This window comes from Ovis aries, chromosome 14 (assembly GCF_016772045.2).
Source record: "Ovis aries strain OAR_USU_Benz2616 breed Rambouillet chromosome 14, ARS-UI_Ramb_v3.0, whole genome shotgun sequence".
Lineage (NCBI taxonomy): Eukaryota > Metazoa > Chordata > Mammalia > Artiodactyla > Bovidae > Ovis > Ovis aries.
Genome location: NC_056067.1, coordinates 46,104,283 through 46,207,294, shown reverse-complemented (window position 1 = coordinate 46,207,294; position 103,012 = coordinate 46,104,283). Strand labels below are relative to the sequence as shown.

Genomic DNA, 103,012 nt, shown 5'->3' with positions numbered 1-103,012 from the left:
CATCTGTATTCTCTGGAAGCTTTTGGTTTTTTGTTTTCTTTGATTTTCAGCAGTTTGGTTATGATGTGTCTCAGCAATGGTTTCTTATAGTTTATCTTTTTTGTGATATGCTACATTTCGTGAATCTGTAAGTTTAAGGTCTTTTGCTAAACTTGGTAGGTTTTCAACCATTAATTCCTTATAAATATTTTTTTCTTCCTGGTACTTTCTTTTTTCCTTTCACAATCTCAGGGACACAAATGACAAACCCTTTGGTACTGTCCCTTAGATCCTAGAGGCTTTAATAAGTTTTGTTTTATTGTAAATCTTTCTCTATTAGATAATTTTTTATTGATCCAAGTTCAGGTTCACTAAATCTTTTCTCTGTTTTCTCCATTTTGTTGCTGAACCCATCAAATAGGTTTTAATTTTCATCATATTTTTTAGTTCTAAAATTTCCTTTTATACATCTGAAAATTATATAATAAAACATTTTAATTAAAGTTCCTTAAAACAATTCTTTTTGGTTCTTTTTTTACAGCTTCTGTGTCTCTGCTTAGATTCCCCTTTACCTGTTGAAACATGCTTCTAATAGCTGTTTAAAAGTCTTTGGAATTCTAATGTGGATCATCTCAGTGTTGATATCTTTTCCTTTTTTTCTTTTCCATTGTGAGTTGTTAAAATTGTCCTATTCCATTGTATGCAGAATACATTTTTATTGTTTGCTAGACATTTTGAATAATTCGATTCTTTGAATCTATTTTAAATCCTGTGGGGGGCATAATTTTGGTTTGCTTATCTTAGTAGGTTGAATTCAGAATCAGTGTGTAAGTTCTAAAGTACTTTCTGTGCCCTGGGCTTCCAATGTCAGTTCAGTTTTCAAAGCATTTGCAGTGCCAGTGTGCTTTATCTTTCAAGTGCTTCACCCGGCACCCACTCTGAGGCCTGGTTTATGGTCTGCCTTCTAGTCCAATTCTCAAGGCCTTTGGTGTGCTGCCTAGTGTCAGATCTACATGTGTGCACCCTCGACTTATATACTTTAAGGGATCTCTAACTTGAGTTGCCTCCTCTCCCCTATCTTCCTAGAACTTTTTAGTTCCCCTTCCTGGCTCTAGTTACAGCAACAGGGCTTTATTTAGTCTTCTCATTCTGCTGTGTCTTTGCCACAACTCAGTCTTCCTCCAGGGCCAACCAGTGAGAGAATAAAAGAAGAAAAACGCAATGGGATTTTCTCCATCTTCTTCACAACAGACTTCCACTAGTAAGATAGGATTGCCTTTCCTTGGGATTTAAGTACTTGCTGGAAGCTACTGGTATCATGGATATCTTCCACTTCTCTGCCCCACAGAAATCCCTTCTGTCACTCTTCCAACTAGACATACCTTCTTATGGAGCTCTCTAAGTTTGGCTCGGAATCTTGGGATTCAGGTTGTTTCAGTCCAAAGTTCTGCCTCTCAAGTCATGCTTTCCTCCATGTTTGGTTTTGTTTTGCTAACATTTTCCTTAGAATATTTTCATTCATATTCACAGATTAAACTCATTTAGGTTTTTTGGAAGCTGTCTTCATCTAGTGTTTAGACTTCTAGGATGAGCTTGTAAAATTCTTCTAGAGATTATTCTTAGAGTTTCTAAGTGATGATTTAAGTATTGTTTTTAGAGAGAACTTGGACCAAATTTTTATTTTTCTGCTATGTATATTGGACTATGCAGATTTCTACCTTATCTTGAATGAATTTGAATTCATTTAATTCATGTACACCTGTGGCTGATTAATGTCAATGTATGGCAGAAACCATGGAGGTAAAGTAATTAGCCTCTGATTAAATTAATAAAAAGGAGCAAAAAAAGAAGAAAAAACTTTCTTTAGTATTATTACTTTTAAATTTTCCATAAATATATATATTACCTTATTAATGCTGTCATATTTCTTGTCTTTTCATAGATCAAATTTATAAGTCTAATTTAGATGGGTGTTTTTTTCCACACAAATTTAATAGGTTTTATTTCTTCTTTCACTGATTTCTAATTTTAACCATATAAATGATTTCATTCTGCAGTAGTTAGGTTAATTTGTTCTTTTTCTAGTTTCTTGGGTTTTGATTACATCATCAGTTTTATCAAGTGTCCGCTATGTGTCAGACACTGTTTCAGAACAATATCTTGATTTCCCAAATTTTGTTAAAGAGTGTTAGTGTTCTTGTAAGATGGCTTTCCTAGGACAGGTCAAGTGTGGAAAAAGAAACCAGATAATTGACCAGAATTAAGATCTGAGGCTTCCCTGGTCCCTCAGCAGTAAAGAATCCACCTGCCAATACAGGAGATGTGGGTTCGATCCCTGGGTCAGAGAGATCCCCTGGAGAAGGAAACGGCAACCTACAACCTACTCCAGTATTCTTGTCTAAGAAATCCCACGGACAGAGGAGCCTGGTGGGCTATAGTCCATGAGGTCACAAAGAGTCAGACATGACAGCAGCTAAACATCAACAGCAAGATGACTTTGGTCACCTCTTAAAGGTTTTGATATGTAGTAATGCATTATCACTCATCTGAGTGGTATCCTATTTTCGTTCTGATTTTCTCTGTGAATCAAACAAATAAAATATAAATTTCCAAGAGGAGGTTAGAATCACTTCATAAGTTACTTTCTAATTGTAAGAATAAAAAAAGGCCCTCTAAAATGGAGAGAGTTGACAGTCACCACCTTAACCATATGTTCAAATTTAGCCTCATGATTTCAATCTGTACCTTGATATCTGACAATACTACATACATCATTTTGGAAATATTCTGCAAAATTGTTTGATTCAAACTTAATCTTTTCTCTACCCTTAACAAATTGCTGACCAGGAAGTTTTGCAGAAACCAACGCCTGTGGCCAGTTATTTGTCATCTAAAAAATATTGAAACACTCTGGTCCACAATGTTTGGGTAACAAAAGATGTATTAATATGTCTCTGGTTAATAATGTGTTAATTTCCAATATAGATGGCAGAATAAATTAAATGACAACATTAGGAGACAAGCACAACAATCCAAAATATGGACCATCCTGCAAGGTGACATGGACTCTAAGAAGAAAACTCATGAAGAAAAATAAAAGTGAAGAACTAAACTAGATGAGAAGAGATAGATCACTAAATGCAATTTCTGAGCCTAGAGTTTACTTTAGATTTTTTTTTTTTTTAAGTAGGGACTTCCCTAGTAGTCCAGTGGTTATGACTCTGTGCTTCCAATGCAGGGAGCGTGGGTTTGATCCATTTATGTTCCATATAACACACAGTATGACCAAAAAAATAATAAAATAACTTTTTAGAAAATGAAAGTAACTATTAAAGTCAATCTTGGGACAACTGGGAAGATCTGAACATGTGTCACATGATATATTTTAGAAGATGTGGTTATAGTAGGGTTATGTTGAAAATTACTTATAGGAAGATAACCCAGATATGATAAACTGTTAGCTTTTAAACTAGGTGGAGGGTAGGATGGCAAATACATGTCCATTGTACTTTTTAAACTTTCCTGTATGTTTGAAAATTTTCATAATGGCAACTTGGAAGGTTTACTAATGGACAGTTTTCTCTTAGCTATCCTTTTGATCATTTCTAATAAATTCTGGGTTGTGAGCAGAGTGTAGATTATAGGGTATCTCTTATTAGCAGTTTATTAATAGCAAACTGCTTCATACCCTTTTCTACTTCAGCAATTAGCTATATTCTCAATATATATTTACAGCCACTAATTCCAGAGTGTTTATTCCAGCGTTAGTTTCCTGATGCAGCTCATCAAGAATGAAGTTGTCTCACATGTTCTCTGTATTACAGGACTTTATTCAAAGTCAGTCATCTAAAGTTGAATAGGAGGATGGAGGTAATTAGAGGCTTTTCTAAGATCATTACCAACACAGTGTCTTTCTCTAAGAATTCACTAATGGTAATGCTCTTGCTCATCTGATCAACAGTAGCTAATATTTGTTAAATAATCTTAACAAAGATTTACAGGTCCTCATAAAAACTCAGTTAGATCGGTATTATCACTGTTTTACAACTGAGGCACAGAGCTAATAAGTATATTGCTGCATATCTTGATGTGATAGACTAGGTATGGGCTGTGACTAAAGGCTTTCTTTCAGTTCCACAACTGGTAGCTTAAGAGATTATACAAATTTACGGATATCCAACAGGAGTTGAGTGGTTTTGATCTCAGGTGGCCTTGGCCTGCAGCAACTTGAAGCAGGATCTCACTTCCCTAGCCAGAGGTTGAAGTCAGGAAGAGGCAGCGAGTCCTGAGTCCTAGCCACTAGACCACAAGGGCCAGTGACAAGGCCCTGGCTTGTCCGGTTTGTGGAAATGAATGTCAACAAAGAGATGGAAAGTAGTGAATTACTAGGAGGAAAGAAAAGTACATGTCAATAAATGCACATAGGTGGGCCCAGAGAGAGTGTCATGCTTTCATGGTAGCTTAAATTCCTTATATGGAGCATTTCTTCTGGGTTTCCTCTGGTCAGTCATCTTGCTGGCTCTGAGTCTATATTTAATATAACTGGGGGTCCTCTCCTGTGTGCATGCACATCCCTTAGCTCAGATGGATTCCAGTGCAAAGGCCTCTGGGATGACTGACATCACCTACTACTGGTGGCACCTCCTGCCTTTTTGGACTCTGAGGAGCCTTTCTGCATATGTGTAGTTGGGAAGGTCTCCTTGACCTCAAGAATGAGAAATAATATGTTCTCTTTATCTTTTATATGGGCGGGCCTCACCTCCTCTTCACTTCTGCCATTATTTCTATCTTGGAATATCTGTCCACAGGGGACAGACTCCAGCTGCTCAGCCTGGGGCCTATCTACTGTCTCAGTTTTGGAAGTATTTTATATGTTCATTAGATTAAGATACCTGGCAAGAAATCTTTTACATTGTAAGAATGGCAAAAAAAATTCCCAAACATTCCCCCTAATATTAATATTCTGTTAAGAGCTGAGTGAAAGAAAAAGCACTTTTTTATCAACACTACAAGGTTATGAATTCTCAGATGTTCATAGAGACATGAATATTGGGCCTTCCTGCATGTCTTACATTTTTAGAGTTTTAACATTATTAAGCCTCTGATGTTCAATAAAGTGTGAAAAGCATCCCCAAATTCCTTAAATTCACAGGGTTTCTACTAATGTACACTCACTAATGTTCATTCTTTCGAAAGCCATCCCATATCACCCCATACATTCATATCTTTGGTTTCTCACCATAATAAATTATCTAATGATCTGTAAGAATTGAATGAACTTCAAAGGCCCTTCTGTGTATCTTAAATTCACAGGTTCTCCTTAGTGTTCGGTTTTTGATGTTGATTGTGTTGAACTCCATCTGTAGGTCTTTCCACATTCCTTATATCCATAGGGTTTCTCACCAATACGAATTCTTTGATGCTTAGTAAGATATGCCCTCTGCCTAAAGGCCTTCCTACATTCTTAACATTCATAGGGTTTCTCATTAGTATGAATGCTGTGTTGAGCTTTAAGGTATGAATTAAGTCTTAAGGTTTTTTCCCATATTCCTTACATTCATAAGATTTCTCATCTGTATGAATTTTTTGATGTTGACCAAGTTGTGCACATGATCTTAAAGATTTTCACATTCCTTGCATTCCTTTCATCAGTATGATGCATCAGTGTGCATTCCTTTCATCAGTGTGAATTTTCTGGTATACTCTAAAGTATCTGGAAGAGTTGAAGGTCTTCCCACAGATCTGACATTCATAAAACTTCTTCCCAGAATGAATATTCTTTTGTACTTTAAGGTCTTTACCTAACTAAAAGCTTTCCCACATTTTTTACATATATAGGATTTCACTCCTCTATGAATTTTTATATGTTGAGTGAGTTCATGTATTCAAAATGTCTTCCCATATTCTTTACATAATAGGGTTTCTCCCCTGAATGAATATTTTTGTGTACTCTAAGGTCTCTGCCAAAACTAAAAGCCTTTCTAGATTCTAGACATACAAACAGTTTCACTCCATTATGAACTTTCAAATGTCAAGCTGGTTGTTCACAAATTCTAAAGGCCTTCCCATATACCTTAGATGCATAAGGCTTCTCACCAGTATGAATTTTTCTCACATTTCATTCAATCTGAGCCATAAATAAATGTCTTCCCACATTCTTTACATTCATAAATGTTTCTCTATTAGGAATTCTGTGATCTGTGATGTAGGGTGAGAGATGTATCTTTTCTGTGAATAGGTATATTTTCATATGATTTTCATTTGGCTAAAATATTCATTTTGAAGTTCTTGTTTCTCAATCTTGGCTTTACTCTGCCAGCTGTTTTTAATGATGGAATGAATTCTCAAGGTCAAGCATTTCACTTTTTTATCTTCCATTTAGATAAATTTATTTCAGAAATGTTTTCTTCTGGAGATAATCTCTTTGTATCATACCTGGTCTCCAAACTTGGAAAAATAAAGCAAGAAAACTAACAAATATTGTTTTCCTGTACTAGGAGGTGGGGGTGGGGGACAGCAGAGATAAGTGATAAACTGAAAATAAAGTACATTAGAAATGAATTTTGATAAAGTTATGCAATTTGAAGAAGGCAAAGAGAATAATGAAAGCATATTTTGTGAGATCTGTAACAATGAAAATAAATTACATTACTGATTCTAAAATTTGAATGTTCAATTAAAATCAACTCAGGAACCTGTTGCAAGTATTCATTTCAGAGACCAACCCAGACCAAGTGAATCAGAATCTGTAAGGGTAAGTTAGCAATATCAGTTCAGTCTCTGAGTCATATCCAACTCTTTGCAACCCCATGGACAGCAGCACGCCAGACTTCCTTGTCCACCAACTCCCAGAGCTTGCTTAAACTCATGTCCATCGAATTGGTGATGCCATCCAACCATCTCATCCTCTGTCGTCCCCTTCTCCTCCTACCTTCAGTCTTTCCCAGCATCAGGGTCTTTTCTAATGAGTCAGTTCTTCACATCAGGTGGCCAAAGTATTGGAGCTTCAGCTTCAGCATCAGTCTTTCCAATGAATATTCAGGACCGACTTCCTTTAGGATTGACTGGTTTGATCTCCTTGCAGTTCAAGAGACTCTCAAGTCTTCTCCAACATCACAGTTAAAAAACATCAATTCTTTGGTGCTCAGCTTTCTTCATGGTCCAATTCTCACATCCATACATGACTACTGGAAAAACCATAGCTTTGACTAGACAGACCTTTGTTAGCAAAGTAATGTCTCTGCTTTTTAATATGCTGTCTAGGTTGGTCATAGCTTTTCTTCCAAGAAGCAAGCGTCTTTTAGTTTCATGGCTGAAGTCACCATCTACAGTGATTTTGGAGACCAAGAAAATAAAGTCTGTCCTTGTTTCCATTGTTTCCCCATTTATTTGCCATGAAGTGATCATGGAATGAATGCCACAATCTTAGTTTAAGGATAAGTCTTAGGCATCTGTATATTTTTAACCACTACCTCAGATGTATCAAAGTCAGATCAATGCTTGACAGTCTCTGTTTTATTTGCTTGTTTTGAGTTTTTTGACCGCACTGTGCAGCTTATGGGATCTCAGTTCCCCAAACATGGATTTAACCTGGGCCGCTTCAGTGAAACCCCCGAAGTCTAACCACTAGACTACCAGGGAACTCCGTGAGATTATCTACTTACACCTTTTTTCCCCAGTGGTTTCTTACTGTACTTAGAACATTGTATGACCACTTTAAAATGGAAAATAATGCCCTTTGTGTAAGAACTTATATGACAAAGTTAGAAGGAAAATAATTTTGTATTTAGAAGGCCATATTTTGCAAAACAGAGAAGGGGGGTCTAAGCAGAATAGAGACATCTCTTTGCTGACAGCAAATGAATATCCAACATCCAATCAAGAGTTACAGACATTTGGGACTTCCCTGGTAGTCCAGTGGCTAAGACTCTGTACTCCCAATGCAGGGGGGCTGGGTTTGATTGCTGGTCAGGGAACTAGATCCCATATTGCTGCAACTAAGACCTGGAGCAGTCAAATAAATAAATAAATTTGAAACAAAGAGTTAATAGATACTTGAAGAGGCAGAAAAACATTAGTTCATAGAAACAGACGCAGAAATGACAGAGAAGAGAAACAGCAAAGAGTTTTAAAAGAATCATTATAAATAAGATCCAGTGTATAGGAAAACATGGACATGGTGAGAGAAATTTAAGATTTAAACACACACACACACACACACACACACACACCTCAAATGGACTTTCTAGAGATGAAACTGCAACATATGAAATTAACAACAGATTAGACATGAGAGTAGAAAAAGTCTAGAATACACAACAAAAGAAAGTATCCAAAACAAAGCTCAGAGAGGAAAAAGCAAACAAAAAACAGTGACATAGCAGTAATGACCTCTGGAATAACACCAGGAGGTCCAACATACCTATTTTTGTTGTTCAGTCACTAAGTCATGTCCGACTCTTTGCAACCCTATGGACTACAACACGCCAGGCCTCCCTGTCCCTCACTGTCTCTTGGAATTTGGCCAACTTCATGTCCATTGAGTCAATGATGCTATCTAAACATCCTGCCCCTTCATGATCACTGCCTTGTCATGGCATAGGGGCTTGCATAACTCAGTGGAGCTGTGAACCACGCTGTGCAGAGCCACCCAAGACAGACAGGTCATAGTGAAGAGTTCTGACAAAATGTGGCCCACTGAAGCAGGGAATGGCAAACCACTCCAGTATTCTTGCCACGAGAACCCCATAAACAGCATAAAAAGGCAAACATATATATTATTGGAGCTATAAACTACGTGAAGCAAAATCAGACAAAAATGAAAAATCTAATTATAGCTGAAAATTTCAACACTCCTCTTTCATTTATAGGACAAGTAGACACAAAAATAAAGACTTGACCTGCTGTTTATATCAACTTTACATTTATAGGACACTTCATTTAACCACAGCAGGATATGTTTTCTTTTCAACTGCATATAAGATATTCATCACAATAGACCATAAAATAAGTCCCTGTAAATTTAAAGGGCTTAAAATATATTATTTGACCACAATGGAATTCAGCTAGAAATCAATCATAAAAATACTTGGAAAAATTTGCAAAATACTATTTAAATACCATGTGTCTAAAGAATCCGCAAGTCAAGAAGAAATCACGAAGAAAATATAAAATTTTTAACATGAAAAAATACAGCATACTGAAATTTGTGAGTGACAGCTGAATAGAACTACACAGAAGGGAGGGAAATTCTACCTTCAAAATCAATGTTCTAAGTATTAAAAAGTATCAGTTAAACCCAAAGCAAAATTAAGTAGAGTGGAAATTAAGGAAAGAGAAAATTAGAAATATAGAGAAAATCAATTAAAGTTTAATTGATTCTATGAAAAAAATGACAAACCTCTATCAGAGGCAATCAACAGAAAAGAGAACACACAAGTTCCCAATATCAGAAATTAAAGTATGGACATCAAAATATCAGAAATTAAAATATGGACATCAAAATTTCAAAAAAACAACCTAACTTTACACCTAAAGGAACTAGAAAAAGAACAAACAAAATGAAAAGGTCAGCTCAGAAATAAAATACACACAAAACAATACAAAAGATGAATGAAACTAAGAGCTGATTCTTTGAAAAGATAAAATGAATAAACCTTCAGCCAGACTCATCAAGGGAAAAAGGGAGCCCAAATCAAAAAATCAGAAATTAAAGTTACCACTGACACCGCAAAAATACAAACAAAATACAAACAAATATGCCAATAAAATGAACAACCTAGAAGAAATGGACAAATTCCTAGAAATGAATACTATCCCAAGACTGTACCAGGAAGAAATAAGAAATATGAACAGGCCAATTAACAGTATTGAAATTGAAGAAGTTATTTAAAAAGCAAAAAACTCCCAACAAACAAAGGTCCAGAACCAGATGGCTTCACAGGTATATTCTAACAAACATTTAGAGGGCAGTTAACACCTATCCTTCACAAGCTATTCCCCCAAAATTTGCAGAGTCAGAAATGCCCCAGACTCCAGGGTGGTTCAGCCTGTAGAAGTGCGCATGCACAGCCAGGTGTAGCCTGTTGAACGATGATGCCATAGCCGGAGAGAGGCCTGCAAAAGCCAAGGAGGAAACTAGGAATGTCAAGCCTGTGTGTGCTGAGTACCCGACTTTCGTTTCAGGTAGGAATGCTGATGTCAACCCTGGATGTGACCTGGATGAGGTCTGTAGTCCAGGGTTGTGAGTAGGATGGGTTTTTATCCCTGGGGAAACCCTAGGGTGTGAAACTGGACCTAGCACACAACTAGTGGTGTAGTGTGTTTGTGTTTAAGTGTGTAGGGGCAGTTCTCTGTGCCTGACCTGATGTGTCTGACCTTGAGCTACTCTGTGCAACGATTGTGGCAGTGGATGGAGGCATGTTGCCCTGTAGTGTTTACTCTGGTGTGTCTATTTTTTTGGATTAGGTGTGAGTTGTGTTTGCAATTTATGTGACTGGAGAAGTAACAAGAAGTGGTTTGTGGGTATTTTCTGACTATGGAATTACTTATATGAGGTAGAGAATGATGTGGTGCCATAGGCTTGTGGTTTTGTTGGCTGAATGAGCTAGTAGGTAACTGTGAATATATCAGTTATTATAGATGTGTTGGTATTTATATGATGGTTATGGAACACTTGTGGTTCTCTTATCTGTTGCATGCTACTACTGCTGCTAAGTCGCTTCAGTCGTGTCCAACTCTGTGCAACCCCATAGACGGCAGCCCACCCGGCTCTCCCGTCCCTGGGATTCTCCAGGCAAGAATACTGGAGTGGGTTGCCATTTCCTTCTCCTATGCATGAAAGTGAAAAGTGAAAGTGAAGTCGTGTCCGACTCCTAGTGATCCCGTGGACTGCAGCCTACCAGGCTCCTCCATCCATGGGACCTTCCCGGCAAGAGTACTGGAGTGGGTTGCATGGTAGCAGACTATTGAGCAACTCATAAAATGTACCTGGCTGTGACTAGCTGGGTATCTGATTGGTTGTTTAGTTGTTGTCATGTCTGACCAGGGTTTGAACCCATGTCTCCTGTTTGGAAGGCAGATTCTTTACCACTGAGCCACCTGGGAAGCCTGGGAATCTGATATTGGCTTTTATTTGAGCCTACAGAATTGTGATTGGCAATTAGGTAAGTAAAATAATTATAGATGTAAGAATTGAAAAGGAGGTGGTAAGACTATTGTAATTTCCAAATGATAGATAGCATTGTTTAGCCAGAAACTCCATATCAACTAATAACAAATACAGTAAATTGAATAAGATGCCACACATTGCTTGCAAACTACCACTGTGAATACACCTGTGTGTTCTCTTTCTGCTCCTGGATGAAATCTTGGGGGTTCCTAGGTGGCACTAATGGTAAAGAATCTGCCTGCCAATGCAGGAGACTCAGGAGACACCGGTTCGATCCCTGGGTCAGGGAAGATCCCCTGGAGTAGGAAGTGGCAACCCACTCCACTATTCTTGCCTGGAAAATTCCATGGACAGAGGAGCCTGGAGGGCTACAATCCAAGGGGTCACAAAGAGTCAGACACAACTGAGTATGGATGAAATCTTGGCAGGTTGAATAACTTCTTCAGTCACTGTAAGATAATAAATCTGAGATCACTCTCAGTAAGTATAATCATTTTTGCTAATTAAAATATTCCTTGGAAGAAGTCACTACTTCATAGTTCTTCTAAATCAAAAACTTTCCACCTTCTGCAACTCGGAAAGAATAAAAAATGTTTATTTTCTGATATACCAGTCTGTTATTTGACTCCTTTACTTTATCCCTCTCTGTAGGTGGTCTCTGGCTCACCTGGAATTGAACCAGGGGAAGAGAAAAATAAGGAGCAAGAAAAATCTCACTTGATTGGGATTGCAGTAATCTAACTAAAGTTATATCTTGCCTGGTGGCATTCAAAGATAACTTTTTAAAATCTCTGTTTTCCAATAGTTTAATGAGAAATTTCAAACATACAGCCAACTTGAGAGAGTTCTACACTGAACATATGCTCACCACCTATATCCTATCCTTCACATTTTATTACACTAGCTTTGTCGTATATCTGTCCATTTCTCTATGCACCCATTAATCCATCTAATTATTATATGCACTTCACAGTGAACTGTAGACAACATTACAGTATCTCCTAAATGCTTTAGCAAGCATATTAATGAGTTCAATCTTTGCTGTTTCAATGTACATACAGGAAAAATGCAGAAATTTTTGAGTGTACTTTCTTGGTTTTGACCAATGTGTGTATGTAATCCAAACTTTCATCAAGATACAGAAGTTTACTATCTCCTTAAGAATTGCCTTCATGTCTCAGATGTCATAAAAACTCACACCCAGCCATCCAGAGGCAAATACCGTTCTTTTTTAGAGGGGGACGGCTGGTTAATTTTGCCTCTTTAGAGTTTCATATAAATGAAATCACACAAAATATACTTGTTTGTGTAAGTGTTCTTTCAATGAGCATGTTTTTGAGATTTTATATATATATATATATATATATAATATTGTTGGAGCTATCAGAAATTCATTCCTTTTTATCACTGGTTAGTGTTTGATTGTATTACTAACCTATGGGCTTCCCTGGTGGCTCAGACGGTAAAGAATCTGCCTGCAATGCAGGAGACTTGGGTTCGATCCCTGGGTTGAGAAGATCTCCTGGAGGAGGGCATGGCAACTGACTCCAGTATTCTTGCCTGGAGAATCCCATGGACAGAGGAGCCTAACAAGCTATATAGTCCATGGGGTTGCAAAGAATCGGACATGACTGAGCAACTAAGCACAGCACACAATCTATGGTTTATCAGTTCTCATAAAGATGTATACTTGGGTTGTTTTGGCTAAAAACTTCAGTAGCATTCTTTTACAAGTCTGTGATTATGGTTTTCATTCATGTATGCTAAGTCGCTTCAGTGTGTCCAACTCTTTTGCGACCCCATGGACCCCTGGCTACATCCCACTAGGCTCCTCTGTCCATGAGACTCTCTAGGCAAGAGTGAGTTGCCATGCTCTCGTCTGGGGGATCTTCCAGACCCAGGGATAAAACCCACGTCTCTTACATCTTCTGCATTGGCAGGCAGATTCTTTACCACTTAGAGACACCTGGGAAGCCCCTGGTTTTCAGACTCTTGGGTAAAGAGCCAGGAGTGGCATTGTTGAGTCATAAAATGATGTATATTTATTTTTATAAGAAACTTTCCAGATCTTCCTCCATTTTACAGCCACACCAACAATATCTGAGAGTACCAGTTCTACAAAAATCCAATTTTAGGAGTTATTAGCCTTTTAAATTTTAACCATTCTGGTATGTGTGCAGTGGCATTTTAGTGGTTTTAATTTGCATCTGCCTGCTAATTAATGATGTTGCATTCTCCTTTGTAAGATTTTTGGCTGTTTGCATATTTTTACAAAATATACAAATCTTTTGACCATTTTTTATTAGATTTTTAAATATTGAGTTGTAGAGTTCTTTATGTATCCTCTTTACCAGTCCTTTGTCATGTATCAATATATGTTTTGTGAATATTTTCTCCTAGTCTGTTCCTTGCCTATTCTCCTAAAGATGTCTTTTGGTGACGTTTTTAATTTTGATGAACTCTTTATCACTTTTAACCTTTAATGTTTTTTGTCTTCTGTGATCTAAGAAACATTTGCCTGTCCCTAAATCACAAAACTCTTCTGTTTGCCAATAATCACTCTTTGGTTTGGCATTTATATTTAAGTGTATGACCAAACTTGTTTTCATTTTTTTTTTGGTTTGACAGATAAGGTAAATAATCAAATATCTCTGCAAAAAGATAGTTTTCCTTCTAATCTATATGCCTTTTATTTCTGTTTTTGTTTTATTACAATGGCTAAGACCTCTAATATAATTGCTCAATGTAAGTGATGACAGTGGGCATTGTTGCCTTGCTCCCAATCTTAAGAGGAAATTATTCAATATTTTACCATTAAGCATGATGTCAAGAGTGTATTTGTTTTGGTGGGGGTGGTCTGATGAAACAGTTTGAAGACGCTGTCTTCTATACCTAGATTCCTAGTTTGGTGGGAAAAAAAGTACTAATACAAGTGGTTTTAAACTTTGTCGGATGCTTTGTTTAAAAATCTATTTATTTGGCTGCTCTGTCAGTTGGTGCACTCAGGATCTTTGATCTTCATTGCACTATGTGGATCTTTAGCTTCAGCTTGTGAACACTTAGTTGCAGCATGTGGGTTCTAGTTCCCTGACCACAGATTGAACCCGGGCCCCCTGCACTGGGAGTGTGGAATCGCAGCCACTGGACCACCAGGGAGGTCCCTCTTTCATAATTTCAATGTCATTTTTTTTGCAAACCTTATCAAGCTGTTATGATTAATTCATTTGGTACTCTGCCAGATCCATCTTGCTAATATAGTTGCTGAGTCCAGTTGCTTTATTGGCCTCTGTTCACTTAGAAAGGGATTGGAATAAATAGCCTTTAGCTTCCCAATTTATCTCTAAAGATGCACTATTACAATAATGGTTTGAAAACTAACGGTTAATTCCTAACTATGTTAATTTCTATTTTCCATCTGTAAAAAAATTAATAAAAATGATTAACTACTAGCTATGTAAATTGTTTCCTCAACTGTAAAATGGAAATAAGTACCTACACTTCATAAACTTGATGTGAACTTTGACATATTATAGAAGACTCAATTACTGGTAACCTATGATTTCTGAGAGAAAAAAGGCAGAGAGGACTAAGAAAGGCTCGATGGAACAGTGATAGCTGATCTCAGGCTTTGATGAATAATTTTGATGGCTGGTAACTGAGAATTATAATGGGTGGACATTCCAAAAACAGGAAAAAGCATGACAAACATTGCTAACGTGGAAAACAGCAAAGCAAGTCCTGGGAATATTAAGCAATCTATGTTCAGTTGACATATAAAGTATATGCTCTAAGTTAGTGATAGATTAAACTTGAAAAGTAGAAAGTGACCAAAATATGAAAGACCTTGAATAATACAGTAAGAAGTTCAGACTGTTCAGGAACTGAAGAATGATGGACATTTATTCTTCATGCAACAATGAGATAACCAAAATTATCATTCAGATTTATCTGGGAGATATAAATAGGGACTGCATGTTTATCCAAAGACCACATTCTGCATCACTCCATGATCTCAAAAAATTTGCTCTTTGGCAATCTCCTTACTGGATTATGTATCAGACTGGCATTTCCCAATTCACTCAGCAACCCAGGCAACCATTTAACTGTTCCCATTAAATGAAGTTAGGGAGAATAAAAACTGGTTCTTGTTGGGACTTCCCTGGTGGTGCAGAGGTGAAGAATCTGCGTCACAATGCAAGGGATGTAGGTTTGATCCCTGGTCAGGGAACTAAGATCCAATTGCATGACATAGAGCAACCAAGGCCGCGTGCTACACAGTCTGTGTGCATGATGCAATAAAGATCTGATGTGCTGTGACTAAGACCTGATGCAGCCAGATACATTGTTTTTTTAGTGATTCTGGTTACATGTGAAACAGATGGATGTCTGCAAAGGGTAGATGACAGCCCTACTTTTCGGCCGTCAGTGCAACCACTGGTCAAACGTCCTAACCCGCTCTCTGCTCTACTTCTGTGCTTATATTTAATTTTGCCCTTGGAAATGGCAGATGTGTCACGAACACTGCAAATGTGTTAAACCCCAACTCTAAAGGTTCTGCCTCCATTTTTTGCCTTAATTTAACCATGCTTTTTCTAAGGATTTCTCTTCCTCTCTACGCCTCTAGAGTTGATGTTGCATATTTCCCATGCTTCACATCCATGGAGCCCAGGGAAAGGGTGGGTGCTATTTTTTATTACCTACCTACACATTTGTATCCCTCATTCTTTTAAATTTATTTAATTGTAGGCTACTTTACAATATTGTAGTGGTTTTTGCCATACATTGACATAAATCAGCCATGGATGTACATGTGTTTCCCCATCCTGAACCCCCCTCCCACCTCCATCCCCATCCCATCCCTCTGGGTCATCCCAGTGCAGCAGCCCTGAGCATCCTGTCTCATGCACTGAACCTGGACTGGTGAACTGTTTCACATATGATAATATATATGGTTCTATGCTATTCTCTCAGATCATCCCACCCTTGCCTGCTCCCACAGAGTCCAATAGACTGTTCTATACATCTGTCTCTCTTTTGCTGTCTCACATATCGGGTTATCATTACCATCGTTCCAAATTCCATATATATGCGTTAAGTATACTGTATTGGTGTTTTTCTTTCTGACTTACTTCATTCTATATAATAGGCTCCAGTTTCATCCACCTCATTAGAACTGATTCAAATGTATTCTTTTTAATGGCTGAGGAATTTTCATTTATTAATAAGTCTTTCAGTGTGAGACCTATGTCATATGCTTATATCCCTTCCTGTACTTCAAACTACTGTAACCTGTTGAAAACTCATTTTGGGAATATAGTTTTGAAAGAATCTTATGGATCTAAGCTTTTATTTTTTTTAAAGAAACTTGCATTTCAGCTAGACTTACTCTAACTCGTGCTGGTAGTTTTAGGACATACGTATCTAAGATCATTTTCACAGGAACTGTTTCAACCAGGTTTACTGGTTTCCAGGTTGTGGGTTAGAGTATGCCTCTCCAAAAGATATGGTTTTTTTAATTAAAAAATAGTTATTTTGGCTGCACTGGGTCATTGTTGATGCACACAGGCTTTTCTCTAGTTCTCTAGTGGTGCGTGGGGCTTGTTTTGTTGAGGAGCACGGGCTCAGTAGTTGTGGCACATGGGCTTAGTTGCCCTGCAGTGTGGGATCTTCCTGGGCAAGGGAAAGCACCTGTGTCCTGTGTTGGCAGATGGATTCCCAACCACTGGACCACCAGGGAAGCCCCCGAAAAGATATGTTCAAGTCCTGACCCCAGTAGTTATGAATGAGACTTTATTTGGAAACAGGAACAGGGTTTTTGCAGATATCAAGCTAAGCTGGAATCACACTGGATGAGGGTGGGCTCTCCATCTAGTAACTCCTGTCATAGAGAGGAGACAAAGGGCATAGGATCATGTGAAGAGACTGGTGTGATGCAACTACAAGTCAAGGAATGCCTGGGGCTACAAAAGCTGTATGAGGTAGGGATTCTTCCCTAGGACCCTCAGAGGGAGCAGGGTGCGGATCACACCTGTGGGTTTTGGACTTTCTAGCCTCCATAACTGTGAGAGAAGAGCAAAACACCAGACTTGGTGGCTTATCAAAATACTTGGTGGCCTAAGTTTTGTGGTGTTTTGCTATGGTAGATCTAGGAAATAAACAGTCCTCAGTCACTGAAAATTCCAACAGCAGTTTTTGAATTTTCTCTCTAGCTCCATTATGGTTACCTGCATGGAAAACTTACCCAGTTGGCTGGTCCACCTCTTCTGTCATATACTTTTGCAATGGTAGAGAATAATGAAAGAACATATATCATGTGTATTATAAACTGAAGTTGAAAAGGGAAAGTATGTCTTTTTCATTTACGCAGTCAGATTTGAAAGCTTAAATTCTACCAAACTTACTACAGTAGGACTCCAGCTAGGCCAAGCAGGAATTCTACAAGGAATGCAGTATGTGGACTTTCGTTGTTCACTTTTATTACACAGCACACCTACACTTCTTGAAAGAGAAAAGGTGAAGGGAAAAAAACCCAAACCATCCATAATCCCAGCTCTTCAGGATTATCACTCTGACATTTGCTAACCATTCTCCTTCATATTTTATTCTGAATTTGTACAATAAGTGTATTTGTTTAGAAATGGTTACTTTACACGTTGTTTTGTTAGCTTCCCTATCACACTGTAGAAGATGATGTATTTTTATTGCACGTAAAAACACCCGAAGGGCAGTGGAGAAAGTGACCTGAGGGTAATGAAATGTGCCATGTGCTTTCCCATCCCACTCTATTCATGCTTTTGGCACTCTCCAGAGTTAGAGAACAGATTCCTACTTGAAAGTACTTCAGGTAAAAGGATTCTCAAAAGCCTTCCAGCTTACGCTTAACACTACAAGAAGGCCAGGCCTGAATGGTTATCCGTAATTGATGGGTGAGGAAATAATTCCTAGAGAAGAGTGAGCCAGATCTAGGCCATGACAGAGTTTGGGCCATCCCCCATCCCTTAGGCCATTCGATCATAAGGGATTTAAAAAATAACAGAAATGATTATTTCCCTCGAATTGACTTTGCTAATAGTTTTAAAATACCTGGTGAATGTGTCAGTTTCTCTGTAGTTCTTTATTAATAATCTCAGGCTATATTATTCAGCAAAATACAAAACTAGAATTTTATCTTCTTAGTGAACTGAAATGTTTATCATTCTCTGGTGACTTTAGTAATGTTTTCCTTAAAGACTATTTTGTCTGGAATTTAAATAAAACAGCTTTCTTTTGGATAGTGGTTTGGTGATTTAGTCGCTAAGTCGTGTCCCACTCTTGCGAGCCCATGGACTATAGCCTGAAGGCTTCTCTGTCCATGGTTCTCCAGGCAAGAATATTGGAGTCGGTTGCCATTTCCCATGTGCCTAATATATCTTTTTCTGTATTTTTCACTTTTCTGTCCTTTTTAGATTTCCCTTGCAAATAGCCTATAGCTGCTTTTAAAAAAGAATCCTATTTCACGATCCTTAATTTTAACTGAAAAGTTGAGCCTTTTACATTTACTGGATTGTTTCTTAGATTTATTTCCACTCTTCATGATGTGGTCTCTACTTACCTTCCATTTTGGTTTTGTTGTTTCCTCCTCACATTCCTGCCTTTCTTTGGATTGGGTTTTGTGTGTGTGTGTTTTCCTTACTCCCATTATCTTCCTCTAGTTTTTCCTCTCCCCCCACCACCCACGCTTCCCTTTCTTAGTGGCTACCCTGGTTGTTTTCAGCATGTACACTTAAACATCTAGCATCTTCCTGAAATATAAGGATCTTACAGTGCTTTAACCCAATAACTCAGTCACAAAAGTTTGTCTCTCAAAATCTGAGTTCTTTTAACTCCACAAAGTAGACTATATCATGGCTTTCAGTCACTATTCCTTAATAAAAACATTTATATTAAACATCGTGTAAATGTTTAACCTTCAGTGTATTTTAGTTTGGTCTCCGGTGTTTTCTCCTGTTTTAGACATTTTCTAAAAGATTCTATTTTCTAAGATTCCTGGTGCAGCATTGCTAGGAACTCCCTGGCTGCCTATGCTAATTAATTAACTCTACCCAGCTAAAGCAGACGTGCCCTGGAGTTCACTCATTATATAGAACTTTTATAGGGCTTTCCTGGTGGCTCAGATGGTAAAGAATCTGCCTGCAATGCAGGACACCCAGGTTTGATCCCTGGGTCGGGAAGATCCCCTGGAGAAGGAAACAGCAACTCACTCCAATTCTTGCCTGAATTCCACAGAAGAGCTTGGTGGGTTACAGTCCATAACATCGCAGAAGAGTTGGACACAACTGAGCAACTAGCACTTTCTTACAGAACTTTCATTCGATAACACACACTCAAAATTCCCATTCATGTGGCAGGATATCTGAATAAATATCTCTCCTGATCTTCTAAGGGTAGAAAAATAATTAGAGAAAAGCCATCCCCAGGGCATGCAGTGCAAACTGGACATATCTTAGGAATGTCTGAAATGAGGGGTGACTGTTGAGGGAAAAGGAATTTTTACTGAAATATTCCAGAGCATTAAGACAGTTTATTGGGGACCTATAAGCATGCTTCAGTTATTCAGTATGACAGACTTCCTTTGATCTCAAATCTTGCACATTCCCTCCTCTTTCATTCTAACCAGTTTCATCTGATATTCCACTGAGAAAATACAGTTAACCAAACAGGAACTCCTTTTATTCTCCCTACCACCAAATTCTCAGATCTGCTTGCTTTGACACCTGTATTCTCTTCCCTCCTGTTCAGAGAAAGTACCACTTACTGAGTCATCTGTGTAACAACTCATCTTCTCCCATCTTCTCAAATACTTCCGTCCCGAAGTTACCTTCCAGTTTACAAATATACTGTACCCAGTTTTAATAACAAACCAAAACTAAAGAACCAAACTCCCTTTACCTCACATTTGCCTCACACTAACCAACCTCTGGGCTTCCAGTGAAACATTTAAAGGCTCTACACGTGCTGCCTCTCTTCCTATCTTTTCCTTTACCCTTTAACTCTAGGAATGATAAACATCTGTTAAGCACTCTAGGGATGACAAACATCTGTTAAGCACTTATGTGCTGAATACTTAAAAATGTGAATTATTACTTACTCCTTACAACTTTATGAGATGATATACAGATAAGGCAGCTGAGGTACAAATGTTACAAAACTTGCAGAAAGCCTCAAAAATAGTGGCAGTAACAGTTTTTAAACCTGGTAACAGATCCAAGTTCTTATCAGCCTACCTTATGCTAAACCAATCTGATTTATGACCCCCCCCCCACAATCCACTAAAAAGATTATTGAACAGGTTTACAGTGGCCTGTATACTGCCAAGTTTTAAGGACACTGGCTCATTTAATTTGTGGTAAAATCAACAGAATGATCATCTCTATCTACTTGGCTTCTAAGACACCACACTCTAGATAGGCTTGTAGTACCTCATTAGCAAAGGAGATCAGCTGATTTTCTTTCCTCTGACTTAGGAGAGTACCAAGGCTCAAATCTAGCTTTCTTGCTTCCTCTAAATACTATACTTTACCTCAAGGATCTTATCCTATCACCTGTCATCAATACTGTTTAAAGGCTTCTGGTGCAAAACTTAAAGTTGCTCTGATTCCCACTTATTATCAAACAAGCTATACAGATCTAACATACCTCAAATTCTTGATTCTGTTCCCTCCTAAACTGCTTCTCCATGGCCCCTATCTTAATCAGCTAGCCTTACACATTAAAAGTTGGCACAGTATTTGATGTCTTCCTGTTATCATGCACCTCATAAGTCAACTCATTTCCAAATAAAAACCAGAACTATCCATTTCCACCCATCTCAAATGTTAACATGTCTTAAACTTTTATCACCTTGCTTTAGTGATTACTCAAGCCTCTAAAATGGCCACTCTGACTCTATACTCCTGCTCCCATTTCAACCCACTCTTCACAAAGCATCAAATAGTCTTATCAAAATATCAATTACACTGCCGTACTTAAGTCTTCTTTGGCAGATTCTCATGGCACTTAAGAACAAACCAAGTCTTTAACACAATGGCCTATGACTCTCACATCATATGTTCCATACCTGTATCTTCAACTACATCCTATACCACCTTCCCCCAACCCCACCCAGCACACACAAAAGCACTGGTAAGACCTTAAAAGGATAGCAGTATGTTGTTTTGATATTCATTATATATCTAATGACCAGCGTGTAAGAGGTAGTAAGCGAATATTTGCCAAAGTCTGCAAAAGCCATCTCTCCCATCTATTACACTGAAATAATCACAAGAAGCCATAAAATAGACATAACACACCAAGTTCGTCACTTGCCTCTCATTTTTTCTAGATATAAAATGGGGAACTAATATGCATTCTCTCTACAACCCAGTGGAGCTGTTCTGAAGATAAAATGGTTTAGACTGTAAGTTCTCATAGTGTGGTCTGTGGCACAGCAGCCCCAGCATCACCTGGGAACTGGTTGGAAATACAAATTCTAAGCCCCCATCAACACTGATTTCCTGAATCAGGAGCTCTGGAAATGGGACCCAACAATAAGCCCTCATTAAGCCCAATTAAAGATTCTAGTGTACACTAAAGTTTAAAATTTTACATGAAAACACTGTAAAAAATAGAACTAAACACCAGGTTATTACTGACTTGTATGACAAAATCACCTTTGCTGTTCACCAATGGTACACAGTAAAATTACAAAGTGGGGTTTTTCATAAAATAGTTTGTGTTGGCCCAGTATTTTAAAACAGAACACCTTAAATGTGAACTACATATGCAGTATCTAAGCAAGAAAAGCAGAGATAGTATTGCTTAAACAGACATAACTAAGGAATACCTCAAACAGTAGATGAAAGGTTGTAACTGAAAATTAGGATAATTTATTTTGCTGGGTTTGGAGAGAGATGTTTTATGGTGCCTCACATGGTTTGGGTATAAGGGAACTACTAATATGTATGTGGGCAAAGTGGGATTAACCATAATTTATCTTATACATCTTGACTAACAATGATTCAGGTTCCCAACAAACTACTTTATTAGGATGGAGTAAGATAGATGTTCAGGTCATCTGCCTCCTGACATGTTAAATAAAATGACAATTGTGATTTTCAGATCTGACTTCCCTCTTTGGATCAACACTGCCAAGCTGGGTGGGAGTGGGGGATATCCTACGCCACAGTCAACAGATACATTAATGTATTCTCTTAGTTTTGTCTTAGCGTTTCAGGCTTTATTTACTGACTCCAAAGCTGCAAAAACAGAGCCGAGTTAAGACCTAAATGAAGCATGAGATTAAGAAAATGCCTTATGACTAAAATCTTTATGGGGAATGTTCTTCCTACTGTGATTGATAAGTAGAGACACTTTTTTTTTTTTGGCTGCACCCAACCCCCAACCAGGGACTGAACCCATACTCTTGACAGTGCTAAGTGCAGAGTCCTAATCACTGGACCACTAGTGAATCCCCTGGAGGCAGTTTTTAAACGGTGTACAAACAACTGGTGTAATTCCCTAGTAAATTAGTACATAACAACACAGTAACGTTGTGGGTTTTCTTCCTTTCTGGACATGCAGCATGCAGGATCTTAGTTTCCCAGACCAGGATTGAATCCCAGACCAGGGATAGAACCTGTGCCCCCTGCACTGGGAGCATGGAGTATTCCCTGCATTGCGAGGGAAGTCCTTAAGAGCTTTATAAAAAGCAGTTTTAAGTCAACCTCAAATGCTGTATTTCTGATGTTCACCATTCAAGAAAATCTTAAAATATTATTTATATCAACTTATATTGTGATAAGGGAATAAAAAGTACCTTCAGGAAGGATTGGTTTACACAATAGAATCCTGCCCAGAGTATGAACCACTTTTTCCATACCCATCCCATCCTCTCCACCTTTGTAAAAGAAAACAGTAACTTGACAGGGAGACTCCCTTCACAATGTCTACCAAATCATCACGCAGTATGTTTCAAATATCTTACAATTTTGTCAGTTATACCTCAGAAGAGCTAGAAAAAAACAAAAACAAAAATGATGTGTTTGTCAAAGTAGGGGAAGAATGAAATAACCTGCAGATTAAGACTGAGATCCAAGCGTTGACATTTAATTCAAATTGTGGATGTTCTGGGATGCTGAGTGATTTTCTCTTTTTAAAAATAAAATAATCAAAAACTTTCTTGTTAACGCATATGCTGTTCCACAGAAATGTACAAGATGTAAAATGGTCATTCCAAAGTCAGTTTATCTGAAAAAAGACAAATTATATGAAGTCTATGTTTATCTTTATTTAACTAAATGTTCTTAAAACTTCCTAAGCTCAAATGATATGTCACAAAATAGTGTCAGAAACATGAAGATATAAATAAATTAAAACATTTGGATTATACTGTCAGTTTTAATTTTAATAAAATAGATAATTTCCTACTACATAGAGAGCAAGTCCATCCACTCATTGATAAAATTTTAGAAATATTTCCTATAAAAAGTTTAGTAGTTGATTGGGAATGAATCCATTAGAACATGATTTCTATAGGTACAGAGTGTTCCCATCCTCACCCCCATACTTACTAATTTTGAGAAAATTTAAAAATACAGAAAAGTACAAAAAATAAGACAAGATATCCATATACCACAATCCAGAATTAACCAGTATCTCAATATATTTTTTGCAGTCTTTTTTTTTTTAAGAGAAATTGATGTTTATATATAAAACTGAAGTCCCCCTCTAACAGCCCCCTCCCCCACACGCATTCCCTTCCCTTCTCCACTCTTCACAGGCAACCACTATCAAGAGTTTGGTCTGTATCCTTCCAACCCATTTCAAAAACACTTAAAAAACATACATACATATTATGTATCCATTACCAATATATAGCACTGAAATTCTGTGAGGAAGTTTTCATTCAGATTTACAAAAATGTCATCGTATTATGTCATTCTGCAACTCTTTCCCCCTCAACATGACTTCTGAGATCTTTCTAATACATATAGATCTCATTTATTACACTTTACAGATATACAGTATTCCATCATAAGTATTTTCCATTTTGTTCCTGATGCGCATTTGTTTCCAATTAATGAGTACTACAAATCATGCCACAGTAAATAGTCTGGTACATAATTTCCTGAGCATACAAACTCAGAGTAGAATTGCTAGATATTTTTCAATTTGCCATAAGGAATGTTTCCATTCCCAAGGTCATAACCATTTTACTATATAGCTTTCTCATACTTCTGCTTTTAACCCAATCCCCTTATCTTTGTGTATAGTTCATGTTCTATTTTTCCCCCCCTTGGAGAACAAATTACCTCCAAAGCACTTTTTAAAATAGTCTCATTAGCTTCTCAGCTCCTGATGCCTTTTCTATATTATAAATTCTAATAAATGCATAGGTTTTTGCAGAATCTCTTCTGTTCTGCTAAATCAATACCATAGAAGTCTCTTTCTTTCTAATACTTATAGCTTTGTTTTTATTACACTGGTGAAGATCTCCAAATTCATGCAGATGGCAATCATAAAAAAGTTTTCCACTCCCAATTTTAGTGGAAATGCATCTAAAGTTTTCAGTATTACCTTTGCAGTATGTTTTTTATTGGATACAGGATTTTAATCACACAAATGTCTTTCTCTTCAAGATGAATTCTCTGGTGTCCTTTAAGTTTTTAGCTTTTGCTTCCCTCATTTGTGATGCCTTCCTTCAGAATGATTATTTCTGATGTGTTATAAGGTGTAAATTCCTGATGAACACCTTTCATGATATCCACAGGATTTTAATGGGTATGAATTTTCTGGTGTCTAATGTGGTGTGACTTCTGGCTGAAAGCTTTCCCACATTCACTACACTGATAAGGCTTCTTACCTGTGTGTATTCTCAAATGTAGAGCAAGGGTTGAGAATTGCGAGAAAGCTTTCCCACACTCATTACAACCATAGGGTTTCTCACCTGTATGGCTTCTCACATGTACAGTAAGAGATGAACTTTGAGAGAAGGCTTTTCCACATACATTGCATTCATACGGCTTATCACCTGAATGAATTCTCACATGTACAATAAGTGATGTTCGCTGAGAGAAGGCTTTTCCACATTCATTACATTCATAAGGTTTCTCTCCAGTGTGAATATTTTGATGTTTTATGAGGTACTTCTTCTGACCAAAAGCTGTTCCACATTCATTACACTTGAAGGGTTTCTCTCCGATATGAATTTTCTCATGCTCAGTAAGGTTTGATTTGCCACTGAAGGTTTTCCCACATTCCTTACATATAAAGGGCTTCTCTCCTGTGTGAGTTCTCTGGTGCCTGATGAGGTTTGACTTCTGAATGAAAGCTTTCCCACAGTCCTTACACTCAAAAGGTTTTTCTCCAGTGTGAATTTTCTGATGGGTAAGAAGGTTTTCCTTCTGGCTAAAGGATTTTCCACATTCATTACATTCAAAAAGCTTCTCTCCAGTATGGGTGTTCTGATGTTTAATGACATACTGCTTTTGGCTGAATGCTTTTCCACATTCATTACATTCAAAAGGTTTCTCTCTATTATGAAAATGCTCATGCTCAGTAAGAGTTGATTTGTGGCTGAAGATTTTCCCACATACCTTACAGGCAAAGGGGTTTTCCCCACTACAAATTCTCTGCTGACTGAGGTGTGACATCTGAATGGAAGCTTTCCCACATTCACAAGGTTTCTTTCCTGTATGAATTTTTTGATGAATGAAAATTTACTTTTAGCTGAAGGTATTTCCACATTTCTTACATGTGCTGGGCTTCTCTGTGTATGGCCTTTCAAATGTAGAGTAAGAGATAAGGTTCAAGAGAAAACTTTATCATAATCAGTACATTCAGCGCTTTCTAACTCTAAATTTTCTAAATATTCAGTGAAATTTATAACCTTCACTGATTTCTCTCCAGTATGAATTTTCTTCTGCTCAATGAGATGTTATCTAGGTAAAGGATTTTCAATATTCTTTAGAAGCAGAGGATTTCTCTCCAGCCTGACTTCAACATTGAATGAGGTGCAACATACAAATGAAAGTTTTCCCACATTCAGCAAATTCATAGGTTTTCTCTCCAGTATGAATGCTCTGATATCATGTGGGGTTCAAATTTTTAATGAAGGCATTTCCACACTGATTTTATACCCTTTTACAAAAAGGGTTATCACTACAAGGAGTAAGCTGTGGAAGATTTCCACACTATTTAAATCGATGATTCTTTCTTACGCAACTAACTCTAAATTGTGTTTCAAACTCTAGGTTGAAAAGGCTGTTGCCTTAAAAGATAGTCTGATATCAAAGGAAGCACTTTTCCAATTTTCTTAGTCACTGCTTTTTTCTGTCTGTACTTTATTGAAGCTGGATGCAACTTGTCTTCCAAGTCTTGTTGCCAATCTATCTGTTCATCATCTTCTCAAGCTTCTTCTAAATAAAATGGAGTACAAAGAATCATCATTTAAAGCAGTTAATGTATAACGTGCTTAGAACTGTGGCTGGCACATGGTAAGCACCCATAAATGTTAGCTTTATGTTATCAGTATTTATGAATTTTCCCATTATTAGTAATGAAATTTCAGATTGTGCTTTGGGGGATTAACTAGCTCAAAGTATGAAAGAATCCTCACGATAAATGTCTTCAACTAAATTTGAGATGGAAACCCTTGAATAGGACACCTGGTTGAAAATTAAACATTCACATATATACAAACAGCTCAGAAAACTCTTGAAAAATAACAACTTCATAATCCAGCAAATTGAATATAACAAAAAATGAGGGATTAACATACAGGATAAAAAGATAACCACATAAAATTGAGAAAGTCTACCAGGGATTCTGAAAAAGAGAAAGGAAAAGCCAACTGCTTCCTTCTAAAATTCCATTCAAAGGACAAGAAAAGGGAAAATGGCACAAACTCACAAGAAAGAAGAATGACAGGCAACATCAATACACACAGGTATTAACATTTTTTTTTAGTAACAAAGTACATGGAGGATTTTCGACAGAAGAGCTGAGGAAGTTCAAATAACAAAAAGGCACTGCAGAAGAGGACAATGAGGTCAAGCAAGCAAACCTGTGCCACAAAATATCATAAAGACTCAGAAAATGACGGGAAATTTAAGCACCTCAAAAGAAGGAATAGTATTTGCTGTAAAAATAAAATTTGTTTAAGTTGCAGCTGGCCCCTTACTGTCAGTCATGAGGACAAAGGGCCACTCCTTTCACAAAGTCAAAGTTATTCTTTGCAGGAATTTAATCACAGAAGCCTCAGTCTCAGGGACACTCAACAAATGAGATGACAGGTGCTATACTGAAAGCAATGGGATGTATATGTAATATGGTGAGACCCCAGCTCCATTCTGTAGTCGATGCCAAAAGTGTTGGAAACTTTGAGTAGGATATGAAAGGACCCTTTTCTGGACAAACTAAAAGGCCAGTGAAAAACTTAAATAGGATGCCTCCCATCTAAGATGATACTTATTTGTGGTCATTTTTTTCTGGTGAAACAAAGGACCTGGTCACATCTGATCATGAGAGTAAGATAGTGTAACTCAGAAGGAGACCCCCAAGTCCATGAGGCATTCTAGGCTCTACTCTTTATCCACTGACTAGAAGCACCCAGGAACAAAAGAGCTTACCTTTTAGTGAATCACTCTTAAACATGACTGTTTAGCCAATACTCCACACACAAGAGAGAAACCCCACTAACATGAAAGATCAACATTGAAAGACAAAAAGAAACTCTAAGGAAATAAAGGTAAGGCACAGCAAACAACAAAACCCTGAAACCAACTGCAGACAGTTATGAGAAGATATTTTATCAGTGAAACAGTTAACAGCATTCTGGAAGCAAGAAACAGAAAAAGTTCCCTCAGAAACTAAGACTGGGGACAATGGGGTGGGGTGAGAGGTAAGGTAAGGGTAACTATATTACCATTCACCAATAACAGGGTTCCCATAGTGCAGGAGGATTGCACTGCTTCACTCTAGCAAACTCAGGCATGGCCAGGTGCCTTGTTTGGTCAATGACATATTAGCACAGGTGACAACTGTCATTTCCTGATAGAAGTTATAAGAAGACACATTGAAGGATAAACCAAAGTAATAAAATAGCCGAGTAAAAGAAGTTCCAGAAAATGAAAGGGGGAAACTGGCTTAGAGGAAATATTCAAAGAACAAAAAAATGTCCTCTCCTCTAAGTCATGACTCTCCAGACGACTTAAAAGGTGCACTTGGTACCCTGCACAATGAATAATAAAAGATGAATATCTAGACACATTACTGGGACATTTCAAAACAGCAAGGAGGCGAAAAATGCTTTCAAAAGAAAGAACATACATCATTCAAAGAAAAGAGAATAAAATTTCCCAACAGAAAGACAGGAAGCTAGAAGACAGAATTCTGATTGAAAAAAATTTAAGCTTAGACTATCAATCTAATGAGACAGTCAAGTACAGGCATTTTTCAGTTATGCAAATGCCCAAAATGCACCTCTTCTCCCAGGATGCTATTAGAAGATATGTTCCACCAAAATCAGTAGACAGAGATGGTAACAGATATAGAATCCAAAAATGAGGGGATGTACAGGGGGGTAAAAAATGAAGTAATTTCTATGTTAATGGTGATGAAAAGCTACAAGGTAAGAGATGACTATCAGGTCAGAGTACAGCCTGGTCTACACTGAAGAGGACAAGAATTCTAGACTTATTGTCCCCAAAGGGAAAAATGGAGATTTCCCAATGCATGTAACAATGTAGAAACTAGTACTGAGAAGGCTTTGAACTATTCTGAATAGGAAATCTGTGCTTTAGCATAGGAAAATCAAGCAAACAAAAAGTGTAGTGAGTATCAAATCCATGAAAAGCAAAAACTATAAAGAATATTAATTTTATACATATACACATATACTTCTGTTGTACACAAGATGACAGTTGTCTCAAGGGAAAGCACTTGGGCAAACAAATTAAGTTGTGAGCTAAACCTAGCCACTTTACTCATGAAGCACCATTTTTTACTTTATTTCATGCTGCACCATTAATTTGCTTTAAACAATTAATAAATGCTTTACCAACTATGGTTATTAAGACTTGGGCATTGTTTGGCACAAACTTTCTTCAGACAAAAAGAGAATCATCTCAAGGGAAATAATTGATAGTATATGCTGCCAATGATAGAATTTAAGTTCTCAAACAAAAGTAAAAATCAGGATTTTGGAAAACCTGTTTCCTCCACCATGTGACTGAAACTTCCAAAGACTTTTCTAATGAGACTGGTAATGTTAACAAAATATGACGTTTTGAAATTGTATGAGTTACGTCAACACTTGTGTGTTCAGTCGTGTCTGACTCTTTGCAACCCCATGGACTGTAGCCCACCAGACTCCTCTGTCCATGGAATTTTCCAGGCAAGCATACAGGAGCAAGTTGCCATTTCCTTCTCCAGAGGATCTTCCTGACCCAGAGATTGAACTGGTGATCTCTTGTGTCTCCTGCATTGGCAAGCAGGTTCTTTACCAGCTGAGTCACCCAGGAAGGCCCCCATGTCAACATTTGAAAGAGCTGCAGTTCAACTGGCTAGTGCATGATGGGTTTCCCTGGTGGCTCAGAGGGTAAAGTACCTGCCTGCAATGTGGGATACCTGAGTTCAATCCCTGGGTTGGGATGATCCCCTGGAGGAGGGCATGGCAGCCCACTCCAGTATTCTTGCCTGGAGAATCCCCATGGACAGAGGAGCCTGGTGGGCTACAGTCCACAGGATCACAAAGAGTCAGACACAACTGAGCAACTAAGCACATAATGTATGATGTTACAAAATCACGCATGGGTCAGAAATCCATTCAAAGTTTAAGATAAATGGATATTGTGTAAGAGAACAGAAAAATCTGTTATAATTTCAAATTTCACACTGTGGCTAATCTTGAAAAAATTACCACTTGTGAAGTGTTAGTATAGTACCAAAGAATATTCACAATTATCCGAAAAGGCTATTAAAACTGCTCCACAAACATGCAAACAATGCCACTCTTCTCACTAAACTCTTTTATTTTGGAAAACTGTTACTTAAGAATTGTAATTTAAGTAAATTTATATGTAATGAGATTATTATTTGAGTTTTTTAAATTAATAAATGTTTTCAAAAGTTTCTCAATTTTACATTAAATAAACATAAAAGTCCACATAATAAACCAAAGCCCTTTGGAGGCCCTCAAGTCTTAGGACTGACTATAAATGCTACTGTTCATGGGTAATGGGTTACATTCTGTGATGAGGAAAATGTGATAATGGTGATAATTACACAACTTTGTGAATATACTAAAAAACACTGAACTGTATATTCCCAAAAGGGTAAACTTTATGTTATCTGAAATACATCTCAATAAAGCTGTTTTTTTAATTAAAAAAGAAAATGTGAAGAGTTCCTAAGACCAAAAAGTTTGGGAATTGATGCTCAAAACATTTCTCATTATTCATTCAACAAATACCTTCTTCTACCTTCTTCTTACTGTGAGTCTGGCATAGTTCTAAGCTCCAAGGATAAAAAGCACTGAACAACTCTGACAAAACTTTCTGCACCCATCAAGTTTACATTCTAGTGGACAGAAAAAAAGAAATAAAAGAGGTTTGTTAACAAGTTTTAACTGCTATGGGGAAAAAATTAGGGAATGGATAAAGAGTTATAGTTTCAGACAGAACAGCTTCTGAGAAGGTTAAGATTCATGACCTGAAGGAAGAAAGAGAGTGATCCTTACAGATGCGTGGAGGAAGAGCATTCTAAGTAATGGTTAAGTTCAGAGGCCCTGAGAAAAAGCCTACCAAGCATGTTAGGTATGCAATCAATGAATCACAATTAGGCATATTACGTTCCTTATATCCCTCGGTTTAACCCAACCCCTTCCTGTATCTTAGGCTTCTTATAATCTATAGAACCTCCTGGAATCAGCTCCAGTAACAGGCTCCTAAAGACTTCTCCAATCTTGTCTTGTACTTCTAAACATCTTTCCCTTAACTTCTATTCACAATCACACTTCACTTTTCTTAAAATAAGTGTTTCATATGAAGTATTTCTAAACCCAAATTTCTACATAGCTAAGTCAATATACTAACTATAATCTGAGATGCTGGACTGCAGTAATGGCTGTACTCCTTTTTTCTTTGGATGGCTGACAATTAAGTATTTTTAAATACAAGGGGCAAAATCAAGGGGGAAATAAAGGAGAGGACAGTTTACCATTTAAAGATTAAAAAGACAATAACCAGATCCAACATTTAAACCTTGACTGGATTCTGGCATTAAAGACAAAAAAGCTATACAAGGTATTTTGGAGGCAACTGGGGAAATCTAAATATTATTACATAATATTAATCATCTAAGGTATAGGGAAACAGTGGAAACAGTGGTTGACTTTATTTTGGGGGGCTCCAAAATCACTGCAGATGGTGATTGCAGCCATGAAATTAAAAGACGCTTGATCCTTGGAAGGAAAGTTATGACCAACCTAGACAGCATATTAAAAAGCAGAGACATTACTTTGTCAAACAAAGGTCCGTTATAGTCAAGGCTATGGTTTTCCCAGTAGTCATGTATGGATATGAGAGCTGGACTATAAAGAAGACTGAGTGCCAAGGACTTGATGCTTTTGAACTGTGGTGTTGGAGAAAACTCTTGAGAATCTCTTGGACTGCAAGGAGATCCAACCAGTCCATCCTAAAGGAGATCAGCTCTGGGTGTTCACTTTTAGGACTGATGTTGAAGCTGAAGCTCCAATACTTTGGCCACCTGATGTGAAGAGCTGACTCATTTGAAAAGACCCTGATGCTAGGAAAGATTGAAGGTTGGAGGAGAAGGGGATAACAGAGGATGAGATGGTTGGATGGCATCACCAACTCAGTGGACATGGGTTTGGGTAAACTCCAGGAGTTGGTGATGGACAGGGAGGCCTGGTGTGCTGCAGTTCATGGGGTTGCAAAGAGTGAGACACAATTGAGTGACTGAAGTGAACTGAAGGTATGATAACAGTATTTCTGTTATGCGGGCCCCCCCATTAACATTATTTTTAGAAAATGCAAACTTCATTATTTAGGAGTTAAATGTCATGCTGTTTCAATGCACACAATACTCATGCACTAGGAAACAGATACATCAAACATGGCAAAATACATATTACTAAATCTATGTGGTGGATATACAGTAGATCAATGTACTCTTCTTTCAATGTTTTTACTGTTTGAAGATGTTAAGAACAAATCTAAAAAAATCTTTCTACAATAATTCAGATTATTTAATAAGTTACTGCATGTGTAGTCTAAATTTCAGACAGAAAAAATAAAATACTGCCCTTCCTTTCAATAGGTCCATATGATAGATTCCACACATAAAAGTAAAAAACATGTAAGATGTTTACTATGGACTTTTGAATTTCTGTGCAAAATGTGAAGCAGGATGGACAATCATATGGTAGATCAATAAAAGAGGAATTAAGTAACAGGTTTAAATAATCAGGAAATGAAAAAGTAGGGAATTGTATAATCAAAGGCCAAGATTCAAATAATTTTATATAGAGAAAGAAATATGTTCACATTACACTCACAGGGTTAATATGTCCTCTCCTGATTAAACTGTATCTTTTAAAAGGCTTGACTGACCATGTCACAAGGACCAAGAGAAAGGAAATGATCTAGACCTAATTTGATGTGACGCCTGGACCTGAAATAATGAGCTGAAACCTCTGTCTAACACAGTGAAAATGAAGTCACAATTGGATAATTGTTTATCCCATAAATAGATAAAATTATGGTGGGCAAGACAGAAAGGCTGGAGGTGGAAAAAGAAAAGATATTTATAGAAAGCTTGGGACTTCCCTGGTGGCTCAGATGGTAAAGTATCTGCCCTACAATGGGGGAGACCTGGGTTGAGAAGATCCCCTGGAGAAGGAAATGGCAACCTACTCCAGTACTCTTGCATGGAAAATCCCATGGATGGAGAAGCCTGGTAGGCTACAGTCCATGGCATCGCATAAGAGTCAACACACAACTGAGCGACTTCACTTTACTTTCCTTTTACTTCTAACTTCAGAATGAATGAGTCATTTCTGAGAATTAATTTATAAAAGGGAAGAGGAAAGGCAGAATGCAGAATTCCAGAAGACATGTCCAATAAGAGGATAGAGTGAAAGGGGAGAAAAAAGCAAAAGATGGGGAAACACTTAGATAAAGCAACAAAAGCACCCATAAAGCTGAATCTGGAAAGAACTCCTAGAAGAGTGACTCAATCATAAGCAGATCTTTTCCTCTAAAACGGTAAAATAAAGACATGTTGGGATTTCCCTGATGGTCCAGTGGTTAGGACTGCGCCCTCTCGCTGCCAAGGGCCCAGGTTCAATCCCTGGCTGGGGAACTAAGGTCCCATAAGCCTCAAAGTACAGCCAAAAAAACCAAAAAGACATCTCTGCTCACTCTGTCTGAGAAGGAGAAAGATAAAGACAAAAAGGAAAAACCGCATTGTTGGTAAAAGTAGGAAATAGCTATAATTCTAATGTCCTACTAGGAAGAATATGAGTAGGCAGCTGTCACTGCTGTTTTTAGGAAGAGCTCTTATGCACAACACTCTCCAAAATCAAACGGCACAGTCTCAGGGGGTCACATCACCACCTCCTAGTTTCTAACAACAGAATCTAGGAATGCAGGCTGGATGCAGGAGACTTGGACACAATGGCATCTCTGAGTGGTAAGAAAAGTAGAACTGAGCAAGGATATACAGACAACACCACTGATTAAAGCAGCTTGTCAGTATAGCAAAATATACATCTTCTCAACTTTCTAGGTTCCCTAAATTCCTGACTTTCCAGCTCCCTAGATTCCTGATTGCCTACCTGAATATGCACTTAGATGATGGATAGGTAGACAGGACACAATTAACAAGTCCATAAGAAAATCCTTGCTCGGTCTCCCAAAATTCCTGAAGTCTTCTTGTCTCATCCTCGTCTAGTTAAGTCGTCAGTAACTTCTCTTTCTCTCATATCCAACATATAATCAGTCAATCTTTCAACTATTCCTTTAAAACATCTTAAAAATCTGACCACTTGTCACTAAGTATAACTATTACCTAGATCACTGCAGTAGTGATCACTCACATTAATCTTCTAGCCTTGGCCCCCTATACTATATTTTCTTTATAGCAGCTCAAATTTAATTCTGATCTTTTCACTCCTCACCTCAAAAACCTTTGATGGCCTCTCAAATCACTCAGAATAAAGGCCAAAGTCTATGATTTGGCCTGTTACCTAACCAAACCCTTTATCACTCTGCTCAAGCCCACTGCCCTCATCACTATTTCTTTAAGAGGAAGCTCCAGCCTCAGGGCTTTTAAGACTTTTTGTTCCTTTTGGCTGAATGCTCTTCCACCAAATACTGCATACTGCGCACTCATACTCTTAAATGTTACTCTCTTAATGAGACCTTTCCCTAACTTATTTAAAATTATAACCTCCAACTGGCCCTCACTATGCAAGTTTTCCTTGCTTTATTCTTCTTCATAGGACTCACGATCATCTCATAGAATACATTTTTTACCTATTTACTCACAGTCTGTCTTCCCCAATTAGAATGTAGACCTCAAGAGGGAGGAATTTTTGACTGCTTGATTCACTATTTCCCTAGTACCTGAAATGGTGCTAAATATAAATCATGCAGGAAATACTTATTGAATATATCAATATACCATGATGGTAGACATGTAAATTGGTTTACTTCTTTTCAGAACAATGTGCCTATTCTATCTAATCTATAAATAAACTTAACTTTGACCGAGCATTTCTACTTAGAGTAAATTAGGATGTAACTGTATCTGCACATCTCTGCAAAGCAATATAAACAAGTATATTGACTTGCATCTTCACTCACACAAGTCTGGAAACAACCTAAATGTCCATTAAAGGCAGGTTAAATGAATTAAGTGTTGATGGAGAAAAGAAGAAAACTATGCACACAATAGAATAATACCATCATTTAAATGAAAAGACTGAGTGCTTATATATATATTTGTATTTGTACCACAGATACATTAATATATGCTTATTTATTCACAGACTACCTCAAGAAGAATCCATGTGAAACTCTTAAGTGATTGCAGCTTTGAGAAAGAACTACAGGACCAAAGGTCAGATGTTTTCACTGATGTTCAAAAATTTTTTACAAATTCATATACTATGTTAAATAATAAATACAGACTCATCCATCCATTCATCTATACACACACACATAGCAAAAAAGCAGAACTGATTTCTACAGCAAAAACTTCTGAAAAGAGGTACACTGGGGCAGAAGGGAAGGAGGCAGGAGTTTATTGATACAATAATAGGGGAACTAGATAAGAAGACAACAGGAAGTATGATTACAGATGTAAAACAGGATGCTGAAGTATTTAACCACTGAAAAATGAGAGAAATTGGTAAGTAATAAAAAGGAAACTGGAGAAGGCAATGGCACCCCACTCTAGTACTCTTGCTTGGAAAATCCCATGGACGGAGGAGCCTGGCGGGTTTGCAGTCCATGGGATCGCAAAGAGTCGGACACAACTGAACGACTTCATTTTTACTTTTCACTTTCATGCATTGGAGAAGGAAATGGCAATCCACTCCAGTGTTCTTGCCTGGAGAATCCCAGGGACAGAAGAGCCTGGTAGGCTGCCATCTCTGGGGTCGCACAGAGTCGGACACAATTGAAGCGACTTAGCAGCAGCAGCAGCAAAAAGGAAACTAAATATCAGACAATATGTAAACCTAACATTAAAAGACAACTCACAAGGAAAGGAGACTACACACACCAGGAGATATGAGACTGAGGCTATCATGGAAGACAGAGCAATCACAGAGAGGCAGAGGGAATGAAGTGTGAAGGGCTGACACACAGAATAAAAATAAGAAGGGCACCTGGCCCTCTAGAATCTGATTAAAGGGATCGACTACTGAAAGAAAAAATAATGACTGGAAATGTCCTTCAGGTTTCTAAAGACTCACTCTAAGACTAGGGCTGGTAACAAAGCTTTTCAGAAGCGCTGACTGAACAATTGTGATGTGCCTGGTTGTGATGCACTCACCTGAACAAACTTCCTTTCCACTTCTTTCTCCACCATCCAGAGTTCGTCTTCGTGCTTCAACAGAGGATCACATCCAGCCTGATCAGTTCACAACCTGCTACTGGGGAAATGACACAGCACTAGAATGTTAATGCTGGAGCCAAAGTTCTCTCCTAGAACTCGGCTGAGCCCTGGGGCCTCCCGGCCTTCTGAAGGATGAGGACGGTGCACAAGGAAGTGACCCTGTGAAAAAGAATAAAGTAATAACTTTTTGCCTTAAGAGATCAAAGCATATACAACTATATGAGAAAAGGTACTATCTGGATCCAGAATTTCAAAGCCATATACTCATTAAACCATTTAAGGCTCCACACACCGAGAAATGAAGGAAGAAAGGGGCAATTTATTTTGAGAATTTGACTTACATAAGAAAAGCTGTTCACATCTTACGTGACTGGCTGCTACTGTTCTCTAGCACCACACTTCTACGTAGGTTCCTAAGTATGATTTTAACTGTGACCCTGACTCTTGGATGAAATTTAATATTCATTATCTAGAACAACATATGCCTATCACAACTAAGTCACATGGATAAAGTTGTTCTTAACAGTATTTAGGAACAAAAACTGAAAAAGTGTTCCTGGATTCCTAATATTTGATTGCAATATACTCTAAATGAAACTATATATTAAAAATGTCCCATAAATATGTTCACCCACACATTCAAAACAACAACAAAGAATTATGAACATTATTGGGACAATAGACAAAAATCTGAATATAGACTTTGAAATAATAGTATTAATATTATATTTTCTGATTTTGATTACTATACCATGATGATGTATAAGAATGTCCTTGTTCTTAGAAAATTTATGCTGAAGTATTTATAGATAAAGGGAGCAGTATACAACTTAGTCTCAAATAGTGCAAAAGAACCTACACATTTCTGGAGAATTAGAGAAGGAAAAATAAGGCAATTTAAAAAGTAAATGGTGGGGGAGGGAGGTGGGAGGGGGGTTCATGTTTGGGAACGCATGTAAGAATTAAAGATTTTAAAATTAAAAAAAAATAAATAAAAAATAAATTTTGTGAGAAAAAAAAAAAAGTAAATGGTGAATTTGGGTAAAGTGTATATGGGACTTCTCTGTACATTGCACTCTTCTCTAGAAAGGGTACATGCAGCTTTTCTATAAAGTTGAAATTACTTTTTTTAAAAAAAGCAAAATCCTAAAAAATACAAGTTACTACTTATACACTCTACTATGCATGGTGAAAAAGCACAGTCACCAACTTATACTGGGGTATGGCAGATGGAAGGCTCAGAGCATGACTTAAATAGTAATGTACACAGAGATAAACATGAGAGTGTGGGTTGCCTAGAAACAACCTGCAAGAAGAAGGAGATCAAGTTTGATCTGGACATTCAGAGTGTCAGGTTTCTAAGGAACATGCAGGCAAATATATCCATTAGGCAACTGCATACATAAACAGGGAGCTCAGAACAGCCTAGAATGGAAATGGCAATCTGTCAGCTGTCAGACTATAACTGCTGCAGAAGATAGGCGGAATGTTATGTGACTGCTTATAGAGAACACACACAGTATGTGAATGGTCAAGGACAGAATCCTAGGAACACCAATGGTCAAGGAGACAAGGAAACATTTCACAGGAGCAAGGTGACTGCTTAGTTTCAATCTTTTAAGTACTTTTCCTTAAAACCATACAAAATATTAAGCAAAATGGGTTAATGGCTAGAGGAGAGTAAGGGGCAAGCAGCGACTCATACATTACACCTGTACTGAAAGTAGTAGAGAGAATTTAACTCTACATTATATGTCAGTGCGGCCCCAAAACCTCAAATAGCAGAGGTGGTACAGGAAGGACAATAATGTGTGACAGCGTAGCAAGAGAGCCTAAGAAAATGGTGAGAGTTCCTTAAGGTAGCAGCCTTCAGAAATAACCAGGAAAGATTCATTCTCAGAATGAGGAATTCACCCTGAGTGAGAACTGTGGTCATCAACAAGACTCATGACAAAAAAAAAAAAACAACACCCAAACTCCATGTTATCTCTACCAAAGGAAAACCCACATAGGGGGCCTATAGAGTGAGTTGCAAAAAAGCCTATGAAGAACTAGGAATGCTGAGGGAGATTCTAAGGACTTAGGGAGTTCAGAAATCCACAGCTAATATTTCCTTACAGAATAAGTCTTACTCTAAGACAGAATCAACGAGAGTAAAACCTAGATTAAACTGAAAAAGACTGCAGGGGAAGCAGAACAGACTTAAAAAGCACTTAGGAGTGGGGTGACCCCAGATTTAGAAACCTCTAAAAGTAAATGCATCATCCTGGAAGGCAACTACTATGAAGATTTATGGGAAACAGAAAGAGAAAGATAGAGGTCGGCCTCAACCAAGTTAGGGTCAACTAGCCAAAGAACAGGAGGAAGCTTTTAAACACTAGAAGAGGCAGGAGAGCCTTGAAGCACAGAATGCTACTATGTTTCTCTTTTCCTGGTACTCCTCTAGGAAAATCTACCTCCTACAAACATGGCAAATACTTTGTGTCTATACAAGGAGGCTTTAAGAAAAGCAGTGGCAATCAACAGCAGAATTTTCCAACAATTAAACTCACCTGAAAATTACTGCCACAAATACATAAAAAAAGAAAAATAATGTAACAAAATTATTTTTTGAAAAAGACAAAAACTTTAAGCAAACAAAAGCTATAAAAAGAACACAAAAGATACATGGAGAAAGTGAGTTACAAAACGGTCACCCAAAAGGAGGAAATGGAAAAACAAAATATGAATGGGTATATTATTTTCGTTGTTTGATGTTTTAAAGACTGTAGTTATCAGAGTTTAGAGAGATTTTCATTTCCTTGATTAATGGGATCTTTCCTGGTTGTTGTATATGAGGCTTGGCAGTGGTCTCAGTTTTAAACTTTTTATTTCTACTCACACCCCCAGAGATCCAGGCAGGAGGAGTAATATTTACACATATAGGTCATCATAATCTACACCTGACCACAAAAGCCAGCATCTTATCTAATGCAAAAACATTAAGGGCATTTCTATTAAATTCTAAATAAAGATAAGGATGCCCAAAGTCTCGTTTTAAATAATTACATTTAAATATAATTATAAACAATAATAGATTGAGCAGGGAATAAAATTAACTTATAGAAACCAACAAGCTTTATATTATATACCACAACAAAGACTCCATTCATAACAGCAATGTAATAAAGGACCTAGAAATAAATTTAGTAAAAAGTGTCTAAAATTTATATGAAGAAAATTTTAAGACACTCTAAAAGACCCAAAAGGAAACTAGCATATATACAACACACAATACGTACACACACAGGAATATTCAACACTATAGTGCCTTTCCCTAAAATTATTTTACAAAATTTAATGCAATATCAATTAGCTTTTTCCCAGGACTAGACAAGCTTATTCTAAAGTTTACATAGAAAAATAAATGAGAATAGTTAAGAAACTGAAAGAGATAAGCAATAACAGGAGACCAACTATACTAGATATTAAAACAAAATCATAAAGCTCACACACTAAAAAGATAAATATGGGTACATGAATACAGACTAGAAGATGGATGAGAATATAAAGTCCAGAAACAGACCAAATACATGAAAATTTACTATATGATCAAAATAAAGAATCTTAAAATAGTAGAGTTAAAGGTCTTTTAATATTAATAAATGGTGTTGGAAGTACTGGGTAGCCTACTGGAAAAAAATATAAACCTGGATGCATACCTAAATATCATACGCTAGGATATGAAAACCCATAAAAATTACAACCCTGTAAGGATTTGAAAGTAAAGATGAAACTTGGAGTGAGAAAGGGTTTCTATGACCATAAATGGGAGAAGGCAATGGCACCCCACTCCAGTATCTTGCCTGGAGAATCCTATGGATGGAGGAGCCTGGTAGGCTGCCATCCATGGGGTCGCTAAGAGTCGGATATAACCGAGCGACTTCACTTTCACTTTTCACTTTGATGCATTGGAGAAGGAAATGGCAACCCACTCCAGTGTTCTTGCCTGGAGAATTCCAGGGACAGCGGAGCCTGGTGGGCTGCTGTCTATGGGGTCGCACAGAGTCGGACACGACTGAAGTGACTTAGCAGCATGACCATAAATGGAAAGACCAATTAACTAACATCATTTTAACTAACTGATAAATCTAACATAAAAACAAAAACTTCCTGATTCCACGATTCTTAAAAAGAAACAACCACTGAACAATATCCAAACACAAATTTAAAACGTGAAAAAAACCTGCAACTCATCTCACATAGGACTAACCTTTCTAATGTAATTTAACAGTTCCTAGAAGGAAGAGGGACTCTATAGTAAAACGAGGAAAAGGATATGGACAGTTCCCATATAAGTACATGTGGCCTTTAAAGGTACTCAACTGCACCCATAATAGAGATGTAAATTAAATCTACATTTAGATATCAATTTTCACTCATACTTTTGGCAAAAAAATAAAACATTCAACACTACACTCTGATGGTAAGGTTCTAGGAAGAGAAGTGTTTTTGCAGATAAGAACATAAGGGCTAAGAAATTACTTAGCCCTATGTGCAATTCCACTTGCAGCAATCTACTTTAGAGATAATCAAGGGCCTTCCCAAGTGGCGCTAGTGGTGGTAAAGAATCCTCCTGCCAACGCTGGAGAACCTTTCATAAGTACAAAATGACACAGGTGAAAAATTACTCATTACTGCCAAGTAATTAGTAACAGCAAAAGATTAGGAATAACCCAAATGCCCAACAGCAGAATCAACTACAGTACACACACACACACAAGGCAGTTAAAAATCATGTATATGATTAAGAAAGGGTATCTCTGGGGTATATTGTGAAGTGACGAAAAAGAGGAATGTACAGAATCCATCTTTTACATAAGGACTGGGGACAGGAGGGAAGAATAAAATATACACGAGTGGCCCACCAAATACAGAATCTATTTGAAAGATAAACAAAAAAAAAAACAACTATTTTTTAAAAAATTGGGACAGAGATGAATGTGACAGGGAGGAGAGCAAAATGAGATCTCTCTATGAGATAGAGTTTTTGTTGAAATGCATTATCTACTTTTTTATATAATCAAATTCATTTCTTAAAAAGCAGTCCCTAAACTGGAAACAAATTGAAATACATGAACTCAACTGTGCATTAACTTGTTAATTAACATAATTCCTCAAAACAAGGATTTATTTCCAATGACTTTAAAACAGAGAACTTTGACTCTACATCTTTAGTGTACTCAGTGGAAGGGCAAAAACAGCCACAAAGAAAATTTTCACAGGATACAGTACATTTATGGTTACTACACTACCAACATTATTATAACTATTTTCAGTTATTTTGAAACTGCAGAATAAAGCAAATAAGCCCACACTTGTATTAACCTACTCCAAAATTTTTTTTACCATAAAATACAATTAGGAGCTATTGAGGTAAAAATCCTGAAACATTTAAACTGAATTAGAAATAGTAGTATGAACTCATGATTTTTAAAAATGGGTTTATTCATTCTGTCTATGAAATGGCCTTGAAACAATGTTACCTCTGCAGCAATGAGAGCATCTAGCATCCAGATCTTGGTGTCCAATACCATTCTCCAGTAAAAGGAACCAGAGCTCCTTGGAGAAATCCAAGTTTGGGAGAAAAGGTACAAGGTGGGCCTGGAGTGGAAGAAGCTTTCAAACTTAAATGGTGGCAAGTTTAAATGAGACAGGAGTTAGCAAGAAGGAAGGCCCACTGAATAAAATTGTGATACTATGACTATCAGAAAGAAAACTAGCTATAAGAGGACAAATTTAAAAAATGATAATTAAGGAAGAAAAAAACAGGATAAATTTGATACAATTTGAGGTAGCAATCAAATAAAAGTAAAAGTAATGAAAAAACTAGAAAATCATCACTTTGCAAGCCTGAAGAAATTACTGCTGATTCAGCTAAAGGATTATTTATTGGTGTTAAAACCATTCATTAAATGATTGACGAGGATGAGCAAATTATGAAACCAAATGAGCTCATGAGGATGAGCAAATTATGAAGATTACATTTTGGTCATAAAGGAGAAAATACAATTGCTAGTGGTGGATCAATCATATATTTCTCTCCTGATGTTATTATGTATGCAATTTGAAGATCACCTCTGATGTAGTCTGACCCAAAATAACTCACAATTAGGATCTGTAAAAAATATCACCAGAAGCTCTGTCTTAACCATAAACCATGGGAAAATAACCATCATGGAAATCAAAGAACAAAATCTCATAAAGGAGGCAGTGATGAGTTGCTAAAGATGAGTGTAACCTGAACAAAGAATTCTAACTTCCTCATTCCAGTTATAAAAGGAAATGTCAAAAAAAAAAAAAAAAAAGCTTAAACACAGCAATTTTAAAAGAGCATCTGCATATCTGAATCTTTCAGAAATTTTTACCAGGAACAGTAAGAATAACTATGCTATTTCTATTTCTGAGGAATTTTTTCTCCCTTTCTGTATTTTTAAATTGTTATTTTATATTGGATTATAGGTGGACTATCAATGACATGTTAGTTAAAGATGAACAGCAAAGAAATTCAGTTATGCCCATAGACCTAGCTATTATTTTTCAAATTCAATCTCCTACTGATGGACATGGATTGTTCCTAATCTTTTCCTATGTGAAACACTGTACCTGTATCACTTCATGTAATTCAGGTACATTTGTAGAATGAATTTCCATCTGTAAAATAACTAGGTCAAAAAGAAAAGTAGTTATTATATATACTGCTGAATTACCCTTCATAGGCCTGTTTCCTTCTAATACCAATACTATTTTAATTTCGGAGGATTTAAAATGTTATACCATCAGGGGAACTCCCTGGTAGTCCAGCAGTTAGGACTCTGGGCTTTCACTGCCCAGGGTGTGGGTTCAATCCACACCCTGGCTGGGGAACTAACAAACTCAGCAGTGCGCCAAAAAAAAAAAAAAAAGGTAAAATGTTACTGTTGGGTTCCCACACCCCAACTGCTTTTCTTTTTGAGTTTTACTGGCTATTCTAGCTTGTCTATTTTTCCATATGAAGTCCAGAATCAGCTTAATCTCGGTCCCCCTCCTAAAAAAAAAATTTGTGGATACTTTTATTGGGATAACTTGAAAAACACTATTTTTGTTCCTATCTTACAATACGCCCTACAGCAGTATTTTAAAGTTCTTTTCCGGTAGTTTCTTAAGCTTATTCCTCAATTTTAAAAAAACTGTTGCTGTAAATAATGATTTTCCTCTATCATACCTTCTAACTGGCAGTTGTTTGCCTATCTGAAAGCTACTGATGTGTAGGTATTGATTTGGTACCCAATTATTTAAAATACAAGAAGGATAACTGTAGGAGATTCCTCAGAAAAAGTACCTTTGTTACTTCACAAAATCCATAACCCGGGAAAACGCATTTAACAGTCAGGATATTTAACTGGTCCAGATTCATGGATAAACATTGCAGGAATTAGTTTTTTCAAAGAACGAAGATAACAGTGCCGAATCTAGAACCTCAAGCCCTTGAATCCCCAGTTCTCGGCTTCTGCGCAATAGGACACTGCTTCTAAAAACGGAACGCTGATATTTACTCTAAGACTTAACAGGAGTCCTATTAAAGGACCCCAAAGATCAGGACATTGGAGACCATTTGAAGCAGGCTCCCTCTAACAAAATTATCCTTTAAAATATTGTTAAAAAAAACAACAACAGTGATTTGCCTTCTACCCAATTAAAAGGAAAAGCACTTTTATACCAAAACCCATTTTAAAATTATTTACCACTTAGCTTTTATAGACCTTCAATCTTCAAGTAAATAAGATGTTCCAGAAAGATGGCACCGTTAATCATCAGCACTTTCGACAAGGGAAGTGCCGCTCGGATGTTATTCTCTCAGTGCCGGTCTCCTACACCTCTGAGAAGCAGCCATACAATCCCGTACCCAGTTTCTCCCTCAACAATCTCAAACATCCGGTCAAATTTGCGGTCAAACTCAGGGTCACGCATCGCTCGAACCCTCCCCAGAGGCCCCCACCCCCACCCTACATGTAGGCCAGCAGCTCTTAAACCCGCTCCCCACTCTCGCACCGCACCCCAATAGATCCGGAATCCTTCCCTTCAACGTCCCCGACCCCATCGGCCCAAGACGCCCACATCCCACCTCCTATTTTCGCGCCACGTGGACCCAGGGGCCGGACTGACCCGCGGACAAAGACCAAAATGTCCACTCGATGCGCTGCGCCTGCGCACTCCGAGGGCGAGTGAGCACTCCCAGAAGTCTTCGCGACGCGGCCCGCACGGTCACGGTGGCCGAGCACAGGCTGGTATCTGATTACCTTCTGTCAACAGCAACCGCGCTTTCCCGGCCTTGGACTACATTTCCCTTAAGGCTTTGCTAGTTGACACTCTACGTCTCTCTGTCTCTTTCCCCCAGCCAACTTGGCAGCCTCTTCCTGTGATTATGAGGCTCTCAGAGTGAGTAATCCTGACTTGCAGAAAGATAAATTCAAGCATGGTGGAAGGTTTGGAAAGGGAACCCCTTTCTTTGAAGGCTTTCGAGGGCAGTGTCAAACGGGCCAAGCCCAGACTGTGGGTATGAGGACGCCATCTTGTCTGTGGCTGGACTAGCTCTGGACTACGTTTCCCAGAGTCCACAGTGGCCCAGCGTTAGGTCTCTCTTGACGTCGTGGCGAGATCTTTAGCTCCGCAGGGACCCGGACGCGACCAAGGGAAGGCAGAAGGTGAGGGGTCTGGGACTCTGGGGCGGGGACTGGGCGTGTCCAGAGAGCCTTGGGTTTTTGCGCGCTGGCTGCTGAGGATGCGAGAATCTTTATGTGGCTTTGTGTGTCATAGTGTGAGCAGATTGTGCGACTGTGTGCCTTACTGGGTGTGAAATTGTGACTGTGTATAAAGATGTGGAGGTGTCTCATTCTGTGGTTGTGTCCTTGTATGTCCTAAGAGCGAATATCTGGTTGTATTTGTGTGATACTGACCATTTGTTCAGCACCAAGTGTGTAGCTGTGAGGCGCCTGTGACTCCAGTGCTCTGACAGATTGTGACCCCAGACAGTAATTATAACCTCAGCCTTCCCGTGTAACACAGGGATGGGGCATGAGGTCCATTCTTCTCTGCTCACCCTTGCCTGTGCGGGAGAGTTGGGCGATGAACCTTTAAAAATGACCTGATCCCTCACGATTGTTTTTTCTTGATTCTTCTCCAAGAGATATATTGAGAGAACTACTGTTGAACATTAAAAAGCCAGTTTCTGCGTCCATCAGTTTTTCTTCTTTCCCTGAAACCCTTGTTTTCCGAGATGTGTGGTTAAACACATACACAAGTAATTCAGCCAAATGTGAGGACTAATTGGCTTTATTCAACTTCTGAATCCGGCAGTATCCCATCTACCAAGTAGCTACTCCAAAGGGTTGTACAAAATGGAAGTTTTTTACAGGCAGTAGGAAAGTGGGACAAGGAAGTTATTAGCAAAAGAAAAGAAACGATTGTTTTAGGCCCGGACATCTTTTAGGGGAAGGAAATGGCAGGGGTCTTATCATGCAGATTAGCTCACCGGTGCCAAGCAGGAAATTTCAGATCGATTTGTTTAAAGAGCATATTTTCTTGAGAAACATTTAAACTGGAATTAAGTCTTGGTTTGTTGTTATGGGACACATGACTCCATTTTAGGCTTTTTTTTTTTTTTTTTTTAACATGTGCTTTCCTTTTCTTCTGAAACTTCTTGCCTAACAAAGCCCCACACCACCATTCACCTCCAAGTGAACTGGAGTCCTGTATTTGCCCTTGGAGTCAATTACTGAGTGCCATGAAGGTAAACTGAAAGGCCCACACTCTCCATATTCCCTGCACACCTAGTGTTCATCTAAATGTTTTAAACTTTTCATTTTAAATACTAAAAAATAAAAATAAATACTTAAAACTGTTGCAAAAATAGAATTCCCAAATACTCTTAATCCAGCTTCTCTATCAAAACCAGGAGATTAACAGATACACTAATAGATACTGATATTGTTGTTTTTTTACCGGATGCAGGCGTGCTCTGCTCACCACAGGGAGGTCAATGAATCCAGGAGACGAGGTGCTGAGGCAAGGAAGAGACTTTAATCAGGGAGCAGACCAGCCGAGAAGATGGCAAGCTAGCGCCTCAAAATAACCATCTTATTGGGGTCTGGATGCCAGGTTCTTTTATAGATCAGAGAGAAAGAAGCGATGAGGAACTAAAGTCCAAAGACAGAATAGAAACGAGATGCAGGGGGGAAGTAAACTGAAAGGGTCTTCAGTCTTGCAAAACATCTCCAAGGGAATGTTCAGCCTTCAGAAGTGAAAGTGAAGTCGCTCACTCATGTCCGACTCTTTGTGACCCGTGAACTGTAGCCCACCAAGCTCCTCCGTCCATGGGATTCTCCAGGCAAGAATACGGGAGTGGGTTGCCATTTCCTTCTCCAGGGGATCTTTCCCACCCAGGGAAAGCTCGACCTAGGCTCGAACCTAGGTCTCCCACATTGCAGGCAGACGCTTTAACCTCTGCACCACCAGGGAAGCCCTTAAATACAAGAATACAGTCTCTCAGAAAACCTCCTATAGAGACACAGAACTTAAGATCCAAGTACTGACGTCAAAGATTTCAAGGGAGGAAAGGAAGCCAGGTTGAAAGAAGGGGGAGGAGGCGGGAGAGGGCGAAAGGGGTGGCCTTACAGTCGTCTCCTGCCACCTACAGATACTCAGGCCTCATGGGACTTTTCCCTGGGCCTCCAGAGAAGGGAGGCCTGGAACTTGGCCCTACCAGAAATCAGACCACACCAGAACCAGAATTCCAGTTCTCTGCCAAGAGGGGGTGATCAGTCTCCAATCCTCAGCTCAGGCTGAGGGCCCTTCGACCAGATTCCTGCGTCCAAGACCGGGGGACTAGAAAAATGGGAGAGGACAGGAAGGGTTAAGGGGAGGAAAGAGAGAGGGAAGCGGAGAGAGGTCAATAAAGTTTCTTGTTCCTTACCGGGTCGGGGCACTCTGGCCAGTTGTCCACGTCAGGAGGAGACCAGGGACAAAGGGTCCCAGTTGTGGCCGCTGGGTCTGGTCCATTGGCAGGCAAGGTGGCCCCTGAGTACCCCGAGTGGTCAGGATGTCAGTCTCAGCAAAGAAGAATCCCACCAGAGTCGCCATTTGTTGCAGGAAGGAGGACCCCTTCCAGGGCCTGAAAATGGGCTCTTGTTTAACACTCGGAAATGAATTGTCCGAGCAGAAATAAATTGTCCAAGGAGACACATGCTGACAAAGCAAGAGACTTTATTGGGAAAGTGCACCTGGGTGGAGAGCAGTAGGGTAAGGGAACCCAGGAGAATGTGTTAATCTCTTCTATTCACAGGTGGGCAGGGACAAACTATCTCTGTCAGCTGAACAAAGGCACTTTAGTTTACAGTCAAGCAGAGGGGCAGGGTCCTCCAGGCAAGCCATTGAGTATGATTATAATAATAAAAACAAGTCAAAGAAACAGTTTCCAACATGAAGTCAGAATTGGCTTCCTCCCTGCAACAGTTGTTGTTCGGTTGCCCAGTCATGTCCGACTCTTTGTGACCCCATGGACTGCAACATGCCAGGCCTCCTAGTCCCTCACCATCTCCCAGAGTTTGCCCAAGTTCATGTTCAGTTATAGTTAGTTAGTTAAGTAGCTCAGTCGTGTACGACTCTTAGCGACCCGTGGATTGTGGGGCTCCCTCCTCCATGGGAGCTACCAGGCTCCTCCCTCCATGGGATTCTCCAGGCAAGAATACTGGAGTGGGTTGCCATTTCCTTCTCCAGGGGATCTTCCCAACCCAGGGATGGAACCTGGGTCTCCCACATTGCAGGCAGACTCTTTAACTTCTGAGCCAAGAGTTAATAACTAATCTACAACTTTTGCTCAGATTTCATCAATGTGGCTTAACTGTTCTGTTTCTGGGCAAGGATCCAATCCAGGATCATATGTTATAGTTAAGTTGGTAACTCTCCTTAATCTTCTCTTTTAATTGTATTGTATTATTTTTATTATTTAAAAAATTTTTTGCTGCACTGCATAGCGCATGGGACCTTAGACTAGGGATCAAATCCCTTGTATTGGACACATGCAGTCTTAATGACTGGACTGTGGGGGTGGGGGTGAGTTACTTACTAGGGCTTCGCAGGTGGCTCAGATGGTAAAGTGTCTACCTGCAATGTGGGAGACCTGGGTTCAATCCCTGGGTTCGGAAGATCCCCTGGAGAAGGAAATGGCAACACACTCCAATACCTTTGCCTGGAAAATCCAGTGGACAGAGGAGCCCTGTAGGCTACAGTCCATGGGGTTGCAGAGTCAGACATGACTTAGTCTTTCATGACCTTGACACTTTTGAAGAGAACTGGCAATTTATTTTGTAAATTCTGCAATGTAGAATTTACAGCCTCAATTTGAAGTTGTCTGACACTTTCTCATAATTAAATTCAGAGTATGCAGTTGAGGCAAAATGAAAGTCACTCAGTCGTGAAAGTCGCTCCATCGTGTCCAACTCTTTGTGACCCCATGGACTGTACAGTCTCTGGAATTCTCCAGAACAGAATAGTGGAGTGGGTAGCCGCCATTCTCTTCTCCAGGGGATCTTCCCAACCCAGGGATCAAGCCCAGGTCTCCTGCATTGCAGGCAGATTCTTTACCAACTGAGCCACCAGGAAAGCTCTATTGGGAGACATAAGATCAATTTGTCTCATTATTAGCAATGTTAACTTTAATTTGCCAGGTTTCTTCACTGCAAAGTCATTCTTTTTTAAATTACAATTAATGTGTCTTATGGAGAATTGCTTTTTAGTCTATATGCTGTTTCTTATCCCACTTTAACCTACTACATCAATTGGTAATTCTTGCCTGAAAATTTATTACCTGGTATTTTCCAAATGCTTTTTTTTTCAGATTCTGTTATTCATTCTATATTTATTCATTATAATTTTGTTAGAAATAAAATTTCCTTCTCCCCATTTAACTTACCAACTCTCTGGATTTCAGTACTGTAGGTTATAATCTATTACTATCACTATTTTATTGCTGAATTATCCCAAATTTGACCACTGGAAAATCCTTTGGATTGGCTTCTGTATCCTTTCAGTGTGTCCGCTTGATGTATTTAATTTTAGTATTTCCTTATTTTCCTGCACTACAAGATGTTCCAAGTTGATACTGTACCTTCCCAGCCCCAATCCTGAAATCAGCAAATTTCTGAGGGATCTCTGGCTCCTTTTATGTGAAAATTATACTTAGAAACCAGGATTAGATGTACTCATTGCAAATGGGATGCTCTTGCTTCTTGACTTTCTCAGATATGAAATACATGTATTTGTACTCACATATCTGTATTTGTCTTTATGAAGTGACTTAGCAGCAGCAGCAGCAGCATACTTATATAGATAATCCATGATTTCATATGCTCTCTCCAGTTCAGTACCACAGCACTTCTAGCCTTCTCCATTTCCTTTTCTGGAATTCCTTTCTCTGACAGTAAAAAAAAACTTGGCTTTCATTAACTACATATATTTATTTATTTTCTCAGTCTTAAGTAGAAAGTAGTTAAAGAATTGCTAACCCATATCCCCAAACCTCATACAGTACTTTTTGTACTTAGTCTTACAGTCCATAGTAAAAATATAGCTGTTATTTATTCACTAAGTCTTGTCCAGCTTCTGTCCATGGTATTTCCCAGGCAAGAATACTGGAGTGGGTTGCCATTTTCTTCTCTGGGGGATCGTGCCGACTCAGGAATCGAACCCACGTCTCCTGCATTGGCAGGTAGCTTCTTTACCACTGAGCTACCAGGGAAATCTCCCAAAATACAGTACCTAACCCCCAAAATGAATAAAAATAGTTTTCCCTGTACCTTTCTACATTACTCATTTGTAATATACCTGAGTTCATTTGATACTGTATTTTATTTGGGGTTCTCAAACACACATCACACATCTTGGTTGATTTTAATTATTTTTTGAGTATGTGAAACTTTAACATATTGTGAAAGACAGAATTAGATCAAAAGGTCTACTCAGTTATTCCTCCATCATTCCATCTCTTCTAATTCCATTCTCCCATTCTTTCCACACTGTTCCCAGTCACCCATTGTAGGTAACCAACCAATCTCAGTTTGTTGGGGGTTTAATGGTTTAATATACATAACATAAAATTTTCATTTTAATTCTGCTGTTCAGTAACATTAAGTGCATTTACATTGTACATATATACCACATTATGTTTATTGGTTTATCTGTCCATGAGCGCTTAGGTAACTAACATCTTTTCACTTTTGTGAATAATGCTGCTGTGAACATGGGTTTACAATTATCTGTTCAGGTCCCTGCTTTTCCTTCTTTTGGTTATATATACAGAAGTTGAATTGCTGGATCACATAGTATGTTTATTATTTTGAGGAATCACCATACCATTTTCTAAAAGAGCTGCATTGTTTTATTAATACATTCCCACTGGCAGTGCACAAGGGTTCTGATATCTCTACATCCTTGCCAGTGCCTGTTTCTTTCTGACTTTTCTTTTTTTAAAAAATAATACCCATCCTAATGAGTGTGAAGTGGTATCTCATTATGGTTTTGATTTTTGTGAATTGTCCATCTCTTTTTCCTGTTTACTTTCATGGTGCTTTTTTGGTTTGTTTGTTTGTTTGGGGATTTTTTTTATGCTTTGTCACATGTTTAAGAATTCTTTACACATAGGAATATTAATTCCTCATCTGTGATGTATGATGCAAATGTTCAATATTTTCTCCCTGTTTGACAGCTGTCTTTTGACTTTGCTTCCCTGGTGGCTCAGCAGTAAAGAAGCTGTCTGCAATGCAGGAAACCCGGTTCTGTCCCTCGGTCAGGAAGATCCTCTGGAGAAGGGAATGGCAACCCACTCCAGTATTCTGGCCTGGGAAATCCCATGGACAGAAGAGCCTGGCCAGCTACAGTCCAAGGGGTTGAAGAGTTGGATACTACTGAGTGACTAACACACACTTTTGACTCTGTTTATGTTATTTTTTTTCCATTGAATGTTTTTATTTTTATATAGTCAAATTACCAGTAATTTCCTTTATTGCTTCTAGATTTTGAAAGCCTTTCTTGATCTCAGAATTAAAGGAGAATTTACATGTGTTATCTTCTAATAATTGTAGGGTTTCATCTTTTACATCAAGAACCCTGATCCATTTGGAGTTTAATCTTGGGGTATGGATTTAATTTTGTATTTTCTAAAGGGCTCTATAGTTAGCACCATTTATTAAAAATTTTCTTTGCTCCAGTGATTCGAAATGTGATCTCTATCATATACTAAATGTCCATATATACTTGGTTCTCTTTATAGGCCTTTGGGTCTCTTCCCCTGGTTTGTCTGTTTATGAACTACTGCCATACTTTTTTTAATTAAAGAGGCTTTATGGTACATTTTAATATCTAGTACAGTTACTTTCCTGATGTTCATTTTTTTACTGTCAAATTGTTCTGTTTCTCTTTTATACCATCTCTGCAGCAAAGAGTTCTGTTGGCATAGACCTACATCTCTCTTTTTTTGATAGATCATATGATAATTCTATTTTTTTTATTTATTTTAAGTTAACTTTTATTGGAATATAGTTGCTTTACAATGTATTAGTTGTACAGCAAAATGAATCAGCCATACATACACATATATCCTCTCCCATTTGGACTTTTTATCATGAATTCCTTTGGGTCAGACATTAGACATTTATTAAGAATTGCAAATATGCAAAATCCTAATCTAGAACACAGGGAGATAAAATACTTTTAAAAAGTGAGTCTCTATTTTTAAATTACAGATAATGTAATATGGGAGATAAAACTGGTATACAGATGTCCAAAGCAAAGGATGATAAAGGGCACTAGTTCACTCTGCTATTACACTGTGTGAATTCTTAGGAGGAAGATATTTGTATGACCAGAGAGCAGTCATTGTCATGTCATCATATCTAAGTCAAACTGATCCCATAAGAACTCTGAGGAGGTGAATTGAGTCACCTGTATTTCCTGCAATTTTCATTCTAATCTTCAGAAATCCAAAATATGACAAGTGGAGCAAGGTGCCTCTATAGCTGTTCAGAGAACCCTGAGGCCAATAGGGCAGGTTACAAAAACATCATAAACCCATCTGGCAAGAAGAGCTGAAAGGAAGCATCACTTATACACAGGACTTGGCCTCAGTGACTTTTAGTTCTTTTCCAGCCTCATAAATGTAGTTACCAAATCAAGAAGTTTGCAACTATTGGGAACTGACCAAGTAAAAATAACAAAAGCCATTCTGTGAAAGAGAACTGCTTTTGAATATCCTGAGCTATTGTTTCATGTTCAAAGGAAGATTCTTAGGAAAGTACTTTCTTTTTCATCTGCTACTTGTCAGAGAAGGCGATGGCACCCCACTCCAGTACTCTTGCCTGGAAAATCCCATGGATGGAGGAGCCTGGTAGGCTGTAGTCCATGGGGTCTCGAAGAGTTAGACACGACTGAGCGACTTCACTTTCACTGTTTACTTTCATCCTTTAGAGAAGGAAATGGCAACCCACTCCAGTGTTCTTGCCTGGAGAATCCCAGGGACGGGGGAGTGTAGGTTATATTTAAAAATTAATGCGTGGTTATTGAAAAAATACACTTAAGTAAAACTAAGAAAATTGAAGAACACAACCCAGAAATAACCAAAGTAATCTGTAAGGATAAAAATTTCCAGAGGGACTTCTACTGGCTGTCTAGTAGTTAAGATTCCACACTTCTAGTGCCTCCACTGCAAGGGGTGCAGGTTTGATCCCTGGTCAAGGAACTAAGATCGCACATGCCTCACATGGCATAGCCAAAAAACAAAACACACAAAACTTCCCAGATGTGTTCAATCTGGTTTTTCTATCTGGTCTACTTTGATATATATATGTATTTTACAAACGAGACCACATGATGCCCAGTTGTTTTGTAATCTTTTATTTCACTAGCCATATCTTGAATATTTTCTATGTTATGAACTACTTCATCACTACTAAATTTGTGAGTACTCAGCATTACCATTTTATAGAAATCTTTCACTTATTTAATATGCTGTTGTCTGACTCAGAATCTTGACCATTGCCCAAGAATGTATATACCTCTCAGTGTGTAGATTTTGGGTTGATTTTAGACTGGAAAAATTTATATTTATGTCCATAAAGCTCAATACATATAAAAATATGACATACAGGGAAAGTTTCAAGTTACATCAGAAATTCACTTAGTAAAATATCAGTGTCACATGAGTATTTTGACAGAGGTATAAACTGGCTTGTCAACAAAAGGAATAACTAGTTGTCAATAGCCATAATAATCAGTGATCAGGAAGTGATGTTTTAAGAAATTTTCATCTTAATACAGTAGCTTCTTATTTATATGTAGGGTTTTTTGTGCTTAATTATGTTTAGAAATTATTGGGGGCCTTTGTGTTAAAATGTGGTACGTTTTATTTTTCCAAATTTTAAATATTGGGAAAGATGCTCCTAGTTAGAGTTTTTACTCAGGATGATTGCTTTTTCAGGAATAGGTTACTGATGTTAAGGTGACAACACCTATATAGATCTACTCATGACTGGCAACGTCTCCCACTACCCCTACCCACTACCCCTACCCCAATCCAGTCCAGTATCCTTGCCTGGGAAATCCCACAGATAGAGGAGCCTGGCTGACTAGTGTCCATGGGGTGGCAGAGTCACGACTTGGCGACTAAACAACAGCTACAGGGGACTGGAAAATGTCATCTGTGTGCCCAAAAGAGAGGAAAACTGGATGCTTGAAAAACTGGATAATGGTGAAACTTTAGTAATTAAATTAGTAAGGTCTACCACACTGGCTAAGACCCATTTCTTTTTCTGTGTATAGCAAATTGCTTCTGGATATTAGGTGTGAATTCTTTTTAGAACAAGGAAGACATCCTGGGCTGTGGAGAGAGACTGACAAAAGGCCTGTGCCTAGGTGAGTGAGTATGTGCGTGGTCACTTCAGTCGTGTCCGACTCTTTGCAACCCTAGGGACTGTAGCCAACCAGGCTCCTCTTTCCATGGGGATTTTTCAGGCAAGAATACTGCCATCGGTTGCCATGTTCTCCACCAGGGGATCTTTCTGACCCAGGGATTGAATCCTCCTGTTTATGCATCCTTTACCTGCTTATGCATTTTCTTTACCACTACCACCACCTGGGAAGCCCAGGTGAGTGAGGAGATGCAGACAACAGGAAGCCTTTTATATGAAAGCTTACGTCCTCTGTGGGAACCAGGAGCTCTAAGTCAGTCCCTCAGTGGCTCTAGAACTACATAGATTAAGCTCCTTCAGTATACAAGTTCCCAAAGGCACGTCACTGTCACTCATCTCATAGTTTATACATACTTTAGGTCTTCTGGATCTCTCTTCCATGTCTCTGTCCTTTATCTTCAGAATTCATCTTATCTTCAGGTCTTCTACCTTTTTTATTCCTTCCTTTCACTCTTCGGTAGGCAGTCTTATTTAGTATCAGAGCTTTAAATATCAACTGAACATCAGTAACTTCCAGTTTCATATTCTTGCATTTAGATTTTCTCTGAACTCCAAGATCAAACAGCTAATGGACATTTGGCATTTCCACTCGGATGTATAATAATCATCTCAAGGATTGACGTAAAAGGTAAAACAGAACCCGTAATTGGTCTAGCCAAACCCGCTTCTGTCATAGTCCATTGTGTTAAAAAATGGCAACTTCATGAGAATTCCTTGGTGGTTCAGTCATTAAGCCTTGGGCTTTCACTGCTGTGGGCCTGGATTCAATCCCTGGTTGGAGAACTAAGATTCTCACAAGTCACATGGTGCAGTCAAAAAAAGGGCAACTTTATACTTCTAGTTGCTCAAGCTAAAAACCTTAGCGTCTTCTTGGCTTCTTCTTTTTTTTTTTTAATACCTAAAGTCAGCAAATCCTGTCAACTCTTCCTACAGAAAATATCCAGATTTTGATCAGTTCTCATCACCTCCCCTGCAACCATACCACCCTAACACAAGCCCTTCATCCCTTGCCAGGATTACTGCAGTAACCTTTTCACTGGTCTCCCTGCTTTGGCAACCTCACACACACACCTCCACCCCCTTCCCCCGTCGTCTTAGTCCATTTTTCCATGAATGATCCCTTTTTAAAATATATACATATATATTTATTTACTTATTTATTTATTTATCTGGCTTCTCTGGGTCTTAGTTGTGGCATGTGGAGTATAGTTCCCTGACCAGGAATCGAACCAGGCCTCCTGCATTGGGAGCCTGGAGTCTTGGCCACTGGACCACCAGGGAAGTCCTGAGTGATCCTTTTAAATGAAAATTAGATTATGTCAGTCCTTGGCTTAAAATGTTTCAGTGGCTTCCTGTCTTTACTCAAGAATAAAAATCAAAGTTCTTACAATGGCCTATAAGCCCCATGTGATCCAACTTCCATCTTCCTCTCTGGCCCTCTCCTTCTCACTCACCCCATTCCGGCCACTCTAGTCTCCTTCCTCTTTGTTGTCAGAGAAACCTGCTCTTGTCTTGAGGCCTTTGCATTTGTTTTTCCCTCTGCTAGTACTGCACTTCCCCTAGATATCTGCGTACCACGTGTCATCTTCCCAGTGAAAAGCGTCCTCGGGCTGCCCTTCATTCCCCCAACGCTCCCTGTCTCTCCTTAACTGTTTTATTTCCCTCCACAGAACTTTGACCTCTTTACATATAAACAGGAATATCAATGTCAGTGTATCAATATTTGTTACTTTTTCCATTAGAACCTGAGATCCATGGGAGAGGGGCTGGATTTGTTATCTTCCTTACATGTAGAACCATGCCAACTGAGGTAGGAACTCAGTAGATAGGAAAGAATTCCTGACTCCTTTTTCTCTCTCTGCGTTCATATTCAATCAGATGCCAGAGCCTGTTGATTTTACTTCTCCAACATCTTGAATTCATCCCCTTCCTGTTTCCGCTGTCACCGTCTTGGGTCAGACCCTTTGGGAAAGGACAATCACCTTTCAGCAGATCTCCCTGACTCCAGTTTTACTCCTCTCCACGAAAATAATCTGGCCATATTGGCCCTATCACTTCCTTCTTTAAGTTCTTCAGTGGCCTTCCATTAATTTCTGGTGAAAACCAAACTTTTATATATTTGATCAGTACTCATTGGTCACCTTTACCCTTCAGTCACTGTGGCAGGTGCCATTCACAGTGATGTTGAGACCTGTCCTCATAGTTAATGTTGTAAGCATTATCTACATGCATTATGTAGCGCATGCACGCTCAGTCACTTTGGTTGTGTCCAGTTCTTTGCGACACTATGGACAGTAGCCCACCAGGCTCCTCTGTCCATGGAAGTTCTCCAGGCAAGAATACTGGAGCAGGTTGCCATTTCCTACTCTAGGGGGTCTTCCTGACCCAGGGATTGAACTTAGGTCTTTTGCAACTCCTGCATTGTAGGGAGATTCTTGACCGCTAAGCCATCTTCCTCTAGATTCTAGAATTAATTAAATTTAAATTCAGATTAACTAAAATTAAATTAAGAACTCAGTTCCTGGGTCAGATGAGCCACACTGCAAAGGCTTAGTTTGCCACATGTGGCTATTGGCTGTGTTATTGACAGAACAAGATGTGTAGATTTCCCCCATCACAAAGGTTCTATAAGACAGCACTGGTCTGAACTCTGCCCCAAACTATACAAGTTATTCCCAGTATTCTCTACTTTTCAAACACACCATCTACATTTGGTCCACTGTATTTTGCCACTACTCTTCACTCTGCTCAGAGTGCTCTTCTGTCCCTTTCCATGTGTGTGCCCTCAATCATGACCAACTCTGTGTCACTCCATGGATTGGAGCCCAGTGGGCTCCCCTGTCCATGGCATTTCCAGGAAAGACTACTGGAGTGGGTTGCCATCTCCTTCTCCAGAGGATCTTCCCAACCCAGGGATTGAACCCATGTCTCCTGCTTGGCAGGTGGATTCTTTACCACTGAGCCACCTTCTGTCCTTTTTTTCTCTATTAAATTCTCTGATTTTCAGGCCCCAGATCACATTCTGACATCTTCTTGACATCACCCCCCAATGATTTAGTCTTCCTTCTGACTCTCCTCACCATAGTAAGCTCGTTGCCTCTCTAATTAGAACCAGCCTCTTAAAAAAAAAAAAAAAAAACAGCCTGAATTATGGGACTTCCCTGCAGTTCAGTCATTAAGAATTAGAGCTTCCATCCAACTGCCATATACTCTACTGCAGCTGTCTTGCAGAGCACTTAAGAGTTACTAAGTACATATTTGTATAATGCTAGATGAGGTTATAATAATTCTTCACATGAGATTATAAATTTTATGTATGCAATGACTATATCCCCCAATGCTGAGCACATAGTATGTGATCTATAACTATTTGTGAATAAATGAATAATTTTAACTTCAATAAAAAAAGAATCTGAAAGTAAAGATAATTTAAAAAAAAAAAAAGAATCTGAGTTTCCACTGTAGGGGTTGCAGGTTTGGTCCTTGGTCAGGAAACTAAGATTCTGCATGCTGCTCAGTGCAGCAAAAAAAAACCAAACAGACCAAAAAAACCCCCTGCATTCTCCTAATTTTGAAGCAGGCTGCTCTCCCACCAGCCTCAGCAGCTGCCAGCCACAGAAGGAATCTTATTCTTCAGGAAAGCGGTGGAGAGGGCTTAGGTGGAAAATAAGGATTGCCTGGCCAAGAGGCTTCTAGGAACTGAGTTCTCACTCAGGTCAGTACTCTGGATGTGCCTGTATGCTTGTAAGATGCCTGTATTACTGTGGTTTCCTTGCTCCTATCTGGTTAGTCCAGCTCTGGCTGGAAGCTTTGACAGAGCCCCTCGTATGGATGGTGTGGCCCCTGTTTGGACTTGGAAGGAGAACGCAGAGCCAGGGACATACCCAAGAGGTTTTGCCTGTTGAGCCCAGAAAAGCTGGAAGACTTTGTTTAAGGATGTCTTTTTCATATGGTTTGGCCTGCACAGGTATGTTCTGCTCCTAGCCTATAGGTCCCAGCCTGTAGGTACTGTCCTCACATGAAGGTTGAGTGAGTCTGTGTTGCAATCTTCCTTGCCTCAGCCACAAAGGAAGGTCTGCTTGGAACGACTGGGAGCTGTCTAGGCCCCATCTGGGGTATAGATTAGCATTAACAATAGGTGATGCTATCCCAGTCTCTGGGACAGAGACTGTCCCAGCCGGAACCCCACCTGCTGAGATGCTTGGATTCTGTGTGAATGATGGAGCACATTCACCTTGATTCCATCTTTCCGTTTCCCTATGGTCTAGGAAAGGGCTGGGTTTTGTTAATTCATTAGTTCTTGGTATTAGTGTTGTGTGGGGGATCAAGGAGATGGCAAAAGAAGCCAAGCAGGGACCCCGGAAGTACAGTTGTTTTAAGCTTGTCTGTTTAGGTGGTTTATGGCTAAATTAAAAAAAAAAAAAGTCACTCAGTTGTGTCTGACTCTTTTGAGACCCCATGGACTGTACAGCCTGCCACACTCCTTTGTCCATGGAATTTTCCAGGCAAGGATACTGGAGTGGGTTGCCATTTCCTTCTCCAGGGAATCTTCCCAACCCAGGGATCAAACTTTGGTCTCCTGCATTGCAGGCAGATGCTTTACCATCAGAGCTATTGCTGCCGCTGTTAAGTCACTTCAGTCTTGTCCAACTATGTGCGACCCCATAGATGGCAGCCCACCGGGCTCCCCAGTCCCTGGGATTCTCCAGGCAAGAACACTGGAGTGGGTTGCCATTTCCTTCTCTAATGCAGGAAAGTGAAAGGTGAAAGTGAAATTGCTCAGTCATGTCCGACTCCTAGCGACCCCATGGACTACAGTCCACAGGGCTCCTCCATCCATGGGATTTTCCAGGCAAGAGTACTGGAGTGGGGTGCCATTGCCTTCTCCGGTCAGAGCTACTAGAGAAGCCTAAATAAATGCTGTCTCTAATTAAGCTCAGTTTATGAGATGTGCCCCTTCTCTTTTTCAGGACTCTTCACTTGTTCAACAGAAGAATCTAAAGAAATCCAAGCAGGACAGGTAGTTCTAAAAGCCATGATCCAGGTAAGTGGAAATTTCCTCTATTCTTGAAATAATATCGACATTTGTGTTCCTTATCCTGAAATTTTCCTGTCTTGCTTGAGCCCCATTCAACAACCTGCTCTCAGTTCCTCCAGTGCAGGGAATGAACGATGATGCCCCCCAACCCCCACTTCTGGTGGCCCTCTTTCTCCATCAGTGTTCTTACCAGAGCACCAATGGAGCAGAAGTATATTCTCTTGAGAGAAATACGAGAGCTGCCCTTATCAGAACTGTGGCTAAATAGAGCCAAAAAGAAGATAACCTTGACCTTTTTCATTAACCCAAGTAGTTTCTTTTTTTTCTCTTTGATTTTTAAATGTCAGCCCCTCATAAAAATCATAAAAAATTTCACATTATCAAAGAATATATATGAAAACATATCTATAACATGCATGTGATATAAAGAATAATAAAATGAATGTTGATATATTCATCACTCAGCTTAATGTACCATCTGAGGAACCCCTCCCACATCCCTTCATATATACTGCCTTGCCAGTGTTTTTTAATTTATTTATTTATCTGTGGCTGCGCTAGATCTTCATTTTTATGTGAGGGCTTTTCTTTAGTTGTGACAAGTGGAGCTACTCTGGAGTCGTGCACAGGCTTCTCACTGCGGTGTCTTCTCTTATTGCAAAGCACAGGTTCTAGGGCTCAGGCTTCAGCAGTTGTGGCACAGGGGCTTAGTTGCCCTGCAGCATGTGGGATCTTCCTGGATCAGGGACTGAACCCGTGTCCCCTGCATTATAAGGTGGCTTCTTAACCACTGGACCACCAGGGAAGGCCTGCCTTGCCAGTGTTAATGACTATGTTTAATTTTGTATTTGTTGGTACTTTGATTCTTTTTTTTTTTACTTTGATTCTTATAATAATTTTGCCATACATAGATTCATGCATGCGTGTGTGCTGAGTCCCTTCAGACATGTCTGACTCTTTGCGACCCTATGGACTGTAGCCTGCCAGACTTCTCTGTCCGTGGTATTCTTCAAGCAAGAGTACCGGAGTGGGTTGCCATGCCCTCCTCCAGGGGATCTTCCCAACTCAGGGGTCAAATCCGAGTTTCTTATGTCTCCTGCATTGGCAGACGGGTTCTTTACTACTAGTGCCACCTGGGAAACCCACATGGATGCCTACTAAATAATTTACTTTAGAGTTTTTACTTTTTACTTGTATTAGAGTTTGCCATTTTCAAATTTGATGTACACTTATCATACTCTCCCTGGGGAAGGAAATGGCAATCCACTCTAGTACTCTTGCCTGGAAAATCCCAAGATTTTCCTAGCCTGGTAGGCTACAGTCTATGGGGTCGCAAAGAGTCGGACACGACTGAGCGACTTCACTTCACTTATCATACTCTATTTTTTACCAGATTTTTTTTTTTACTTAGCACAGTGTATTTTCAAGTCTTTCATGTTAATGTAGCGCCAGGTCAGCAGTTCTTAAAGTGGTCCAGGAAGACTTTGAGACCCTTTCAGGAGGTCTAGGGGCCAAAATTACTTCAATAATAATACTAACACCTTATTTCCTTTTTTCACTCACAACTCTAATGAGTGTACAGTGGAATTTCCCAGAAACTATATGAAATGTGTTATCCTAACAGACTGGGGAATTCCCTGGTGGCCCAGTGGTTAGGATTCCAAGCTTTCACTACCATGGCCCGGGTTCAGTCCCTGGGTGGGAATCTAAAATCCTGCAAGCCATGTAGCATGGACAAAAAATAAAATAAAGTTAAGTTGACCAATAGGTTGAATACAGAAGGTATGAAAATCTCTTTCATTCAGCCAGTCATTAAAGAGATTTGCAAAAATATAAAACTGTACTATTAAATGCTTTTTTATTTTGACGGTTCTTGTCCATCAAATGTGTTATTTATATTAACATGTAACAGGCTTATTAATAGTTATTTAAATAAATTAATAATAATTTAAACATTTTCTCTCTTTTAATTTCTAACGTGGTATATATTAGTAGATTTAACCAGCATTAACAAAAGCCTTCAGTTGCACTTACAGCTTTATTTATTATACATATATATAGAATTCACATACAATGAAAGTCATCCATATAAGTGTACTGTTCGGTGGTTTTTAGTATATTTGCAGAGTTGTGCAACTGTCAGCACAAGCCATTTTAGAACATTTATATCACTACCAAAAAATAATAATCCTGTTTGCATTAGCCATCACTCCCAAACTCCCCTCCTCTTGCCCTGACAACCACTAATTCACTTTCTGTCTCTATGAAATTGCCTATTCTGGACTTTTTGTATAAAGGAGTCATTCAATATTTGATCTTTTTTCTCAGTATGTTTTCAAACTTCTATGATACAGCGTGTATCCATACTTTGTTAATTTTTATAGCAAGCAACATTCCATGGACATTGTAGACCACATTTTGTTCATCAACTCATCAGTCTTTGGACGTTTGAGTTGCTTTTACGTTTTGGCTATCATGAATAATGCTGCTGTAAACATCAGTATTTACCAGTGTTTTTAGGTGGACGCTTTTCTCTGTACCTAGGAGTGGAACTTCTGGGTAGCTTGATAACTCTAACATTTTGAGGAACTGTCACAATTGTTTTCCAAAGTGGCTACCCCATTTTAGATTCCTACCAGCAACGTAAGAGCTTTCTAGTTTCTCCACATCTTCACCGAAATGTGTTTATGGAAGTTTTATTTTTTTGTTTTCTTCTGTTTTTCATAATAGCCATCCTGATGGATGTGAAGTACCATTTTATTGTGGTTCTGATTTGCATTTGCCTAATGACCAGTGATGTTGAGCATCTTTTCATATGCTTATTGGCCATTTGTATATCTTCTTGGGAGAAATCTCTTCAGATTCTTTGGCTAGTTTAAAATTAGTTTGTCTTTTTTATTATTGAGTTGTAAGAGTTCTTTATATATTCTGGATTCAAGTCTCTTATCTGATATACAAATTGCCAGTATTTTCTCTCACTTTTATGGGTTAGATTTTCACTTTCTTTATGAAATTATTTGCAGAACAAAAGTTTTTAATTTTGATGAAATTTATTTTATCTTCTTGTTCTTTTGTTCTTTTTATTTTTGGTGGTTGGTGCCATGCCTAAGAAACCATTGCTCGACCAAGGCTGTGAAGATGTACTCCTATGTTTTCTTCTAAAAGTTTTATGATTTTAGCTTTTACGTTTATGTCTACAATCTATTTTGAGTTAATTTGCATTTAATACTCATTTATTCCAGCACTATTTGTTAACAAACTAATCTTTCCCCATTGAATTAACTTAATTGGTTTGATATGTGGTAGTCCTTAGGGAACCGGTAGAAGGTGCCTTTCTTCAAAGAGGCTTTATACCTAGGAATGTCTTACTGACTCAGTGGACATGAGTTTGAGCAAACTCCAGGAGATGGTGAAGGACAGGGAAGCCTGGTGTGGTGCAGTCCATGGGGTCACAAAGAGTCAGACACGACTGAGAGACTGAACAAGAAGATGCCTTTCTTCAGAAAGGCTTTGTACCTAGGACTGTCTCACATTGGGCAGACTTTAATTTTTCTATTTCCCCCAACTGCATGAATTTTAACCTCATTAAAAATGAGACAACCAGTCATTATGTGCCTCCTAATGACACGCTACAGGAAGAACACAGTACAACCTCTGACATATTTATGACCCTTAAAAAAGTATGGAAGTAGAGCAGCTTATTAAACACTACCATGAAGATGCGATGAGCCAAATTCAGAATCTGGGAGATGCTACTGATTCAAATGTTTCTTTAATGAATAAATAGCAATAAAACTTTTTAAAGGGGCTGTTACAGATTTGAGAGATACAGGAAGTCTGTAAACTAGTTTCAAGGGGTGGATTTTGTTTGAATCCTGATTTCAACAAACCAACCATCAAAAATCATTTCTGGGGAAAAAAAATCTTCTGAGAAAATTAAGGCAATTTGAAACTTGAAACTTGATCTAGTTATTAGGAAACTGTTGTTAATTTTATTCCATGTGATAGTGATATTCTGGTTATTCCCTGGTGGGCCAGTGGTTAAGAATCTGCCTTGCAATGTGAGGGACACCAGTTCAATCCCTGGTCTGGGATGATCCCATATGCCATGAAGCAGCTAAGCCCATGTGCCACAATTACTAAACCAGTGCTCTAGAGCCAGTGTGCTGCAACTGCTGAAGCCCACATGCCCTAGAGCCCATGCTCTGCTACAAGAGAAGCCATCAGAATGAGAAGCCCACGCACCACAACAAAGAGTATCCCCCACCCACCGTAACTAGAGAAAGCCCATGCTCAGCAACGAAGACCCAGCACAGCCAAAACATATATAAATGAATCTTTTAAAAAATTGTTTTTAAGTCTAATCTGTTAGATACTAAAGTATTTGTGAGTGAAATACTATAATTTTGTATGTGGGATTCACCTCAGAAAACACCAAGGGTAAAAAATGGAAATGTGTAAGGTCCTCTTAAATGACGGAAGCAGAATAATGAACGCATGGGGGCCATTATACTATACTCTATACTTCTGTGGATTTTGAAAAATTTTGTAATTTAAAAAATAAAAGTCATTTCATTTACTGGTAGTGCCTGGGTTTATTGTTTCAGGGATTGGTGACATTTAGGGATGTGGCTGTAGAGTTCTCTCAGGAAGAATGGAAGTGCCTGGAACCTGCCCAGAGGGACCTGTACAGGGAGGTGACTTTGGAAAACTTTGGCAACTTGGTCTCACTAGGTAAGGACATTGTATAATACAGGAGCAGACAGGAAAGATGGCTGCCTATAGCAATGGGAGGCTGTTACCCCCTCTGGCTGGAGGGGGTCAAGGGAGGAAAGACTGCCACTGGAAGATGGTGAGAGCACAAGCCATAGAGAAGGGCTGGCTAGCAGCAGGTGTAGCTGTATCCAGAACTCCTGGGTCAGAGGAGGGCGGGAGAGGAGAAAGAAATATGCTGGACTGTCTTTTCCTGCCCACTGAGGCTTTCCACCTACCAAACCCAGTGAGAAATGGTAAGACCAGGGTAATACAGTCCTTATGTTCCAGGTGGATCAGTGGTAAAGAATGCAGGATACATGGGTTTGATCCCTGGGTTGGGAACATCCCCTGGAGGAAGAAATGGCAACCCACTCCAGTATTCTTTCATGGAAAATTCCATGGACAGAGGGGCCTGAAGGGCCACAGTCCATGCGATTGCAAAGAGTCAGACATGACTGAGCGACTGAGCACTCACACAAGCACACACATGCAGTACAGGTAAACTGGGGCACAGCTGGGCATAGAGCAGGGCCAGGAAGGGTGAGGACTGGGGAGAAGGCGAGAGCAAATGGAGAATGCAGTTTCTGGTTTCTTCATGGTGAATTTCTAGGAAGACTTACAAGTGGCTGCTCTGTCTCCAAGGGACTTGTTTAGTGCTTCATCGAAATGCAAATGGATAGTGCCTTGGCACCTCCACCTTCCTAACCTCTGGACAGCCTCACACCTCCGTTTGTGTAACTGCCTCTCTTCCTCAGCAACCGGGGGACTGGGTTGGAGTTTGGAAACAGCATGATCATGCCCCATTTCTTTTCCTATAAACAGGACTTTCCATTTCTAAGCCCGATGTTGTCTCCTTACTGGAGCAAGGGAAAGAACCCTGGATGGTTGTGAATGATATGACAGGACCATGGTGCCCAGGTGAGTGAGGGCTGATCCAATGGTGGGAAGTCACTGTCAATGACAGCCCTGCAGGAGTGTTAACTCATCACAGGAACTTGAGTTATTGTCCCGAAACTCCCTCAAAACCTTGCTAAGGAAGAAAAGCCTGAGACATGAGGCCCTAAAGAACAGAGCATCCACTTCCAAGGGAACTTCATCCTTATCCCCATTAACTCCTTCTTGTTCTTTCTTCTCTCATGTTTCATCTCATTTCAAAAAGGAATGTGCCCCTCTTTCTTCTCCAGGGGCACCTGTTTCACCTGTTCTTAGCATCATTTTTTCTGCAGATGTCTTCATTCCTTAAAAAATACTTATTTTCTTAAAACAGCTTCTTGCTTTACCTAATTTAGCAATCCATTTATTCTCTTACCTTTTGAGAGGTTAGGATGTAGAGTGACTGAGGGAATACTCTAGAATCAGATTTTGTGAGTTCACATCCTGGCTCAGTCGCTTAGTAGATCTGTGAGTTTAGGTCAGTTACTTCAATTCTCCTCTGCAAATATGATTAAAAATAGTGCCTTCCTCATGTAGTTATTGTGGCTTCTTTATGAGTTAGTATGTGAAAATGCCCAGAACAATGCCAGGCCATAACAATCACTAAATAAATGTTAGCAAGTATTTGTAACTGGCACTTGCTCAATAGAGTTGGAGCCTTTGAATATTTGGTTATCAGTTACAAACTCCTGACTTCTTTGTATTGTTGTCATTTATTTCCCTCTGGGAGCATTTTTTTCTCTATCTGAAGAACACCCTTAAGATTTCCTTTTGTGTAGGTCTGCTGTGACAAATTCTCTCAGTTTCTGACCACATGAAAATGTCTTTATTCTACCTTCTTTCTTGTAGGATATTTTCACTGAGTATGGAATTCTGTGTTGGCAAGAGTTTTTTCTCAGCCCAAAGAACTCATTCCACTGCCTTTTTTCTTCCAGTGTTGTCAATAAGTCAAGTTGTTCCAGTTTGGGGAAATACTCCATGTGTATTTAAAACTAGTGTTCTTTGGATGGGGCATTCACCTCTTTAAGCCTTTTTATTGTATGGTTTAGAGTCTTTATGTCCTTTTAACGTTCTCTGTACTTGTACTGTCAAATTCGGAGAGCTGTTAATTGTATTAACAGCAAAATTGTATTTTGCTACTACATACAATATTTTTATTAATAGGTGAAATGTAGATCCTTGTTGCAAATTGTATTTGCAGTACAGTCCATCCTTCATTTTGCCACTTAGTGCTTTTAATCTTGAATTCTAGTTTTTCTGATATTAAGTGCCCTGTTGTTGTTAGTTTAAAAAATTATGGTGTATATTTGCTTATCCTTTTTAAAAATCGCCATTTTAGGTTGTGTCACTGTAATCAGAATTAGTTTCCTTTTTTAATCAATTTTAATAGAATTTAATCCATTCTCATTTGTGATCATTCATATGTCTGTTCTTATTCCTGCTATCTTATTTTATATTTTCTGTTCCTCATTCTTTTTATTTGTTTCCCTCACATTTTATTGCCTTTCAAGCAGTTTAGAAGTATAATAACCTTTAACTTGACTTTTAAAAAATGTGCTTAAACCTGCATTTCTCTTCCCACCTAAAGACTGAAATAGGATTTTTTTCTGTTTAGTAAAAATTTTGTTTTTAAATATTTATTTGTTTATTTAATTATTTGGCTGCACAGGATCTTTAATTGGCAGTACAGGAGCTCTTAACTGCAGCATGTGAGATCTAACCCAGGGATTGAACCAGGCCCCCTGCACTGGGAGCTCAGAGTCCTAGCCACTGGACCATCAGGGCAGTCCTTCTTTCTGGTAAAGTTTTTTTCCGAAATATTTTTATTTTGAAATCATATTAGTTTAGACTTGTAGAAAATTTGCAAAATTATTACAAGGAATTCCCAAATACCCTCCACTCAGTTTCCTAGTGTTAAAATTTTATATAATCATAGTATAGTTATCAAAACCAGGAAATTAACATTGGTATAGTACTATTAACTGATCTACAGATCTTATTAGAATTTCATCAGTTTTTCCCCTGATGTCCTCCTTCTATACCAGGATCTAGTCTGGGATCCCACATTGCATTTAATTGTTGTGTCTCCTTAGCATCCTCCACTCTGTGACAATTCCTGTCTTTCATGAGCTTGATCCTTTTGATGAGTTAGTTCTCTTTTGGAGAATGTCTCTCACTTGTGTTTGTCGGATATTTTCTACAGTTAGGTTGAGGTTATGCATCTTTGGCAGGAATACCACAGAAGTGATATTGTGTCCTTCTCTGTGCATCATATCAGGGATTGCAACCCCCAATATGATGTTAATATTACTGGTAGTGTTAACTTGATCAACTTGGTTAAGGTTTCTTCCATATTTCTTTCCTGTAAGGTTACTGCTTTTTCAACTGTAATTGGTAATCATCTTGGAGGGAGATACTTCACAGCTACATGGATATGCGATTTCTCCTCACTTTGCCCACTATAATTTTAGTATCCATCTTGTCTATAACAGTTAATACAGTACTGTTGCTATGTGTTGATTTTGTGTCCCTTACTGCCCCTGCATTTATTAATTGGAATTCTTCTGTATGGAAGGGCTTTCCCTACCCCCTTTCCCATTCATCTGCTTGTTCAGAGATTTACTTCTATCAGTATAGGCTATTTATTTATGTATGTATCCTCTGAGTTGTAGTTCAGAAATACCATTGTTTATTTTGTTGTTCAAATTGCTCATTGGGAAAGCTTTGGCCATTTGGGAACACCTTCAGGTTGACTCCTATGTTCTTTTGGCATTCCCTCTTCCTGTTTTTCACTACTTCCTTATTTTCTGGTGCTTACAACATATTCTGGGTTTATCCTATATCTTTCTTGCCTCACTCCTGAAATCAGGCACTCCTCAAAGGAGAGCTGGTTTCTTTTATTGGTGGATGGTATGAAATAGTATCTTTGAAATTCTTTTTCTGAGCAAAGTAAGACCTTAAGACCTTTACCATCTTTTACTCTGCTATGCCCTAGACTAGGGGTTGGCATACTACAGTCTATGGGTCATGTCCAGCTTGTGGCCAGTTTTTGTACCATCCATAAGCTAACAATGGCTTACACATTTCATAAGAGTTTAAAATTTTATATATGTGACAGAGACTTTATGTAGTCCATAAAGCCTAAAAAAAATTTACTATGTAGGCCTTTACAGAAAAAGTTTGCTGATCTCTGCTTGGATTCACCCCACTCTAATCTTGTTTTAGGGATCTGAAATTCTTGCTTCATACTGTCATTTTTATAATTTATAAATGTATAGTTTGCATTATTCTTAACTAATGATATAAATCAGTCATCTGCACTCTATGAACTATGGGCTAAATCTGTCCTGCTGGCCTGTCTTTATATAGCCTATGAGCCTGTTGAATTCTGTAAATGCCTTGTAAGAGAGGGCATATAAATAATTCAAATCATATGCTTATGGATTTATATCAGTATTTGGCAGTACTATCTATATGAAACATTTTCGAAAGTGAAATACATAAAATCTGATTACAGATCAGCACTAACTGATGCTGGAGAACAATAACCTTGAACTCCAGTTAAGTGAAATGTTACCTTCCGCAGAAAAGAATTCTGTGCTTCTCATTCTTTGACCTGTATTACCAAAAAAAAAAAAAAAAAATTATTATGCTTTGAATTTCATCAATAAAAAATATGTAGCAATTTGTTTTCTCTCATTACGTAATTGCCTACATAACATCCTTATTTTTGTCTCTTGAACCACAAAGCCTAAAATAACTATCAGTTCAGTTCAGTTCAGTCGCTCAGTCATGTCCTACTCTTTGCGACCCCATGAATCGCAGCACGCCAGGCCTCCCTGTCCATCACCAACTCCCGGAGTTCACTCAGACTCACGTCCATCGAGTCAGTGATGCCATCCAGCCATCTCATCCTCTGTCGTCCCCTTCTCCTCCTGCCCCCAATCCCTCCCAGCATCAGAGTCTTTTCCAATGAGTCAGCTCTTCACATGAGGTGGCCAAAGTACTGGAGTTTCAGCTTTAGCATCATTCCTTGCAAAGAAATCCCAGGGTTGATCTCCTTCAGAATGGATTGGTTGGATCTCCTTGCAGTCCAAGGGACTCTCAAGAGTCTACTCCAACACCACAGTTCAAAAGCATCAATTCTTCGGCGCTCAGCTTTCTTCACAGTCCAACTCTCACATCCATACATGACTACTGGAAAACCGTAGCCTTGACTAGATGGACCTTAGTCAGCAAAGTAATATCTCTGCTTTTGAATATGCCATCTAGGTTGGTCATAACTTTTCTTCCAAGGAGTAAGCATCTTTTAATTTCATGGCTGCAATAACCATCTGCAGTGATTTCATCTGGCCTTATAAAGAAAATCCAACCCCTGATTCAGAGATGCAATTGAAAGTCCATGTTTAAAGACAAAAGTATATATAATCAAAACTATATTTGCCATGGACTTAAATTAGCCTTAAATTACCAAGACATCTGTACTTTAAAGCTCAGAGACCAAGAACCAGATTTCTGGTTTTCTTTGTACTTGGCTCTATCTTACATTTCCCTGGAAGACTGGACTCCAGAGTTAAGACTGAATAGTCATGATACATTGAGTTACTCAGTGTTTTCTTTCTGTGTGTATTAGTTTCCTACGCTTGTATAACACATTACCACAAACTTAGTGGTTTAAAGCAACACGTGTATTTTCTCACAGTCCTAGAGATTAGAAATCCAAAATATATCTCACTGGGGTAAATTCAGGGTGTCCAAAGGGCTTATTCCTTTTTGTAGGCTCTAGGTAAAGATCGGTTTTCTTGCCCTTTTCCAGCTTCAAGAGGCACCTGCATTTCTTGGATCATAGCCCCCTTCCATCTTCTTCTTCTTCTTTTTTTAATGGCTACACCACACAGCTTGCAGGATTGACTAGGGGAACCCACACCCTGGGCAGTGAAAGTGCTGAGAGCTTTTTGAAAGTATGTTTTAATCTGAAACCTGAAGAGAAAATCAGCCATGTTAAAGGGTACAGGACAGGATTCCTGATAGAGATCTAAGATGGAAAAGACCTAGATTTATTCTAGATGCTCAAAGGAGGGCTGTGGTGCTCAAAGGAGGGATGCTCAAAGGAGGGCTGAGAGTACGCAGTTTGAAGATGCATTGTCCTTGGTGGAGATAGAGCAACAGAATGACTACAAAGACAAGCAGGGACCTGCTTTGCCAAACACCTGTGAACCATGGCATTGAATTTGAAATCTATTCTAAGTGCAGTGGGGAGGCTATGAGAAAGTTTAAGCAGAGATTTTCATTTAATTGACACTAGCATCACATGGTGGAAAGTGTTAAAAATATAGATGCCTTATTTGTATGAAATGCCCTGAAAAGGCAAATCCATAGACAGAGAATTAGTATTGCTCTGCCATTAGTGATTGCCAGGGGCTGGAGGGACTGGAGAATGGGGAGTGGCTGCTTAATGGGCACAGGGTTTCTTTCTTTTCACTGAAATACAGTTGATTTACATGTTTTGTTTCTGCTGTACAGTAAAGTGATTTTGTTATATATGTCTGTGTGTATTTATATTCTTTTTCATACTCTTTTCCATTATGGTTTATTACAGGAAATTGAATATAGTGCTATACAGTAGGACCTTGTTCTTTATCCATCTTATATATAACAGTTTGCCATCTGCTAGTCCCAAACTCCCAACCAAACCCTCTCCCGCTCCCCCTCCATCTCAGCAACCACAAGTCTCTTCTCTGTGTCTGTGAGTGTGTGGCATTGCGTTTTTATTTGGAGCAATGAGAGTGTTCTGGAGCTAGGCAGTGACAGTAATTGCATGACACTGGAAATGCACTCTAAACCACTGAATTGTACACTTTAAAATGATTAAATGAGAAATTTCATGTTATGTGAATCTTAACTTTGTATTTCGAGAAGTATCTACACACGTGTCTTGTGCCCACACCTGAAGATTTTGATTCAGTGTGAGGTGGTTCTTGAAGAACATTTCGTTACAAGGCTTTCTGGATGATACTGTCCTCTGGCAGAACTAAGAACCACTGGTTTAACTTGTTTTCTTATTCCTTTCTGGCACCGTGTGAGGTCTCATCATATCTGTGCCTTCATGTGCTTTTTAGACATTACACAGCAATATTTGAGGCTTACACAAGCAGTTCACCAATTATGGTGATTATTTTCATTTTTTCTCTCTAGTCTACTGGAGAATTTTTAAATTTCTCTAAGAGGGAGAGAACAAGTTGTATTTACTTTTTTTCATTTTGCAGACTTGGAGTCAAGGTGTAAGACATTTCTGCAGAAAGATACCTTTGAAGTCATGTCATTCAATTGGGAGCTAATGGAAAGCCTTCAGTGCTATGATGAAGACTGGGCATACAAAGGCCAGTTTGAAAAAGAACAAGTAAATCATGAGTGCTGTTTTAAGCAAGTGAAGATCACCTATGGCAACATGCCCACTTTTGAGTGTGGGCATACATCACTCACCCTACATCCCAGCAGTGAGACTGGTGAGAAATCAATTGAATGTAACGAATGTGGGAAAGCATTCAGCCGTGGCTCACACCTTATTCAACATCAGAAAACGCATACTGGTGAAAAACCCTTTGAATGTAGGGAATGTGGGAAGGCCTTCAGTCGTACCTCACACCTTGTTCAACATCAGAGAATTCATACAGGTGAGAAACCTTACGACTGCAAGGAGTGTGGGAAGGCCTTCGGTCGAACTTCAGAACTCATTCTCCATCAGAGACTTCATACAGGTGTCAAACCTTATGAATGTAAAGAATGTGGAAAGACCTTTCGACAGCATTCACAACTTATTCTGCATCATAGGACTCATACAGGTGAGAAACCCTACGTCTGTAAAGACTGTGGCAAGGCCTTTATTCGTGGCTCACAACTTACTGTTCATCGGCGAATTCATACAGGTGCTAGACCCTATCAGTGTAAAGAATGTGGGAAGGCCTTTAGACAGCATTCACAACTTACTGTACATCAGAGAATTCATACCGGGGAGAAACCCTATGAATGTAAGGAATGTGGCAAGGGCTTTATTCATAGCTCAGAAGTTACTCGACATCAAAGAATTCATTCTGGGGAGAAACCCTATGAATGTAAAGAATGTGGGAAGGCCTTTAGACAGCATGCACAGCTTACACGACATCAGAGAGTTCATACAGGTGACAGACCCTATGAGTGTAAGGACTGTGGAAAGGCCTTCAGTCGTAGTTCATACCTTATTCAACATCAAAGAATTCATACAGGTGACAAGCCCTATGAATGCAAGGAATGTGGGAAAGCCTTTATTCGTGTTTCGCAACTGACTCATCACCAGCGAATTCATACTTGTGAGAAACCCTATCAATGTAGGGAATGTGGAATGGCCTTCATTCGTAGTTCACAACTTACTGAACATCAAAGAATTCATCCTGGTATCAAACCTTATGAATGTAGAGAATGTGGGCAGGCCTTTATTCTTGGCTCACAGCTCATCGAACACTATAGAATTCATACTGGCTAGAAAGCCTTGGTGTTAGGGATATAGGGAAGCCTTTATGTGGAATTCATGCCTCACTCAGTAGTAAATAATGCATAATGTAATTATTGTCAGAGAACCTTCATTTGTCACTTCCATTATGGAACATCAGGTAACTCATACCACAAGAAAATTCAATAAATGTGGGAATCCTTTTTGCCTCATACTCACTGTTTACTAAGGGAATCAGGGAGCTTATAATGAAAAAAATTTAATGTGAATATAGAAAAGCCTCATATTACCACTCAAATTATGAGAATTCCTAATAGAAAATGACCCTATTAAAGTATTTTATGGCTGTGCCTTTTGCCATTTACCTTATTTAATTAACATTATCTCACTTCCACCAATTATTGACTATACAACATTGCACAAATTATGCAGTGTCTGAGTTCCTCAGTTTATTTATTTTTAAGCAGTGATAATTATGTGTATCTAATAGAGTTTTTGTGATGACTGTCAGAAATTTTTTTAATAAGCCCATGCTCAATAAATACTAGTTATTGTCATTAATTAATAACAGTATTACTGTTAAGGACATAAGTCTGGGTGGCTCAGATGATAAAGAATCTGTCTGCAATGCCAGAGACCCGGGTTCAATCCCCGGGTCAGGAATATCCCCTGGAGAAGGGAATGGCAACCCACTCCACTATTCTTGCCTGGAGAACCCCATGGACAGAGGAGCCTGGTGGGCTACAGTCCATGGGGTCTCAAAGAGTCGGACATGACTGAGCGATTAAGCATACATACATGTTACTATTAAGGAGTTAGGAGTTCATGTAAGAGGTGGGCCTTATGAATATATCAAATGTGAAAAAACCTTCAAAACCACCTCTTCTGAAAAACAGTAGCAAAGTAATTATCATGAGAAGATGTTCATTTCAAGGGTTGTAAAATTTGAAGATTAGAAATGGAACAGAAGAGTAGTCAAAGAAATCTGTCCAATTAAGGAATCTGAAACCACCTCCAAGTATAACTTCAAGAGAATCAAAACTGAAACTACAAACTAGAAGTGAATGGCAGTGAATTCTGCATATCAAAACCAGTTCATGGGACTTCCTCGGTGATCCAGTGGTTAAGAACCTGTACTTGCACTGCAGGAGGCAGTTTGATCCAGGAGGCATGGGTTTGATCCTGCGTGATGCCTGATATGGTCAATAAATAAATTAACAGTTCAGTGTAACCAAAGCTGTACTCCTATCAGAACCCAAGGTATAAAGGTAGATTAAAGGATCCAAGTAAATCTCCAGCATCTACTCCTTGCCAATCACATACTAAACACATTAAGTGAATGGTCAACTAAAAGGGAAATTATCACATCAACCCAAGTTAACAGTAAGAATGATTATTAAAAAAAGCCAATACAATCAGAAACAATAGTAGACCTAAACTGAAAGTTAACAATAGACCTTTCCCTGGTGGTCCAGTGGTAAAGAATCCACCTTTCGGTGTAGGGAACATGGGTTTGATCCCTGATCCAGGAAGATTCTACATGCCCCAAGGCAACTAAGCCAGTGTGCCACAACTACTGAGCAGCCCATGCACCGCAACTAGAGAAAGCCCATGTGCAATAATGAAGACTCAGCACAGCCAAAAATTTAAAAATACATAAAATTGTTAAAAAAGAAGTTTTAATAGACAATTGAGAATGCTGATGTAGGAAGAAAAAGACATTTAGCAGTATGAATAAGGAAGAGATTTTTTTTTAAATAGCTACTGTGCATGACTATTTAGAAATCTAGAAAGAATAGATTTTTGTAAAAATATCGAAATTGATTTAAGAAAATATGGGATTTCTGAACAATCAGTGATTGTGGAAGAACATAAAAAGTCATCCAAGCTCTGTCTCTTTAGAGAAAACAATTTAACCTACAAAACCCTAAAGAACAAATAATCCCTGAGAGAAGCTTGCCAATTTATCATCAAGGCTAAATAAAATTATGATTAAAGAAACACAACAAGGATAGCTCCCAAAGAACAAACTGTAGGTAATTATCATTTGTGAAGATAAATAGAATTCCAGTTAATTTGATCCAGTTTATCATAATTAATTTTAGATGGGGTATCTGGAATTGTACCCAGATATTTCTGGATTAAATATTCAATTCAGTTCAGTCGCTCAGTCGTGTTGACTCTGCAACCCCATCAACCGCAGCACACCAGGCCTTCCTGTCCATCACCAGCTCCCAGAGTCCAACCAAATCCATGTCCATTGAGTTGGTGATGCCATCCAACCATCTCATCCTCTGTCGTCCCCGTCTCCTCCTGCCCTCAATCTTCCCCAGCATCAGGGTCTCTTCCAGTGAGTCACCTCTTCGCATCAGGTGGCCAAAGTATTGGAGTTTCAGCTTCAACATCAGTCCTTCCAATGAACACCCAGGACTGATCTCCTTCAGAATGGACTGGTTGGATCTCCTTGCAGTCCAAGGGACTCTCAAGAGTCTTCTCCAATACCACAGTTCAAAAGCATCAATTCTTTGGCAATTCTAAGATTCTCAGCTTTCTTTAAATATTAGAATTTTGATATTGTAACTGCAGGATATGATGGTGATGGGGGAAAAGGCCTTGATCCAACTCCAGGGACATCCAGGTCAGGGCCTGTGAATGAATCTGAGAATCTTAGAAAACACATCCCCTCAGACCTTGTGGTAGCCTGGGGCAGAATACCCATTGCACCCTGATGCCATCCATCTTCTCAGTCATCCTGAGTGTTCAGCCAAAATACCTGCATTTTCTGCATATACCACTGCCTACAAAGGGTTTAGAAAGCAGTGTGCTGTATGTCATTTTTGTTTAAGTGGCTTAATGATTAGGATGTACTGTTGGAAGGGCTCAAAGCTATGACATTAAGAATTATCTCTCATGGGACTTCCCTGGTGGGATGGGGCTTCCCTCATAGCCCAGTTGGTAAAGAATCCGCCTGCAGTGCAGGAGACCTGGGTTTGATACCTGGGTTGGGAAAAACCCCTGGAGAAGGGAAAGGCTACCCAGTCCAGTATTCTGGCGTAGAGAATTATATGGACTATACAGTCCATGGGGTCACAAAGAGTCGGACATGACTGAGCGACTTTGAGTGGATAAGACTCTGTGCTTCCACTGCAGGGGGCACAGGTACCATGCTTGGTCAAGGAACTAAGATGCTGCTTGCCAAGCGACACAGCCACAAAAAAGAAAAATAACTCTGAATAGTTTAAACACAGGCACAGGATAAAAATTTTCAAGTTAAATCTTGTATTCACATAAGTGAATCTTCACACATTCTTCTCACCCTGTCGCCCTTCATGTAGCAATCACTGCTGTCAAGTTCATGTATATACTTCCTGATTTCTCTGCTTAAGTGTAAACATACACATAACACTCTTTATAAAAATGTTTTATATAAGTGGTAGCAAATTTCTGTACATTTCTATGAATAGTTTTGCTTAGCCATATACCTTAAAGATTGGACCACATCAATACAAAGTGGCCTTATTCTTTTGTAACAGCTGCATAGTATTCCATATATGTTACTAATTTTTGCTCTTTCCAACAATCCAATAATATCCTTGCACATACATTATTTTATATATGTGTAATATATCCTTAAGATGAATTTCTAAAAGTGGAAATGTTAGATCCAAATGTATATACTTTTTTAAAGCTTTCTATCCTCACAGACTCTTACAATGTATCCAGTGTTCCCATGCCCAACTTCAATAATTACCATTTTATGGCCAGGCTTGTTTTATCTCTATTTATTTCCACCAGCTCCTCCAACTCCATGTTGTTTTTGAAATAAAACCCAGATATATCATTTCAACTATAAAAATTTTAATATGTATCTCTAAAATACATCACAATTTTACAAAAGATTTTCACACCTTAAAAAAAATTGAGAGTACTGCCTTAATGTTATTACATATCTGATAGGCAGTGTTCCCTTCTGATTGTTTCATGAATGTCAATTTTTTAAAAGTTAATCTGGATCCAAATAATGTCCAAAAATTGCAGTTGATTGTTATGTTTTTGAAACCTCAGTCAATGCGTTCTCCTTTATCCTTGTTTTTGCCTCCAGCAATTTAATTTTTGAAAAAACTATTTTGTTTGCCTTACAGTTTTTTAGACCTTGGTTTTTGCTGGCAGATCCCAGTGGTCAGTTTAACCTGCTCCTCTATCCTTGGTTATTTCCTATGAGCTGGTACTTGATATCAAGGATACATTGAGGTTCAATTTTTGTTGTTAAGATTTCTTATAAGTGGTTAATATTGAGAGGCATAATACTTAGATGTCTTTTTATGATGTAGCAGCCATTGATGTTCAGTTGGTAAATCTGTTAATAGGGACTACAAAATGATATATTATTTCTTTTTCCTTCTTTAGCTAGAATACTTTTATAAAGAAAAACATCCCCTAAACTGCTGTTCAGTTACCCATGTAAAGAAAGGCAAGTTTCCAAAATAATGAGCTGGTTCTCTAGCCTACTGCAAAGGTAATCAGTGAGTTTAGGGTGGTGTGTATGTGAAACATACTCAGTACATTTAAATCTATGTAAGCTGTATTCTCATTGATGCTCAGATTGTTCCCTGTGTGGTTTGACAAAGGAGTGTCAAAAAGGACACTTGTCTTTGATCACTGGCCTGGTATCTGCAACAGTAGGATGTCCCGAGCTCATCTTGTTCATTTCCCTAGTTCCCACCTTGATGTAGCCATTTTCTAAGGAGTCCTTTTTCTTTCTGGAATTTTGGTATTTTCCAAAATGGTATTTAGGAACCACAGTCGCTAGTTGTATGTCATTCTGCTGTTTGGACATTTTCTTATATAAATACACATTTTAGGCCATTTTGTACAAATCACTCAAGTGCCTTCAGGAAGATTATGCATCTATGCATCTGCCCACTTTACATGAGATCCCAAAGCACCGCATGAATTCATCTAATATTTATTGAATGTTCACCATTGGCTGGGTGAAAAATGGAAAAGTCACTTTTGTTTTCTCTTTCATTCCTTCGATTATGATGAATAGTGATGACCATTGTTCACATATTTGTTGACCACTGGTTTTGCTTTCAGCATGGTGCCTAAAATATAGTAGGTGCTCAATAAATATTCATTAATTAGATAGATTAATTGTATGTTCATATGCTTTATTCACTTAATACTGAGGGTAGTCATATTTTTCTTACTTAAAAGAACTATTTTTGAGAGGAATAAATGTGTACAAAATTCCTAGTACAATGCCTGAAATTCACCAAGTGTTAGTTCCCTGCCTTGTTGTTTGTGTCCATTGTCATTTGTGCCTCTGATTTGGCTTATTTTTCTACTTTAAGATAAAGAAATTGAGGGACTTCCCTGGTGGTCCAATGGCTAAGACTCCACACTTCCAGTGCACAGGGTCCAGTTCAATCCGTGGTCGGGGAACTAGATCCCACATGCTGCAACTAAGACCCAGTGCAGCCAAATAAATAAATAAAAATTTAATTAAAAGAAAGATAAGCTGAGAGTCAAAGAGACAAAGTAGTTTGCCCAAGGCCTCTTAAGTGGAAGATCCTAATTTCAAGGACAAGGGCAAGACAGGGTAGAGTTTCATGTGTACATATTTGAGTATATGACTGAAAAGGAAAAAGATCAGTGTTTTTTCAGATAATCTATAAATTTCAGTCTGAAAAAACACTGGTGGCTCAGACGGTAAAGAATCCACCTGCAGTGTGGGAGATCTGGGTTTGATCTCTGGGTTGGGAAGATCCCTTGGAGAAGGGAACAACTACCCACTCCAATATTATGGCCTGGAGAATTCCATGGACTGTATAGTCCATGGGGTTGCAAAGAGTCGGACACGACGGAGTGACTTTCACTTATAAATTGCAGTCAGTTCATGGCCCTAACACAGAAAGTGGAAATACTAGGAACAAAAAGATGAAAAAACTTAATAAGATTTTTGTTTGTTTTATCCTTATAAAAAAGTAAAAATGCCCAAATAGAATATAGAGAATATAGGAAAATGGGAGGGAAAAACATTTACCTTAAACAGAAATGTTACCATTTTTGCATACTTCCTTCTAGCTTCTAAGTTTTTAAAAATTCAAACTTTGTCTTTACTATGGAACACTTCAAACATACGCAGAAGTAGAAAGTATAGTAGAATGAGCCCTCATATTCTCATTACCCTGCTATATAAACCATCAGCCCAGGGACTTCCCTGGTAGCCCAGTGGTTAAGACTCTGCCTTCCAATGCAGGGGGTACGGATTTGATCCCTGGTTGGAGAGCTGAGATCCCACATACCTTACAGCCAAGCAGAAGCAATATAGTAACAAATTCAATAACTTAAAAATAGTCCACATCAAAAAAAATCCAAAAAGCCGTCAGTCCGTGGCCAGTGTTGTTTGTCTGTACTCACATCTACTTCCTGTTTCATTGGATTCTTTTGAAAGCTGATCTCAGATGTTATATGAGTAATTATATAACAGTTTCAGTAATTATCTCTTAGAGAGACTTTTTAAAAATATAAGAGACTTTTAAAAAATTCTAAAAAATTTGAATTTCTAATCCTGAGCCACTAGTAGAAAGCAGTAAAATTTTCTACCAAATCCATTTTAGCTGATTCTGACTGTGATTGCAGAGAAAGTTGTTTCATATGCATAGGAGAATTAAGAATTTAGTAAAGGCTTTCCTAGAAACGACATTCTCTCCCAGATTCTCTCTTTTCTTTTCAAAAAGAAAAATTTCACAGGTGTGATTGTGAAATGTGAAGGGTTTTTTATTATTTGTATTAAAAATAACTGACATGGTACAAGTCTTAACCATAATTCTAAATCTTTGATATGTTTAGAATTGCATTTGCTACTCTGTTCCTAGGAGGCAGTCAGATACCTGTTGAATGACTGAGGTAATAAAGTAGGCAAGTAATAGAATATTTTTATGGTGAGGAAAGATGTAGGTGGGGAAGTTCCCTTTACAAAAAAAATAAAAAAAGTTTAAGATAAATATAGATGCGAAATTCCTCACTTAGAAGTCACCATGCCTTAAACCTTGGCTGAAGAATTTCACGAGTAATTTCAAAGAATTAACTTTTGGGGCGGGGGCGGCGGGGGGGGGGGGGTGGTGCTGTGCTGTGTGGCTTGCAGGATCTTAGTTCCCTGACCAGGGATCCAACCCAGGTCCCAGTAAAAGCACTAAGTTTTAATCACTGGACCACTAAGGAATTCCCAAGAATTCACATATTTTAATTTTGGAAATAAAGTTTGATATTTCATCTTTGTTAGATTCATAAGCAACATTAATGATGGACCAGGTTGCTTTACTATTCCAGCTAGGAATCCCTCAGGCATCTCAAGTGTGATATCTAAAGCCAGGTTTTCCTTTCCACCACCCCCACCTTACAGCTCCAAAATCCTCTTTTCCTTCCATGTTTCTAATATATCTTCTAACAATGTCCCAGTTAGCCTGGTCTCCCAAGCCATAAATAGACTATTGGCTATGAGTTCTGGTACCTTATCTTCCACATTTGAAATATTAGCTTTAGGATCAGGTCTGGACTCTATCACTAGATAGATATGATAACCTAGCTTCTCTAAGCATCTGTTTGGGGCTCATAATAGTACCTCATGGAGTTATCATGAAAACTTCAGTGTGAAAACCTAGCAGAGTTTCCAGCACAATAAAATCAGAAAGGAAAGGCTGATGTTACATAACAATTCAAAGTTACTTTAGTAATGGCAGGCATACCTAAATTGACCCATTCCTAGTCATACAAATAAGCTCCTCTAATTCATTAAATGGGCTCCCCATTGCCCACCCTGATACCCAGGGACCCTCCTTGGCCTGCCTCTCCCTGGTTATTTTGCAATCTCTTTTGCTTCTACCACTGGGGCATTTCTGGAACACACACCCCTTTGGTGAGTACCATGAAGAGGTACTTTAGGGTGATAAGCCCTGGGCCAGAATTCCTGAGTTCAAGTCCAAGTCCAAGTGGCCTTGAACTAGCTTCATAATTTGTGTCTAGGTAGTAATTCTCATGTGAGGATACAAATAATATATGCTTAGAGCATGTCTGGAACATAGTAAAGGTTGAGTACATGTATTTTATTTTATTTTATTTTATTATTTTATTTTTTTTTGAGTACATGTATTTTAATTCAGTTCAACTCTTATTTATTGAGCACCTACTATATGTCAGGCACTATTCTAGGCCCTGGAGATACAGCAGTGAACAACACAAACAAAAAGCCCTTCCTTCCTGCAAGCTGTATTCCAAATAGGGGAAGTCAATTTTGTAGTATGTTGGAAGGTGTTATGCATTGAGGTGAAAAAAAGGGCAGGGTAAGGAGATCAGGAATGGGAGGGAGGTTGCAATACAGTGATTGCTAGTTATTGTCATCACCAAGTATTTAATAATTGTTCTTTTATATATGTTAATACATATATATATGTCTTATTAATTAATGAACTCATTACTGTTTATCATTTGTTGTTGTTTAGCCACTGAGTCCTGTCTGACTCTGCGACCCAATGGACTATATATAGACCACTAGGATCCTCTGTCCATGGAATTCTCAAGGCAGGAATACTGGAGTAGGTTGCCATTTCCTTCTCCGGGGGATCTTCCCAACCCAGAGATCAAACCCACAATCTCCTGCTTTGCAGGCAGGTTCTTTACCACTGAGCCACCTGGGAAACCCTTATTTATAGTTGTGCTGTGCTAAGTCACTTCAGTCATGTCCGACTCTTTGCGACACTCTGGACTGTAGCCCACCAGGCTCCTCTGTCCATGGGATTCTCCAGGCAAGAATACTGGAGTGGGTTGCCATGCCCACCTCCAGGGGATATTCCTAGGATCAAACCTGTGTCTCTTTCCTCTCCTGCACTGGCAGGTGGATTTTTTACCACTAGCGCCACCTGGAAAGCCCTTATTTATAGTTATTAAGTGCTAATTAAGTAGGGGGATTCCCTGGTGGCTCAGATGGTAAAGCATCTACCCATAATGCAGGAGATCCGGGTTCGATCCCCGGCGGGAAGATCCCCTGGAGAAGGAAATGGCAACCCACTCCAGTACTCTTGCCTAGAAAATTCCATGGATGGAGGAGCCTGGTGGGCTACAGTCCATCAGTGATCATTGTTTATCACTGTTACAATTTTTATTATTGTCTTAAGTCAGCCCTCATCATCTCTTATCTTCCATCAGAAAGCTGTATGTAAAATCAAGTATAACTATGTTCCATCAATAGTCTTCACTCACTTAAGGAATAGAGTAACCTAACTGAACCTTAGCTCTGCTTTGCTCACCAGCTCTAGCTCTTAGGCCTCCCTCTGGATCTATCTAAGTCACTTGTAACTCATTCTCACAGCATATTGTGATTTCCTGTGACATAATGACATGAGAAAGGGACAGTGTCACTCTGTGACCAAATCTGAAATAAGAGACAATAATGCTCTGCAACCACAAAAATCACATGGTTCATGCTACATGGTTCAGGGTCATGACTATTCTTCTAGCTTCTAATACCCAAGGGGACGTGGGGACTTCCCTGGTAGCCCAGTAGCTAAGGCGCCACACTCCCAATGCAGGGGGCCTGGGTTCCATCCCTGGTCAGGGTTCCTGGATCCCACACACTGCAACTGAGAGTTTGCATGCCACAACTAAAGATCCTGCATGCTGCCACTAAGACCAGGCACAGCCAAATAAATATTTATTTTAAAAAAGCCTGACATGAAGGGGAAAGGTATCGGGAAAGACAGGAGATTTTCTTGGGCAGCTTTCACCTTCGTTAGATGCCCAGAGTCCTGATGCAGGAACTGGAAGGAAAGATGCTTCAGACCTTGGCAAGCAAACACATCCACCCTTGGGGAACACAATGGCCTCTAACTAAGGACAGAACCCTTGAAATCCAGAGGGCAGCCTCTGGCTTAGGCTCCCTCCTGGGGATGGTCAGGGTCTTGAGACACTTTAGCTGGGGCAGGGCAGAGAAGAGGCTCCCAAACTCACCTGACTGTGCCCCACCCTCCTTCAACCTGGGAGATCAGTCCTTACCCTCTGACCTGCATACATCTTTTCTGATACCCACACAGTCCCGCAGCTCTTACAGCTTATAACCACACCAGCGGGGAAATCAGCCCCCTCTTCCTTTCTCACCCATGATGCCTGGGGATATAGTAACAGCCCTGTTTTGCAAATGAAGAAACAGACTTGGGGTGGTTAAAGCAAATATTGGGCTTAGTAGCAAGCCCAATAAGATACCTCAGAGAGACAGTGAGGAAAAGCTACAACAGAGACTTCCCTGGTGGGCCCATTGGTTAAGACTCCACCCTTCCAATGCAGGGGGCATGGGTCCATCCCTGGTCGGGGAACCAAACTACGATCCCACGTGCTGCATGGTACAGCCAAAAATAAATAAAGAAAGAAAAATTTAAAATAAAGAAAAATCCACAATGGGAAAAATAGGACAGTGGGAAATGGCAGGGGTTGGGGGGGCGGGGGGCATAGGAAATGGGACAATGGGGAAAAAAAGAAACAACCAAAACTGAATTTATATCTAAGGAGTGAAAGCGAAAGTCGCTCAGCTGTGTCCTACTCTTTGCGACCCCATGGACTATATCCTGCCAGGCTTGTCTGTCCATGGCATTCTCCAGGCAAGAATACTGGAGTAAGTAGTTGCTCCCTTCTCCAGGGGATCTTCCCCACCCAGGGATCAAACCCAGGTCTTCTCCAGCATTGCAGGCAGATTCTTTACCTAAGGAGCCATAGCCTAAACCAAAATCACAAAGATTTACTCCTATATTTTCTTCTCAGTTTCATAGTTTTAGCTCTTTGATCCATTTTGAGTTAGTTTTGGCATATGGTATGAGGAAGAGCCCAACTTAATTCTTTTGCCTGTAGATATACCATTTTTAATTACTATTCTTTCCCCTACTGTATGCTCTTGGCACTGCACCTTACTCTTATTATCTATCATCTTATTTTTGACCACAAGGTTCAGAACTACCCCTGGTATGAGAAGGAAGGGAAGGAAGGAATGGTGACTACTAATATGCTTTTTGGAAATCTGCAGAAAAGTTCTGAGTTTAATTTCATACTGGCACTTCTGCTTAGTTATGAGGTAAAATTCGAGAGAATTTTATCTACTGCTAGAAAAATAAATGTTCGACTGAGTTTCAGCTACCAACTTGCAGTGCATTTTTAAAATAATTTTATTTATGTACTTATTTATTTTTGGCTGTGCTGGATCTTCGTTGGTGTGCAGGGTTTTCTCTAGCTGTGGCAAGTGGGCACTACTCTCTAGTTGTGGCGTGAGGGCTTCCCATTGTGGTGATTTCTCTTGATGCAAAGCACAGGCCCTAGGGCATGAGGGCTCAGTAGTGGAAGTTCCCGGCCTCTACGGCACAGGCTCAGTAGTTGTGGTGCATGGACTTAGTTGCTCCTCGGCATGTGGGATCTTCCAGGACCAGGGATCAAACCCATGTTTCCTGCATTGGCAGGCAGATTTTTTACCTCTGAGCCATCAGGGAAGCCCTCAAAATCCAACTGTACATGTTATCTGAACTAGTATTAATTGTGCTTAGAATGAATGGTTTTATTGTTAGAAGAAAAAGATTAATGAAATGAAGAGATGGGTTCAAGTTCCACTGCTGGATCAGAAAACATAAATAATGGCAATGTTGAGAAAAAACGTTGATTCAGCAGACTTCTTAGAGCAACATTATCAAAGGAAAAAAATACAAGACTTTAACACATATATGGAATCTAGAAAAATGGTACTGAAGAATTTATTTACAGGGCAACAATGGAGAAACAGACATAGAGAACAGACTTATGGACATGGGGAGAGGGAAGAGAGGAAACTTACATTACCATGTGTAAAATAGCCAAGGGGAATTTGCTGTAGGCTCAGGAAACTCAAACAGCGGCTCTGTATCAACCTAGAGGGGTGGGATGGGGAGGGAGATGGGAGGAAGTTTCAAAAGGGAGGAGATAAAAGTATACCTGTGGTTGATTCATGTTGAGGTTTGACAGAAAACAGCAAAATTCTGTAAAGCAATTATCCTTCAATAAAAAAAAAATATAAGACTTTATCATGAAGGTTATTTTTTAATGGTTTATCAAATATATAAAATTCAAGGAAAAATGTCATGCCACAGTATATTTCTCTATGGTTATATTCTTACCAAAAAAAAAAAAATTAATTCAAGATACATGAGGGACATCCTCGGTGGTCCAGTGGTTAAGAATCCACCTTACAGTGCAGGGGCACAGGTTCGATTCCTGGTCCAGGAATGAAAACCTCACATGCTGCGGAGCAACCAAGCACCTGTGCCACAACCACTGAGCACGCTCTGCAAGCAGAGAAGCCACAGCCACAGGAATCCCACACGACGCAACCAGAGAGTAGTCCCCCATCACCGCAACTAGAGAAAGCCCATACTCAGCAACGAAGAGCCTGTGAGCCACAACAAAGACCCAGCACGGCCAAAAATAAATAAATAAAAATTAATTAAAAAAAAAGAAACATGGACATACAGCACACCCACCTGCTGCTGTGTCCAGAGAATGCTGTGCTGTGCCATCCAGATCACTGTTTCAGGACCAAGGCACTCGGTCCTTCATCTGCTTGAAGTGCTGGCTAGTAATGCCTTGCAGCTGAGTTCCCCCCAGTGCATGCTCTCAGCTAAAGAAAGATTTCCATTTGCAACTACGTCTGGTGGTGAATGTTAACTATACTTGTGGTGGTGCTCATTTTGCCCTATAAACAATGTCAAATCGTTGTATTGTACACCTCAACTAATAGAACATTATATGTCAATTATATCTAAATTTAAAAATAAATTTAAAAAAAAAGACAAAAGATCAAATAAAGATTGCAATGTGATATCCCCTTTCTAGAGATGCCTTATACATGCACACATCAGAGATACTGTGAGCTTGGTTCCAGGCCACCATGATAAAGTGAATAACGCAATAAAGTGAGTCACACCAATTTCCCAGGGCATATGAAAATTATGTTTACTCTATACCATAGCCTATTAAGTGTACAATAGCATTATATCTTTTAAAAGTACATACCTTATTTTTTAAATCCTTTATTGCTATAAAGTACTAACCTTCATCTGACAACGCAGGGTTGTCACAGACCTTTAATTAGTAAAAACCACAATATCTGCAAAGCACAATAAAGTGAAGCATAATAAAACAAGGTACACCTGTATCCAGTTACTGGTTGATGCTAGAGATTCCAGCCCCATTGTCCCAACTTGGAGAACTCTGAGAGGCCATCCATCCAAGCTCCACAGCTCCCCTAGGCCTGATGTAGAACACCCGAGGAAGAGGCTCTCCCAGGGCTTGAGATCCAGAGCTTGTTGGAGAGAGCATGGCTATGGCTCACCGAAGGGCAGAGAGAAAGGTGGTGGTGGATCTTGCTGGAAATGTGCCATTTGGAACTTGTTGGAATGGAAATCCACTCTGGTGTGTCTAGGAAAGCTGTTTGAGGGGAAGTGTCTCACCTGAGGCACTCTGCTATAAAACCACCCAAAGAGGACACTTCCCTAGTGGTGCAGTGGTTAAGATGCCATGCTTCCACTGCAGGCGGTGTGGGTTCAGTCCCTGGTCCGGAACTAAGATCCCACGCAGCAGGACTACAGGGGGCGGGGGGCGGAAACAAAGCTACTGGCCACTAGGTGCTACTTGGCTGCGATGTACTTTATGTTGTGCAGCGCCCTGGTTCAGGAGAAGCTGAGTACACCGTGGGAACCTGGTGCTAGAAACTGCCCACACTGCAGGAGCTGGGCATCAGGGGAGCCAAGCCCACTGTAGGAGCCTGGCCATGGAGCACAACAGAGCCAGGACACAGACCCCCCTTTCCATTCTGCAGTCTCCATCAGCCTCTACTGAGGAAGCTTATCATCATGCCAGCTGGCAAAGAAAAAACTTTTTTTAATGACCCTATATTCATTTTCACAAAAGAGACAAAAGGGTGAATTTAGAGCTCAAGGGCAATAAATCAGTAATCAACACTGTCTATCTCTTGGACTAATTAGCGTAGCACGCTCTACACACATGTAAACCCCTATACAACTGCAAAATGAGAAACTTAGTTGTGTAACTAACAAGATACAGCTGTCCTCCTTACGAATGAAGAAATTCTCTCCCTTTCCCCTAAGTGAGATGCACAGACCCCAAAAGTCACTGTATCCATTACTGGCTATGTTAATTAATCCTCAAGTCACAGTCTGACTGTATACTAGTTTAAGGCTCAATTGTAAACTAACTTGCAACAACTTGCATACAAACTAAAAAGGTATCAAGGAAAGAGGAGAAAATAGCATGAACAAATAAATACCTACAGTAGAAAAATGGGCGACTGGCCATTCTTCGTGGCTCAGATGGTAAAGAATGCCTGCAATGCAGGAAATCCAGGTTCAATCCTTGGGTCAGGAAGATCCCCTGGAGAAGGGCATGGCAACCTACTCCAGTATTTTTGCCTAGAGAATTCCATGGACAGAGGGGACAGGCGAGTTATAGTCCATGGGGTCGCAAAAGTAGGACACGACTGAGCAACTAACACACACAGAGGCAAATAAGAGACTTCAATGGGGGCCAGTGCTAAGATTTGGGGCTCCCAGTGCAGGGGGCCAGGGTTCAATCCCACAATCTGCAACTAAAGAGCTCGCCTGCCATAACAGCCAGCACAGTCAAGCAAGTACACGTTTTTTTTTAAATAGGCAAATGGGAAATATGGAAAGCCACTACAATTTTCATTTCTGTAACCAGTCACAAGGCCATAATTGATAGCTTCCTTCTTCCTCAGCCCATTCTGTATTCCCACCACCCTCAGCCAGAACCTCATCTGCTCCAGGTTCTTTAGCTGGTGGGGTGATCTGTTTTGATTGTCTCCTACTCACCCCACTGCTAAAGGAGGGTTCCTTTACCTTAACCTTATTTGTACTGACTTGCATTTGGTGTGACAAAGTATCAGTGAAACAACTTAGGACTTGGCACTTTCACTGCTGAGGGCCCAGGTTCAATCCCTGGTAGGGGAACAAAGATCCTACAAGCCATACACCTCAGCCAAGAAAAAAAAAAAAACTATTTTGGGATATAGTGTATATAATTTTTCCATAGTAAGTCAACAGATAAATTAGAAGTCTACATCTCAATAATAAGGGCATATATCTCATCAAACCAAACCTACACGGCTGTGAAATACTAAGAAGCAATTCTTTTTAGGCCATCAAGTCTGGCGTAGATTTGATATACTCTATTTCCTTAGAATACTAATACTGCAGACTTCACAATACTTTTCATTTATGTGACATATCAAGATAATTTTATGAGGGAATTCCCTGGCAGTCCAGTGGTTAGGACTCCATGCTATCACCAAGGGTTTGGGTTCAATCCCTGGTTAAAGAACTAAGATCCTGCCAGCTATGCGTACTGCCAAAGGGAAAAAAAAAAACACACAAAAAGATAAGTTTATGACAGTTTAGTTTTATTTAAATTCAACTCTATACTCACAGGATTGAACATACCAACAGGACTATAAAAAGGTATTATTAATCAGTACACATGAAACTGAAAATTTTGTGAAGGAATTACAAGCAATGGAGCTATAAGTATTACCAGAAAAGATGGTGGAGCTATTAAACTATTGGAAGAATTATAGGAATAATTCTTTATATGACAAAACTTTGGCACCCAAAGAGATTCTTCTGAATCTTATTAGATGCATTGTTTTCAAATGCAGTAAGAATTGTTAAAATGAATCTCATCAAAGAGCTGAATTAATGAAATATTTTGTTCAAACACTGGAGCTATTATACTGAAATGTGTTGATTGGTTGGGATCAAGGTGAAGTTTTACACATTGTCTGTCTTCTGGCCTCAACTGTTCTGGGGTCTGTGTGCTTGAGGCCAGCAGTTTTCGGCTGGCGGGGGTCTGGTTCCTTACAGAACAACTCAGGAAGGCGCGTCAGACCTTCGTATCTTCAGGGAACTGGGTGTTGGGATTCTGCTATGTGACTGGTTTATAGTGTAAACTGTTACTGGCTTCCCAGTCCAACAGCTATTTCTTGTTTCTACATCTTCACATTTTCTAATCATTAACTCTTGAGCAAGGCTTTTGGGACTCTGGGGAGGACTGGGAAACTAAAACAAAAGCCTTTTACGTCAAAAATCAGGGACACAGGGGCCTGTATACAGTCTCAAGCTCCATATTACCCCTAAAAAATGAACATTAATTCCTTCTTATAATAAAATTTTCAGTCCATGTTCACATTTCTCCGTTTGGTCATATTATTTTTATATTTTTTCTTTGTTGAAAATATATACATACTGCTTGTTCAAATCAGGATCAATAAATATCACTGAATAACTGCTGATTTCAGGAACAAATTATCCTTTTATGCCTGGGGAAGGCCGAGTATATCTTTGTACTTTTGTTGTTGTATTTGAGGGGTTATTTTTGTTTTGTTTTTTACATGCATAAAATTTCCTTGGAAGGACACACAGAATGGTTCCCTTGGAGAGGATCACAGAGAGTGATCAGAAGGAAGATTTTTCTTCCTATGCGCACTTATGAACTTTAAACCATATTGAACTCATGATCTACTCAACAACTGGGGAATTAAAAGTAAAAAGTTTTCTAAAGGCAAGTCCTAAAACATCATCAAAAGGGATTAGAATGTGGGAAGTAAAGGTGGGAGGGCTGTTTCCAGACCTGCCACAAGATGGCAGCAAAGTGACACGAAAGCTTGGTTCTGGACTCGAAGGCTGCCTGGCCGCCATCAGTCTCCCTCCCCATTTAGGACAGGCAAATGCTGGTAGGTTCCTGCCCACCACTATCCTGAGCTGTGACGCTGTAGCTGAGCTAAATCCCCAGATTCCTCACCCACAGAGGCTGTGAAATGTTTACTGTTGTGTTATGCTTCCACATTTTGAGGTGATTTGTTATTTGGCAGTTAGATACTAGACTTCATACTATTCCACCAAAAAGTATTTGAGTATGTATTTCTAAAACGTAGAGACTCACTCTTAAAAAAAAACACAACCACAATAGAAATATGTTTAAATTATTTACTATAATAAAATATCCAAGCAGTCTAGTTAATGACACATGAAGTATTTGAATTAAAAATATTAATGTCTGCAATCTATTTTAAAATAGATCAAAAAATTTTATGGATGGATAGAGGTATAGATGGCTAGTTATGTGATAAGGCAAATGTAGCAAAGTGTTTATTATAGAATCTAGGTGGTGGGTATATGAGTGTTTACTAGAAGATTCCTTTACCCTTTCTGTATCTTTGAAATTTTTCATAAAATGTTGTGGGAAAAGTCAATCACTGGGGCTTCCCTGGTGGCTTAGTGGTAAAGAATCTGCCCACCAATGCAGGAGACTCCGGTTCGATCCCTGGTCCAGGAAGATCCTGCATGCCAAGGAGCAACTCGCTCCGTTGGCCGTAACTGTTGAGCTTGTGCTCTAGAGCCTGGAACCGCAGCTACTGAGCCCACATGCTGCAACTACTGGAGCTCAGTGCCCTCGAGCCTGTGGTCCACAACAAGGGAAGCCACTGAGATAAGAAGCCTACAACCAGAGAAAAGCTTACGAAGCAACAAAGACCCAGGACAGCCAAAAGTAAATACATTTTTTAAATTTATTTTTTTTTAAGTCAATCATTGTTTAAATTTCCAATTGTCTCAAAAGTGTTGGCGTTTTTTTTGTTTGTTTGCCCATATCAAGATCCAAATAATAACCACAGGGTGAGATTGGTAAATATATGTTCTGTGTTCTTCAAATCACAGAATTGTGGTGCCTTTTTGTTACATCAATAAGCGTTCCTCCTAACACAGGGCAACAGAGTTTACATCCCCCAGCTGGCTCTTGATCCTGAAGTTGAGCTCTTTAGTCTTGCAAGCTGATGAACCCATTCCTAAAGGAGACCTGAGTGATGGCAGCAGCAGCTTCTTTTTTCTGTTTAATATTTATTTTTAGTTATTTATTTGGCTGCACCAGGTCTTAGTTGCTGTATACAGATCTTCCTTGGAGCATGCAGGTCTTGTTTCAGTTGCAGCATGCAGAATTTTTATTTACTGCATGCAGAAATTTTAGTTGTATCATGTAGGATCTAGCTCCCAACCAGGGATCGAATGCAGGTCCCCTGCATTGGGAGTGAGGAGTCTCAGCCACTGGCCCACCAGGGGAGTCCCAGCAGCAGTTTGTGACTAGGGCTTCCTGACCAAGGTCAGTGCTACAGGATGTGTTCTGGACTCTGTCGCTGTAGGGGCAGCTTCAGAGAACAGCATTCTCAGGTCAGTTTTTACATGTCCTGAGTGTCAGTCCTACAAGACTAGCCTAAAAGTGAGGTATGTGTCTAGTGCAGCTACGTGGAGCCCCACTCTCAGAAGTGGGGAGTTTAATCCTCTGCAGTTGCCATCATGTAATTCCTTTTTATTTTTTATGAACTGCTGCTCATTCAACACACATTTTTGTGATTTATTACTTATATGCTGCGCTGGGTCATCTTTATGGCACCCGGGCTTTCTCTAGTTGTGGTAAGCGGAGGCTACTCCTCATTGTGAAGCATGGGCTCTAGGTGCACAGGCTTAGTTGCTCCGCAGCATGTGGAATCTTCCCTGACCGGGGATCGAACCGATATCGCCTGCCTTGGCAGGCAGATTCTTAACCACTAGACCACCAGGGAAGCGCGCCACCTTGTAATTCTTCATGTTATCTTTGAATTTGTGTTTTGTGTTTTATAAGTGAAGTCTGCTGGGACAATGGAGCAGGCATCAGGAACTTAAAGCCTGACCTGTGTGCATTCTCTCTTCCCACCACTCTCTCTCCCTGAGACAGGCTCTTAGCTGCCTGTTCTGCCTCCTGAGGGCCTGGGCTTCAGGAGGGTCAAGGTCCACTACACACATCCCATGGCCTCTGAGGGCAGGGCAGAGTGGCAGCTACTCCCTCCTCAGTTGGCAGTCCATGGCATATTCAGCAGGTGACCAGCAGGGGCGAGTGTCCTGCCCACCATTGATCCCAGTTCTGTGTCTTCTTGGAAGACAGGCTGCATCCCCCTGTAAGGAGCAAGCCTGTGAGAAGGAAATATGCCTTGTTTGACTTCTCCACCTCAGGCCAAGGCACCAGTTGGTCCAGTGGTTGGTGGGGAGAGAAGGAGAACTTGGCAGCCAGCAGCCATGTGTACAGACACACAAAGTTGCAGGGCAGGTCACCCAGGTGACTGTAAGAGCTTGGACTCACCCCAGGGTATCCCTTGCTCTAGGGAGCATGACAATGAATAGCACATTAAAAACACCATGACAGGTTAAGAACAATCATGGAAGAAAGGAAAATGCTTTCTATCTTAGTATTTTTATTTTTTTAATATCTATTTATTTGGCTGTGCCACATCTTAGTTGCAATATGTGGGATCTAGTTCCCTGACCAGGGACCGAACCCGTACCCCCTGCCTTGGAAGCGCAGAGCCCCAACCGCTAGACCACCAGGCAAGTCCCAATATCTTAGTATTTTTAACAGAGGTTTTTTTCCTTTCCGTTTGCTGTTTGAAGGAGGGGTCCCACATTTTCATTTTGCACAGGGCCCCATACATCAGTTTGCAGTCCTGCTTAGAGGGCACTCCTTCAGCCTTTCCAACATTTCTGGTATCCCAACCAAGAGCAATTTCTGTTTTCTTCCCTGAACACTGATCCTACACAGCTGCAGGTAACAGGGGACAGCTGGGGGAATGAGCACATGTGTGGCCACTTTCTGGATGACTGGAAATATCTAAATGAGTAGAATCTAGGAGGAGCACTGAAGCCCTACTTGGTTAAGTAGGTGGGAGTGACCAAGTTAGAGAACATTTGGCTTATACCGTATATCCTTTGACGAATATTTATCAAATCCACCCATTTGTCAGGTGCTGGGGATGCAGTGGAGTCTAAAGTCAACAGACAGAGCAACTACACTGTTTTCCAGGGTGAAGAAGAGTGTGGAGGTGGGGGTAAGATGAAGCAGCAGAGACGATTGCTATAGCACAGTCATTTTGTGCGCATGTTTAACTTAAGCAGTCAGCTACGTGGGTTCACAATAAACAAAGATAATGAAAAATAATTATTTAAACAAGGAAATTATCCTGCCCTTCATTCCACTTAATAAATAAGCAGCGTATGCTCCCTCCTGTATGAGATATGGGCGTAATCTACTTCCTTGGGCCTCGTATCTCATCTGGATGTAGTGTGAGTTGAGTGTACTTTTCATACAACATAGTCCCTGAACCCAAAAATGAACATTGACATTTAGCTAAAGCCATAGCCATCTGTTACAACGTGGGAGGAAAATGGCATAATGAAAGATGGTGTCTTACCTTCCTTTAGTTGCTCTCAACATCAACCGGATAGGGAGAGATCCGGGGAACACAACGGAGGAACAGCACTTGCCCTAGCCGGATACCTCCGCAGAAACAACCCAAAAATGTATTCTCCGGGACCGCTTTCCTCTCCGCGTGGACCAACAGAATTCTGAGATGAGTAACAGATGGGTGCTCCAACCATTCGGCGCTGGGATGCGGGGATGGGGTTGCAGCGTCTTCCCCGCCCATCTATTGGACGAATCGGAAAGCGTCCTCCGGGACCGCGGTGTCCTGGGGCGCGCGGGGGCGTGGCCTGGGACTCCCCCGAGGGGAGGGCGCCGTCTGTCCTTGGGCAGAGAGGGGAGGTGACTCCGGCCGAAGAGGAGGACACAGGATGAGGGCCCTGCGGGTGAGGGCCCCTAAGGGTCGGGTTGTGGCCCCCAACTCGGAAACTCTCAGAAACTCTCACCCCTATTTGAGACTCTCCCCAAATTCCGGGATCTAGGGACTTGGAACGTGAGCCCCGTTCAGGGCTTGGGACTCCCTCCTATTAAGCCTGGGGCCCCTCTCCCCAGCTCCCAACCCAAAATCTTTTGAGACAGCCGGGGACTCGTTAACTTGACCAAAACCCCAGAGTTGGAACTTCTTCCCTTCATCCAGGGCTCCCTTAGCGTTCCTTCCCCTCTCCCTAACTTCTTAGGCTGCCGGGAAATTCCCTAAGCACCCCGATCCAGCCCTGCCCTTGCCGCGACCTGAGCTCCTCCCATTAACCCTGGGAACCGAAAAGAAAAAAAACCTTCTCGGGGCTGGGACCCGCGGAACGTGAGCCTGCCTTCTGGGTCCGATCCTCTAGACGGTCCGATAACCTTCAAGCCAGACCCTCTAGGCACGAGTCCCGTTCATCTAGGCCTTTCCTGCCAGGACACCCTCCCCCACTCACGCTGTCAGTTCGCATCTTGCCTTTGAGACGCTCCCATGGGACAGGAGTGTCCCCAAGTCAGAGCCTCGGAAAGTCTGACACCCTCCCCCCAAAGGGACCTCCTCCGGGACGCCCCTGCAGACTCCCTCAGTGTCCACCCATCCCCTCTGCACAGGTCTCCCAGGCGCTGGTCCGCTCCTTTAGCTCAACCGCCCGGAACCGCTTGGAGAACAGAGTAGCTGAGAAACAGAAACTCTTCCAGGTGGGCGGAGCGGGGGCGGGGCGGGGGAGGAGCCTGGGCCGCCGGCTTCGTCCCGAAGAGAAGTTGGGGGTGGCAGGAGCTTAAGGTCTGCGATGCTGACAGCGCCTTTCTCATCGTGTGCCCTCAAATTCCAGGAGGACAATGGTCTCCCGGTGCACTTGAAGGGCGGTGCAACAGACAACATCCTGTATCGAGTGACGATGACTCTCTGTCTGGGGGGTGAGTGCAGGGCCAGGCTCGGCCTGAACTGCGGGAGGAGGTGGCGGGGGAAGGGGCGGGTTCTGGCGCTAGGGTTTCGCCAGAGAATTGGATTCTGAGCTTGTGTGGACCCTATGGGAGCTTAGGCTGACAAATACGGAGGGAGCACCCCAGGGCTTGGGCTCCTGTCCCAGGGAGATGGCTGGGCTAGTGATGCATCTGGGGAGAAAGCCTGAAGCCTGGTCTGTATCAAGGTCCAGCATTTCCCCAGCTGAAGGGCAGTTTGGGAAGGGACTCGAGCTTGCAGCATGGGCTCAGAAGCAAGATGGGGCTCAGGGAGGGAACTGGGGCCTCATTCAGTATCCCCCACACTCCCTCCCTAGGCACTCTCTACAGCCTGTACTGCCTTGGCTGGGCCTCCTTCCCTCACAAGAAGTGAAACCAAGAAGTCTGCGGGACCCGAACAGGCATCAATAAATGTGCTGGTTTCCTGGGGAACCCAGCCCAGCTCCATGCTCCCTATTTGTGCCTCCTAGCCCATCCTTCCACCAGCAAGTCATCTCTGCCCTGTGGACAACCCTGGGACCCTCCTACTAGACTAGACTAGAGATGTCACTGCCTCTCAGCCCTCCCAGAAGCCCCAAACAGCATCCCTGGGCTGTCCCCTCAGGGTCTGGGGACCTGCTTTGTATCCTGGGATGGCACCCCCTCTCCCTGCAGAGGCCCGGGGTGGGGAAGAAGATCCTGAGCATAGTGTATGACATCAGAGAGGTAGAGGCACGTGGGGACAGACTCATTCAAGCACAGAAGCTGAGAGGGGCAAATATGGCCTTGGGGGGCACAGCCAGGGGGACACTGAGACCTCCCACAGGTCTGGCTCTTGCAGCAGAAGCAGAGATGGCCCAGACTTCTAGTCTTGGTTTCCATGGGATCTGAGCGAGATCTCAGCAAGAATAAGGCTACAGCTCAATTGGGATCCAGAATGAGAAAAAAGACTGGGACTAGGAGACACATACAGACAGGCTTCCTCTGCCTCAGAGTCAGAGCCACCCCTCAACTCAAAACAGGAGGCAGATATCGGAGAGAGCAGCAACTAGGGTACATTTATTTCCTCCTAGGCCTGGCAGCCTGGGAGCAGAATACAGACCAAGGCACTGGGGCATGTGGCCCTGTTTTGGCCTGGAGTTCAGGTGCCTGGGTGGTAACTGAATGGGTGTGCCTGGGTGTGGAGGGACTGGAGTGATCCTCCCAGAACTAAGAGAAGGGCCCTTGGGGTGTGGAAGCCACACAAATGTTGGGCTTGGCACAGGTGCAAGAGAAGGGTTATGGAGTAGACGAGATGGGTGTGCTGGGTGGGGGTGACTGGAGGGGCAAGGCGTGTTGAAGCATGTTGGGCCCTGGCTGTTGACTGAGAATCCAGATGCCAAGGGCTGAGAGGACAGAAAGGCCTGTGGGTCAGCAGGACCCACGAAGATGTGACTGCAGACAGAATCAGCCCTGGGGGAGACCGAAGAGTCCAAGGTGACTCCTACAGCGAGGTGATGAGGGGGCAGGCCTGGGGCTCCCATTCAGGAGTACATGGTCAGCTGCAGCCACTGGGGAAAGGAAGGGACAGACAGTGAGGAGCCGGGAACCCAGGAATACCAGCAGCCCTTCTCTGCTCTCACCCAGGGGTCTTTGGGAAATTGGGAGGGAGGGAGCCCTAGCTCCAAGCTGGTACATGGGGCTGAGGGGAGGGGCCCTCTGCTAGTATCCCCAATCCCAGGGTGGAGATGGGGGTTCTTACCTCCTGGATGTTCACCTGGATTTGTCCAGTGCCATCTTTGTCAAGAGATTTGAAGGCACCTGGGGAAAGGAAGGGTTGGTGGGACTGGCTTTTAGGATTAAAATATACTAATATATGATAATACTAACAGCTAGTAGTCTGTCTACTCTGGCAAGCACCTGTATAAAGTGCTTTCCGTGTATGAATTCATTTAACCCAATTTTGGGAGGTAAGTGTCATTTTAAAATAAGGCACAGAAAGGTGAAGTGATGTCCCTGTGTTACATAGAGAAAAAGGAAACTGGGATTGGAACCCAGACTGCTACTCATCTCAATAATGGCCTCCATATCTTGACCTTCACGCCCCTCATCACCCTCTGCCCAAGCCCCAGCCCCCTACCAACCTCCAGTTCCAGCTAAAACAATCTACTGGAAGGAGGCTCTGCATTTCCTGCTCCTACAGTCTGTTGTGGTCCCCACTCCTGCCCTGAAACTCATCTCCATGTTCCCCACTCACAGCCAAACCTGTATGTAAACAGGTGCCCACAGTCTGTGTGGCTCTCTCTCACTCACGGCTCAATTACCACCCTTGGGGGTCCACGCGTGTGGTACCCTGGACACTCCATGTGCAGCTAGCCCTCTTGCTGGTAAACCCCAGGCCATTTCTTGACCCTCTCATACATGGCTTTTGGCATCATCTGCCCTGTTGTCCTCTCCCACCTTCCCTTCATGTCCCCAACATACATGCCCCTTTTCTTCCCTGCATGCTCTTAATATACTGTCCGCCCTGGGCTCTTGGCATGCCAGGAGATCTTCCTAAAGGAAACCTGAGACCCTGTTCTTCCCCTGCCTAGACCCTGTTCACTGTCCGCATTAGTGTCTGAGCACCTTCAAACTTGGCATTCACAGCCCTGCATGGCCTGACCATCCCACTGCTCCTGCCCCCTCTCAGACAAATCTGCATTCAAATTCTAGCTTTGCAACTTCTAGCTAAGTGGCTGTGAGCAAGAAATTCGCCTCCTCAAACCCTAGGTTCCTCCTCCATGAAATAAATACTCTAACCATCACCGAGATCACCATCTCCTCTTTCCTTTCTAGGCCTTCACACAGGCTGTTCCCAATGCAACACTGCTCCCCACTCGCTTGCTGGGGTCACTTCTTACCCACCAGGTCTCAATTCACACATGCCCTCCCTCCTCCAGGAAGGCCTCCTTGATCACTTAAGCTACATCAGCTGCCTAGTTAAGTTTGAAGAGCTCCCAGTTACAAGTCTAAACCTGATCTACCCTGACCTTCCCCTCACAGCCCCCATCACTCTGCAAAGGCTTCCCCGATCCCAGACTTAACCATCCCGAGCTGCCACTGTCTGGTAATTTGCCTCTCCTGTGGACTGTGAGCAACATAAAGGCAAGAACATGGGCTGTTTCAGTCACTGCTGTGCCCCTAACACTGCCTACCTCAGTGTCAGGCTCAAAGGAGGCTTGGCCCAAGGAGGCTTGACAAATCCCCACCTGGGAAGAGAGCTGGGGTGTCACTTACGGAACATGGCATCCAGTCTGACCAGGCAACTGATGAAATTGTCAAAATCCATGTTCCCTCCCTCATCTGAGTAGCGTCGGATGATCATGTTGTAGAGATGTTCATTCAGGTGGAATCCTGAGAACGATTTAGTTAACAGGTGTGGGGGCCACATAGCCGAACCCTCTCCCAGCCCCAGGATTCAGGCTCAGACCAGATCAGTGGAGGCTGCCTCACCATTCCCACCCCCAGTCCCACCATGTTCCTGCCAGCCACACCTGCTGCCTCAAAGGCCCCTGGGAGTTCACTGCTGCCAATGGTCCCTGAACGGTCAACATCAAACTGTTTGTATATGGCCTGTGGGGACAAGGAGGTCAGGATTCAGCTGGGCCTCATGGGGCGTGGCATTTCCAAGGCTTGGGGCACTGTCTTTGTGTCAGTCGTTTCAGAGGCCGAACACACCTGCCACTTTTTGATGTTGTTCCACAAGTACTTGAATTCTTCAAAGCCCAGTTTACCAGTCGTATCACTCTGGTGGGAGGGTGTTAAGAATAGCCATACCCAGAAGTGTGGACAGTGTACATGATGATGGTAAGGGCCAAGCAGGGGAGCCTGGGCTAAAACCCCAGCTCCCATCCCACCCTCGTCCTGTCACCTTGTGTGTGGCTTCATTGTTCTTTTTGCCCATAGGCACTTTAGTTTGTATTTCTAAATGATAAAGACTCTCTTTACACATAATCACATGAAATCCTCATTTATAACATTCTTTGATAGTAATTCAAACTTACAAATGTTAGGACATGTAAAACACCAGGGTATCTTAGAACTCTAGGGAAATGAGGTGATAAGAGTAAATACCTGACGTACTTGTGATAAAAAGTGAAGGAGATATTGGTATAAAGCCCTCACTCAGCTCAGGGCTGGCACTTGATAAATTCTCAGTAAACAGCAACAATGGCCAAGACTTACCACATGACTTCAGATAGTGCTAAACTTCTCAGGAACATCACTTGTCTCACTAAATCCTCAAGATCCCAGCCCCATCAGTATTGTATCTGGGTGACAGAGAAACAGCTTCAGAGCTGAAAAATCTACCCAGGTGAGATCATAGTAACAGTTAGTGTGTGGAGACCACTTACTCTGTGCTACCCACTGTGCTAAGCCTTTTGCATGAAACGCCAATTTGGTATCACCATTATCATTCACCCAATTTTATCAAGAGGTAAACTGAGGCACAGAGAGGTTCAGTAACCTTGCTAGGAGGCTGAGCTGCATTTGTTTCACCCTAGACAACACATATATGTCATCACATGACATGCATATATGTGTGTGTCTATAATGCTTTGTGCATGCAGTATGTGTCTGTGTCCAAAATCAGTGAATGATGTGTGTTCCCATGCACACGCCTCTACATATCTTCATGTATGTGGGTGTGCCCTTATATATGTGTGTGTGCATGTGGGCAAACCTATGGCAGTTACAAGGTGGGGTTATAAGGTTATAAGGTCCGTTGAATGATTGCCTCTCTAGGTCCTGCCTGGTTTCTTCATCTGTAAAATGGAATATAATAATCATACCTGTCCCACAAGGTGGCTGTCAAGTAAATGTAAGTAAAGTGCCAGTCATGACAGCTGATGTTATTATGTGTTGCCACATGTCCATAGGTGGGTGTGTGTTCTAATGTATACGTGTCCACATCTGTGGGTATGAAAGCTACACCCTGACTGCCCCAGCCACTCTCGCAGAAAATCCCTTCTTGGGAATTCCCTGGAAGTCCAGTGGTTAGGACTCCCTACTCTGTCAGGGCCCCAGTTTAATCCCTGGTTGGGGAATGAAGATCCCACAAACCACGCAGCATGGCCAAAGAAAATTCCCTCATCCTCAAGTTCTCCACCAGACTACTCTCAAGGATACATCCATTACAGCCACCATGCTTCGACATGTGTCAACACCAAAGCCATCAGTCTTCAGATCAGGATCTGTGGGATACAGGTTGAAGGTCAGAGGCCAGAGATCACAACTACCCCAGCCACCATGCCTCCAAACCTGCCCTGTCTGCTAACCCCGGTCACTCACGTCGGGTCACCACTTTGTTGAGAATATTCATGAGTTCTGTGGCGCTGACCTCCATGTCCTGGGGGGAGAAGTTAGGAATGGGGCAGGGGTGACTGCAAGGGGTCTGAGGGTGTGATGAAGGAGGATGGGAAGTTTGGGATTGCCATGGTGGAGTGTACATGTAAAGGGCAGCCCAAGGGAAGGCATGGAAGGGTTAAGGATGGGTCTGGGGCCCCTGTTTACTTACATCTCCAGCCAGCTGGGCAAAAAGCCTCCGGAACTGCCGGACCTCCTCACTCTCATTGGCCTCGATGTTGGAGTAATGTGTGCGAGGGGGCTGCAGAGGGAGGAGATTTCAGAGCAGGTAGGGGGAAGGGTGCCCTGGCCGGGACAGCAGTACGTTGGGAAAGCCTGAGTGGGCTGAGCGGTGAGTGACCAATGGCAATGAATAGGAATGGACATAGCTAAGTCCGCAAAGAGTCTGAGTGGGCTGAGCAGTGAGTGACCAATGGCAATGAATAGGAATGGATGTAGCTAAGTCCTCAAAGAGTTGGATATGACTTAGCGACTGGAAAATAATAGCTAAGTTTGAGGATGTTACAAGGGAGAGATTCAGTGAGATACATTTCATAAGGAAAGGGATGGGGCTTTTTCAAAGGGACAAGGATGGGTGTTGGAAAAGGCCTCAGAATGAGAAAACAGTGGCGGCTTACCAGGGGCTCTGGGTTGTACTGCGCAGCCGCCTCACTGAAGGAAAACATGGGGGTGGGGGTTAGTGCCAGGGGGCGGGGCCTCCAACCGGCAGCCAGCCCCCACACCCCATCCCTCAACCCCTAGCTGGCCACCCTACCTACTTGTTCCCTCCGCCCTCATCAGTGCTTGTCCTCTCCTGTCCCCATCCTTGCTGCCCTGGTTGTGCCCCCACAGTAAGATCCCCCTTGCCAGAGCACACCTACATAATGGCAGATTCCTCAAAAGACCCAGCCCCTTGGAGGGCTGCCTCATAGAAGCTTGGCCCCAGCTTCCCGGGGCCCCACCCTCCTGGGTTCCACCATGGCTTCTAACGTTTGTGTCTTCTCAATATCCCACCCCAGCTCCATTAGTTCTCACCCCTTCATAATATGGGGGTGAGACACTCAATGGCTAAGACCTACCAGGCACCTACCGACCCCTACTCCCCCTTCACTGCTGCTGCTGCTGCTGCTAAGTCGCTTCAGTCGTACCCCTTCACTAGGACATTTTCAATCCAATCAGTTCCCAGCCTAGCCTTGCCCCTTGATGGCTTTTTCCCCAATCCTATAAGGGCTAGACCTCTTCTGAGCACACCTCATTGACCCACCTACGAGGGCCACGCCGCGCGCACAAGGCTAGCCTTGCCCCCATGAAGTGATAACCAGCCTCATTGGCTCCGCCCCCTTAACGTTTGTCTCCAGGTTAGCGGAAGTAGGCCCGCCAGCCCCATTAAGCCCCACCTCCCAAAGCCCCTCTGGTCCCATCAGACTATGTCCCCTCAATAATCAGAGTACCCCCATGTCAAGCTCCGCCCCCATGAACTCATTAATGTCGGCCCCCTCAAAGCGGGTCTCCTAGCCCAGGGCCGGCCCAGCCTAATTAAGGTTCCTGGTCAGTGTCCAGGTTACCCCATTCTATTGCTGGACAAGCCTCCTCCTCGGGCCACGCCCATCACCAGGCTCCGCCTTACCTAATTGCGCTAATGACCCCGCCCAGGATGCGCATGGCAGTTCCGCCGCCGCCGCCACCGCCGCCGCCGCCGCCTCCGCCACCGCCGCCGCCTCCGGCCCCGCTGATAAGGCCTCCAAGCACATTCCCTAGACCCCCGCCCAGGCCCCCGCCTCCTCCGCCGCCTCCGCCACCCTTCAAGAACGAGTTAACCAGGAACATGGCTGATTCCTGAGGAGGGAGAAAGGGGTCAGATGGCTGTCTCGTCCCTGAGCCCGCCCCTTCCCGCACAAAAATACGCATTTCTGACTGCTGGACATGAGGAAGTAATATGAAACCTCTAGGCGGAGACCTATCCTCCGGCTGGGGCTTAAGGGCCCATTCGGGGTGAGGTCTGGGCTTCTGGGGGAGGTGGTTCTTGGATGGTGGCATAAGGACAGAAAATCAGGTTTGAAACCTCCTTCCGTTCCAAAGGTCCGCATCTGGCTTGAAAAACTCTGGACTGAGTCTACGCATAGGCATCATGAAGTACCAGGCACTGGCCAGGTCAAGTGGGATTCTCAAGGTGGGGGGTCCCAAGCTAGCGCTCGAATCTGAGATCCAGAGCCCTAGAGGTTTGAGGCGGGTCAGAACCGTGGGTTAGAAATTCTTCGCCTGGAGGCCCCTGACATAGAGTTTAGGAAATCCAGAATGTGGGTTTAAGGATTTAGGTGCAACCAGCAGTGAGACTAGACTCATTGCTGGGTCTGTGGGATCAGGTCTAAGATTTTAAGTGTTGAGCCCCGGAGCCTGGAATAACGGAGTTCCTGTTAGAATTGAGAGGACGGATCGTAGTCCCAGAGGCTGCACCCAGGGCTGAATTTACTGGGTACCTCTCCACGGGCTCCTATTTTTGATCCTGAGAGGAAGGGTGGAAGAGTCCCTGGGGCGGGATAACTAGGCCGGAGAGATCTGGAAGCTCGAATCTGAGATCAAGGGTGTAGTGGATCCCTGAGGCTAAGATTTTAGGATCTCTTCGGGTCTGGAGGCCTCCAGGGCCGGAATTACAGAGTGCAGGGGGAGTCCGGACTGGGCGCTCACCGCCTCGTTCACGCGTCCGCCGGTCCGCTCGTCGGTGTAGCTCTGGGGCCTCCGGCTGCGTCCGACTCCGCAGGGCGGGGCGGGTGACTCAGGCTGCCAAGGCCCGGCTAGGCTCTGCGGGGTGGCCCAGCCCGCATCCGCCCGGTCCTAGAGCCGACATTAAGACTGCGCATGCGCTTATCGGTCCCGCCTCCTGTGATTGGATGCCGCTGCCCAAGGTCCACCCTGCGTTTCTAGTGCCTTGCATTCCCGACACCGCCCTGAGTTGACAGATCTGAGGTCTTTCCCTATTCTATGTGGTCCCAGGCACCTGGGAACTAGAACTCCGAGGGATCTTGGGCAGTCATCGTGCCCAAGGCCACCTAGAGTCGATTTTCGCCCCAAAGCCTGCTGCCATCGTCTCACAGATATGGCTTTCGGTTTCCTCTGAAAACGACTCCTGATACTCTTGGAACTTGTCTCCTATCCCAGCCTTGTCACGACAAACAGCGTCTGGAATTGTGTTTGGCCCACAGTCTGGGACAAGTGCCCGCTTCTATGGCGGGGATCCTGCAGGCAAAGCCCTGATGGTGGTCCAGTTTCACCTACGAATCGGACCGCCTTGTGCCTCCTGCATCCAC

The 103,012-nt window shown here is 40.8% G+C and overlaps 4 protein-coding genes across 23 annotated transcripts; 2 read left to right on the top strand and 2 right to left on the bottom strand.

Annotated features, from left to right (window-relative positions):
* Positions 1 to 23,543: 23,543 nt before the first annotated feature.
* On the bottom strand, positions 23,544 to 44,548 carry ZNF146 (zinc finger protein 146). 5 transcript variants are annotated; one of them, XM_042230905.2, is made up of 3 exons: positions 42,959 to 44,548; positions 36,251 to 36,472; positions 23,544 to 26,583 (listed from the first exon to the last, which is right to left on the bottom strand). In XM_042230905.2, the coding sequence occupies exon 3, from the start codon at positions 25,816 to 25,818 to the stop codon at positions 24,940 to 24,942; it is 879 nt and encodes a 292-aa protein (XP_042086839.1). In that variant the 5' UTR covers positions 25,819 to 26,583; positions 36,251 to 36,472; positions 42,959 to 44,548; the 3' UTR covers positions 23,544 to 24,939. The 5 variants fall into 5 exon arrangements, with proteins under 5 accessions (XP_042086839.1, XP_042086837.1, XP_042086838.1 ...); XM_042230903.2 differs by having other exon boundaries at positions 44,077 to 44,548; XM_042230904.2 differs by having other exon boundaries at positions 44,389 to 44,548.
* Positions 23,544 to 102,482, bottom strand: CAPNS1 (calpain small subunit 1). The gene is made up of 13 exons (XM_012190219.5): positions 102,393 to 102,482; positions 101,335 to 101,543; positions 100,346 to 100,379; positions 99,880 to 99,969; positions 99,654 to 99,711; positions 99,492 to 99,556; positions 98,040 to 98,108; positions 97,856 to 97,934; positions 97,599 to 97,715; positions 96,082 to 96,140; positions 44,457 to 95,890; positions 36,251 to 36,472; positions 23,544 to 26,583 (listed from the first exon to the last, which is right to left on the bottom strand). The coding sequence occupies exons 2-11, from the start codon at positions 101,532 to 101,534 to the stop codon at positions 95,864 to 95,866; spliced, it is 798 nt and encodes a 265-aa protein (XP_012045609.1). The 5' UTR covers positions 101,535 to 101,543; positions 102,393 to 102,482; the 3' UTR covers positions 23,544 to 26,583; positions 36,251 to 36,472; positions 44,457 to 95,863.
* On the top strand, positions 44,996 to 77,711 carry ZNF565 (zinc finger protein 565). Of its 16 annotated transcripts, none has more exons than XM_060398553.1 (9): positions 44,996 to 45,036; positions 51,093 to 51,520; positions 54,200 to 54,292; positions 54,886 to 54,976; positions 57,945 to 58,063; positions 59,319 to 59,392; positions 63,994 to 64,120; positions 64,964 to 65,059; positions 71,341 to 77,711. In XM_060398553.1, exons 6-9 carry the CDS (start codon positions 59,384 to 59,386, stop codon positions 72,591 to 72,593), a joined length of 1,485 nt encoding a protein of 494 aa, XP_060254536.1. In that variant the 5' UTR covers positions 44,996 to 45,036; positions 51,093 to 51,520; positions 54,200 to 54,292; positions 54,886 to 54,976; positions 57,945 to 58,063; positions 59,319 to 59,383; the 3' UTR covers positions 72,594 to 77,711. The 16 variants fall into 16 exon arrangements, with proteins under 16 accessions (XP_060254536.1, XP_060254533.1, XP_060254534.1 ...); XM_060398550.1 differs by having other exon boundaries at positions 57,929 to 58,063; XM_060398551.1 differs by having other exon boundaries at positions 57,926 to 58,063.
* On the top strand, positions 93,271 to 94,817 carry LOC101121285 (cytochrome c oxidase subunit 7A1, mitochondrial). Its single transcript, XM_004015188.5, has 4 exons — positions 93,271 to 93,325; positions 94,011 to 94,097; positions 94,232 to 94,316; positions 94,679 to 94,817. The coding sequence occupies exons 1-4, from the start codon at positions 93,311 to 93,313 to the stop codon at positions 94,732 to 94,734; spliced, it is 243 nt and encodes an 80-aa protein (XP_004015237.1). The 5' UTR covers positions 93,271 to 93,310; the 3' UTR covers positions 94,735 to 94,817.
* Positions 102,483 to 103,012: the final 530 nt, after the last annotated feature.

What these genes read in the sequence shown, in the direction of transcription:
- ZNF146 (XM_042230905.2), bottom strand. Translation starts at nt 25,818, where the DNA reads ATGTCACACCTCAGTCAGCAGAGAATTTGTAGTGGGGAAAACCCCTTT.
- CAPNS1 (XM_012190219.5), bottom strand. Translation starts at nt 101,534, where the DNA reads ATGTTCCTGGTTAACTCGTTCTTGAAGGGTGGCGGAGGCGGCGGAGGA. An exon ending in GCATGGTGGCTGTAATGGAT is followed by an intron (nt 98,109 to 99,491) that starts GTATCCTTGAGA and finishes CCCTCCCACCAG; the next exon opens with AGTGATACGACTGGTAAACT. An exon ending in AGGGGCCTTTGAGGCAGCAG is followed by an intron (nt 97,716 to 97,855) that starts GTGTGGCTGGCA and finishes AATCGTTCTCAG; the next exon opens with GATTCCACCTGAATGAACAT.
- LOC101121285 (XM_004015188.5), top strand. An exon ending in AGAAACAGAAACTCTTCCAG is followed by an intron (nt 94,098 to 94,231) that starts GTGGGCGGAGCG and finishes CTCAAATTCCAG; the next exon opens with GAGGACAATGGTCTCCCGGT. An exon ending in GATGACTCTCTGTCTGGGGG is followed by an intron (nt 94,317 to 94,678) that starts GTGAGTGCAGGG and finishes CTCCCTCCCTAG; the next exon opens with GCACTCTCTACAGCCTGTAC.
- ZNF565 (XM_060398548.1), top strand. An exon ending in ATTTGGAGTTTAATCTTGGG is followed by an intron (nt 51,521 to 54,885) that starts GTATGGATTTAA and finishes TCTTGCATTTAG; the next exon opens with ATTTTCTCTGAACTCCAAGA. An exon ending in TGGCAACTTGGTCTCACTAG is followed by an intron (nt 64,121 to 64,963) that starts GTAAGGACATTG and finishes TCCTATAAACAG; the next exon opens with GACTTTCCATTTCTAAGCCC.